The 144179-nt window shown below is 36.7% G+C and overlaps 1 protein-coding gene and 1 long non-coding RNA gene across 3 annotated transcripts; both read right to left on the bottom strand.

The window, feature by feature from the left end:
* Positions 1-37076: 37076 nt before the first annotated feature.
* Positions 37077-138648, bottom strand: SLC7A11 (solute carrier family 7 member 11). 2 transcript variants are annotated; one of them, XM_070609061.1, is made up of 12 exons: positions 138547-138648; positions 115041-115167; positions 111021-111136; positions 103672-103797; positions 99741-99840; positions 92804-92848; positions 64889-65012; positions 62923-63026; positions 62023-62119; positions 60374-60523; positions 58954-59131; positions 37077-45176 (listed from the first exon to the last, which is right to left on the bottom strand). In XM_070609061.1, exons 1-12 carry the CDS (start codon positions 138554-138556, stop codon positions 45109-45111), a joined length of 1245 nt encoding a protein of 414 aa, XP_070465162.1. In that variant the 5' UTR covers positions 138557-138648; the 3' UTR covers positions 37077-45108. The 2 variants fall into 2 exon arrangements, with proteins under 2 accessions (XP_070465162.1, XP_008515261.1); XM_008517039.2 differs by lacking the exon at positions 138547-138648 and adding an exon at positions 118722-119606.
* LOC139081810 (uncharacterized) lies at positions 123525-126120 on the bottom strand. The gene is made up of 2 exons (XR_011537160.1): positions 126045-126120; positions 123525-123765 (listed from the first exon to the last, which is right to left on the bottom strand). It is a non-coding gene; the product is annotated as an uncharacterized lncRNA (long non-coding RNA).
* Positions 138649-144179: the final 5531 nt, after the last annotated feature.

Here is a 144179-nt window from a genome sequence, read left to right as displayed (position 1 = left end):
TCAGACCGTGGCTTCTCAGAGGGTCAGCCCTTCCGTTTAGAATAAGGCACAGCTTAAAGTGACGAGCCAAATGGGGTCAGATGTTCAATACTTGGCAAAAGCCTCAGCTGTCGTATTGAAACAATGTTGACAAGATGGCAGGCTTTAAAATAAATCCCCTGTGGAGACTATTGATATCATTCTCGCTTTCCCTTCTGTCTCTTCTCCAGCCTCTCCGCTTTCTGGAGCACATGCCAATCATGCGCAGCACTTACCAGGAGCTGCAAAGACTGCACAACATGCCGATGTTTATTCCAGCAACAGGAGCCAGTCCATATGTTTAAGGGGACTTCCTCGACTCCCCAGCGCAAGATAAAGCATGCTGCTGACACACAGCTGCCCAAGCCATCAGAAGGCAGCCAGCCACAGTTCTCACGCACCAGCAGTTAACCCTTTCCAGGCAATTTTATCGAATAAAGTGGACGCCGAGCACCATGAATTCTTCTCCTAAACAATCCATTTTGGCAAATGCTCTGAGAATGCTGATTAATTTCAGTTAGGCAATGTTAATCCATCTTTCTAGTAAACAAGAAGCTGGCTTAAAGTTAAACACCACATAAGGGTTAGAAATATGGATCAATTAACTCTTGGGTGGTACCATTTCTCTGTAATAAACTAACTTGGACTGCTTCACATATAGCCTGAAAGTTTAGCCTAAATCATGGCAACACTTAAGCTTTGAATTTCATGACCTTTCATGTGCGTGTGCCATAATTGATTATAGATAGAAAGCTGGCCACACTGTGAGGAAAACTAACTTTTTAATATCTTACTCCTCTGTTCTAAAACAATTGATCATCCTGGAAATATCAGAGAATAATAGGAGATTAATATAATATAGGAGAAAAACATGATGCCAATAAATATAATTCAATATTAAGGTGAGATTGTTTTAAATTTCTCACATTGTCTTTGCCTTTAGGGTGTATATAATAAATAATTTCTAGCCCACGCATCTTTCTGTTATAAGATTCTGAAGTTGGTATACGGGTATCTCAGTAAGGTTACTGGGGTGGCCTAAACCACCAGGATACCCAGGTGAATGGCTTTATTGCAACGAAAAGTTGAAAAACTACCAAAATAATCAAGGAAAACATTAAGAAAAACTCTCTCAAAATAACTGCATCTTAGGCTATTCATCGTCTTAGTGCTCTGAGAATATTAAAGCCTGGACAACTAAAAAGCTAGAACTTGAAGGGGCCATGAGATGCTCTAATTCGGTCATTTACAAATGGGTTCCAATGCTTTATTCAGAGGCTCCCTCAAAGGTGCTAAGGAGAGAGAGCAGCTGGCTGCCCATGCTTGCTTCATCTGGAGCAGTTCCCACCATTCTTCCTTCTTTTTTTTTTTTTTTTGGAGGAAGATTGGCCCTGAGCTAACGTCTGTGCCTATCTTCCTCTATTTTATATGTGGGACGCCTGCCACATCATGGCCTGACGAGCAGTGCATAAGTCCACACCTGGGATCTGAACTGGTGAACCCCAGGCCGCCAAAGAGAAGGGTGCAAACTTAACCACTACCCCACCAGGCCAGGCCCTCTTCCTTCTTTTTAAGCAGGAGTTCTCTTGGAAAAATAAAATGGCACTGCTAAGAGAAAAATGTAAAACCATGGATCTTGTCCATACTCCTCATTTTATAAGAGAGTAAACTGAAATTGAGAAAGGTGAAATGATCAGGCCAATGTCACCTACCTACGTAATGACCAGGTCGGAGCTGCAGCAACCCCCTCTACTCCCCGCTAGTAGGCAGGCCTTGCAGTGGTCTACAGTTTCACCGATTTGGTTGTTTCTTTTGTCTACATTATCCCTTCCCTCTTCTTCCTATGTCCTACTCATTTTCCCAGCATAAACTCATGAAGCCCTTTTGAAACCCTAGCCAATTTTATTCATTTAACCACATAGCTGAGCACTTACTCAAAGTCTGAAGGAAAGCACAGGCTTAGGCATGAGGGAACACCCAAAGCTAGGATGAAAATTTCACTTCATTTCAGGATCATTGCTATTATTATGAGCGTCATGATTGGGTCGTCACCGTGATCTTCATCATCATCCCTGATATTTATATTGCACTCTATGGTTTATTAACATGCATGCTATGTCACTGCATGACCAGTCCACGTGTACCATTAAGTATCTTAGGCTGAGTGCCGTGAAAATCAAGAATTTGTTTGTACTACTTGGTACTTGTACATGGTCTGCTTTATAACCATCCACAAGTTGCTTAGCATATGCAATTTCTTTCACAAAATAGATTTTCAAAAGTTTGGAGTCATCTGTTACACCTTCTGTTACGTTTTTATTATGCAGATGGCCAACAAAGAGACATGTTTATAGAAAACAATCTACAGATTATTGCTTAACAAAACTAGAAATAAAACCAACACGCTTAACCAGAGTCCAATGGCAAAAAGTTAAGAGCTGAAAGTGGAATCAACTACAGATGAGCAGCAGGGGTTAGAGCCTTGAGTGACCTTCCTGCAGCTCTTGATGCTAATGATTATGCCCTCCTTCCTGAACCTCCCATTCCCTTTGTTTTGTATATCATTGCTCTCTTTTTAGCTCTTTGAAGCTTCCTTCTAAGTGCCATCTTATGGCTTTGCTGACTCTCTACATATTTTCGTACTTTTGAGTATTTGTTCTTGATATTCTTTTCTTTCTCCCTCTCTGCTTGAACTTCTCATCTTCCAAGATTCACCTCAAATACCACTTCCTTTCTAAAGTCTTTCCTCACCATCCAGGCTGGAATTATTTGTTCCTTTCACTTTTCTTCCTTTAAAGTATATTTAATTTTTCAAGCAGGTAATATATTCACATGGTTCAAAACCCAAAAATATAAATAGGCAGGCAGTGAAAAGTCTCCTTTACACCGTTGTTTTTTGTCACCCAATTTTCCTTCCCATCAGTTGATCTTTGTGTTTCCAAAGATATTTATGCACAAGTAAACAAAGACAAGCATAATTTTCCTCTGATTTTACACAAGTGGTAGCATACTCTACAGTATGTTCTGCACATTGCTTTTTTTTTCGTGTAATGATGCATTTTGGAGAGAGGAGCTTTCATATTAATACCAGAGTACAACATCATTCTCTTAGAGCTGTATACTATTCTATGGGTTATAGCATAGTGTGTTCAATCAGTCTCCTATTGATGGAACTTTGTTTCTGACTTTTGCCGTTACGAGCAATGATGCAATTAATAGTAGGTCATTTTGCAAACTTGTGCTGTTACACCCACAGAACGGCCAGCAGTGGTGGTCTAATGGTTAAGATTCAGTTCTCTCACCACCATGGCTGGGTTCACCTCCCATCAGGGAACCACAACGCCCATCTATCGGTTGTCAGACTGTGGCAGCTACATGTTGCTGTGATGCTGAAAGCTATGCCATTGGTATTTCAAGTACCAGCAGGGTCACCCAGGGTGGACAGGTTTCAGCAGAGCTTCCAGACAAAGACAGACTAGGAGGAAGGACCTGGCCACCCACTTCTGAAAAAATTGGCCATGAAAATCCTATGAATAGCGGCGGAGAATTGTCTGAGTTAGCACAGGAAGGTGAAAAGATGGTGCAGAAAGACTGGGCAGGGTTCTGCTCTGCTGTACCCAAGGTCTCTGAGTCAGGATTGAATTGACTCAATGGCACTAACAACAAATATGGAATCAATTGGAATTGTTCTATCAGAGAATATGAAATTTTGATAAACATTTTCAATTGTCCTGCGTACATGTGTTGTAGCAATTTACACTTTCGCAAGCAATATGTGAGGTGCTTATTTGTTCCACATTCTTGGTAACAAGTATTAGCAAATTTACATACCTTTGTCAATCTTAACAGGTAAGAGATGTTATTTCAGTGAAATATTAATTTGCATTTCTTTTATTGTGATAATGATTATCTTTTTACAGTTTTAAAGTTTATGTGTATCTCTCTCTCTTTTTTTTTTTTTTGAGGAAGAGTAGCCCTGAGCTAACATCCATGCCCATCTTCCTCTGCTTTATATGTGGGATGCCTGCCACAGCATGGCTTGATAAGTGGTGCGTAGGTCCACACCTGGGATCCAAACTGGTGAACCCCGGGGCCCTGAGGTGGAGCATGTGAATTTAACCACTGTGCCACCAGGCTGGCCCCTGTATCTCCTTTTTAATGAATTACTTTGTTTATATCATTTCCACATTTTTCCATTGGGTAATCTCACTCAGTTATAGATGTTCTTTACATATTAGGGACATTAGATCTTTTTGCTGTTATATGAGCTGCAATTTTTTCCCAGTTTGTGCTGTTTGCTTTTGACTCTTTTCATAGTGACCCTCCTCATTTTCTAGCTTCCCACTAACTATTCATTTACTGCTGAATTCATTATATTATGTCATAAATGTTTTACTATATATAAAAACAAACGTTGCTATTAGACTTCGAGGATCTCAAGAGTAGATATCATTTCTTAGTCAACTTTTCATGCTTTTTGTACATTCAGCACAATGCCGGACACCGAAAAGTCAACAATAAATTTTCTGTGAATGAATCATTTGTGCTTGCTTGTTTCAATTTTTCTTCTGAGCTTAAATTGATGCTAAATTGTAATGATTAGATGTCACCTACATGTAACAGCATTTCCAGCTCTGCTTTGTCGTGGCTCCACTTCTCCTTTCCTATTCTACTGACACCTAACTGAATGATAACAAGCAGAAATTATTTAGCTGATTGGTTTTCATCTAGGGTACAATTCATGAATGTGTGTGTGTGTGCGTGTGCATGTGTGCATGAGGTGAAGTGGAGGAGGCAAGCTCAGATAACCATTTAAAGGCCTAAGTTTCTTTTTTAGTCTATAAAATAAATAGGTGCCAGAGTAAAGCCTCATGGAACGTACTGAAGATTTTGTGCCAAGATCCCTCGTCCCCGAAATCTATTTAGAAACGACAGCTTTGAAGTAAATCAATAGAAAATTCAAGGAAATAAGAGACCCGCCTTTCAATATATTCAACATCCATCAGTACTACATCTGTTTGTTCTTTATTTTCCTCCATGAATATCCTGGATGCAAAATTTTAGGATACCTTTTACAGAAAAAAAGTGAAAAGTTAATTTTCTAGTATCAGTCACTTATTCTCATGCTATTGCTTCTCAAGTGTTTCTCTGTAGTTGAATGAAAACACAGTGATGTCTCAGGCTGCCCTTAAAACAAAGGTTGTTACAGACTTGGTCAGCAGGGATGAAAGAAGGCATGGAACTCCACATACATGTTCATCCATAATTTTCTCTTTAGTTCAGACCTTGATGAAGAGCCAAGACTTCCCCTTACTTTGTTTGGTTTTGAGGTCTCTGTGCTAGCATGCAATCGCATAAGAGCAATTCACTCTGACTCACCTTCCCTTTTTGCTTGTTTCTTTTTTTTCTTTGCTACTGACAATTGCACAAAAAATTAGCGGTTTTCCTATGGTGCTCAATAGCACTCAAATATGCTAGGGCAAGGACCCTTTTCCTAGAAAATGAAATAAAACGTATGGAAGGAAACTAAGAACTCTTGTCAAAATTATTCCACTGTGAAATTAGTTATGTTCCACAAGAAAATATAATCACGCCAAAGCTTTCTTTCTTCAATGACTCTCACATAAACTGCTGCAGAAAAAAAAATCTGGTGTTCAGCTTCATAAGCTGTCAGTGCCATTGGCTACCTAAACCCATTCATATTTGATTATTTTCAGTCCACTGCAATTTCTATACAGCCCTGGTGGATATTTCTTTGGTTCATTGAATAAAACATTCACATCAGTCTATGATTGTGTTGCCACAGTCCTTGCTATAATTAACAGAGCAACAGATTAAAAAATACTACTTAAAATAACTGGTGTACAATTCACTTCCAAACAGAATACACATAAAAAAGATTATCCAACGGAGAGCTGCCAAATGTACTGTAAACTGGAAGGGTTTCAATATCTCTTAAACATTCGGCTAGGAGCTAACTGAACCACATCTCTGCTGTCAGCTGAGCATGAAACCCTGAGATTTGTTTCAGTTTCCATCTAGTCTCTGCCAGTTAAAGCTAAAGACTTCCACGGGGTAAATACATGTTTCCGTTTTTACTGGCATTGTCTACTTTCTCTTTTATAAGCAATACATTTCCCTCTCAAGGGTGCTTGAGCCTTTTATGAAGATGACATTCTGAAAAGCACTGAGGTCTAACAAACTTTCCCAACTTTCATCATCATCCTCATCCCCACAAAGCTTGTCTTGTGTGTCCACAGTTGTGATCAGCACTATGAAGAAAATCCAATAAACCCCATCCTTTCTCCTGTAAGAATGTGTCATGGAAAACACACACACATACACACTGAGTTCCGAGAGAGAGAGAGAAACGAATGCAAACGGTAAACGCTGCTCAAAATCCTCCATTGAATTTCCACTTCTTATCAAATCAAATGTAATTTTCTTAGCCTGTCATTCAAAGACTTCCACAATATGAGCCTAGATTATCTTTCCAGCCTATGTTTTACCAATTTCCTGAGGGTATCTCCTATTCCTAGTAAACAAGATTACTCACAGGTCTTGTGTCATTGGTGCTTTCCCATTATCTGATCCTACCTCCTAGACAGGCAGAGAATCAAAGCTCTGGAGTCAACAAGTCTAGAGTACCGGGTGTTAGATGCCTGCTTCAAGAGGAAGGGAGGGAGAGGCATAGGAAGGAAGAGGTGCTCCTTGTCATCTTATCAACAGACAGCTGGCATGCCGCTAAGGGTGTGATCTGAGTCAGATCATCTCTCAGAGGTGTTGATGAGAAACATCATGCAGACCATCCAAACAAGTTGTCAGTTTATGTGAGTGCCGCAGAAATGAGGATTTTGTAATGAAATTAAGAAGACAGAGATAGGACAGGAATCATGTTTCAAAGTGGAGGGGGTGAGATGCAGCCCAAAGGTGAATAAATGAGAGGAGAGATGAAATGATTCCGTATAGTGTCTGCCTCTCTGAGTGGCCGGGGACAGAGAGTTAAGGACGTGAATGGAACTAAATGCCACCTCGGTGTTTATACTCATGGCATTCTTTCTGCATGGAATATCTTCTTGGTTCCAATCATATCCATTCTTTAAGGCCCATTTCAAATATCATATTTTCCATGAATCCTTTTTCTATTCCTTCAGAAGAGACCACCCTTCCCCTTCTGCACTTCATCAGACGTGGTTGGTACTTCTTGACGGCCTTCCTTAGGGAGATTATGTATTGTAGTTTTTGGGTTATTTGTCTCATAATATTATATGCACTGTAAATTATGGATTTGTTCTTCTTAATATCAATTGTTGCAACTACAAACTCTGAAGCATAATTGTTATTCGATAAATATTGTTAACATTATATTTTAACTAACATCTGCATGGGGAACAAATATTTACATGATCTATGGAACAAGGAAAAGGGTGTCAAGGTGCAAATATACCTCTGGATGCTCTCCTGGGTGGTCAGTTTCAGTGGCATTCCTACAATATGTTTTGTAGAGAGAACTATATATATTGAGCTATATTGAATATTTACTTACAATTCTCATGGGCCTAGTCAATCAATTTGCTAACTTGTCAAAATAAAATTATTCACTATAATATCAAGGTATATGAAGGCTGTTGAATAAATATTACCACAGAAATATAGAAATGTCACTTTAATATTCTCACTTTTTCTTGGCACAGCCAGGAAACTATTTCATCCCACCTAAAAGTCTGACACGAGGCTAATTTAGGTTTTGTTTCGATTAAAATTTTAGTTTGTTTTCTTACTTAATTTAACCATCCTTTCTCGCCATGTTATCCCTTTGTTAAGTTCACCATTTTGGAAATATACACTTGAAACATATATTTCATATAAAGCAGTAGTAGGATCCACAGGAAAAATCTTACCATATCAGGAATAAAATACTCCTTGAACATTCTCTATGTTAGCTGTTAGGAAGATTGAAGTCAAATTTTCAGCCAAGCTATAGCAAAGTCTATTGGACATTATGAAATGTATTTTACAATTAAATATTATCCCCAGATTTATTTTATTTTTCTTACTTATTTTCCCACTCTCTAATTTTCTTAATTTAGCAAAAAATATTGGTATCTTATAAGCCCCTTTAAATGCTTTTTATTTTAACAATGCAGGGTATAAATAATGAACACATGAAATTAAAACGATCTACTCTTATTTACACTTCGAGATCTTAAAGTCAGATACGCCGCACAGAAATAGAATATCATTAAATAAAAAAGGAATTGCCACTTTTATGAACATTTTCTTGAAAGTAGAATGATTTCAAAACTAGCTGGAGGCTTCAGGAAAAATATATTTATCTCCTAATTTGCTCCTAACATTGAGGGAAGCCCTGTATTCATTTTCTCTCTTACTTTCTCCTCTAAAGGGTAAGGTAAGTAAAACTACCATCTGCCCACCTCTCTCACTTTCATAATTCTATCATAAGGTGAGAAATCTTGTCTTTCAAAATGCTTTGTAACATTTACAAAGCTGGAAGATTATAAGAAATGCAGAGTGGTCACATTCATTAAGGACCTTGCTTTCCAAAGCTACAGCAATGCATCAAGAAAATAAACCATAAGGAGCATACATTGTTCACTATGCAGCACTTGAAAAACCCTTCTTTAGGGCTATACTTTTAAAGTATGAAGTTCTTTCACTAAAATAAGATGAAACTTTAGAATTTGAAGCTGCTTAACAGCAAAATCATGGCAAGTGTAATAAAATGTTATCATAACTTGTAACGCTATGACATATATATTTGCTTGTATTTGCATATTCTCATTTCCAATTAAAATGTTCCAAAAATTAATATCTTGACTAAAAGCAGGCATTGAAGGGCCAGTGCTAAATGTGAGTTTCACAAACAGAAAGTCTATCCTTTTTTTAATGTATATAAACAAATTCTCTCTGAGGCTTCATATGAACTGGTTATTTAAATGTGTGGAAGTGAGCAAATGTTCCATTACTGCTGACTCAAAGGAAGGCACTTGCTGTGTGGGCAAAGGATGTCGAAGCTGTTCATGAAGGGAAGAGCATGTCACCTAAATTAATGTGGCAGACTCGCCTCATAAGTCACCTTCACCATTCTGCTCAACCACACTGCTGGAAAGAGTCGAGGTCAATATTCCACTCATTTAGAACACACAGAGCCTGTTTACCTACCATAGGGCTCATACCCCTTCATGTAGACAGGGTATAATAAAACTCAGACTAAAAATTTCTTTAAGAAGCCAATTATTTAGGGCAATGAATTAGCCTTAAACTTGATCAAATATTTCAAAATCCTGCTCGCTATCTTCTGTTAGCGAAGGCCATGATTAGCCTGCTTGTACAGAGGGGATGGTTACCTGCAGACTCAGATTTCAGTGCTGTCGAGTAGACTCCTCACACCAATGCAATAATTGTTTCCTTCTTCACGTGTTCATTGAAGCCCCAATTTCTTTAATGTTTCTCCAAAATCCTTTAAAAAGGAACATGACATTCCTTTGCTCCATTAGACTTAAGAATTAAACTCTCTTAGCCTGAAGGAGTGCTATATTAAGTATGGTGGCCATGCTCACAAAAAGCAGAAAGTGAGAGCAGTAGGTGGAGAATATCAGAGAAAAAGAGAGACAGAAAGTGTCAAAAACAAACTTCAATTGGTCATTGTTTTATTTCTAGTTCGCTTTTTGCTGAAGGTAATAACATACTACATGTACCTAGGATAAGGATAGAAAATTATTTTTGAATGTTTAGATTGGTAATTGTTACTAATAGGAAATAATTAGGACTGGTCATAAAAATAACTGCATATTGAACAAATGGACTCTTCCTGGTGCTGTGGGCCAGTTTCCAACAGTAAACTTATTCTTGGTACTATTTTGTTCCCATAGACGCACAAAGGGTTGTGCTTCAGTTTTCTTGCCCAGGGAATCAGCCCATTCAGTGCATCCATATGGTGTCCTAGATTCTATTGAAAAGTCAGTGAATCATGTGGGTGAATGGCAGTGGACCATTTCGATGTCCTCATTTTCTTTTTTGTTATTTGGGGTTTTAAAACTTTGGTTTGAGTTCATTCTGATTGCTAATTGTTAAGTTTCTGTAGCTAGTTAAAATTGTTGAGAAGGAGCTTAGAAGGTGGTGGAAAAAGGCAAGAAGCTGGGAAAAGACTCAAGGCTGGTGCAGGAATGTGACCAGCTGGGTTGGCCATTTCCTAATGCTCCAGAGATCTATGTACATTCAACCTTTTCTGCTAAAGTCTTTGTTTTAAAATCAAACTACTTCTCTTACAACTTCTTTCATATGACTTAAAAAACTCATTGAGCACCAATTATACATGATGCACTGTGATAGAGTTTCCACTATAAAAATATTAAAAGAATGTGATTCCTGGTTTCAAGGAGCTCAGGGTCTTTGTGAAAGCCACCATGAAAGCAATATACTGAAATAAAAGCTGTTGTAATAATTGGTGGCAAGTAGGAGAGTATAAGTAGAAGAGATGAAAGCGTCTTAAGAAGTATTGGAGGGGAGTGTTAACCAGCAGAATAAACAAGAAAGACCATGAAAGTGGTAGCATGAAAGAGGGGAGTCTTAAAAAACTGTGATTGCAAAATATGTGATTTTGCAATATGAGAACCAAGGAATCACTTCCATTGCCTCACCAGATGAGGGTACCATAATACAATTGGGGGTTATGTTTCCAACCTATGCACTTTAGCAGCTTCATGTTCCTATTCTACACATCATTTGCTGGTTGGCTGGAATCCTTCTTACCATGACTTCATCCTCTCTGCTCTTTATGATAAACGACTCAATTTCTGTAAATGTATTTTTCCATATGTCTGAATTTCCCTGTAATTTTATCATCTTTAGGCCCTTCCTTGACCATTCATAAACCCTCTAAATTCAGTATAATGGTGCTCTCAAAAGGGCAGAAGTATCAGACCTGGGGCAACTCAAAATAAGTTTGCCTTCTCCCTTATGAACTATGGTTGAAATGAACATCAAGGAAATCTATGAGGAAACTAAACAGAGTGGAGTTCTCACAAAGCCAACTGAAATGATGCAGAGAGCAGGCCCTGTTGCTTTGGCTTGTTGAAGGAAGACTGCCATAGCACTAAGACTGGGGACTCTGGCTACTGGGTTTCTCTCCCACCTTTTGTCCCTTGCGCTTTTCATGTCATAAAGCAGCCAAACCCTGGACACCCATCTCAGGCCTGGATTCAAGTTACATCCAATTGCTTGTCAAAGCCCTCCATTTAGATGGAACAGAGGGAACTAATTTAGTTGCTACAGCAGATAAGAAAGTAAGTGGAGCTGCAGAATAGACAAGAACACATGGGTGTTGTGGAGAGCATTCAGCTACAGGAAACAGAATCAAGCAGAGCATAAATGTTGCAATCTGGAGCTGCGATGCCTCTGTGTGTTCAGCATGCATCACCAACCTTCATCTCGGCTCACTCGTTCTTCAATAACTACCCTAGGAATTGATGCTGTATCACTTCCATTAGCTATATTTTCATTTGCCCAAATATACTTTTGCTCTCATCCCTTTCTTGGCATAAGAGATAGGATGGCAGAATGGCCACCAATTGCCTGCAAACTGGAATCCATCTTCAGCAGCTTATTGAAAGGCTCACAATAATCCATTCTCACCCACTTCAGAAAGTCAGAGAAGGAAGAGCCCACCACCCTGAAGGAGAAAGAAAAATAATTTCTCTGTGATTTTAAATGTATGAGAAGAAAAATCTCAATTGCAGCATTAGCTGTAAACCACACAAACAATAAATTGTTTTGAAGATTGATTAAGCTCCCAAGTGTTGCTCTGACTGTTAATCAATGGCCTCAGCTACTTACTACTTTATATAACATAAACAGAGCAACAGGAAAAATCAACAAGCGCAACTAAATTTGGTTGTAACTTGTTCAGGTGATCTTAGAAATCTCATGAAAATAGAAGACAAAAACAGGTATTAAGTGGTACAGAAATCTAGTCATTCCGATGTTCATTATTACTGCATCAACAGAGTTTGATTTTACGTTGTAAAATTTTAGGATAGACCTTGGTTCATAATGTGTTCCAGTTTTCAAAGACAACATTTTCTTATGCCAAAACCTAGTCTGCAATTACTGTAAGTTTTCTTCCCTATCTTTATGTATCTTTAAGAAAAGATACTTTATTTAACACCTTTTCACACCCTGTATTTTTCTGCTTACTGGAATAAATTTGAGCTGAATGTTTAATCTATCTAATTTAGCAAGAATTTTCAATCATTAAAAAGCTGATGTAAAGGCAGTGAATGTGACATGAGAAAACAGAACAGATCAGCAGAATTATCTGAAGCTTATGTCATTTTAAAGCAGAGGGGTCATATATGATCCTTTTTGCACCTCTTCCTGTTGCCTCATACGTATATGGCATACTATAGGTTCTCAGAATTTCCAGGTGAAACTGGTTAAAGATGAATATTCTCATCTTGTAAGGATACAGTAAATCATATCTTGTCACTCACCTCTTTCAATATGTTCTCTGGGGAAGAAAGAGTCAATCCTGCCTCTCAGAACGAAGCCTTGAAAAGCGGATTCGCTAGGGTCAGTGTCAATAAGGCCAGTTACAGGATCAAAGAATTTTAAAGTGTGAGACCTGGCCAGCAGTTCAAGTCAAAATGTCTCTTAAAGGTGGAGTAAGGTACAGTGGAAAGAGCACTTAGATAGGAGTTAGCTGGCAGAACTCTATCTTTACTATGTTATATTGAATGAATCTCTTAAACTTTCTGGCTCTCAAGTTACTCATCTGTGAAATGATGCAAGTTTAACCCAAAATCTTCTATGTATGTCAGGGTGAAAATTTTACCTACCTTACTGCCTTTTACCTAGTAAACCAACAAAGATGAGAAATACCATAACAGAGGTCTTTAAAATTTACCTGCAATCATTATTTAATAGTAATAATAGTTGAAATAAAAATATGGTGAAAATGAGGACCTTATTTGACTCCTTGCCCAAGGCCTCATCTTTCTTCATCGTCTTTGTCTCCCCTTTTCTATGCTGGTAGAACCTGTGGGACTATGTGTGTGTGCGCTCCTCTGGTTCCATCTTGGCTACCAGGAAGGCTTAGTTTCTTGAATTTCCCACAAGATTCCATTTGTCTGCTCATCTCAGTGCTTTCACGATTTTAAGTAGCTACTTCTCTAATCCTCCAGCGTCCCCCTTCCAGAGCATCACTTCCTCAGCAAGCCCCCGCATTTGTCTATAGTCTAATTTCTTCTACAAAATCTAACAAATCTTTTATTGCCATGAAACTTATAGTGGCTCTGTTCTCCTAAATGAAAAACAATGGGTACAATGGCATTACATAACATGTTGACCTGCAATTATAGTTTCTGACTTTCTTGCATTTTATTTGGTCTCCGTATTCAAATCTCTTTGTCCTCACTTCTTCTTGAACTTCACTGCCGATGTTACAGATGCAGAATCATGTATATCTACGCCCTTATTCTTTAGCAGGCGGAACACAAGGTCCTAAAGACTGCTTCCTGTTAATGAGTCCCTCACCTATTCTATGAATAAGAGGATAGAATTCGGGATGAAAGAGGGATGTCTCTGGGCAGTTCTCTTTCTAGGCCCACTTCTAAACTTGTTCCTGAGGGGAGGAAGAAGTCAGAAAAAGGGTTATCAGGTGGAGCTCTGGTAATTGTCCCTGCGACTTCCACACATTTTAAAATCCATTCTTTCTCTTCTAAGAGAAATTAGAGTGAAATGCAGAAAATAATAGGAAATTGAAAAATAAATATGAAGGAAATATGTAGTTAATGGAAGTATAAATAGATGTAAAACTTATTTAAGAAAGAACTAAAACTACACTTTATTGACAGATTTAAAATTGTTAAACGACATAGGAAACCTAATCACTAGTTGAAGTGAGGGAAGGTAGGACTGTTAACTACTCTGAAAAGCACTCTTTGACTCCTTTGTCCTATTGTTTTTCTAGTCCATTTCTAAATGGCAATGCCCTATCAAATGATCAGATGCAGACACCTGAGTTCAAATAATTGTCAACACTCATCTGGACTCGTTTTTATTCCAGCTCGCATTTCTAAATCACATTTATTTCATAACGTTAAACTCAAGCCAGATGAAATCCCTTGACAAAAGAATTGAACAAGCCCAAATTGATCTCTTAAGTGGATCAATAGAAACTTAACTGAAATGGATTGGGGATTTTATCAAACTTGATGTAGTAGGACACTAATAAGATCACTTCCAATTCACACATATAGAACTAAATTTTCAGCACAAATTGATCTGATTACTAAGGATGAATGGTCACCTTTAATAATGGATTAAGGCAGTAAAGAATTCTCTTTTTATATGAAAATGCTAGTTTTTTCTTTTAAACTCTTGAAGATTGCTTTAACTTTTCTTTTTATACTGAATTTCACTCACTTCTTACATGGCCAGGTTTGACTTAGAATTGTTTTAATTTTCATAATTTGACCTGGCTTCTATTTTCTTAAGTCTGAAATATCTTCTGAAGTGTTTTCAAAAGGAAATTTCATAACAGCCAGAGAAGCCGTGATGGTACAAATGTATTGCTCCAGTAAACCATAACTTCCCCAAAAGCTGTTTGTAAAATAATGCAAATACTAGTAAGTAAAGCTGTCAATATGATAAAGGATTGTACATTTGAAGTGTTCAGTTTGTCCATTTTATGACCATTAAATTGAAAATTCAGATACATGTTTCTTAGAAGATCTGTTAGATGTCAAAGTTTGTTAATTTTATTCATTAATGCATGAATGAAAATTTGATGATAAATCTTCCACTTGGTTGGAGTAAAAACTTAATATAGTGATGAACAAAGGCTGAAGATTGTAGCTGTAAGAAAAAAATATCTCCTAATCTACCTTCCAGTCCATTTGAAATGTTAGAAGCTTCACCCATCCTGACACCCATCTCTTCATTTCAACGTGCAGCGACTCGCTTCTGCAATTGTGTCAACTGTTGGATGCAGAATGCTCAGAACAAGTTTCACTTTTCTTCAACGAAGAGAAAAAATGCTCCTAGGAAATACTCAGATCCTAGAATATTTCAGTGGACACTTTGCTAAAGAATGCATGTGGGTGTACCTTTCTCAGACCTTTTCTTCCTAGGATCATGGAATAACGTCCCATGACCTAAACCGCTTGAGAAGATCAGTCTCTCTTTTTCTCAATCTCTTACCCTTCTCTCTTCTCTCTCTTTCTCTCTCTCTCTTCTGTGTCCCTTTCTTTGCATCTTTGGCCCTATTGTCTCCATCTCTCCCCATCATACCTCTGTTAGGTAAATAGATCCAAAAGCAGAAAGCTTTTCCATGCCTAAGAAAATTCTCATGCAAGCAGTAAAGGCTTGGTATCTTATTCCTACATTCTCTTCTGCTTACTGGTGGGGTGCTCTGAAGTAGAAATTCTTAAACATATTTGTGCTTCAGTAAGGGAATAATAAGATAGGACATATGGTTTACTTTGTTTCTAGGTTCTTCGAACACAGATGGTTTAGATGAAGCGCTCCATCTAAAATGTTCTTCATCATTTTGGTTCAGGATAACTCACAAGAGTTTTATGTTGGAGTATGAATCTAAAGCCCTAGAAACTCCTGCAGTGTCCTTTTCCCTTATGGTCCCTTCCTCTGTTCATCTTTGTCCAGAACTGCAAAAAAAAAAAAAAAGGCTGATCTGTCTAGTGTTGATTTGGTTACTTGTAGTCCCTGGGACTAATACCACCAAAAGATCACACTAACACCTTTCAACACTGGGAACTGTGAGAATTACAAAAATGAGCAAGACAGTATGCATATTCCCAAATGACCTCAAGTTATCCCTGACTTCTCTGATGCCGGTTTTCCCTAGCAATACTCTATTTCTTCTTATGTTGCTTTTGAAAATAATTTTGATGTATTTTTTTCTAAATGTAAAAGTAATGATCTGCTTATCGTAAAATAAAAAATTTGGAAAACTACAAAAATTTTTAAAAATTAAGGCTCGTATATAATCCCAAAAGCCAGAGACAATCACTATTTATGTTTTAGAAAGAATCTACAAAGTGTTTAAGTCTAAAAGTTCTGGAGCTGAAGTGTTAAATAGGATATTTCTTTCTACTTCTAGACCAAAGCCCAAATAATCGTCACATGTTCTATGCATTGAATGCAAAGCAAGGCCACCATTTCAGAAAGAAGCAGAATGGAGAATATTTCAGATATTCAAGAGACAGAGAATAGTTACCTCAACTTTTAAGAGCTAACCGGTCCCAACCCTATTCCGTTCACCCATCCTACCTGGTTATGTGGGAAAGGATCCAAAAAAGAGAAAGAGGGTAAATATAAATGATCCACCATCTGTAAGAACGAGGATGCTTCAGGCCACCAGCAGGACAAGACTGCTCTAATTAGCACAGAGAAGCCCCTACCTGTTTGCAAGTGGATAATAATACATATTAGCTGTGAGCAACATGTCTCCCAGAGGCTCATTAAGTGAAATATTTTCATCTCTTCTTGAATGAGGAGTCAGGAGGTTGTGTGGAGAAACAGGATTTGAGCTCCTTTGAAAGGACAAAGCCATAGCATAGGATGTGACAGGAGTATGGATAATTAAAGTGGAGTAGTGGCAAAAATTATTGAGGTAATGGAGGAAATGAGAGATGAGGGTCACTGTTTACTGTGAGATCAAATATTGTTACTCCCCTTTTTTGTGTCCCTCTTGGAGGAATGCTTCCAAATTCCCATTCTGCTGAACTTGAACTTGCTTTGGCCTATTAAATGCGTATGAAGTGCTGTGAGTTGATGAGATGTAGAGGCTTTAAGAGCCTATGTGTATTGCTATTTCTCTTTTCTCTGTGTAGGGACCACATTCCAGAGAGAGACTGCTCCATCACCCTGAGTTCTAGAGGAAATACAAGGAGTAGATCCAGAATTAACAAGTGAAGGATATTAGCATGAGAGAAATAAACATTTATCATTATAAGTTAATAAGATTTTTGAGTTATGACTGCAGTGTAGAATAACCTGTTGTGATGGATATAAGCCATGTGTCAAAGCTTTCACAAACCGATGGGGGATATAGTACGTGATGCCAACAAGGAGGGTAGAGCAAAACACAGCTGGAAGAACTGAGTTACAAAAGAGATTTTTTTTTCACGTTAAGAATGAAAGGTAATTTCTGGAAACCGCATAGCCTCAATTTTTTCACTCTGTATTTGATTTTGATTCATACATTATTTTTACTCAACATGATACTGTGAGCATTTTTCATGCTTTAAACATTTTTGGAAAACCACATTTTAATGGTTATATTCTATCCCATTTATTTACTTATTGTGCCACTGACATTTGGCTCGTCTCTTATTAATTACCATTTTCAAGGATACTATTAAAAAAATCATCATCTTGATACTCAAATTCTGAGTATGTAATTTTACAAGCTTAGTTGACTATGAATTTTACTCATTTAAAATCTCTTTTTGTATTGTCCCTTGCATTAGATTGTAGCTCTTAATATGCACATATTATGTTTATTATTTTCTCTTAATTTCCCTTGACACTTATTCCAGTAAATTACACGGTGATAACACATATAATTATAACTAGCCAACTAACCAAATAGTGTTATATACATACTTTTCTCTGACTCTTATAGAGATAACTGAGAGGATTGTGGAATGTTTTCTTAATAATAGCCACTGTATGGTTGACCTAACTGCATAAACATTTATATATATTTATAGGAAGGCTAATTCTAACATGTAAACTGAATTTTATTCTACGTTTGATATAGATATGAAGAGTTCTTCAGAAGACAATTTAAGAAAATGGCAAAACCAATATTTTAATACATCCAAATCCTTATTTCCCCCCTTATTCAATAACCAATAGCTATTAAACACTATAATATTTTACATAGTCAAGATCATAACTGCCTAAATTACAAAATAGAAAAGTCCTGAAAATGAAAGAAAACTTAAAGTCTATATAATTAGTCATCTGTAAATGATACACATTCATGCAGACAATCTAGATAATTCTAAAAGGGGGCAAAAATAGAGAACTTAGCTTCACTCAAATTATCATCTATGCTATACAATTAGATTCTAAATTCACCACATGTAACATACGTATGAGACAGAGCGGGGGTGAGAATTGAGAATGACAGCCAAACTTGTGACTTAAGCAACAACGCAAATGGTAATGCCATTCTCCAAGAGAGGGAAACTCATGTTCAGGAGCTGAGTCAAAAGGAAAAATTTTCCTGTAGCTATGGACTTGTGGAAAAATGAGGGACCAGGGTGTTTGATGGATATCTATGTGTTTATCGATTTGTTAGGGTGGTGGTAATTTCCTGCACTTCTCAAGCTGGATGGTACAGTATTTAATCCTGTTTATTAGCTGGTTACATCCTGCGATTTCAGCTTACAAGGGAATAGAAAAGCAGCGGAGAAACAGGAAAACGTTTTACCAAGGCAGTAAAGTAGTGAAAATAAATGCTTACACAATAATATGCTTTAACTCATTTGGAGTAAGTGCTGGCCATTAAATATAGTCAAAACAGATAGCATGCTGTGAATTACAGGGTCTTAAACATCCCTTTAACTGATATTTGACTTGTTAGAGTGTAATGGTGGGTGGAGAGAGGAGTATCACAGTAAATAATAGAAGATAAATTCTAGGCCTGTCAGCAATGATTTCTTATGTGTTGTTTTCACTTAAACACTGAAGGAAATGACAAAGGCATAAATAGAATGAAAGCCAACTTAATGAAGTCTCTTTTATACCATTCAGTAACACTAAATCTAAACCAGTTTCCAGACAAGACAATTTCAGCACTGAAGTCAGTCCTCAGGACTGGATTTTGGGGATCAAAACTGAGATGCACTTCTAGAATTGTCTTTATTAGGATGAGTCAAAAGGGTCAATGTCTTTGCGTCATCTACTTTTTACATTTTCTTCAACTTGATGGTGTCTGCAAAATCCTTTTAGACTTAAGGTCTACTCTGTAGCTGAAGAAGATGTGCAGTAGATTATTGTACACTTAGTTACTTCAGAATTTTGAGTGTAGCAATAATTCTAACATAAAGAAATACTATAGATTTCCAAAGATGAAGGGGCCTCCAGTACAAGCTAGTCTACCTTTGAGCTTCTAAGTCTACTTGTATCTGAACTGCCATTGATCTAAATTCACATTGTCAATGCAAAATCAAAGCAAGTCAAAGATTGTGCTGCCCCAACCTTCCTTACACTAACAGTTGTCTATGAACAAAAGTTGCTTCAAGGAAGTCAATTGGTACTGGATTAATCCACTCATTCGACTATCTTATTTTACATCAGACATCATGTCACGTACTAATATAACCAAAATATTAAGTGCATAGTCCCTGTCTCTCTGAGGGACCTAGATATATGCTTAAATTGCAAATTCGAAACTACTAGAAAAGCCAAAGCCTTTCTCACACTTGCTGTGCTTCCAGAGCCCTGCTTTGTCTTGGTGGCATCTGCTTCCAAACGTATCCATATCTGAAACTTAGTTTCTTTAACAGTAGACACACACACACACACACACACACACACTCCTGCTTATTCTCGAGTTCAATGACGCTGTTATAAACATAGAACTCACAAGTATAGAACTGTATGGCAGAACACACAGCCTTCCCCCATCTCTCTGGTCCCCTGCATCCCTCCTCACTGTACCTCTCCCCTTTTATCCACTCTCCTTCATCTCTCAAGACCAAAACAAATTATTTTCCTGCTGCATGCCTGTCACCTCTGCCTTATTTTAGTGGAATATTCTAACTCAAAACAAAATCTCTCTCTAGTTTGTGACACTCTATTTCCCCATAAGACCTCTAACTTATAGAGCAGGTAGTTCAATAGAGCTTTCTGCAATGACAGAAATGTTCTATATTCATCTGGTCCATAGAATGACCACTAGCCACGTGTGGCTATTGAGGATTTGAAATGTGGCTGGTGCAAGTGAGAAACAGAATTTTCAACTTTATTTAATTTGTATTAATTTAAATTTAAATAGCCTCATGTGGCTAGTGGCTATCATATAGGACAGCACCACTTTAGATAAAGTAACCTCTGCCAGGCATTCAAGTACTTGCTTAATAATCAGAGCTATATTAGCAACCAAGTTATTAAGTGCATCTTCACAGACCTCATTTTCTTCATATTAAATATTCTAATCTCTTAATGGAAAAATATGAAAGACTGAATTATCCACCAAGACTCACATGAACTAGAGTTTCAAGCTCTACTAATAATTCTGAGTTAAAAACAATCCATGGCACAGGCAAAGCAAGGAAAAGACGAGCATCCTTAGTGCAGCAACCCTTGTGTTTTCTCACCACGTCAGAATACCTCTGGCCCTGATTAATGTGTATGATCACCAATAATATATGCAACTACACTGCTTACACAGAAGGGATCTATTTTAATGAAATATCTCCACTTTATACCCAAATAGCTTTCATGACATTTTCTAGAAATCCGCATATACACATCCTAGATTTCATTTCCCCCAAATCCACAGACTTCTGTGAGTAATCATTGACAGACCAGACACATCTGCTCAAAGCAGTCCATAGATAAAAGACTTTCCCACCACTAAATACCATTAGTGCATTGCCCAAGAATTCTGTAATTAGAATGTTTATAATAGGAATTGACTGGGTCACCTTCGTTTTTTCTTGGATGAATTTTCCAGGTAAAGGAAGAGAATGGATTGAAGACCTGATTAACCATTTCCTTCCTACATAGGAAGCTGTGCGTTCATTGATGCTGAGTTGAGTCTTAACTTAGAAACATTCAACAGTTAGGCAGCTATGGTGAGAATGTATTACTGGTAGGTGTCATCCAAGATGCACTTCTATATTTCGTCCAAGCTCAACAATCCCAGAGAAGCACTAAAAATGAAGTCTTAATATTGACTGCAGGTTACCTATACTATTGAGATCTAGATTTTTGAGATCCAATATAGAAGCCACTAGCCACATGTAACTACAGAACACTTGAAATGTGGCTAGTTCAAATTGAGATATACTCTGTATACAATGCACATCAGATTTTGAAAAGTTAGTACAAAAAAGAGAATGTAAAATATTTCATTAATAATTTTTATATTGTTTACATGCTTAAATGAAAATATTTTGGATATATTTTGTTAAATAAAATATATTATTAAAATTAATTCCACCTATTTATTTTTACTTTTTTAATGTGATTACAAGAACATTTAAAGTTATGTATGTGGCTTGCCTTTTGTGACTCACATTATATTTCCATTGGGCAGCACTGACCTAAAATATCCTATTTCAAATACCCTTCGCTTATTAAAGTTCAAAGTTTCTTCATGATTTCTTCAAATTCCCAGATATTGCATTTTCATGGCACGTCCATCACATACTTCCTCTATACACACTGTCTCCATTTTGCTCTATATTAGCTCAGCCAAAAATTCATAACCATTATCACTTATTAACTTAAAGAAAAGGATTTATAAGTGTAGAAACATTATTGACAATTTATGGGCCAGAGTCGCATCATAAGATCTCCTGTATTCTCTTTGCTTTCTTTATTTTGCTCTTTATTCTTCATTCATTCTTTCTTCTCAGGATCAAAACAATTAACATCTTTCTCCTGCAAAGCAGTTTAGTAAGCACTCTATTTTGTTTGAGCATGCTTTTGAGGTCTTTCTCTCTGTACTTGATGACAGGCAGTTTTCTCCTTAAGATAAGGTCTAGTGAATAAATTTTTCTTCATCTACTATTTACACTTGAAGTCAAAGAAGAAAGTCACTGGAGAGATTTTTAGTGTGTCCACAGTCTAGAAGAGACACAGAGAAGTTAAAAATGAAAGTAGAGGATAAAAAGTGCCATGATAGAGATATGTACCAGATGCTCTGAGAACACCGGGAAACAACAAGGCTTATCGTTAGTGATACAGATTGATCTAAGTCATCAGTGGCTGCACTGTTTTGTCTATCTTCACACTCCACCTAGCCAAGCGACCACAGGACATTTGTCATTCCTTCTTCCTCAGATTCTCTGATCTGGAGGTTTTCAAAATTTAAACACAATTTTATCACAAAGCTCCTTATTTAAATAACACCTTATGGAAAAAATGTTAACTGATATCTCAAATAAAAGCACAGTTACTCTGATTTTGGTGAGAGGTGTGGACTCCCATCTGTTCACTCCTCTCTACTATTGTGAAATGTGCTAATCCCTAGTGGAACTTTGGGGACAACAGTGTAAAAACCATTGCTCTGTTCCCTTGACTCCCAAGACCCTGTCTTCTACCAATTTTCCATTTCTGACAAGTTGTTGAGGGCTGCTCACTTCTAAATACCCCAACGCTGGCTTCCTGTTGCTCTTCTCACTTTCAATCTCTCCCTGTGTGTTTTCTTCCAAAATGGCTTCAACTCTGTTCTCTAGAGGCTGAGAACATCCAAGTCTAAACCTCCAATACAATTTTCATTCAGGCTTCAGGGTCAGATAGCAACATACCTGCAATCCATCTTCTGTTGGCTTGAGGTTCCACAGGCATCTCCACCTCTACACGCGCCACACCTCACACCTGAATGATTCTTCCTCCAGTGCACTTCACTTCAGTTGATGACTTCTCCTTTCTTAAAGTCAGCTAAGTAAAATACCTGGGAGTTTTCTACTTTCTCTTTCACTCACCACACACCATCTTCATAAGTTACCAAGTCTTCCCAAATACTTTTTCAATTTGTTCCCTGTGGTAGACAGAATAATGGTCCATCAAAGATGCTTACAACCTAAGCCTCCAAACTTGTGAATACATTACCTTACCTGGCAAAAGGGACCTTGCAGATGTGATTAAGTTAAGGATTTTGAGATGAGGAGACTATCCTGTGTTATCTAGGCGAGCCAAACCCAAAGTGACCACCGTCATTATAAGAGGGAGGCAGGAGGGTGACAGTCAGAGGAGACGTGACAATAGAAGCAGTGGTCAGAGTGATACAAGGAAGAGGTGATGAGCCAAGGAATGCAGGACAGCTGGAAAAGGCAAAGAAACAGCTCCTCCCCTGAAGCAACCAGAAGGAACACAGCTCTGCCGACATCTTGATTTAGCCCTGTAAGACCCATTTCAGACGTCAGACCTTCAGAACTGTAGGGCAATACGGTTGTGTTGTTTCAAGCCACTAAGTAAGTAGTAATTTATCCTAGCAGTAATAGGAAACCGATATATCCCCTTATCTCAGTCTCTATGTCCACAGCCCTGGTTTGGTTCTCCTCATGTCTTGCCCAGAACACTGTCACGACCTCTTTATTGTAACACTTCTTACATGTTGATTCTCTAAAATCTAGTCTCTACTCAATATAGGGTTTTCTGAGAACTTCCCCTTGCTTACCACCCAAAGGAATCATGTAAAGATTGCTCACCAAGGCCTGTGTGGTCCCATATGACCAGGCCTTTGCCACTTCTCCCACCTCATGCCTTTCAGCCTCAAACTCCACTTGAGGTCCCTGTGCACTCCGTACAGTTTCTTCCTCCTTGACATAACACGTATAGCACCCCCTAGCTGGAATACTTTCCACAGATCCCAGCCCCCACATATCTCTTTGCCTGGCTAGCCTTTAATGCCTAGTTTATGAATTATCCTTCCAGGATCTCATCTCTGTTTTCCTTAGATTGGATTAGGTGTAACTGTTAAATGCTCCCATAATGCCCCATGCCTACCTCTATCTGGCCCTTAAAATACTGTTTTATATCTGTCTATGGGTCTCTTTGTTATCAGACTGTTAATTACTTGAGAAAAACTGTGCTTTATCTCTGAGTGCACATCAAAGTGAACGCAACCTGGCACACAGCAGTTGCTTCTTATTTGTTAAATGAATTAAATTATCGAATTCAACTACATAATATTGTACAGCTATAAAAAGATCAGTTTCTAGCATGAGAAGGGACTGACTTAACAGCAAATTGGAATAATATTGAGGAACTGATAGAAACATATGTCACCAGTGAAAGAAATTTTAATGCATGTTATAAAACATCACAACTCATTCAGTTATTTATAACCTGGAAAATTCGTCTAAGATAGAAAATGTTATATAAAGCAAATCAGGGTTGCAATAGTAAATTTCCAGTTTAAAAGTATAAATTACCTTTGCACTTGTATGATAGAGATAAGACTCACGTTTGGTAAATGAAGGAAAAAGATTTTACGGGATAAAGCAGTAATTTAAAATCCGTATTCATATTGGAACTGAAATGAAAGTCTCTGGAATGACCTTCCATTACCACATTTATCTTGCTATGCAGCTAAAAGGTTAATAAGCCCATCTCAAGGCTTCTTTTTGTTGCTTCATTTACTAGCAAGTTAAAGGTAAATTGTAGAGAATATCTTATGATTCACGTGATAGGAGTATTTGAAAATTACACTACCTGGAAACTCAGATTATTAGGTCAGAGATTCTCCCAGGGAAGCTGAGATATGAGAAAGTTTGTTCTATGCATGGTATTTCTCTGAAATCTAGAAAACAGTGGTGAATTTCCTGGATAGTGAAGCAGGCGATCGCAGAAATCTATGGAGGAGATGAACTTCTCTTGCTAACGTGGCAAACTAACCATCCTTATTATTCTTTATTTTTTCTTCTCTCTCTTATGGACCTCAGATGCATAAGTAACTGAAAAAGTTGTGGTATTTTACAATGTGCATTGACAATTATCTCATTGGTGCCTGCGTTTCTATCCCAGCTCCTAGTATCATTTTAATTTTCTGCTAAATAACTCCCCTTCCTTTCTAACAACTGATTTTAATGGAACACATTATTATTGCATTACTGCAGTTAATTCATTCAAAACTATTGCCTTCTAGAAATACTATTAAGCAGATCCTAGGGTCAGGATCCTTCCTCTTGATCAACCCGTGCCGTCCCTTTGCTGGTCTGGTGGCTGCTGTCAGGCTGTCATTGTCATTGTTATTTCCCCTGAAATTCACATCTCCATCTCTGTTGCCTTCTAAATATCCCTCTTAGAACGTTTTAGCTGGAACTTAAAAATTCTGGCTTGTTTTTTCTTAATTATCACCTATCTAAGTATTTTGTAATTTTTTTATCCAAGAGTTTCTTAGCAGTCTATTGTTAAGATTACAGATACACAGACTTTTTAAGCTATTCGTTTATTATTGATTTCTAATTTCGCTACATTATTGTCGTAGTCTCCAAGATGTCAATTCCTTGAGATTTAGTTCATTTTCATTGAGTCTCAATAGAAACTCAATTTTTGAAAATGGTTTATAGGTGCTCAAAAATAATACTTGTTTATCAGGTATTTAATATATATAAGTTTATATATAAATACATAATTTATATAGAATATATCAATTAATTATATATAAATACATAATCTAATTATATAAATAAATGACATAATATACTATTATAATATTATGAATAAAGCATATATTATAATTATATATAATTTCATATAAGTGTAATATATATATTTTATATATGTATATAGTTAATTGTGATTTTCAAACATTCTATAGCTTCATGCCTTGTTGGTTTGATCTTAACAATCTTTGAGGAAGTGTTAAAACCTCCAACTAAAGTTGGTAATTCATCCAAATCTCCCTGTTGTTTTGTCCACTGCTCACCTCCACCAAAACAAAACGTTCTGAAGTCAAGAAACTAAGGGGAAGGTGGAATTGTGAATTAGAAGTACAATCATGTTCACTAGCTATGGCATTGTGTCAGGAGTGTAGAAATGAGGCCTGTAATTTAACTTGAACGACCTTACTATTTGCAGGATTTTCCAGTGGTGAGAGAACCTCCCAAATTACACTTCCACTCTTCACATCTCCCCGCAAGTAGGTAAGGCCTCATCCGGACAAACACCAGTACGCCCTGTGACCTATGGCTGTCCAAAAGAGCCGGTAATATTCATCATCAATCCTCCTATTGAGGGAAGTTTCTTCTGCTTTTTCCCAGTAAGCAAACCAATTTCAATACTTATGAACACATTGAAAATAAAACATTTGGTGTTGGAGAATAGGAATAATTTTTAAATGCTTTTATTTAAAGGCATCTCAAATGTGCCAGACACTTAAAGTGTGACTTTGAGCAAACTGCTTGACTCCGATTTGCCTCAGTTTCTTCCTAATAGTGTGGACTTCATAAGTTGTCATGAGGATTAAATGAGTTAGTATATAGTTAGTGCTTAGAACAGTGCGAAAGGCACATTATACATGCGTTTGTTAAACAGTAGTTATTTTTATCTTCTTACTGGCTGCCTTTCATTCTTCCTACTCCAATTTCTTGATTTATTCACGCTTTATGTGCACGTGTGTCTGCGTATGTAGTATGTGTTTGTGTGTATGTGTGTCTAGGGGAAACCTCTTATAGTTAGTACAGTCTCAGAATTCCACCTCCTCAAAACCATTCACTCATTCAGGGACCTGAGGGCCATTACTGCATTCTGCTTGGGGTTAAAATTTGTTACCTGTAATTGTGAATAAAAGATTTGAGTTCTTGTCTGAGTTTGTCTCTTGGTTAGAGGAGATATATAAACTCAGGCATTGTATAGAGAAGGTCAGTACATGGAATAATAGAAGTATAATAGAATCACACAGAGACACAGAGATAAGAAATGGAGACAGAATGTTGCCTGCTTCCCTGTAGCTTTTCAGTTCCAGATTTGGGGCCCTTTCTGAGGCCAGAGCGCACACCTGACAAACGGTTTTTCAAGACATGGCTATATCCTTACCACATTCCTTCTTGTCTCAATTACTTGGATTGGTTTCTGTTACTTGCATCCAAAAGAGTGCTAAATAATATAATACATCACAGCAAGCTTGTCAAGGCTACAACACGCTTGTTAAGGCTCAGAGTTGTGTCTTTGAATGCTTCTGCGATCAGAAGATAATAAAATAAGCATTGCTTGACCTCTTTTCACTTACCACATACCTGAAACCAGGACAGCTGCCAACTCGAACAAAACATGAGAAACAGAGGATGACATCAAAGGAAGTGTTCTGAAACTACAATATGTTGTGTCATCATCCAAACAGACATTCATCTTAGATCCAAAGAGTCTTAATAGATACCCACTGCTTTTCTATCTTTTAGTTCTGCTATCCCATTCCACTTCCTATCTAGAACACCCAAGCTTACTCCATGGGGCTACTCTCTTCTCTTTTTACACTCTCTCCAATAGAAAAACATCAATTCACATCATCTTCAACTTCCAAGTTTATTTAGTTCATTTAATGAAAAAGTATTTGTTGAGTAACTGAGTTACTTGAGTTAGATTGTGGGTACTAAGTGCAAAAGACACATTTTCTGAACCAAGGTGCATTTCCTTGCAGGGTACTCCTAAATGTGATAGGGTGGGTGAGGAGGAAAGTGTTCTTTCCCATATCTGACATTTACTCCATGTAGATGATTCCACATTAGGGAAACACTCTTAGCCTCATTCTAGAAGATTACTATCTTAATCTTATTGGTGATTTCGGAAAGAAAAAAAAAAAATGGTTATGTGTCTTTTCTCACTTGGGAGCTATCAGAGGACATTAATTCTGCTGTGCTGCTCCATGACTTAAGTTTTACAGGGTCAGAGATCCATGGAAAGAGGCCTGAAATCATAAAAGGGGGCCCGCAATGGGATAGGCAAATCTTTCCAACCCTGGACTTCAATATCAGAAAGCCCCCTCGCCCAGAGCTGTGAATCACGGTCCTCTGTATTATCTGTATTCTCAACAAAGGTGATAGTTTGTGCTCCTACCTGCCTTGCAAGTTTGACTTATGTCTTAAATGATTTATAATTTAGGAGGGGAAGAGAAGTGCTGTTTATAAGCCTCCCCAAGAATAGTAGCAATGTGTATCTCGAATCCTGTCCTCTCACCTGAGCTCTTGCCTGCAATCTAATGAGCAGGGGATCTACCCAGATGGAATTTTCACCACCTCAAATTCAGCACCTCCTGATTGGAAATGTGCTCCCATCTCCAATCTCTAATCATCTCATGAAAGGAAATCAGAAGTTTACCACCAAACATGCCTCTTTCAGTCACACGCTCTTTTATTCATCAGCTCATTCAGGCTTGAAACCTAGGAGTCACCTTTAACCCCTCCTCTTAATCCTCCATAGTAAGTTAGGGGTAAAGAACTGCTGGGTTGTTTCCTCCAGAATTTTTCATTCATCTGCCCTTTTATCTCCAGTCCCAATATAGCCTTCATGCTTGTTTATCACAAAAGCTCATCAGCTAAATTTTGCTGATCCCAGATTTGTCCTCATAAACTTTCTAGCAGAGCTGACAACATAACCTTGCTCAGTTGCCACTTTGAGCATGTTATTCCCTCCACAAATGCCTTCAGTGGCTTCCATCTTCAGATCAAACTCATTTTCCTGATTTAAAGGCTCTGCCATAAGTGGACGTAATACAATCAACCTCTCCGTATTTACTATCTTCAACTCTGCTCAGATTTAGCTCTCTTGTGAACCCAAAGCATAGTATGCTTTGCATACATGCCTTTTCTAAATTGTAAACCACGCATACTCATCATCCAAAATCAACTTCTACCCTCCTGAACATCTCTTCTAAATGTTTAAGGACAAATGCAAAGCCCAATGCTCTTATCTTTTAGTGCATTTACAGTTGTAACACACAGTGTCACGGTTAATCACACACTACATTAAACTGTGTGTTCCTGTGGCCGATTATAGATTCTGCTTTATCCAAGCTGAATTACTGTGACTTCCTAGGGCTGAAGAATCATAGTACATTTCCCATATCATAAAATTCAGTGTTAATCATATAGCAGAAACAAAATAAATGTTTAATGACTGGTTGACTTATAAATAAAACAAAGTGATAGTCTTCACCTAAGAGATGGTTTGATTGAATAGTCTGAAATCTAAGAATGATTTGATGATCAGAATTTCTGCTCTGACCCCTTTGACTTTCTTTGTTGCTCTAGGCAAGCCATTTTAGCTATTTTAGACTCATTTTCTTAATCCAAAATGGAAGTAAGACTTGTCATCTGTCTTATTCCTAGGGAGTGGTGAGGAATACTCTAGTCAATGTAAAGCACATGGCTAATACGAAGCTTAATAAAAATGATAAATAACGTCTATTACAAAATTGAACCATTGTCCAATTTCTTTTGCCATTTCAGTCCTTTGATTCAATATTCTCTCACTGAAATCTGAGAGCTTTAATTTGAGAAAGTGTTTTACTAATAATCATAGACTTTCTTTATTAACCTTTTCTTATCATTAGCCACACCTGGATGATATCAAATTATTCTTTTAAGGAAATCAATATATCACTATAAGCGTATAGAGAAACATCTGGTAATGGAACTTCAGGTAAGGGAAATTTAAGTATGAAAAAACTGTGTCAGAGAAAGATGGCAAAAGAGATGGTTCCCGGCTTCAGTTCCCCTTACAGAAAGAACAACTCACAACTACCTATAGACAAGCTACCTTTGTGAAGATCCCAGAACCTGGGGGTGAGGCTGAAGCACCCTTTGGACCAAAAAAAGGAAAGGCAAGAAAAACTGCACGAGAAACATAAGAGGAGTGGTCTCACTTTGACCACATCTCCCCTCCCCCAGGCCAGAGCAACACTACACCTCGGGGGTCCCCCTGGCCTATGTTTTCTCTATTGGGAAAAAGAGAGCCCAAGGTGGACACCCAGCTTCTCCAGCATTCCAGGAAGCTTCCTAGGAAGGCTACTTAGCTATGGCCTCATGGGGATCACTGGAGGAATCAGCTAGAGATGGAGAAGAGAAGCAGGGCTCAGAGTAATGCGTGTGCAGAGCTTGGCAGACGGTGTTCCTGTTGGCAGTGGTGCCTGACCATAGATCCCAGCCAGAGGCTTTTCCCATCTGCAGGCCTGAGTCATTGGCCCTGTCTGGCCAGGGAGCTTGGTCAGTAGTTCTGCCCAGTTTGGGTTCAAATTCAGTGGGCTGTCCTAGCGGCAGAGCCCATTCTATGACCCCGCACAGACAGTGAAACAAGTCAGCAGCTCCTTTCACCTGCTGGACATAGCCTCCAGCCCTGCCCAACCAGGAAGCCTGGCCAGGTACCCCAGGAAGACACAGGGTACATCCCGCAGCCCTCCTGATCAGGGAATAAATTCAGATGCCCCATCCAACTGCTGAGCATAGTTTCCAGCCCTGCCTGACCAGCAAGCCCAGCCAGAGACCCTGAGCAACTGTGGCACCCATTCTATAGCCCTGCTCAGGCCAGCAGCCCTGTCCAACTGCAGAGCATAACCTCTGCCCACCCGGTCTGCAAGGGAGTCCAAACACTGACCCCAGGCAGCCTTGTTGCTGAGCCTATGATACTGCCCAATTGCTGAGCACAACCTGCTGCCTCGTCCAGGCAGAGAGCCCAGTCAACAGCACTGCTCATTCACTGAGCATAGTCTATGGCCTCACCCAACCAGACAGCCCAGACAGCAGCCCTGCCTGACCATGCAGCACAGCCTCCATCCCCACCCAACTGCAAGGTACAGCTGGTGATACTGCTCAACCAGGGATCCCAGCCAGAGAGCTCACCCAAGAGTGGAGCACAACCAGCATACTGCCTAATCACGGAACCCAGCCTGCAGCCCAGCCTGAATCCAGAGTCTAGCCAGTGGTACAGTCTGGCTGGGGAGCACAGCCTGATGAACATAGATTCAAAAATTGCCAACAGATTACTAGTGAACTGAATTCAACAGCACATTAAAAGGATCATATACAATGATCAAGTGGGAGTATGCAAAGATGATACAATATACACAAATCAATAGATGTGATACACCACATTAATAAAGTGAAAGATAAAAATCATATGATCTTCTCAATAGATGCAGAAAAAGCGTTTGACAAAAAAGTACATCCTTTGATGATAAAAAACTCTCAAAAAATTGGGTATAAAAGGAATGTACTTTAGGGGCTGGCCCTGTGGCCGAGTGGTTAAGTTCACGTGCTCCGCTGCAGGCGGCCCAGTGTTTCGTTGGTTCGAATCCTGGGCACGGACATGGCACTGCTCATCTAAACCACGCTGAGGCAGCGTCCCACATGCCACAACTAGAAGGACCCACAACGAAGAATATACAACTATGTACTGGGGGGCTTTGGGGAGAAAAAGGAAAAATAAAATCTTTAAAAAAAAAAAAAAGGAATGTACTTCAACATAACATAGGCCATATGCAACAAATCCACAGCTACCATCCTTAACGGTGAAAGGTTGAAAGCTTTTCTAAGATCAGCAACAGGACAAGAGTACCCACTGTCACCACTCATATTCAACATAGTACTGGAGGTCCTAGCCAGAGCAATTAGGCACGACAAAGAAATAAAAGGAAACCAAACTACAAAGGAAGAAGTAAAATTATCTTTGCAGATGACATGATCATATATTTAGTAAATTCTAGATATTCCACCAAAAAACCATTAGACCTAAGAAATGAATTCAGCAAAGTTGCAGGATACAAAATCAACAGATAAAAATCAGTTGTGTTTCTATACACTAACAACAAACTATCTGAAAAAGAAATAAAGAAAACAATCCTATCCACAATAGCATTAAAAGCAATAAAATATTTAGGAATACATTTAACTAAGGAAGTGAGATATCTGTAAATTTTAAGATAACACTGAAAACTTTAAGACAACACTGAAAACTATAAGAAAATTATGAAAGAAACAAGAAGACACAAATAAATGAAAAGATATCCCACTTTTGTGAACTAAAAGAATTACCATTGTCAAATGTCCACACAAGTCAAAGTGATCTATAGATTCGATGCAACCCGTATCAAAATTCTAATGGCATTTTTCACAGAAATAGAAAAAACAATTCTAAAGTTTGTATGGAACCACAAAAGATCCTGAATAGCCAAAGCAAGATTGTGAAAGAACAAAGCTGGAGGCATCATCTTTTCTGATTTCATGCTGTATTACAAAGCTGTAGTAATCAAACAATATGGTACTGGCATAAAAACAAACATATAGACCAATGAAACAGAACTGAGAGCCCAAAAATGAACCCGTGCATGTACAGTCAACTAGTATTTGACAAGGGAACTTAGAATATTCAGTGGAGAAAGGATAGTCTTCAATAAATAATGTTGTAAAAAGTAGATAACCACATGCAGAAGAACGAAATTGGACTTCACTCTTACACCAGTCACAAAAACTAACTCAAAATTGATTAAAGACTTAAATGTAAAACCTGAAACCATAAAACCTCTGGAAGAAAACATAGAAAAAGCTCTCCTTGACATTGGTTTTGGCAGTGAGTTTTTGGAGATGATATCAAAAGCACAAGCAAAATTAAACAAGTGGGTCTACATTAAACTAAAAAGCTTCTTCATAGCAAAGGAAACAATCAGGGGCCAGCCCCATGGCCCAGTGATTAAGTTCGCACACTCCGCTGCAGCAGCCCAGGGTCTCACGGGTTTGAATCCTGGGCGCGGACATGGCACCACTCATCAGGCCACGCTGAGGCCGCATCCCACATGCCACAACTAGAAGGACCCATAACTAAAAAAATACTCAACTATGTACCAGGGGGCTTTGGGAGAAAAAGGATAAATCAAATCTTTAAAAAAAGAAAAAGGAAATAATCAATGAAATGAAAAGACAACCTATAGAATAGGAGAAAATATTTGCAAACCACTTATTTGAGTAGGGGTTAATATCCAAAATATACAGGAACTTATATAACTTCATAGCAAAAAAAGCAAAACCTCTTTTTAAATATGAGCAGAGGATCCCAACAGATATTTTCCAAAAAGATATACAAATAGCCAACAGGTACATGGAAAAATGTCCAACATCACTAATCATCAGGGAAATGCAAATCAAAACGACAATGAGAGATCACCTCACACCTGTTAGAATGGCTGTCATCAACAGGACCAGAGATAACAAGTCTTGGTGAGAATGTGGAGAAAAGGGTATCATTACAAGCTTTTGGTGGGAATGTAAAATGGTGCCATCACTGTGGAAAACAGTTCCTCAAAAAATTAAAAATAGAATTACTATATGATCCAGTGATCTCACTTCTGGGTATTTGTCTGAAGAAGATGAAAATCAGGATCTCAAAGAGATACATGCGCTCCAGTGTTCATTGCAGCATTATTCATAATAGCTAAGATATGGGAACAACCTGTCTAACAATAGATGAATGGATAATGAAAATGTGCACTTGAAATTTGCTAAAAGAGTACATCTTATATGTTGTCACCACAAAAAAAGTGGTAACTGTGTGGGGTGACAGATATGTTAGCTAACATTAAGGTGGTAATCATTTCACAATATATACATATATCAAATCATCACGTTGAACATATTAAAATTACACAATGTGATTTGTCAGTTACATCTCAATAAAGCTGGGGGAGGGGAAATTATATCAGATAATTCCCTGTGTTCCATGGAAGGGTTCTTTAAACAATCTCAATTTTTCCCTCTTTATTTCCCTAATTCCTTACACAAAATTCTGATGATCTTGATAAGAAAGCCATTTTTTGGTCATTGTAAATTATGAAGAGTGAAACAAAACCTAAAAATGCATTCTCTGTATTTCTACAGAACCAGAAAAAACTTTAAGTAATATTATTGTATTACCATTTTTCATATTAAATCATTAGAGTCAAATGAAGGATACCTTTGCTTGTTAGACAATGACTCTTTAATAATATGTCATGCAAGGTAGTTTTCACTTAATGTTCTCATTTGGGGTAAAAAATAAATTTTAAAAGTTAAGATTAGGTTAAGAAATTATAGCACCAGCAGAATATTTCTCAAAAAAAAAAAAATCACAAAACATCCTAAAAATGATAGTTGGCAAGTGTTCAACAATGTACATCAGATGTAATCTAACTTGGAAGAGAGGATGAGAAACATGTTGAGGAGAAGCAACAATAAAACTCCTGGAAAAAAGATTTGCCTCATTTGTTGATACGTAATTTCTGCAATTACTTTTTCTTTCAAAATATATGGCTTGAGCCTAGTTTGCAAACAGTTAGCAGCATGAACTAATTAGGTAAAATATAAGAATAATAAAAAAGCAAAAAAATTATTTTTTACTGTTTGAAAGAATTCTATTTAGAGATTTTAGGAGGTAAGATTTGAAATTTTGATACAGTTCAATGTTCACATTATGTGTGAATTTCATTTGTCTATGCCATCTCCATTATGCTGAGTAAAGACCAAAATCTTGTACATTGGCCAATAAGTCCTCTACAATTGCTCCTGTCTAGAGGTGCATTATGTACTCTACCCTCATGCTCCAGTTACATTGATCTTGCATTTATTTCCTTAAACAATTCTTGCTTTTTCTGGCTCAGGACCTTTACCAAACAGTCCACTTTGCCTGTAACACTCCTCATCCCACTTCCACTTTTCCGGGTTAATGTGCACCCATTCTTCAATATCAATTTGTACTACATTCTCAGGAAAGCCTTCCCCAACCTCCTAGACCAGATCACATCTGGGTACACATACTGTCTTATAGCACCTGAGACTTATCCTAATTTTTAGCAATACATTTGAATGATGAAGAAAAAAATCTCTCTCTTTAACTTCGTGAAGCAGAAGCAATATCAACTGTTAATCATTACATGTCTAGCACCCACCGTATTGCTTGCATAGGCGAAATGCTTGGTAAACTTTTGTTGAATCAATAAGTGAATAATTATACCGTAACCTGAGCTCCTCAAGTAACAAATTTTGAAAGAAACATGGCAATGTGAGAGTAAGAAGTAAATATAAGTTTGACAGAATTCAGAAGATGAAAGACATTTTTATGGTGTCTTTAGATTTTAGGAAACAGAATACATGATGACAATAATGACATCTTGTTATATAGTTATAATGTTAATTATGTTGGCAAAAGTAAGATTAGTTTCTCTTATTTTAAGGAAAATTAAAATGAGAGGAAAATATCTGGCTTGCTCACAGATTTCTTAGGGTTACACTCATTTATACTTACTAAGTGATTTTATTATTGCTGGAGGTTATTTCAAATTTGGTAGTATTTAACCTGAATTAACACCTTTGAAATCCTGTTTCATGTCTTTCAGAGGTTAATAAATCTTCAAAGCTAAAATTTTAAAGGGTATTGAATCCTAATTATATTTTTATTTCTGAATTCTTTCAAACATCAAACATTTTTTGATCATAGTTTTAGCCAGTTCCCGCTGGTGACCAGGTGTTCTTAAGCTTAAGACTATAAAAACAATAAGAAGGCTATGAAGACATGACCTTCAAAGTTGGACCTCTACGAAGTCTGCAAATAAAATGTTTAGGGCGTGTGGAGGCAAAAGCAAGAGTACAGTTAATCACGGCCTTCCAACCCTGTCCCGGCTTGCATAATCATCGCAAATCTTTATAAATTAGACATAGTCTAAAGATTCAAGTAGAAAATTGTTAGGTGTACTTTAGCTTCAAAAACCTTTGTGAACCTAAACCAGCATGTTAAAGAACCTAATGGTAGTTTTGAAAACAAATTATCAGCCATTATGTATCATCTACTTTCTCTTATTTACTTTCATTAAACACATTTCCAGTCATATTGACCAATTTTAAAATAAGTATACCTACATATCACAGAGTTTGCATTCCTTTTCAAAATGGTTTAAATTTAATACGTGCCAAAGTTATGAGTTTCCTTTTTTATTGTTCTCCCAAAACATTTCACCAGGGAAAAGTGCTACTTAATCTCCCACGTCTACTTCAAAGAGTGGTCATCAAAATTTAGGTTTCCTTTTGCTCTATATTTCAGACCACTATTTTTTTTTCAAGTTATTATTATGAAAAAGATAACTTGTCAAGAATATAAGAACCTAAATGTCTTTTCCCAGCAAGAGTTCATATTAGGTCATTTGACTGCTCGTTTCCCCCATCAAGACTCACCTACCAACATGAACTGGGGGTGGGGGCAGTGGGGAGAAAAGAGATAAAGAGAGGAGAGATGAGGAGAGGGGAGAGGAGAAGAGAGACTGGAAGTCCTTAGTTTTCTTACATTCTGAAGGTAAGACATTCACAGAAATATTCTTTCCATGGAATCTAACAGATTGTTTAAAATTAGAGGTAATAAAAATTGCTTCTAAGAAAAGTTTATCATGAAACATAATGAATAAAAGTCATTTGTTCATTCATTCATTTATTGAATTTATGAGTTTAATAAATATTAACCAAGTACCCACTATGCTTTAGTTATTGAAAGACAAAAAAATATTTGTAAATCCAGGCAGAGAAAGGAATCTAGTAAATCAATTACAATGGTGTACAAGGAATTCTACAAAAGAGGTGTGCCCATGTTGATGAAGGTGTTCAGGGGTCAGTCCTGAACCAGCTTGGGGAAGGTTTTGGGAAGAGATGATTTTTGAACTCAGTCTTGAATATTGGGTAGAAGTTTGCTATGTGAAGAGTAGGAGATAGGAATCGGGGCGGGGTGGGGGGGGGGGAATATAATTCCTGTAAGAATCTGCAGTGTGTCAACTGAAATACTGGTAGCTTTTCTTTGTTAAACTACTGTAAAGACATTTAATATGGCTGCAGAGAATGGGGAAGTGGTCATTTGTAACTGGACAAAGAAAGGAAATAGGTTACGGAAAGCCCTGTATATTATACAGTGGAGTTCGGATTTTATCCAACCAGAAAAAAAAATAAATAGATGTGAAACCACTGAAGATTTTTACCATATTTGTCTTTCAGAAAGAACATTCTGGGGAAACACGTGAAGGCTGAATTAGAGATAGACAAGAGACGAGATTTTTGTTGAGGCAAGAAATGAGAAGACCGAAAGCACAGGTGAAAATAGAAGAGAGAAGTTACGAGATATTTTGAACCAGAGAACAGATGGATGTAGGTCGTGAGGAAGAAAAGTGTCTACAGCGTTTTCTGAATCTGCCACCACTTTGAGTTTTTGGTAGAGGAAACCGATGTTAAGTATGATACTCCAACAAATTCACAAAATCAATGATAGATAAATCCAATCATTAAAACTCAAACCCCCAAGTTTTTTTTTAAAAAAGCAAAACATGACTTTGATTATGTAAACTATCAAATGTTTATTTAATTTCCATTAAAGTGTTTTCAAGTAAAAATATGTACAAAAATATATATACAAAGGTTGAAGCAACTAGAAGCATGACAGGCATACATACATAAATACAATTGAAATTAAATTCAATGCAAAATGGAGTGACATCATATTGCACCAAAATTTATTCAATACAAAAGCACACGCATCAACAGTTTCCATCAGATGGAAGCACACTTATTTCATAGCATCTTACCACTTACACAAATAGCCATAAACACCATCTGGCAGTGTGACTGCTGCACCAGAACTATCCCCGGAGGGAAAGCATTAAGCTGTAGACAAATCCATTTTATCTTACATATCACATGCTGGTATAGGCATCAGGGCCAGAGAACCCTAAGAAACACAACACAATCCACAAACCAAAGTCCCTTTGCACCATTTATATTTTCATAGTTAATTATCTTGTTGTTACGTGCCGTCAAGTCTGCTTGTCATCTTAGTACTCCTGATATGGTTGGAATGTAGATGCAGAAAAGCAATTTTGCTCTTTAATAATTTATCAATATGACAGTGTGTAAAATTTGTATAAAATATGCACAATCCCCTTTACCAAGTTTCATTATCACAATGCCAGAGTGAAGAAACCACACCACAGATGAGGACCATTGAGGATACTGAGGCTCACTCTTCCTCAACTGGATTTCCCACTTCCTGTATTTTAGAGCACCAGGCCAAACCCACCATTCCCCTCGCCCCCCAGTTAGGGGAATGGTACAAGGTCATGACAAATGCATTCCAGATCCAAGTGAAGGGATATAGCTGGTCACAGGTCAAAGAGAAAGCTGCCAGCACAACCCTCTAGAGTAATCTGACCACTACTTTCCCAGTGGGCTAAACTGATTCCATTGGTGCAAATGATTGATGCTTGCCCTAGACTATAAAAGGCATTTAAATACATTCATATTCATATATAGTACCTAATAATATGTTAATATGAACATACCAACACATATGTGGATTTTTCTACCCCTTGATAATTGAAAAAGAAGTTACTGCTACTAGGTCAAATTTTAACACAAAGCTCACTAAACACATTTTTATAAAGTAAATACAGATATACATACAACAGAAAGACACAAAAGATTCATCATGAGATGAATTCTGAGTCAAAAACTAAAAACCATTTCTACCAGTGCATCACTACCATCTAATTCACTCTATGATAAGTAAAAACCAAGCTGTATGAAATCTAGTCAAATCTTTGTCAGAAGAGTAGGACAAACTAAGTTCGCCAAGCATTCAGTACAAGAGGCCATTTGTCTTACTTTTTCTGACTTGTGCTTATTATAAAACCACAAGTAGCCAAGTTTTAGCGTCAGTAAAACAGAACTACATGTTTGTTCATCAGTTTGGTGTAGAGAGAAGACACTGTATTTCAATGGTACTAAGCAATGCACTCAACACATCTGATTCTTACGTTCACAAAATCCTCAAAATGTTGAGAGGTACCAGTGAAACGCATTACCGTTGGCAGCAATCCATCTACTAAGAGATAAACATTTGGGGCCAATGCCAATGATTATTTTGAACACAGGCATTAGCCTCAAATATCCTAAAAGAGTAAAGTGATATGCCACTGTCTGAACATGGATAATGTCAAGAGAAAAACCCAGTTTTCAAAATGTAAGTATCACTCATTTAGTTCCAGAGTTACAGCAGTAGTAATAACATTCCCAAAGGAAAACTATTAGGTAAAAAATTTCTTCAAGGAGAGGATCAAAATAATCCCAGACTACTTAATATTTGGGGAGGATTCTTGTGGTTTGTGTTATAACCGTAGCTATATAAATTGGTTTTTGTCTCCAGAACAATTCAAAAGTAATATGTATGTACTAATGTGAAACCGTTAATAGAGTAGCCCCCTCTTAGCTGAGGTTTCACTTTCTGTGGTTTCAGTTACCCACAGACAACTGCCCTCCAAAAATATTAAACGGAAAATTCCAGAGATAAACAATTCATAAGTTTTAACTTGTGCGCCATTCTGAATAGTATAATGAAATCCCAAGTGGTCCTGCCTTGTCCTGCCCGGGATACGAATCATCCCTTTGTCCAGTGTATCCATGCTGTATATGCTACCCACCTCTTAGTCACTTAGTAGCCATCTCAGTTATCAGACCGACTGTCGTGGTTTCGCAGTGCTTGTGTTCAAGTAACCCTTAGTTTACTTAATAATGGCCCCAAAGCACAAGAGTAATAATGCTGGCATTTTGGATATGCCAAAGAGAAGCTGTAAAGTGCTTGCTTTAAGTGAATGGTGAAAGTTCTTGATTTAATAAGGAAAGAAGAAAATCGTATACTGAGGTTGCTACGATCTATGGTTAACTTTTATTACAGTATATTGTTATAATTGTTCTTTTTTATTATTAGTTACTGTTGTTAACCTCTTACTGTGCCTAATTTATAAATTAAACTTGATCATAGGTATGTACGTATGGGAAAATACATAGTATAAATAGGGTTCAGTACTATCCCCGGGTTCAGGCATCCACTAGGGGTCTTGGAAGGTATCCCCCATGGATAAGAGGGGACAACTGCATACACAGTAGTTTGGTGTAGATCTTTTCTATTCTAAGCATACATTCATTTGAAACAATGTGTTTTATTTCTCCAAAGTATTTTTCTACTTTATCGGAATATTCTTTACATTACATTAGTCAGTAAATGGAAATTTGGAACGAGGGAGGAATGGTAGGGAAAAAAAAATTCAGAAATCTTTTGAAATATGAAATTCAAACCTAGAACCAGGGAACCACATTGCATTGCCTCCCAGTGAGATGCAAATGTGCTTTGGAGCACGTGCTGAAGAATGTCAATTAGTAGGAATAAGTGAGGTCTAACTTCACAAGCCTCATTTAAGTCAGGCCACTCACCACCCAACCAATTATACAGCTGTAACAACCAAAGGCCTAATATGTTTTCCCACAAGAAGCTATGCAAAAATACCCTGATGCACAAGGTGCTCAAAATGCAGACACTGCTACAAAAGAGATAACTGTGTGTTAGTCTTTTTTTTTCCCTCTAGCTGTGAGCCTTTAGAGGCTTCAACCAGAGGTAATAAGGGCTCAGCAACCAAGTCTTCTAACCAATAAATTAATTCACTTTCTCTAGTCATACCTTGTAAAAAAAAAAAAATCAGTAGTGTATACGTTGAGGGAAAAAAGTATGCTCACTTTCAAACCAGTGCATCCATCTGTATGGCTCTCAGATGCGTAATGCTCCATTTTCTTGAGAGAATTCTTATCTATAAAACTGTTAAGACAGTTATTGAAACTATAAATGTACCTTGGATCCAAGTCGCTGAAATACACGCATGTAACAGACAACTATTTGGAGACAGTAACCATGCTCCAGCGATATTTTAAAGCCAATTCTAACAAAGATTGGGGGGCAGGGACTCCAAGAAAGGAAACATAAGTGGTAGTTTCGCACTAATACCCAGGTAATTGTATAAACTCAAATTAAGACACACTCTTATCTTGGGGGAAGGGGGTGTCAAAAAAAAAAAACAAAGGGAATCATTGATTCATTCAAAGAAAACAGAAATTGCTCAAAAAGATCGTTAATATCCTTGTGAGGTTGTAAAGAAGGATGATATGGCTCACAACATATGGAAAACTGCTGAATTTTCTGTGAGACCATGATTTACACCTTTGTGAATTTGTATCAGATCTAAAAATAGACCAAGCATTTATTGTTAGACACCAACTAATTTGAAAATGCAACAAAAAGAAGAAATAATTATCTCCAAAACTTGGCTGTTAAAATATCCTTTTAAGTACAGTACTAATACTACCGAGAGGTTATACTTTTAGGTATTTTATATATCGCGATAGATTGAAAATACTGTTTATGAGAAAATTAACTTAAAATACATTTATAGGTAACAATTCTTTTACCTTTATATAAACAATGTAAACAGAAGCTGTCAGGATGACTCATTATCTATTCTAATTTATATCCACCACCAGCTTCTTGTCAGGTATACAACGCCACACTTTAATTCCTAACTTCGAATGGTTAGGAGGGTAAAATCGAACTCTGTCCACATTATCAGCACCAACACATAGCCCATAGGATAAAATGACGCAAGATTATATTTAAGTAAAACCAGATTTCTTGACTAATCTGCATCCAAATCCCAAATCTATTTCTTTCCAAACTAAAAAAAAGAGCTACAATTAAAATCCCATTGTTTTTTCTAACATTCAGAACTGACGCAAAATATACATAAAAGGTGAAATTTTCTCCTTATATATCACATAATATTTATGAGAAAGCCGCTTAAAGTTATATATAGATATTTCAGTTACCTCACAATTTCATTATTTAAAAATATATCCTACAAAAAGCTCATGCTTATTTCTAATAGAAGAAGTAATGGGAGTTATTTTACCTTACGCACAGGGACAATTACAGATTTCATAGGGCCAGAAGTATAGATAATTTTGCTGATCTTCATCAAGAAAACTAATACAAAATTCCTAATGCAAAATTAGGTACAGGACCTTGGAAGAGGCATGTCTAAGTGAGGGGCACTGATGCTTACATTTCTTTAGCTTCTCAGGATATCCACCTACGTGCAGCAGACAATGAATTTTTAACATTTCTCTGACTATATTGCATAATAAATTACACCCAAATATTATTGCCTCCCATCCCCTACTACTTTCCATTTCCTGCTACCCTGACCTTCAGTTTTTTATCTTTTCATAACCCGTACTTCAATTACAAGAAATCAACTATATGTCAAAGATGCTCCCTTTCTTTGTTAGCATTACATTCATCTGTAAATAGAGATAAAATAATGAGTTCCCAGAAGACTGATTACAGGTCATGAAGAATTCTGTTGAGTTATGTAATTATACTCATGTTAACCATCTGTTGATAGATCAAACAGCAATTGGGGAAATAATTTTACCGGACACAGAAGACAATCTGGAAATTTGTTTCAACATGCATATTTTAGTGCTAGAGAAACTGCCATGCATTGCGAACGTAACCTAATAATCTATCCTAATTTTGTGCCAGCAGGAGTGAGGGAGATACAGTACAAGCACATATGTATATGTGTGCGTGCATACACCTAACATTTATGTGTGGTACTGGAGTCAGCCATCTTTTCTAGGACAACTCTTTAATCTCCTGAAGAAAGACAAGAACAGGGTCTACTTTCCCCGCTGACCAAGTCACCATTTATAACAGTCCAGTTTTCTTCATTTGATCAAAGAAAAATCTTAGGAAGATAATCTAATATTTTAAAAATGGATCAAAAATATTTCTGAAATATTCATAATTGTGGAAGGAGAATCATTCCATTTTTTAAACCAGATTGTTTTAGCTTTGGAAGTTTTTTACTAGATCTGTTTAATTCATAATTAAATAGTTGAGATTCTATGTACCCAAAAAGCAGAACACTTGAAAATAGTATTCTAGTTGTCTTACACCGTATTAGCATTTTTATTTTGTGTTATAATCAACTCTCAATATGTATATAACCATTTGAATATGCACACTATTACAAGTATATCACATGTAATAATTTATATATATAATGCCATATATATAAAATTCTAAATATATGAGAAAAAATTTTACTTAGTATAAAATACACGTATATATAAAAGTGTGCAGGAGAGATTTAGAACTAGAATCTGCTTGGCATGACACCATTTTGAATAAAAACTAAGCATTGATTCCCTGATTACAGAAACCCTGTGTCTTGTCATGATCTGTCCTAAAAATAAGTTGAAATACAACTTAATCTTCATCACTTTTTAAAAAATTACCAACTGACTCTCTCTCTGGTTAAAATGATATTACAATGGCTTTAGAAATTTAACAATGCAAAAATCATTTTTGAAATTGATGGAAAGAATAATGAATATGTATTCTAGTTATCTTGTACAACAACATATTTAAAGAGAAATTAGAACCCAAAATAAGCAAACACAATGAGGAAACTTATCTACCACTATTGATATGAGCACATTAATCTCAGGAATAATCAAGAACTACACAAACCTCTTCATGAGACTTTACCTTTTTTTTTATTAGGCGAGAAAAAAGGAGTTTGCTGGTTGAGATTGTATAGACCTAGACTGTAAAAAATAGGAAAATAAAGGAAATCTACTTCTGCCTCTAGGAACAATATAGTGGGGAAAGATGTAGACAAATGGATATAGGTATTAAAGATTCCAGACGAAATTTTAAAACTCTATGGTAACAGAAAAAGTAAGGAACTTTTATTAATTCACTTAAAGACCCAAACACTAGGTTTGGCTGGAAAGATGTCAATATTGGATATATATTAAATGTTTATCAAAAGAAAAAATTGAAATGAATGAATTGGAATTGCCTCAAATTATAAATAATCATTTCTACTTTGGTCAAATATCTATGAACTCTACATCTGCTCTTAATGATTTTAATCAGTGTAATTCTTTCAAAATTTCTTATTTTAAAATCGACAAATATTAAAGGGTGAAACATACTCCGGCCATAACTATTTAATCTTAGCTGTATGTAAATAATAATTTACAAATTTCACCATTATCTTATTTTCATTTGAAAATTTCACAATATTTTCGAATCCTAGCATAACAACACCTGTCTGAATGCACACCATCACGCACAGTTTCTCCTCCTTTCAATGAATTTGTTATCAGTTATCTCTTTTGCAAGTCAAATGGTAGTTAAGGTGAAAAAATTACTGACAAAGCCTAGATATAGAAGTGGAAAATTTTTAGAAACATCGGTTGTAAATCTTATTTAGCAGTGACATTTCCTCCTCAATTTTTATGTAAATATATGCCTTTTCCTAATTGATCTGGACAGTTTTATCCAAAGAGATATTTTAACAGAATATAAAATGTATAAAGAAAATGTACAAACTGTCAAAACTCATCACCATGTAAAAATAGCTATGAATAAGAAAAATTGTTCAGAATTACTAACACTGCATATAGATTTGATTGTAGGGTTGAACATAATATTTTGGGCATTTTTTCTTGGTGATTTCTGTGTTATGTTGATATTGCAATTTGAAGATTTAAAAATACACATATTTAGATACATTTTTCAAGGGTTAAACTATTAGTGAAACAAGTTACTGTGCTTAAGAGGTTGTAACACCAAACTGAGTATTGCTTTGCTCTAAGAAAGGTGCCATATCCTTTCCTGATCAAATGGACTACCATGAAAATAAAATGGCACATAACCATGGGACTTCCTGATAATGAGTTAAAAAATCTTAGCATAATAAATTCTCAAGGATTTTTACTTAAATACAATTCCTGGATTTGTCTCATAAACAATAGCCCCTAGAAGCTCTTCTTTAATACATTCATTAAAATTAGGCATATCCCCTCTGTCCTTTGTTCAAAATGCTCTGGGTATAGTCCATTAAAAGATGAGTGGTGTTTTACTTGGTATCTAAAGGGAAGCAATGCAATGCCAATGGAAAATAAATTTCATTCTTTCCTCTGTCCATAAGGATGACATATGATTTTTTTTTTTCCAGAAAAGTAGAAAACACTTTCACAGTATGGTCATCTACAGTATGTAAAAATAGTTTTTACAAAACCCACATATACAGAAAACATCTCAGTCATCAATTTGAAGGTTCTTAGCCGTTATAAGATAGGTTATAGAAAAAGACCACTAAAGTAATTGTTCATTCCGCAGTCTTTTTCCCTAACCTCAACAGGTAGGTATCAAGAACTAAACAACCATGAGAACTCATGGTATAACTGCATATCAGCTTTCTACACCTACATGGAGTTGTAACTAAAATTCTTAGAAACCAGTTTGAACATACAAAAAGATATGAATGGAAATAACCGATTCCTTTAGTCCATCACCAAAGTCGCAATCCTCTGGACTGTCATAAAATGAAGTGAAGATCCATATTTTGTTTCAGCCCTTTGGGAAGAAACAAGGGCCGGGACAGATCGCCAAGATTTCAAATATATTAATTCATAATTTATGACAGTCTTCTTCAGGTACAACTTCCAGTATTATTTGTAATGTTCTGGTTATTCTGTCTACAGGGAAATAAAGAAGAGAAATTAAAAATGCACAGAAGTCAGAAATGCACATAAACAGCAAAATGTGAATTATCTTGGGTTGAATACTGAAATCACACAACCGCCTATTTCACAGAGCACTTTCAAGAATTATTTACTTCATTAGAATCCTATCATGCTCAATTAATTTATTTGTCACTTCTGTAACTTCCCATGATGGCTTCTCGGCAAGAATATATTAATATTTTGTATTCAAATAAAGACTTTTATTCATGAACCAGGAGGCTGAAAATATTCTGAGACAAAAGGTCCAAGATTATAAATAAATGTTCAAAAATGCACTTCATACTCAGTTTAAAATCGGTTTGTTGTTTTTGCACTCATGAGATTATAACCAATTCCTTAGCAAAATCAGGAGAAGAATCAGAATGTAATTTCCAGTCTGAAACTTGTAGGGTTTTATTGAGCAAAATATCTTCTCTCTCAGGCCTCATTTGCCTCCTCTGTAGAATGAGGGACTTGGGAGTGACATCAGCAAGATGGAGAACTGGGAGGTCCCAATGCTTGTTTCCCCAGAAAAAAAACAAGAAGAACAATAAATAAACAGCTACAAACTGAGAAAAACAGCTCAGGGAAAACTCTAAACAACAAAGAAGCAGGAGCTAAAACCTAGTGGAGCTCAAAAATCATGGATGGCCACATAGACAAGTAACGGAAGCACTTTGCCAGCATCACCCCTTCCCCCCGTTGGGAGCAGCTGGACATTGAGGGTAATCCCCTTGGAGGAAGTTCACCACGTGGGGAGAGGGAGAACAGGCACACCCCAGCAAGCCTCTCTATTGCGGCCGTTTGCAGCCTTTGCTCCAGAGGTCTCCCACAGTCTTCAGTGATGCTGATTCCAGCTGATGGAGCAGCCTGCAGTGCCCCAACTCTGCATCTAGTCCCAGATAGAGCTGTTGCTGAAGTGAGACTTACCCTCAAGGACCCTGGTTGTTGCTGTGTCTCCCTTCCTCTACTCTCAGGGATTGGAGACCACAGCACCTCATCATATAGGAGACCAGAGCCATCACTGCTCTTTGCCCAACTTGGCCCCAGGTGGAGGTTTTGTCCCATCATGACAAAGGCAGCCTCCCCTGCCTGAGCCTTGTCCTCAGGGTCCCAAGTCACACTATGGCTGCCATTATTGGGGCTATGCTGCTGCTACCCTGAGCCCCACCCAACACATCAGGTCAAGACTGAACTGTCGTTGCTGAGATAGGCTCTCACTGCCCTGAGCCTCACCCCCTGGGTACCAGGTAGCAGCTCTGACTCATCGTTGCCAGGGATGTTGCCACTACCATGAACCCCACTCCTGTGGTAGGTAGAGGCTCAGACCCATCATTGCTGGGACCAAGCTGCTACTCTCCTGAACCCTATACCCTGGCTCCTGGGTTTTAGCTCTGAACTGTCATTGCCTAGGTCATGCTGTCACAGCTCTGCACCCAATTCTCTGGGCCCTTACACATGGCTTTAACAGAACACCACCAAAGTTGTGCTATTGCTATCCTGTGAGCAACCCCCAGGGGCCAGACCTGAGACTTTCAGCCACCATCCGAAGGCTGTACTACTACTGCACTCTGCCCCCTAGGCCCAAGCCACCACTGCACCTTGTCATCCCAGTGCCCTTGCCACTACTGCATTCCTTCCCACCAGCAGGAGTCATGATGGTGAGCCCTTGAGATGCAGGTACCAGTTCCACGGGATGTCTGCACATGCCCATACACTAGACACCAGTACTACAGCCACAGCAAGCTCATCTGTGCTCAGTAGCCAGGCTCTGTGGTCGTTCCATGTGTATCTGATCCTAGGACCCTGGTTCCAATACTACTCTGAGGGCTCTGAGTGTCAGCATGCTACACCAAGCTCCAAGAAGTTCTCCTCAGCTAGAACTTCCTCCCATGGGTAAAAAAAAAAGGGGGGGTGCAGGGGGACAGGGAACAGTAAGACTTCAGCATAATTAGCCTCCAAAGATCCCAATAGCCCTACCTGCCACTGCCACCTGCAGGTACCATAGCCACAGATGACCCCTACAATCAACCTCAGCCAACAAAGAGGCACAGAGACTACACCACTGTGCCTTCACAGGAACCACAGACATTGCATCTTACCCAGTCAGTGCTCTTGCTGCCAGCTCCAGGTGCAAATCCTTCCCTACTGAGGCCAGTCCGAAAAGACTGGAAGAGGTGACTGTACCCTCAAATGCACAGACATCAATACGAACCCATCAGAAGCCTTAAAAAGCAAGGAAACATGACACCACAAAAGGAACACAATAAGCTCTAGTAACTGACCCCAAAGAAATAGAGTGCCATGAGTTATCCAAAAAAGAATTCAAAATAATGATTTTAAGAAAGCTAGGCAAGATTCAAGAGAACACAGATAGACAAATCAATAAACTCAAGAAACAATAAATGAACAAAATGAGAAATTCAACAAAGAAATAGAAATCATAAAAAAGAACTAAACAGAAATCCTGGAAATGAAGAAAACCATGAATGAAATGAAAGAAGCAATAGGCTCAATCAGGCAGAAGAAAAAAATCTGTGAGCTTGAAGACAGATCTCTAGACATTATCCTGTCAGAGGAGAATAAAGAAATTAGAATAAAAAAGAGTGACTAAAGCCTACATGAATTGTGGGACACAATCAAAAGAAACAATATCCACAATGCAGGAGTCCCAGAGGTAGAAGAGAGGGACAGAAATCTTATTTAAAAAATCATGGCTGAAAACTTCTCAAATGTGGGGAGAGGTATAGACAACTAGGCACAGGAAGCTCAAAGATCCCCAAACAGATTCAACCCAAAGTGATCTTCACTGAGACACATTACAATCAAGCTCTCAAAAATCAAAGACAAAGAGAGAATCTTGAAAGCAGCAAGAGAACACATACAAGGGAATCATGCTAAGGCTGTCAGCAGATTTCTCAGCAGGAACCTTGCAGGCCAGGAGAGAATGGGGCAATATATTCAAAGTACTCAGAGAAAAAAAACTGCCATCAATGAATAATATTTTACCCATAAACACAGTCATTCAGAAATGAAGGAGAGATAAAGTCTTTCCCTGACAAACAAAAGCTGAGGGAATTTATAACAAACAGATTTGCTCTACAAGAAATGCTAAAGTGAGTTCTTGAAGCTGAAACAAAAAGATGCTAATCAGGAATATGAAAATGTGAAAGTTTAAAATTCACTTATAAAGGTGAATATATATTCAAAATACTCTCATACTGCAATGTGGTTTATAAATTACATTGAAATCTACCATATAGGTCAAGAAAATAGCTATAGTTACAACGGCATATAACATAAAAAGATGAAAATTGGGACATCAACATAAATTGTGGGAGAAGGGTAAGTAAATGGGTAAAACTTTATTATGCAACTGAATTTAAGTTTTTATTAGCTTAAAAATGATGGTTATGACTATAAGATGTATTATGAAAACATGTAATAGATACACAAATATAAAGAGAAAAGAATCAAAGCAAACCACTACAAAAAAAATCATCAACTCACAAAGAAAGACAATAAGAAAGGAAGAAAGGAACTAAGAAACTACAAAACAATCAGAAAGCAATTAACAAAACAGCAATAGTAAGTCTTTATTGATCACTTACTTTAAGTGTACAGTCATGCATCCCTTAACGACTGGGATACATTCTGAGAAATGCATCATTACATGATTCTGTCATTGTGCAAACATCATAGAGTGTACTTATATAAACCTAGATGGTGTAGCCTACTATACACCAAGGCTATATGGTACTAATCTTATGTGACCACTGTCATATATGTGGTCCATTGCTGACCAAAACATCATTCTGCAGTACATGACTGTAAATGGCTTAAATTCTCCAATTAAAAGATAGTGGCCGAACGGATTTAAAACAACAAGACTCATCTGTATACTTCCTGCAAGATACTCACTTAAGCATTAAGGACACTCATAGGCCAAAAGTGAAGAGATGGAAAAAGATATTTCAAGCAAATGGAAACCAAAGGAGAGCAGGGGTAGCTATACTTATATCAGACAAAATAGACTTTAAGTCAACAACTGTAACAAGAGACAAAGAAGGTCACTATATAATGACAAAGAAGTCAAGTCATTAGGAGGATATAACAATTGTAAACATATACGTGCCCCATATTGGAGCACCTAAATATATTAAACATTTTTTATTATCATTTTTTATTTTTTTATTGAGGTAACTTTGGTTTATAACATCATATAAATTTCAGGTGTATGTCATTATATTTTAATTTCTGTATAGACTACATCATGTTCTCCACCCTAAGACTAATTATCATCCACAACTGTACATATGTGCCCTGTTACCCCGTTCACACTTCCCCCTCCCCACCTTCCCCTCTCATAACCACAATCTAATACAGATCTGAAGGGATAAATAGACAGCAATGCAATAATGGTAGGGGACGTCAATACCCCACTTTCACCAACGGATCGATCATGCAGAGAGAAAATCAATAAAGGAAATATTGGAATTGAATGACACTTTAGACCAAATGGATCTACAGAACATGCCATCCAACAGCAGGAGAATACAGATTCTCAAGTGCACACAGAACATTCTCCAGTCTAGAGCATGTGATAGGTTACAAAACATGTCTTAGCTAATTTAAAAAGATTGAAATCATACCAACTACCTTTTCCAACCACAATGGTATGAAATTAGAAATAAGTGACAGGAGGAAAGCTGGAAAACTTACAAATATGTGGAGATTAAACTAAATGCTCCTAAACAATCAATGGGTCAATGAAGAAATCAAAAGGGTAATCAAGAAATCTATTGAAACAAATGAAAATGCAAGGACAACATATCAAAGCCTATGGGATACTGCAAAAGCAGTTCTAAGAGGGAAGTTTATAGTAATAAATGCCCACATTAAGAAACAAGAAAGATCTCAAATAAACAACCTGACTTTACATCTCAAGGAACTAGACAAAGAAGAAAAAACTAAGCCCAAAGTTATCAGAAGGAAGGCAATAACAAATATCAGAGCAGAAATAAATAGAGACCAGAAAAATAGAAAAGGCCAATGTAATGAAGAGTTGGTTCTTTGAAAAGATAAGAAAAATATTGACAAACTTTTAGCAAGATTAATTGAGAAAAGAAGAGAGAAGAATAAAAAAAATCAAAACTGAAAGAGGTGACATTACAACTGATACCACAGAAATACAAAGGATTATCAGAGACTACTATGAACAATTATATGCCAACAAACTAGATAACTTGGAAGAAATGGAGAAATTCTTGGAAACGCTCAAGCTATCAAGACTGAATCATGAAGAAATAGAAAATCTAAAAAACACAAAAATGAGTAAGGAGATTGAATCAGTAATCAAAAACCTGCCAATACAGAAAAGCCCAGGAACAGATGGTTTCACTGATGAATTCTACCAAACATTTAAAAAATTAGCATCAATCCTTCTCAAATTGTTCCAAAAATATTAAAGAGGAAGGAAGACTCCTAAACTCGTTTTACAAGGCCAGCATTACTTTGATAGCAAAGCCAAAGACAATATAAGAAAAGAAAATTACAGACCAATATCCCTGATGAATGTAGAATGCAAAAATTCTCAACAAAATATTGGCAAACTGAATTCAACAAGACGTTAATTAAAAGGGTCATATGCTCCCATATGACCCAGCAATCCCACTCCTGGATAGGTTTCCAAAGGAATTGAAATCGGTATCTTGAAGGGATATCTGCACACTCATTTTAATTGCAGCATTATTCACAATAGCCAAGATGTGGAAACAACCTATGTGTCTGTCAACAGATGAATGAATAAAGAGATGTAGTGTATATATACAATGGAATATTATTCACCCATGAGAAAGGAGGAAATCCTGCTATTTGCAACAACATGGGTAGATCTTGATGACATAATGCTAAGTGAGCTAAATCAGACAAAGACAAATACTGTTTGATATCATGTATATGTGGAAACCAAAACACTGAACTTGTGAAAACAGATCATTCACTATGATCAAGTGGGGTTTGTCTCTGGAAGGCAAGGATACACTCATCACAGTACTGGAAGCCCTACCCAGAGCAATTAAACAAAATAAATAAATAAAAGACATCTACATTGGAAAGGAAGAAGTAAAATTATTTCTGTTCACAGATGACATGATCGTATATGTAGAAAACCCTAAAGATTCCACTCAAAAACTGTTAGAACTAATAAATGAATTCAGTAAAAGTATAGGATAGAAAATTAACACACAGAAATCAGTTGCATTTCTTATACGCTAAGAACAAATTATCTGAAAGAAAAATTAAGAAAACCTCATTTACAACAGCATCGAAAACAATAAAATATTTATGAATAAATCAAAGGAGCTAAAAGACAAGTACATTGAAAACTATGAGACATTAATGAAAGAGATTGAAGATGACACAAAGAAATGGAAAGATATCCTGTGTTCCTGGAGTGGAAGAATTAACATTATGAAAATGTCCATACTTCCCAAGGCAATCTACAGATTCAATACAATCCCCATCAAAATTCCAAGGGCATTTTCCACAGAACTGGAACAAAGATTCCTAAAATTTGTATGGAATTACAAAAGACCAGAAATAGTCAGAGCAATGTTGAGAAAGAAGAACAAAGCTGGAGGCATCATGCTCCCTGATTTCAAACTATATTACAAAGCTATAGTAATCAAAACAGTATGATATTAGCATAAAAACAGTCACATAGATCAGTGGAATTGAATAGGGAGCCCAGCAATAAATTAATTGACCACCTATGTGTGGGTTTATGATCAAAGAGCCAAGAATATACCATGAGAAAAGAACAGTCTCTTCAAAAATGGTGTTGGAAAAACTGGACAGCCATGTGCAAAAGAATGAATCTGGACCACTATCTTACACCATACACAATAATTAACTCAAAATTAACTAAAGAGTTGGATATAAGACCTGAAATCATAAAACTCCTTAGAGAAAACATAGGCTGAAAGCTCCTTGACATTGGTCTTAGCAATGATTTTTTGGATTTGATACCAAAAACAAAGGGAAAAATAAAAATAAACACGTGGGATGACATCAAATTAAAAAGCTTCTGCACAGCAGAGGAAACCATCAAAAATGAAAAAGCAACCTACTTAATAGGAGAAAATATTTGCAAATAATATATCTGATTAGGGGTTAATATCCAAAATACATAAAGAAGTCATACAACTGAATAGCAAAAAATACAACAAAAAAATGGACAGAGGATCTGAATAGATATTTTTCCAAAGAACACAAACAGATGGCCAACAGGCACATGAAAAGATGCCCAATGTCACTAACATCAGGGAAATGCAAAGCAAAACCACAACAAAATATCACCTCACACGTGATAGAATGACTATGATAAAAAAGACAAGAAATAACAAGTTTTGACAAGGATGTGGAGAAAAGAGAACTCTTTGGCACTGTTGGTGGGAATGTAAATTGGTGCAGCCACTATGGAAAATAGTATAGAGGTTCCTCAAAAAATTTAAAAATGGAACTCCCATATGACCCAGCAATCCCACTCCTGGATAGGTTTCCAAAGGAATTGAAATCGGTATCTTGAAGGGATATCTGCACACTCATTTTAATTGCAGCATTATTCACAATAGCCAAGATGTGGAAACAACCTATGTGTCTGTCAACAGATGAATGAATAAAGAGATGTAGTTTATATATACAATGGAATATTATTCACCCATGAGAAAGAAGGAAATCCTGCTATTTGCAACAACATGGGTAGATCTTGATGACATAATGCTAAGTGAGCTAAATCAGACAAAGACAAATACTGTTTGATATCATGTATATGTGGAAACTAAAACACTGAACTTGTGAAAACAGAGAGAAGAATGGTGATTACCAGGGGCTGGAGGGTGGGGGAATTCGGGAAATGTTTAATGGCACAAACTTACAACTAGTAAATAAATAAGTTCTGAGGGTCTAATGCACATCTTAGTGAACACAGTCAACACTACTGTATTATAAAAGTTGCTAGGAGACTAAATATTAACTGTACTCAATACAAAGAAGAAATGATAAATAGGTGACCTGACAAAGGTGTTAGCTAATAGTATTGCAGTAATCATATTGCAATATATAAATATATCAAACAACACACTGTTCACCTTAAACTTACACATGTCAATTATATCTCAATAACAAGTTAATTTTAAAAAAAAAGGAATGAGGGACTTGGACTATGTCAGTGGTTCTCAAAGTGTAATTGCCAGACCGGCAACATCAGCATCACCTGAGATATTAGAAGTGCATCTTTTTCAGCCCCATCCTAGACCTATTGAATTGGAAACTGAAGGCAGGGCCCAGAAATCTGTGATTCTGATAGACAGTAAAATGTAGGAACCCCTGGGCTAGATGATTTCTAAGGTCACCCTATCCCGGCAGTCCTGGAACTCCGTGGCTCTCATTTCCCAGGACATTCGTTCTTGTTCACCTCTTTATCTTTGTAATCAATCCCTACAGAAGCTTTTCAAACTGCTACTGGTCCTGAAGCCTCTAGAGGCTATCTTCTTGATGGTTTCAGACTGAGATCGTTTCTCATCCAGACATAGAGTCTCTCTTTTATGACTTGTCACCTGTAACAGGCTCCTCCAAGCACTATTTAATGCCTCTAAACAGGGTATATTTTCCCACCCTTCGCTTTATAATAATGTTTCCCAAAGTTGTTCTCCTCAGAACACTAATTTTTATGATATACATTAATTATAAACAGCAAGCACAATTCTGGCAAATAAACTCCACGTAAATGTTTCTTACATAAATGATATTTTCTCACAACCCGCTGTTTACATTGAGATGTACGTGGAGCACAAGGGAGCACTCCAGCAATTAAAGCCCACGTTTATAGAAAAGGGAAATGGTAAAAATGATCCTGGAAAGATACACTTGTGGAAAAGTAAATAGCAATCAACAGTAAGGGAGATGTCGGTTTTTGTAAGCAGAGAGGGGGCTTGGACTATCTGACAGGAAGTTGAAACCAAAGGTCTTAGGTGTCTGCAATAGTCAAATGCAAAGCAGTAGGGTTGAACTGACCTCTCCAGCCCCTCCTCCCTGGAGAAGTCCTGCAGTAGCTAGCTGAACGAATCTCCACAATGAGTGCTTTTTCTGTATGTGTGTGTGTGGAGGAGTACTCATGTATTTGCCCGCTGAGATTTTTCTTTTTTTAATGACTATGACTATCTTTCTTATGCAGCATCTGCTTCTCCATGCCCCCAAACAAAATCCTCTTCCAAAAGTGTGTTTCTGTATGCAGGGACATTCCTTGCCCCGCCCTCCCATTTTGCTTACCCATGTTATAGTGGGTAAGCAAATAATGGAACTGCATCAGTTCCAGACAACAGGAGAGCAACTTCAAGATTCTGTTGCTCTCCTAGTGTGACATTCTCCCTCCTGAAAGCCCAGTTTGGATCTTCTATTCAATAGCACGTATGGGGCCAAAGAATCTCTCTTTCAGTTCTGCATACGCAGTCTTTTCTCTTCCTCCGTGTTCAATCAGCCCTGTTGATAATCTCTCCTGTGGCTTTCTCATGCTCTGTCTTGGGATCTCAAGATTTGAGTAATTTTCATCATCATGGAGGTTTGAGTAGAGTGACTGATTTGGGCTCTGAGTAGCCGTTGGAGCCACACCAACTTTTCCTTCTAAGTTATCTACAGCCATGGGATCAAACAGGTGTGCTCCACCGACCCAAGTAAGCCTCTGTGGAAGCTTCCTGCTCGCCCAGGAAAGTTGCAGAGCATGTGGCATTCAACTACATCCACACCCATGTAAGGATTTTGGCTTTGGGGATAATCAACCCTGTGATAGTATTTTTTTAAATAAAGTTGAGCCAATCGTCTGCATTCTATGTTTTCAGTCACACAAGCTACAAAATGAAATAGCAAGTGGGGCATTTCAGCTTTACCTTTCATGTCTAGTAGTTGTTCTTGAAATCAGTTGAAACAACTGACCTTGCAAAATCTGATTTACCCAACCACACCTGGTGCAAGCGTGAGCCCTATGGGGAAAATTGAGTAAGACTGTGAAGTATTAGCACAAAACGAATCTTCCCTGGAAGCCATAATAAGAATAGTACGTGTGCTTTTTTAAAAGTCTTCAAAATCTTTTCACATGCGTGGTCTTATTTTATCCTTACATAAAGACGGTTTGGACCCCTAAGAAATGTAGGCAAGCTTAACTAATTTAAAATGTTGCACTGCAGTCTTCGTGAAGAGTCTGTCAAATGCATTAGCAGCTTGCAGTGAAGTATCATAAATGAAGTTATCCTAACACACCGTAAGCAGCATACACTTTTAGGACTCAGGAATTGCAAAGTCACTGTCCACAAAGATGGGCTACAGTCATTCTGCCGGTGTTGCCCAGTCTGATGCTTTATAATCAAAGATTTTGTTTAAATACATCTCTCTTCCATGTCTCACCCTGAGCAAGAGGGACCAACTTCCAGTCACCCCATTCACTTTCAGCTGTGATAGGTTTGGCTACAAAGGGTAAACAGAGGCAGCCAAGTGAGACGGCTGCCGCGAGCCCTGGCTGGGGTTTGCCAGGTCTAGCTATCTCTATGTACGTCAGTGGGGTATCTGCCCTGTTTTCCTTGGATGAGAAACTTGAGCCTGAATAAATGAATGAATAAATGAATGAGTGAATAAATAAATAAATACCCAGAAGAATTAACCACTCTGTCACAGATGGCAGAGAAAATCTTCCTGATTATTCCCTTCAGAGCACATTTTCTTTTCACCCTAGGAATGCTGTCAAATAAAACGTGGTTCAATACTGGCATCCTGTGGCTGGAGAAATTCATCCAATCTCTGAAAATCTCAGTTCCTCGAGTTCTGAGCTTTCCCTGGCTATCTACACGGGCAGCCGTTCACCATTTTCTGAAGGCTGTCAGTTACCTCACGTTTTTTATGGATGCATCCTAGATAAGATGTATTTTGATAGACTATCATTTCACGGGGCTAATCTGTTCATGTACATTAAGGGAGAAAATAAATAATGATTTAAAGGCTAAAGAATGTTACCCAACAAAACAATTTGATGTTCAGTGACTGAACACACTGCTCCAAGCAGAGGCCCTCTGGCCTCCACATTCACACTGAGTTTTTCTCTAACAACAAGGAAGCAGCTGGTGGGGGGAAGGCGAGGCGGAGGATCAGGACTCTCTTGTTTTGTGTGTCTATGGGTGAGTGTTTTGTTTTGGCCAAAGGCTAGGAAAACACTTGCTATTGCAGCCATAAATATTATGAACTTTCTTTATTTTACTACAAGAAGCTGCCTAAGAGGAAAATCAAACAAAATTATGGAGGATTGTTGCTTTCTGCTACTCGCTTTCAAGGCAGCTATAAAGATAAAGGGCTACAATGATCGCAGTTTAAAGGCAGAATTGCCATGTTCCCTGGTAAGATTTAAGGGCATTTTTGAGAACCAAATAACCATTATGGGACCACTGCATTGCCGCTACTTTCACAAATGGCTATCACTAAATTTGGAGTCCTTGGAGATGTTCAAAATGTCATTAGAGAAAGAAAAATAAAAAACTTCAAAATTACATGAGCATGGAAATACATCGAAGAAGGATCAAGGATGAAAGCTAGTAGTTCATACGTGCTGACAAAGAAATGGTACACAATCCGTACCTGTTAGCAAAACGAAATAATTTTTAGAGTTGGGTGACTGAAAACAGGAGGAACAAATGCCTATGAAGTAAGAGAGAAGAGGGAATTTGCTCTTTCCTCCTGCTCCCTTCTCATTGTTGTCCCACTCTAGGGCTACCAGTTCTTTCTTCCTAAATTCTCTTGGTTTTTCCAGGGTGCTCTGGGGTTTTCACTGTCTCTGGCCAGGATCGGAGATACAGATCTCATGGTGAGAAGCGCTAACCTGTCCTGAACACTGGTGACGAGGAAAGCAATTCTAATGGCAATACTGTTTAACAAGACTTTCCTTTTTCAGAAAAGGCTCTATATTCATTGCCTACAACAGAGAAAACATAACTAAAAATATTCTACAGAAAACCAGTGTGATCCTACAAGAAACCGACTGAATACCCTGCTTGGTCATCAGCGTGCCTGTTAGCCTTAAAGAACCTAACTTTTAGACTAACACTTGTTTGGGGAATAGTGTTGCCAGTTAGAAAGCAAAATTCAGGTATAAATGGTAGTTTAAGGTCTAAATACACCAAGTATCAATTAAAAGCCCATTAGTAGCAAAACTATTTTGAATGACTGATTTCTGAATGAGTTTGTATAGAACACTAGAGATTCCAATATGTACACCAAGTTGGTTTCTCTGTTTTTCGCTTTTAGTAACACCGACATTATTTAAATTTCCCTGACTTTTCTACTAGGCTTTTAAAAATTAATTACGGTGGTAAAGGAAGTATATGAGAAGAACAAAAGTTGTTGTCTAAACTCCTAAACCCACCAGCAAGAATGGATCTGCTCCTCTGGCTGTATTTTTTACTTCTCTCTCTCTTCCACCAGTCATCCAATCTAGAGAGACTATGGACTTTGAAATCCAGTAGATATGGGCTCAAATCCTAGTTCAATGGTTTAAAACCTGCACACTCAAAAATAAATTCTCCATCTCCTGAGTCCTGGTTTCCCCATCTAGGTAGAGAAATAACAGCGCCTCACACCTGGATCTTGTGAAGGATAGAATGAAATGATGCTGTGAGCGAAAGGGCTTGCTTGGCAGAGGCCCTTACAGAGCATTGGGTAAGCTTTCAAAAGCAGGTGTTCCTAAGCACCCTTCCTGCCTACTGATCAACTATGCTTTCTCCTCCCCCAAATTACCTCAACACCAAGCACTGCTGGTTCTTCCTCTTCAACATCTTTCATTTTCTCTCAGATCCTGCTGACACTACCTGTGCTCAGACCTTCCTCAATTCTCTTCAGGATTACCACATTAACCCCCAAGCTTGATTCTCTGTCCTCAGCCTCAACCGTCTCTAATCCATCCTGACTGCCCAGGATGATTTTTCTAAAATGCAGAACTGCCTGAATTTGAATTCCAGCTCTTCTACTTAATAGTTGTATGACTGGGAATAAGTCACATGAATCGTCCCATGCTACATCTCAAAATCTATAAAATGGGGATAATAGTTTTCCCTACCTCAGAAGGTTGTTATAAAGATTTAAAAAGGTCATAGATATGCTAACACATAGAAATCACACAATAAATGTGAGCTGCTATTCTCTTCATTGTTCTTGCTGTTCTTATGACCCACCCTTCCGGGATTCGCCATGCCTATTAAATAGGGTAGTGTTACAATCATGATATTTAAGACCTTTGCAGGTCTCTGCCTAACTCGCCACCAAATCTCATATCACTCATCAAGCAGTATGTTATGATATAGAATCAATAAACTGCATTCAACCCAGAATAAAAATAATTAGGTTAGCAAGGGATTCAGAAGAGCAATTAGGTCATTTACAGAACTGCAGACAAAATTCTATCTGAAAGAGCTGTTCTCCTAAGAAGTGATTAGAGAAGCCCAGACTAAATATCCTGAAAGAATTCAGTGGCTGTACCTTAAACATCCTTCCTGCTTTGTCTTCTCTCAGTTCTAATTAAAATGGAATAACATATTCAAACTAGCAATTGCCACACATATTTTTAAACTTTGAGATGTGCATGTCACGTATGTACACATGGATGGGTTTTCTTCAACCTGGTCTCGCAAAAGGTCCTGAAATTGCTTCAAAGTCTTACCTGACATTCTTCTAAACCACCTGGGTTTCTTGTCCCATATAATGAAGAGATAGTAGGCAGGGACTCCAGTCAGAGTGATGACGAAGCCAATCCCTGTGCTAAATGGGTCCGAATAAAGGGAAAGGGCAACCATGAAGAGACATGTGAAGGAGAACAAAGCTGGGATGAAGAGCGGCACCTGGGACACAGAACAGAAAAAAATCACTTCAAACATAGTTCAAGAGACAAAGTGGTTCAAGATGAGCAGGTCAGTCATGTGATGGGGTGAACAACTTTCATCAGGGAACCGGGCGACAGGCACCATCCTACCTTACCTTAACAGCAAAATCTCCTTAATGGGGCACAGAGAATGTCATAAACATACTCCCTTAAATTTTTAAAAATTGTCAGATAGAATAAAACCTAAGGATGAATAAGTGAGTTTCATCAGAGATGTTCTGTTTGAATTATCTTACAGTTAAGTACCATTATGATTTATGTTTTTTATTGTAAAAGATTGGCTGTTTGATAATTATGATTAGAATCCACTTTAATGTGGAGCCAAGAGCACAGGCTGCTTGTTACATGTTAAAGCCTTTCAGTGCATATTGATTTTCTGTTGGAGATTCACAATGAGAACTGACAGAAATAAAACAGGCCAACTCCTATTCAACCGCTAATAAAGACATTGCCAGCATTGGGCAAGGAACATAATTAGAAACAAATTCTGACAACATGACTGACAACGTTATCTGTGTTATTTCTTAAAAGCAAATAAATAGTGAGGTCAAATCAATCCATGAATGCTCAAGGCTGGAGGAGTTGAAAAGCATATTCTTCTGCCCTCCCAAAAGGAAATGCTTGGTTATGGTAAATGGGCTTTCTATTAAGTGGTAAATTCATACATGTTCGCTTTCCCTGTATATTTTGCATTTTTATTCCTTCTAAAGGGTATAATGTAGAAAAAGAGCAAGGTAATAAGTCATAACATTTAAGAATACTTAAAACACCTACTTTGTAAAGCAGCATCATTTTAGAGTTTTAATTAGTGATAATTCCAGACATATCTGCCTCACTCTTTCTCAACATGGCTGCCCACAACTATTTGGCATATGGATAGATAGAAGTATCCCATACTTTGAACACATCAGGTCATTGGGCACATCCATGAAAAATCAACACAGCAAACATCCTATATTAATACCACATCTTTTCAAAAATGTGACATATAAAGCTCAGTGCAACACATAAAAAAACCGAATGAACTATTTTTCCAAGCTAAAAATAAACCTACTATGAAGGCACTACCTGCAAGAGTTAAACACTTTATTCCAGAAGATGCTGCCCCCAGTCCAAGTTCCTCATCATCAAGTTATGACAAAGGGAGGACTAGGTATTAGGAGAAAGATTTATGTAAACCCATCAAGATTGCTGAGGTTACCTTGAAAGGACGATGCATATCGGGGCGTTTGTATCGAAGATAAATCAGCCCAGCAACTGCCAGCCCAATAAAAAGCCACCTGGCAAAACTGAGGAAATTCAAAAGACTGTAGAGGTCCCCAGAGAAGAGCATTATCATCGTCAAAGGGTGCTGGTGGGAAGGGGAGAAAAACCACACTCAGTGAGTTAATAGGGAACACAGGGGATATCAAACAATAACATCACTACACTTTATATTAGCGTTTTCAAATGGTTATTTATACCGATAAACTACTATTGTGATTAAAACCTATACTCAACTAACCTCCTTTCTATATTCTGCATAATCCCTTTACCCACCAGTACCATTATAAGAGGGCCATTGTCATTGCCACTTATTCAGACAGAATTTTATATGGATGTTTGGGTTTTACTTGCTTTTACAGTTGAGAGAAGAGAATGTGTTTTCAAAGAGTAAAACACGGGATACTCAACCACTCAAAATTTAAAGACCAGAGGCTGAGACGATTAGTAAATAACTAATAATAAAAATGAAAAGTGCGTCCAATTGCAAAATTCACGGAAAGCTCTGCAAATAGTTTCTGATGAGCTCTTGGGTACGCGCACACGTGAAACACAGCCACTTCCAGATGACCCAGTCATCTTGTGAATGCAAAACAGTGACCTTTTCTTTCTCCACGCGGTCTCTCCCCGTGTGCTTGCCGTGTGTGACCCTCAAGACCGCAGAAAAGAATGAAGCGCAGAGATCAGCGTAGCAAGTCTCTGCAGCTGCACATGCCAAGGACAGCATGACTGATAGCCGAGGCTTAAAATGAAAGCCCTCTTCAGTGAGTAATACATTCTGTTCCCACAAGTGAAGTTAACTTTCAGCACAGAGAGTATGGGTACTTTGCAAAGAAATTTCAAGGAAACATTTTGAAACAAATTAAATGCATGAAAAAAAATGTTCAGTGAGTGCTATGCTGCTCCTGACAGCAGATTCCATTTGAGAAAAATGTTGCAAAATCGTAGGGAAAAATGAGTATAACATTGGCAGTGGGTATTTGAGGTCTTTTACCCCTTGCGCAGTCTTTTGTATCCACATTTCACAAATGCTTTTCTCTGCATGAGGAATTCTACAACTCAAATTTAAGTTTGGGTGCTTTTACTTCTTCCACCTAGGTTTGCTCTCAAATGTCTCACTTTTAATCACAGAATCACTGCACTGTCTAGGATTTCATCAATTTTTTCTATAATTTTGCATGCTTTTCATTCTAAGGGGACTATGATGAGAGATGTGGGTGTTTTGGGACTGTGGCTTTTAGTTCCACTTCCAGTAACTAGACTTGGGACATGTTATTCTATATCCTTTTGTGTGAGCTCTATGTCAATGATAAGAGCCAAGCTAATCATTTTCCCTTAAACCACACAAATTTCTACACAGGTGAAAAAGAAGTGATGTGATTATTGTCCCATAGCATCCAATAAGCATCAGATACTGAATAAAGGGAAGTGATGGAAAACATCTTGCCTCCCAAACTCCACCAAGACATACATAGAGCCGATTTAGCAATGAATAAGAAAGTAAAGCACGATCTAAAGTTTGGTCTGAAATCTTTGCTAACCTGTTCTTTGAGGTTATAACTAGATATACTTGTTAATATGCATTACCAAAACAATAACAGCTGGCAGAGGAGTGTGCTTGCGGACATGAATCATGGAGAGGATTTCTGGAAGGTGACCCTCTCGAGACGCAACATAGAATAACCTAATGGGAGAAAAATGTGGGTGGAGTTGACTGCATAATTGATCATTTCAAAGGGAAAAATCCAGAACTCTAAGAGAAAGCTTGCCCCTTTTTCATACCAAATGGTTTTGAATTTCTTAGGTAATTACTTAGATTTCACTTTTCAGATAAGGTAGAAAACATCATGAGAAATCTGACTTCGAATTTTGTAAAATCTGCCAACATATCATATTATTCTTTGAGCAGAAAACAATAGCAACATCCCACTCAGCATAGCTCTCCCTGTACATAAATAGCTGATGGTGAAGTTAGTTCTAGATTCCTAGCATTGTATGTGTGTTATCAATTCAGTCCAACACAATACACACACACACACACACACACACATACACACACACAACGTTCATATTTATCTGTTCGGTTTTAATTTTATATTAAAAAGAAAGGAACTTTTGCATCAAACAAAAACAAAAGGGATACAGATGGTGGGGTGGTGATTTTTGGTGTCTCTTACTTTACTTTTTTTCTTGCCACCTTTAGAGAAACAAAAGATTTTATCACCAGAAATAAAATGCTGTTGTTAGACTCTAGATATACTGTAAAAAACCACTACAGGACAGCTTCAGAGTAGGCTATGAGTAGACAAGCAGTGCCCTCTAATGGGCAGAATAAGACACGCTGTTGATGCTTGGATGAAGACTTCGATCTTGCATGTCTCTTTAAAAACAATAGGTTTGGAGGCACTATTTCTTTTTAAACTTATCCTTATTACATCCAATCTCAAAAACAGAAATGCATTTCTAGAAATGTTTGAACTCACTCACCTGGAGACAGCAAATACACCACCATTCATGGAGCCAAAGCAGGAGAGGGCAACGAAGATCGGAACTGCTAATGAGAAATTTCCCAGTAGCCGCTCAGAAAAGGTCTAGTGAAAGACAGAACGAAGAAAATTAATGCTTTGCCAGAAAGTGGAATAAAATGAAACAATTGAGGCCAGACTCGTTCTATGACTTTCTATTAGCCTGATGATATGTGTATGTTTTATAATCCTTCTTTTTTAGTTAGGGTCAGACTAACTTGTTAGACAATAATGAAAAGCAGGTACGATGACATGGCTTGTTGCAAAACTATGGGCAAAGGTCAAAACAAGTACCTTCTCTCTACTTTCAAAAAGCAATGATCTATTTATTGAATCTTCATCAACTATGACATCTGTCATCTCTGACTCTGGTAAGTGGAAAAAGCTCAATTCAGAAGTTCTCCTTCTGGAGACAGAAATCCTTCTGTCCAATACCTTCTCTTTAGTCTAGAAAGCCACATTTTTATAGTGAAGTACCAATGTACACTGAGGAGTATTACAGATACTTGTTTCATATACCAATCCCACTGTTATGACATAAAAGTGTGGCAAAAAATAATTGATGACAATCAATTATATCATCTACATGAGGAGTGCTGAAATTCTTTTGCACGGAATAATCACATTAGCTGAATCTCTGTTTATTGAGTCACTCCCTGCCTTTCAGGTATCTGCCAGTTCCTTCTGTGGTTTCCTATAAAAAGGATAGAATACAAATACAAGTTTGAAGAACTCAAGCCACAGAAAATATAGAAGAGAAACAAAACTTCTGAAATATCCTTTTATGCCATGGTATGTGCAACACTGCAAATTTCCACCAAGAATGTATTTTCCAAAAAAAATATGTGGGATTCTTTAATTGTCCTTGATGCAGCTGGTGCTGTATAATTAATGGACCACATTACGCTCCAAGAATAAGTGCTGCCCTTTGTCTAGTAAGATGAGATGGCTGACCTGACATCGGTAAGCTTTGTACATTTTGTTGTCTGGTAGGACTTACAGCAGTGGGCAGAGTCTTTTTTTAATTCAGTGAACTCGTACATAAGTTCAGATGAAATGAGATAATTTGTTCCCTGTGGATATTGCTGATATGAGGTAATAGCGACTATTTTAAAAGGAATTGACATATGGAAAGTTATTTTTTCACCCTTCATTGTTATGAGGTCATGAATGAATGCACTCTTACTAGCTAAGTTTTTATACAAAATAAAAGTATGCGTCACAGAATAACAGTCCCATACCATGACCTTTGAGAGCCAAGATGGTCGTGGAGCCAAATACATTTTGGAAAGTGCTGTAAAATGATGAGTATCCATTTATGCATTAGCATAAGGCAGTTAAACTGCACATTAGCATCTTTAATATTCTAAGAAGTGCTGTAGCAACATCTTTTAACTTTGAATAACTCAGTATTTGCAAAAATTAATAGCATTCCATGACTAGTATTCAAAAAGACATACTAGAAAAAATAAGTATATATGGTCCACTTGAAAAGTCTTAAGGGGTACTTGGAAAAATAATTTTGTTAGCCTTTGAAAAGTTTACAAACAGAAAAGAGTACAGAATAAACTGAAATTTGCATATGAAAAAATGCATTCATTTAAATTCAGTAACTGCCCACCTGTCCTTAAAGACATGTTGGAAGAACAATGCCTTCTATTCAACAGGCCTTGACAGATTGTCAAGAGTGTATATGTGGAAATGTTTTATGTGAAATTAACAGTACAGAGAAATCATATAGGATTTTAGCTGCATCAGTTAAATGGAATACACTAAGGTTTGTTCTAAATTTTTTAAATACTCATTATCATTCAGGTCAAGAAAAGATTACTGAATTCCAAAACACTTTCTGCTGGAGGGAGCTACTAAAAAATTGTATCGACTCATTAACCTAAATTCAAATTGGCATTTTCCCAAATTGGACTCACCACCGCCACGGCATTGGAAAGCAATAGCTCCTCGGCACTAATGGTCGTAAAGTAGGCCACATTTGTCAGCACGTAGCCAATGGTGACGATGGCCATGGATATACATATTGCAAGGGGGATGGTTCTGAAATGCGCAAAGGAATTACTTATTAGTCATCTTTTGTTAATCATTCTCTGAAACCAAAGAAGATAACAGACTAATTGCAATGAAAAATAAAATGGTACATACAATAATGACAGGCTCTGTTGGGTATATATAAACATTTCATCAGGGTGAAGTACCACGTACTCCTTTGTAATTTAATAAGGTCCATGGGGCAGACACTTCATCTGTCTTATCTATTGCTCTGCCCCCAGAACATATGAGTCCATCCCATTACATACTCCATAAACGCTATAGCAGAGTTGTTCAAACTTGAGCATGCATCACCTAGAAGGCTTGTTAAAACACAGATTGCTGAGCCCCATCTCAGACTCTCTGAGTCAGTAGGATTTGCATGTCTAACAAATTCCTGGGTGATTCTGACACCTGGCCGAGCGACCACTTTGGGCACCACTATCCTATATGCTTTTCTAATATTAATTTTCCACCTTGACACTTTTCCAATACCAGTCCTGAAAAACATCTTTCACATTCAGTGTTTTCCTCTTTAGTAGCTTCCCTTACTAGCAAATAAGTGCACACTTTTGAAAGCATGAAAGCAGGATATATCTACCTTTCTAAATGAGGATGATAATAATTTTGTATATAACACAAAAATCACAGCAGTGCTCACAATAATGACTTTGCACTGCCCTGCTGTGAGTTCAAAGGAAGCTCAAGATCATGAGTATCTATTAAAGCAACAGCACAGAGAAACCCATGAAATTAGAGGTGACACACTGTGAAATACATGTGACCAGACAGCGCTGACACTATGTGGCATCTAGAAGTACCTGACACAGATGCAATGTTATGTCTTCATTTAATGCACTGGGGAAGCCAGGAAGTTACTGACCCTAATAATTTGATTCCATGTTAGCGATACACATTACTTGCTTAACATAATCACCTCTTCAGACTCTTTCCAGTTCAAGCAACTTAAACCTTCAGCTCTCTGCACAAAGGCTGATGGTTTTTTTAGCCATAGCGCTTATCAGCTCTCATAGGCCCTTAACCCTGCTGGGTGCCACTAATGAAAACCTCAATATAATTTCTTCCAAGATGAAAATACAGTCCAGAACCAGGAGAAAAAAGGAGGAGGGGGCACAGCCTGCCTCATTCCCAAAGCTGAGTGTGTTTAGCATACTAAGTCCCAGCTCATTATGCTGAGCAGCACTATTCCCTGTTGAGAACAGGCAAACTGAGCCAGCCAGCAACTGCCATTCATTATGCTGCTTGGAGCCTGACGCTTCCCCTGTTCCCCAAAGTCTTAAGCCTTGCTGGGGAAACACATTGACCTCTAAATCCCGCCATCCTGATATGAAAGTAGCAGATGTACCCCTTCCCCAGTGCGAAGAGGGTCCTGTGGAATTGTCTGCTAACACCATAACGTGCATTACTGGTTGTGATTGATAAATGCTAAATTTAAGCAAAGGAAATCACTGAGCCAATTAGGTACAAAGGGGTGAATGGCATCAGGGGAATTAAAGATGAATTCTGTTTCTTTGAAAGAAAGGCTATATGCAAATGCAAATGGATAGGAAGGAGAACATGGAGGTGTAGATGCAGCTTTTCAACCACTCACTGTATTATTTTAAACTTGAATCCTTTCAGCTTTTATAACATCCCAAATGGAGTGTTAAGTTCTTTCTGTGTAGGAGACAAGCAGAGAGAGAGAATGGGCAGGGAAAGCCTTGCAAGAATAGGATTAAGAAATGTCAAGGTTCTCTTAATAAAAAGGGAGGTGACTTATTGTTAAGTGTAGAGAAGTAACCTAAGCTGTCCAGGACAGGTAGCACTGGCGCATCATGTGACGCTGCAAAATAGCAGAGAGAGGAAAGTCGGAAACTTGGGCTGTGGTCCTCCCAGCAGAGAATCTCCCAGCCCGGCTCCTCCAAGGTAGCTGCCCTGTCTGCATCCTGCCTGGAGATGAAGGTCTCTCCGACGGAGACTTTCTAAACTGATCTTAGTAGAAGTGATCCTAAAAAATCTAACCTTCCAGGTCAGTTCCCTTTTTCTGTCCTCAGCATATCAACAACAAAGACAACAGCAGCAGCTGCTGCCATTGATGTGGTGGCTGCTATGCACCCCACATTTTATTAGACACTTTACATATTGGCCTCATTTTATCCTTGGAAAATCCTGTGAGTTAGAAACAACATCACCATTTTATACATGAGCAAATGAAGTCTTAGAGAATTCAAATAACTGTTCAAGGATACACAGCTGGTAAGTGGAAACCCAGAAGTGAGCTGCAGATCTATCCTGCCTTGAAGTCAAAGCATTTTAACCACTGAAGTGTTCTCTCCTTCTCATGCACGTGGGTTCTCAAACTCAATTTTCAGAGAAATCATAATTGTTGAACATAATATTTATTGGAAAGCTCTTATCAAGACTGTATTTCTCACAGATTCACTGAAAATGCAGTTTCATTGACTATAAAGGGGGAAAAAACTTATTCCATGATTTTTATAATTTTTCTGTGTAACATGAATGTAAGGTCAATAGAATGTTTTCAAATAGTTTCGATGTTTAGGAAATAGTTTGCTTTTTTTAATTTACAAGACAACAGAGGCTCCCTTCATAAATTTCCATAGACAGCTTTTGTAGAAAAGGAGGAAAAGTAGGCATGCTTGTCAGATAAGCCAAAATAGATTATTAAGAATTTTACTATCTGCCAAACATAATATCTAGATACCAGAGGAAAAAACCAAAGGAGCTTAAAACAGGACAAAAGAGAAAGAAAAGAGGGTCTAACCTGGCCACAGATCACACACGCCCAATAATTCCTCTCCGGGTAAAATTAAGCCATGGGAATTGGAGGAGGTTTGACAAAATAGTCACTAGCTTCTGTCCTTAGGTTCCACTGCACTTTGACAAAGGGAAGGAGAGGAGTGCGTTGCCGCCTTGACATAAACAGTAATCATTTACAGAGGAAAGCTGTTGACTTGTTCAGAAGGGCTTGGCACCATGTGGTCAACTCCTGGGTTTCAAGCATCAAAGCTTCAGCCTCACTAGGAGAGTTGACAAAAGCTATTAGGCCACGCCAGAGCAATCTTTCCAGTAGTTTTAGATGCAGAGGGCAGATAAGCATGGTGAGTAATCCAAGATTAAGGCAAACGGCACATGATAATAAAAGGAATTAAAGGAACTGGTAGGCCACAGATATTTCAAAGCCTCTGTGTTATTGTGAGCTATCCACAATTCTAAGTGCAACAAAAGCCTTATCTTTAAGCTGAATAAAAATGACTCAACCTAAGACTTGACTCTTTCTAAAATGTTTGTTTGTTATGATTAACAAAATAAAAATGTTTTGAAAAGAATTACTTAAGCCTTAAGAGTTTTTTGGCATTATATATAGTCTTTTCAAAAAACAGGCATTAAGGATGCAAGAATCTGATATTTTTATTAGTTGCAAATGGTCTTCAATCAAAAGATCTTGGATAGTCTTCTCTTCTTGTAGGTTTATTTTAAACTGACACCTCTAACCAGTCTACGTCACACATGGACAAATACTTGTTTTATTTGAAATTGTTAAATGGAAGTGTCTGGAACATCTGCTTAGAAACACTTTCATTCTAAAGGATACACCTCCCCAGGAGTACAAATAGTCCCAATAGTAATGGCTAATATCTTATATTTGTATAATCTATAAAGCACCAGCAAATATATTTTATCTTCAAATATACACATGTCATTTCAAATTCTTTGTGGAATGAGATAGAGTAAGAACAAATAACAAACAAAATTCACAACAACCCACTGAAATAGGAGGTAATAGCCCATTTTAAACAAGGGAACCAAGACTCAGAGAGCTTATGGTGTGGCCAAGGTCACAAAAGTAGTAAGTGAGAGAGCTGAACTTGAACCTAGATCTTCCAGCTCTAAGTTTCACATTCATGATATCATGGCTGCCTTGTGCTTACTTTAACTCTAGGTGCAAGGTCTCTAGGATTTTTACATGCTGACAGACAGGTATTATATTTTATATAAATTATGCAAATATCAGAAGGCTGACAGTTACAATGTGACAGATTTTAAGCCAAGTATATTTTTCTATGCACCTAATAGTTATCACAAACTTGCAAATAATGCAGCACGGGATACATTTTTTTAATATGCTGTGCAATTGTATGATAGAGCATCAGAAATGACCATAGTTCCAGTTCTTCATATTGGCTAAAAAGATCTTGCTATGAAAACAGAAGAAGGAAGCCTAGCTTGATTCTCCAGAGAGTTGAGGATAGCTGATGGTTACAGGGATTTCTGATATTCAGATCTTATGAGTAATTCTGTAATCACTTAAATTGAGGAAATTCCTAAAATTTTTTTATAACTTGAATGAAATCTTCTGAGATTTGTATGAACCAAAATGTTTCATATAATTCCCTGTGTTGGATATACACAATAGAGACCATAGAACTCATTGACCCTGGGGCACCTAAAATTGAGTTTGAGCCATGGGGCTGGGTGTGATAACAGTCAGTTCTGCTAAAACTTACTCTTCTGGAATTTTCTAAGAGAAGTGGTTGATGCTTCACATTTTCTATTTAAAAATAATTAATATTTTAACACATGTATTTGGCATTCAAGAAAAATGAAGAAGAAAAAAAGGAGAGATTAAGAAGGACAAGAAAATGACCAACAACATGAGAGGCAAAAAATAAAAGAAAAATGCTTTTTCAAAGTATTTTTTTATTCTACTAGTAAACTAGGGACTATTTGCGTATATATAATTGAAAATAACTGTGATTCACCTCAATATAAAGTATTTAAAATTACATTAAGTACCTTTTGATTCCAAGTATTTATTTTAGAATCATACTTATTTCACATTTTCTTTATAATGACCCTATAGAGACCTTGAAAGTTTTTCCGTAGATCTGACCCAGAAATGACTCAAGCATCTCTTACTTCTCTCTTTTGATCCACCAAATTTTTTTTTTTTTGCAGAATTATTCTTTTTTTATTACCACTGCTGTTAATCTTATCCCCCTCCTCAAACTTCAGTCATGTGTTACTGACAAAAGGATAAGATCATATGTCAAAGAAAATCTATCCATATTTGTCATTCACATGATTTGCCTTCCATACATCTTTACATGCTTCCCCTGGCTCTTGCTCACAGCAAACTCTCCCGAGACCCTAGACATGCAAGCGTCCTATCCGGCTATGTGATTTCTGATGTTTCTAGCAGGGACTGACTAACAAATAAGTGTTCTCGATCATTTTCCAGACTTGAAGCAATTAGGTTACAGATGATTGCAATCAGATGAATTCCTCTGCATGTTTTCAGTGATTTTGCCTCACTGTCATTTAGTGCTATCACCCTCTGTCTAGTTATCCACCCAGAGTGGGGATTAGTCTGTAAACAAAACAAAAGAAAGGCACTTGAGAAGACACAGCAAGTTGTTGGGGGGAAGGCATGGGGTGTCACTGAAAGATAAAACGTAGCAAGAGGAAGAATACATTCAATAAACCTATTTATGAACATTCTTCAAGGTCTATGGTTTATGTTCTACCTTCATGAGAATTTCTGGGCCAAGGCTGAACACAGTGATGTGACAAGCAGATTGTCACATAAAGGTGCACAGTGATCCCACTGATTTCAAGCATGAAACACCTGCCCTGCTTCTTACAGTAGCATGGCAAGGCTGTGGGTGTCTTCAGAGACATTCTAAATTTCGATACCACTGATGTCTTATCTAAATCTCACCGTTCTCCATTGTCCACAGATGAAGAACTCCGTAAACATTAAGAGAAGACAGAGAGACCTGTAGGGAGAGGTAAGAAATGAACAGACACAGATTACAAGACAGCAGGGCTGAAGGAGGCTCGTGGAGAAATGTACGCAGACACATAAAGGAGGAAGAGAGTACAGCAAAACCACATAGAAAAATGAACTAAAATGGAATGTTACCATTCAGAAACAGAGGGTAATAAGCAAGCAGAAGCCTTAGTATAAGTATTTTTACCCCTTACAATACTTTACTTTTTATCCTACTATTAGAATAAATTCATGCCTCAACAAAATTATTCCGCAAACTGTAGCTTGAGAGTAAATATTCATTTGCTTGCATTTCATACAAAGTCAAAAAATTTGCATTTCTGCATCTCATTTTTTCTCATTTTCTAAAGATTTACAGTGTGTCTTTCAGATGTGTTACAGTTATCCATATTTATCATGGGTAAACACAAAGATATTAACAGGCAAGTTCTAATGGACCAGACAAACCGGTTTCAAATAAAATGTTAGCAATTAAATAATTAAGAAGACAAAATACTTTAATAGCAATAAATTAAATTTCATATTAATGCTCAATTCTTATTTTGCGTTATATTGTTTTTACAACGTATCCTTTAAAATTGTATTATTTTCTCAGGATTTGTCTAAAGTACACTAAGGTACTGCAACAACTCAGTGAACCATTTTTTAGAATAGACTTTCTGAGATTCAGATGTGTGGCTGAGGCAATTAAACGACCCACCACAATTCTATGTTCCTCTTTCCAAAGTGTAAGCTATTCTTGAGAAGCAGCTACACAGATAGACCACATTTCCCAGACTCTCTGTATCTAGGTGGGAATGTGACACATTCTTGTGTGTCAATTGATGTGTCAATTGAAGGCCAAGGTGGTTAAGTAATGGATTGCCTTGTCACCCCTTTTCCCTAACTGACAGTGAGTTAGAGGACATATAGAGTGGCAAAACCATTGAAAAGAATCTGGGTCACCGATTCCTAAAATAATGCCGCAAAGGACATTATTATGACATATAAAATCAAATAAAAACACTTACATCTGAAAAAGTTAAGATAAAACAAATTACTATTATTCAAACTTCCCAGAAACAGAGCAAAGATAGACCCCATTGTTAACTATTTTGAACTATAAAATCTCCTGCATTCTGACAATTGCCACCAATTCAATAAAGATCAAAGTACAACTGCCCTTTGTTTTGCCCAAGGATACATAATAGACAATACAATGTTAAATAAATATACTAAGAACAAGGCAGCTTTAAAATAAATATACCCACTTTGGCATAGTAAATGGGAATTAGAGTGGAAATTCCCTCTGGCCAGAAACACGTCTTAGAAGGAACTGGTAATACTTCTCCTACTACACACACATAAATCAGGTCCAGTCACATTTGTGAGCAGCTGCACAATAAGGAATGGAACAGGTAAACATGGAGACATTCAACCAGGACAAATGGACTACTGCTTCTACTCAAAAGCTGCCTGCACCATTTCTGACCTACAGTAACAACACTAATTATTAGTCATCATTTTACTTCGATATCTGGTGGTCAAGTAGATAACTGGCTTTCCAACTAGGTGCTCTGGGAATCAGAATTGAAGGTGGACAATTAATAGGATTACAGACTACCCTGTTCTCACTCACTTCAACCAGATCGGTCCTCTTCTACGTATTGAGATTCTGCCAGACAATAGAAGTGATCCAGTGCTTTCAAATAGTTTTAAAATCATTGCTCTGGATTCCACAGTCAAATTGTGTCTTGAGCTCAATTTTTGGACATAATGCTGGTTTCCTAAAGTAGTTTTAAAAATATATGAATTGGTTTCATAAAGTGTCTATTATGAATGATTATACAGGTATGTATGTATATATTTGACCCTACAAAGTTAAAAATAAGTTTTCACTGCAATAAATCCCTATTTACACTTCTGGGCAATTGAGGGGAAAATTCTTAGTAGGAAAGGTATGGTCACGGGGAAGGCAGTAGCTATGGCCTGGCTTTAGTTGAACTTGTAAATCCACACGGCAGGGCCACAGAGAACACGACACAGCAGATTAATGGAGCAGTAGAGAAACAGGAAGATGAGAAAGAACAGAGATGATGGACTAATCCCCCTGCCGGTATAGAGAGACGATCTGTCATTGTCAAAAAAGTGATGGTAAAGACTTCTGATTGGAACAGTGACAGCTCCCTGAAAAGACCACAAAGGCCCACAGAATGGCAGAGCCTCCTGTGAGGCCTGCCTCTCCTCTTCTCAGGCTGTCCATTTACAAAGATTCATATTCTCAGCAGAAATGGAAATTTTGTGATCTTCTATCTTTCAGGGAAAAAGTTAAACCTTTTGAAAAATAATGTTTTGTGCTTTTATTTTGTATTTGCTAATGCCTTCTCCTGGACTATAAAAATTCATAGACAACCTTCTTTCCAGGGATAATTTTCTCAAGTGATGCATACTGTGCAATGGCGCAAGGACTATCTGCCCTAGGACAACAGAAGCGGTCGTTACATTCACCCACCCCTTAATTTCCCTTCTCTTCCATATTTCTCTGCCATGCTTTTCCTCAGTTCCATTCCCCAGATTCCTATAATCAAGAAAAAAATTGATGTATACTGCCCCAAGTGTAAACAGTCTTTTTGAAACATCTTTCCCCTGGAGTTTTGCCTTTGATATTTGTTTTAACTTGATTTCATAGAATTATGAAACATTCTCTGGACTCCACTCTGAAGGCTGGGTCTAGTCATGTCCTAGTCACTATCAGGGGCAGGAGATCACTGGACTTCTATAAGCTTAAATTTCCTCATCAGTTAAAGAGGGTGTTGAATTAATAAAGTCTAAAGTCCATTTCACTTGAAAGTTCATTATTCAATCATTTTAGCAAATAAAGCTAATTCATAAAGATTGTTTAACAGAACACTTTGGAAGCTCAGTTAAGCACTTGCTCATGCCCCAGAGCATTCTAAGGAAATGTCTGCCTTTGCCTTGTTCTGTCATTCAGAGGAGAGAACAGGACGCCAACTTTATAATCTCTTCTCCTGTGTTCTGAAGACTATTATTCTATCCTCAGCTGGGAATATCAGCACATCAAAGCACCTTCCATCAATACAACTTCAATGTGTAAGCCTGGCTGAAAACATTGATCATTACAGAAGCTCATTTAAAGGATAAGTGGTCTGTCCACTCTTCCAGAGTCTAAAACGGTATCTGTAATCAGATCAGACCTCCAAATACCACATTACATGGACCCTATTATCATAGATACATGTCTTCATGAGTCACTATATTTTATGCCTTCAGCTTTTATCAAAAGTTTATTGCAAATATTTATTAAAAGTCATTTGTATTTTAAGAGAACATTTGTAGTGATATTATTAAGGATATTGTCATTTGTATCTATTAAAGTCCTTTATAAAGAATTCATCCATTTAACCAATGTTTATCAAATATCATCTTTATGCTAGACACTATTATGAGTAAAGAGATAAAAACATCAACCACAGCAAAACATTCATTGTCTCGTGGAATCCAAAATTCAAACAGGAAAAGACATGGAGGCCCCCCGCCACCCTGTTCTTCATGTGATTGCCTCATTCTTGTTAGTTAGACCCAGATCAAAAGTCTCGCCCTCAGAAAAATCTTCCTTTTTCTACGCATGCTGCCAGCCCCACCCACTCCTCATTCCCTACTAGTTTTAATATGAGGAAAAACCAAACAAAACATCTTCTTATTCCTCATAGTCTTTTCAAAAATCTTTACATATTCATACTCACCAAATTCTACAAATGTTCACTGAGCATTATAAAGTGTCCTCAAAGTATTTCCTCTAAATCTCTAGTGCAAATATTTCTGAGAAGAGTTATGGGGACGGTTTGTCACCCTCAAGGATAACTCTGCTTTTCATGCAGCTCGTAACTGCATTTGGACAGAGTTCCTGGCCTCTTCAGCCTCTGTTATTTTTTTGCTTTTTATCAACCTATTATTTCTAGGATATGTCCTAAAAGAAATAGTCCATTAAAACAAGGAGAGAAGGAGAGAAGATAACTACTTTGGAAGATATAACTTGGATTAAAAAGAAAAATAAATTAAAATAGAAGCATGTTTACAATAGTGATGGGAAGACTCACGAAACTTAACAAATTTAAATTACTCCAGCCAAACTAAGCTAGCATTTTGACTCCTCCTTTTACATAATTTTCACAGTCATGAGATAAATCTGTACAAACCTCCAAAAGAACTCTTTAAAAAAATAAATAAGTGGATGCAGAGAAGAGGAATAAGAAAAAAAGTTAAGAGACAGATTTAACAGAGAAAAGAAATGTTTATTCCACCAAATCCTCATGGGAATTCTAAATTATTAAATCTTTGAGAATACCTGATTTATGAACAGGATAACACAGCCCCCAGCCAAAATCATTTTTAATAAAAAGCAGGAAACCTCCTGAAGTTCATCTCAGGTTTAATATCAAACACAGCAGCCACACATGAACATTTTCCCATAAAACACAAACTCAGCACAAGCACAGGTGGCTGGCAGCTGGCAGCAGGGAGTCAGCAGGACAGACAAACAGGGCGCCAGAACCATAGAAGGGATCAGGCCTCACAATCTAGAGGAAGCAGCCAATGGAAACGGACCCCAGAATGAAATGCTGTCACTGAGGGAGGGAAAGGGGAACAAGGGAGACTCGTTTCTAAATTTCTACAGCAATTGCCTCACACTCCTGGTCAAAACACTGAGCTTCCTGACTGACTGTTCGTTTTGAGAGAGCAACACAATTCGCTTTGTGTTGATTTTTATGCAGAAGTTTAGAATATACCAAGTGAACTGGAACCACCATGAGAAAGCAAAGGCTAGTAATGAAATAATCTAACATTGCCGTTCTCATTTTGTAAGAAAGTAGCAAACATCTAGGAGATGAATAAAAATATGATTTGAATATTTTCCAACAGATATTTGGTTCAAAGATAAAAAGAAGGATGTCAAGGAAGAAAGTATCTTATTCTTTCTAACATATGTTGCTTAGGAACCATGTTTTTTACCACATTTATAATCTATACGGTAAAGAATTATTTCTCAGAAATATAAATTCAACTAGTTGGATATATATAATAAAATGATTCATGCTTAATCCCTTATAGGGCAGTTTCAGCAATTATAAGGATCATAAATACTTTTTTGCACCTTTCCATTGATATTTTCATCAATATTTTGGCATTCAGTATTGTGTTAAAAAATATTATGGAAAATAGAAAATCACTATAAAAGGTGCTCTATTAGTAGAGTTCGGGGATTGAAAAAAAGCCAAAAGGGGGAAAAAAGTAAATATCAATGGCAGGTGCCTTGTAGGCTACTTTAATTGGTTAGTATTTTTTAAATCTGGAAGAAGAAACCAAGTTAATAATTAACTGTAATTCACAGAAAAAGAAATTTCCAGACTATAAAGGATTTAGCCATTCATGTAGAATACAACTTTATATAGTGCAGATTGTATTATCAGATAATATTGCCAAGATAATTTGAAAACTATGAGCTTTAAATGCAAAGCACTATAGAGATTCTCTTTCTATGCATGAAAAGCTGAGTAGAAACTGTCTCCAAACAAACATAAGTTATACTCGATGTTCATTTACTCAGAGAAAATGAGTGATAATTAAAGCCACCTTTCACTCCAGATAAGAAAGAGCATTAAAAATTTTAATAATAAAAATTTTATAGTAATTGGCTGATACATCAATAGAAAGATAAGTGGAGCAGAATAGATTATCTTGAAATACAATTTAACATATAACATAAAACTTAACATATAGTATGATGACAAGTATAATTTATAATGTGAGTATTATAAACTAAGTATATGTCATAAACTAAGGGGGAATATGACTGTTCAATAAATGCTGGAATATGGGGAAATTTGAGGGAAAATCAAGAACCTATATTATGTCATGCTAAAAGAAATCTGTTCCAGATAAGTTAAAAAGCTCAATGTAAAGGGCCCTGCCCAGCGGTAAAGCGGTTAAGTTTGCACATTCCGCTACAGCGGCCTGGGGTTTGCTGGTTTGGATCCCGGGTGTGCACCTACGCACCACTTGACAAGCCATGCTGCGGCAGGCATCCCACATATAAAGTAGAGGAAGATGGGCATGGATGTTAGCTCAGGGCCAGTCTTCCTCAGCTAAAAGAGGGAGATTAGTGGCAGACGTTAGCTCAGGGCTAATCTTCCTCAAAAAAAAGAAAAAAGTTCAATGTAAAAAGAAACCAGGAAAAAACAAACAAACAGAAAATACGAGAGATTTAAATGATCTAGAGATGCAGAAAGATTTATGATATAAAGCAATATAGACAAATTTTAAAATGATTATATTTAAATTTAGTTAAATTTAAATATCTAACATTAAATTACTACATTTAAATTCAGCATTCTTAAGCAAATATAAAGAAAATTTAGTTTCATGAAAAACTGTGACAAAACTTTTGCAAACAATATAATGGATAAAGAGTTAATATCCATAATATGCAAAGAATTCTGTTGAATCACAAATATTCATGCCCCAAAATGGCAACCATATACAGCTACTAAACATGGGGGAAATACTAGGCCTCAGGTTGGTTAAAAAAATACCATTTAAAACAATGAGATGGGGGCCAGCCCCGTGGCCAAATGGTTAAAAGTTTGCACACTCCACTTTGGCAGCATGGGGTTCGTGGGTTCAGATCTGAGGTGCAGACCTACTGCACTCATCAGCCATGCTGTGGAGGCACCCCACATACAAAGCACAGGAAGACTGGCATGGATGCTAGCTCAGGGTGATTATTCCTCACAGCAAAATAAAAACAATGAGGTGTAATTTTTGCTTTTCAATTAACAAAGATTTTTGTAAATAAGGCCACTCAATGCTGATTAACTATTCACTAAGGCTATTGGGAGAGGAAATTGATATACCCACTTTGGAAAGTAACCTGGTAATACAGAAAGAGACTTCAAAAGTTCACTGCCTTTGACATAATAATTCTCTTCCAACCACCTTCCTAAGAAAATAATTGACTATATACAAAGATTTATATATTAAATGTATATCACAACATTATTATACTAAGAAAAATGGGAAACATTTTCAACGCCTAACAGGAAAATGAGTAAATATTGGTACATCTACCCAATGAAATATACTACCATTAAAAAGGACATTTACTAAGATTTTAAAGATCTAGTAAGATCTAATGAAATGACATCAAATGAAAATGCAAGATAGATCTAGATGAATAGGTAGAACTGAGCTTGAGATACAACAAATGTAGATGGCAGGGCAGGCTTCACAGTGCCTTCAAGTTGCTGGGGATACAGCAATGAATGACACAAACAGGGCCCTGGCCCTCACAGTGGAAACAGACATTAAATAAACAAGCAAATAGAATACCACGGTTATGAAGAAAAGTGCATATGTAAATGTATTTCAAATACTTTAACGTAATACATACACATACGTGTGCATGCACACACACAGAGGGGGAGAAAACAAAATACCAAAATAATAACAGTGATTACTTCTATTTGATGTGATTAAGAGATTTTAGGTAATTTTCATTTTCTTCTGCATATTTTTTTGGCATTTTAAAATTTGACCAACTACTGTTACTAAAAGAAAGAGGGGAAAGGCTACATATTGTTACTGAAATTACTATGAAAATCATAAAGTTTCACTTTACTTTTGTTGGTAAGTTACAGAATACATAGAAATTTCCCTTTCCATCACTTGTCTAAATGGATCATTTGACCACGGCTACTAAGTGGAGATTTGTGTCCCAGTCAATTAAAAATGGAATAAGCAAGTGTGTCTATTAGGAGAAATATGAGAATGAGATAATCAGGATATCTCATGCTTCTAGGTGCACCTGGATTAGAGGTGTGGCGTTGGGAGGCGGGTTTGAGAGGCGAGGGAATTCCGTCCAGGAGTTGCTATGGAAATGGCAACAACAGGAGCCGTGTTAACACTATCTGCTGGAGAACAGGAAACTCCTGCTCTGCCTCATCACAGACTTGCCTCATAAACTCCTCGGCTTGAAAAGCACCTACATAGCCAAACAAGCTTTCTCCCACCAGGCAGTTCAGAGTTCAGGTTGTGGCTTGGCATGAAGACAAACAGCTCCATGGCCCAGAGAGAAACATCACTGAGTTCAATTCATAGCTGCTTTCTCCCCACATGTGCCACTTGATTACCTCTCCTTGGCAAGAGTACACACCATTATGAGGATCAAATAGCTGAACATTTACATACATTTAAAACACATTTAACCTTTCTTCCCCCAGCCCCTGAGCAGCTACAAAACAGTATTTTAGAATCATGACATGCTCTCGCTATCTCACTCACTCATTTCTTTTGTCATTTTCTGGCTCAAAACAAAGTTAATCAAGTTTTCTTCATCAATTTCTCTTTTCCTTGCCTCAGGCCAGAGTATAAAAAGTGAGATTTTGATCGTTTGATAATATCAATACAGAAAAATTAAATATTGCCCCCCAAAGAGATATCAGAACTATTTTAAGAACCAGTATATCTGTAAAGGTGTTAGAGAAAATAAAAAGCAGTGATTTCCTTATAACATTCTACCATTTCAGCACTTCCCAATCATAAAGTTCCTGTTTTAATCTTGTAACCAAATGACCTTCAATAAACTACTTGGAATAGATTACTTAATTCAGCTAGCCCAGGACCTCTTTCATTATGTGTTTGAATAACAGCTTTAGAAAGTTGAAGGCAGGCAAATGTTAATGCTTTTACACATTTTTAAAAGCAGTTTTGTTCTATTCTCAAATGACATTTAGGTCACTTCTAATGAATACATTCTTCCCCCAGATAATTTCAAGGCTAAAATCTTGCCAGATCCATCTCTCTTAGATTTGTATTCAACAAACTAAGTGTTTAGAAAGAGAAGTAGAAAGGAATCAGGATTTTAATTTGTAAATACAGATAAATTAATCTATCTCTATAGCTTCAATTTCTTTATCTTTACCCATGAAAGGGTTGGAAAATTCGATGGCTACTTCCCCTCCAGTTCTAACATCCCAGACCTTTGTGATTTATTTTCTCTAGGTCAAGTTCATTGTGTTTTTAATTGTGACAGTGAGTTAGTCTAATAAACTAGGTCAGCCATGCCAGTGTATGAATGGAAGAAGGGAAATGGGTGGAGAACTATTAGTACACACAAATAACATGGAAATGGAGACAATTTAGAAATTTCGAGACATTATCACATCCTTTGTTATCTATCTCTGAGAGAATGACCATGACAGTAGAATGTCAGAGGGGAAAGAGAAATGGCATCATGAAAGGACAACAGTAAAGACACTTTGAAGGAAGTGGGACGCGAGATGCCTATAAAAAGCACTGGGTAATGGGCTGTCTACCAGATCCTAGAAAGAACTCTTCTTATAAAGTCATATGTTAGAATTTCTAGTCTCTTTCTCATTTTGTGTTAAATGACTATATATCACAAGATTTAGTTTTCCAAATATTATGAAATATTTGAATGTTATGCCATAGACAATTTCATGAACTATTTTCCATATAATACTGTATATCTTGCTATATAAAACAGTGGCCTTGGTATTTGATCACTGCATTCTCAATTATTATGCATCAGTAGTAATTATTATTAAGCTTTTGTTACAATAGCTCTATCAGTTCCCTATCTATAATTTTAAGAGCAAAAGAGAGAATATGAGAAAAGAGGAAAATGAGAATATGGCACACTAGTAAATAGTTAGCTGGGAAAACCATCTGATTTTTAAAAGCCATGAGTTTGGCTCCTTAGAAAACCAACAAAATAGTATATGTTTTTGAAAAACAACCTCTAGTGTCAGAGATTAGAAATTCCTAACTCTGAGACTGAGATAATTTCTGCTTCCCACAGCAAAGTGTTCCAAACAAGGGTGTCTTTTACCCTGTCATAATGGATTTCAAACCCAACACTTAAGAAATGCAGAAGAAAAGAAACAGCTTGCCCGCATTCACAAATCCTGATCTGATAGTCCCTACTGGATTACAGATGAGCTAATGACATGATATTTGATAACAATAATAAAAAATAAATGGTCTGCCATTAAATAAGTGTCTACTCTGAGCCAGGTATTGTCAGACACAGCAGTATATTATTTCTAATTCTCACAAAAACTCTGCAAGATAAGCTTTAGAATACCTCCTTAGCAGTTGGGTAAAAGAATGAATGTACATTTTTGAAAGTTATTACAAAACTCTCTCTCTCTTTTTCTTTAGGTAGGCAGCATAAAATTATCAATAAATAAATGCAATCGTAACTGGATTATTGAAAATGTCTAATGCTTAAAGTAGTAGAGCTATCAGAGAAGACACCTCTCTGCATAGGCAATTCCCTCAGAGTAAATGTCTAGACTCTTCAGAAAAATAAAGAGACACATAGTAAAAGGCTAGTATGACTAGCCTGCACCACAGAGGTCTAGAGACCATTTTATACCTTCTATAGGTATATATGATAAAAATATAAATAGAATCCAGGATTTATTGTCACACACATTACTGACCACCCTAACAAGTGTATTAATAGAAAGTGTATTCCTCCTGGTGCGCTCCACATATCACAAGACCCTGTCCTTAAGGGGTCCCCTTAGAAAACCCAGTGAATTAGACTGCACAGCTTGGATTTAACCCTAGATCTTCAGAACTAATAAGTTCCCACGAGGTTGGGTGCCAATCTGGCTTTATTCTCCCCATTTGTCCATTGAAATTTCTTACCATTTTTTGAAATAACTCAAAAAATTTTAGTTCGATCTAATCTTGCAATCATCATGAGATCTAGACACTGACCACAGAATTACTTTTTCTGTGTCTGTGCTCATGACACTTTTCTTTCTGAGACAGATCTACTGTCTAAGTTTCTATCCCTCAGCCATTGGCCCAAAACAATCTCTTCCACTTGTCAAACTAGGTACTTGTGGGTCGTCTACAACAATCAGAGAAGATACTAGGACTGAAACGAAACTCAGAATTTGCTACTCTACTACTCTTTTTCTGCAGCTGAGAAATCAGATACTCAGAGAGGATAAAGAATGTAGCTAAGGTCACAAAATTAAATATTTCCAGAACCAGAACTGGAATCCTAGTCACTTGACTCCAAGTTCAGAGCTCTTCCCACAAGACCAGCGTGAATGTCACTGCGCCTGGCAGTGCCAGCTGCCTCCCAGCCCAACTCTTGTCCTGTACTGGCATTGCTATTTTTCTCTCCTCCTTAACACACCCTTCCCCTAGACTAGCAAATGTTTGGAAGCTAGATCTTTCACACATGTTATTTGAAATATTTCCAAACTCTGACCTAGGATTTCTATTTTACCTTAAACTCTAAGTAAAGGTTTTTACTAGTATGTGGCACCCCTCCCTAATAACATTGGTTCCTATATATTCACTAACCTAAAGACAGAACCATAATATTATAGAACTAAAAGAAACTTAGGCAGAGGTCTCCCTCATTTTTTTCAACCTGAATGTCTGAAGAATTGTGGCTAAATGATAATCCCTTTTATCTCTATTTTGAGAAGTCCAATGCCTAACCAAATTCTCTTGTTTGAATATTTTTGTAATATAAATTTTACTTTGAAATGAGCTCTCTTCTCATTTAATTTAATCTCATTCGCTCTTCCATTGGCATGGAGAATAAATGACAGCATTTTTTTTCATTTTAAAAAGCCCTCTAAATTCTTGAAGAGAGTATGTGCACATTATGTTGACTCTTCTTTCTCTCTAAGCAATTTAGTCTATATCTTTGAGATGGGACAGTATGGAGATGATGATGCTATTTGCCAGAATTTTATGCCACATGATTTGGCAACTTTTCTGACTCTAGCAATGGTTCAAGTCCAGGAAGCAATGAACTTTTCAAAGATACTTACTTTGATGAAAAATAAACATATAAAAGGAGATTGAAATGTGACTGCTTGAACTACAACTCTCTTTAAACTGTATATATGTCACAAAAAGAAAATCCATTGAAACCTCCATCAGGCTCATCTTCCCCAATCACTGCTTCATATACACCAAAATTTTGCATCACACCCCATGTACCCTATTCCATTGGCTATGGGATCAAGCCCAAAATTCTTGTAATGGAAGCTAAGGCTCGCCACATCCCAGCATCCACATCTTCCTACCAGCTTGTCTTCTACTGCCCTTCACAAGCCTTTGTTTTAGACAGAGCAGTCTACACATTATTCTCTGAAATCATTAAATGATTCCACAGCTGTGGGTATGCCCATCCCATGTCAGAGATACCTTCACTTCTCTAGTCTACCTTTCTAGGTCCTAGTCTTTTTCCAACTTCCTCTTCCACAGCGAAGTTACTTCCCTAGTCAGCTATTAAACCACCTCGTATACCCATGGATCACTTCCGTTTTGCCTCCCAAAGAGACAAACTGGCATGTTGGAAGAGTATGAGCTCTGGAGCCAGACAAACACTCCATGAATCATATCAAGCATAGATTATAATCCTAATCTTCTCATGTACTAATTACATGCCATGAGAAGTTAATTCACATCTATGAGTTTCAACTTTAGCAACAGAAGAATGGAAATAATACACATTGTATTATTCAAAATAATCTAAAGTGCTACTCTGTAATCCATCTATTACTCAAATCGCAAATACTATATATATATATATATATATAAAAAATTATTATTTTTTTGTTTGGTGAGGAATATTGGCCCTGAGCTAACACCTGTTGCCAATCTTCCCCTTTTTGCTTGAGGAAGAGTGGGCCTGAGCTAACATCCATGCCAGTCTCTCTCTATTTTATATGTGGGATGCTGCCACAGCATGGCTTCATGAGTAGTGTAGGTCCACACCTGGGATCTGAATCTATGAACCAGGGCTACCAAAGTGAAGGGTGCTGAACTCAACCACTATGCCACTGGGCATGTCCCTCACAAATACTATTTATATTTTTAATAAAGACTGTGCATTTTTTAATTAGACAAAAATTCATAAAAACCATCTGGGGGTAAACTAATGCTTATGTTCTCCTATTTTGTACTAATTCAATAGTTTTTTTCCTGGAAATAAAAATAAAAATTTAAATACCTGATACCAGCCACTCAGATCAAGCCCTTGTTTGTCAGATTTCATAAAGGAGTTTCTCAGTCAGATAGTGCACCTAAAAATAGGTGACTGCAGTCGAAGTACAAATAGTCCATCCAGTATATCAGCACCACCAGCTAAAAGTGTGATGACAACAGTATGGGTGTGTGCATACAAAGATTTGGTTCAGAAGGAAAAAAAAAGTCTACTAAGAAATTCATTCTGATTATGATGCGTGAGCATATTGCCACCTGAGGGAGGTTGGAGACTATTAAATAAAAAGCAGTTCTCATCATCTTCTGAACCTTTTAACTACTAATAATTGGGTACTTTGCTGATGATGCAGAACAACTTTTCAAGCTGATTAATAGGTCATGTGTGTAGAAAAGGCACCCCCGTTCATAAAACAATTATGCTAATCCTCTAATTTTTTTCCAAAGATTATGAAATATTCTAATCTTTGAAGAATATAGGTTTTGGTTGCAGATGGTATTTGTATATTACTTGTCGAGCTCATTAACATTTTTGAATTTCACATATTTTATCCTCACAACCCCATGAGAACTATATTATAGGGATTATTACCCTCTATTTAAAAGTGGTAAGCAAAGATTCAGAAGCAATTTAGAGGTCTGGCCAAGGTCAAACAGCTAGTTAAGAGGAGACAGGATTAGAATTTTGATTTCCTGAACCAGTGCTATTTTCAAAGACTCAGTAAGTAAATATTGTTATAGTTCATAAAAGTGAAGTAAATCTTTCTGTACTAAAAAGGCTTAACTTCATTTGGTTCCTTTTAGACGTTTACATTGGTAATACAGTTTTAGATGCACCTATGCATTTCAAAAGTTGCTCATTTTCCTGAGTAGATCTATAAGCTGAGTCAATGTTTGAACACAACTAGAACAAAATGATCAAAATTATTTCAGAGCATGGCAAGTGTAAACATAATGACCTGGGTGCATCTTGTCTCTGCCCCTGATGAACAACACGGGATGTTATTCTGCTCCTGTGAGAATCTTAAACAACATTGTATCTGAAGGAATACCAGGCAGCAGGCCACAGACTAGATATGAGTGGTCTAAGACTTTTCTCACCAAGTATAACACAGAGTGTAAAATTTCTTTACGAGCCACCTTTTGGGTAAAATCATTAACTTTCAAACCCGGGCAGAGAGAAGGGTAGCTGATTTGCAGAAATGAGAATTTGGATGAGGGGAGCTAGTAAAGTGTGAACTTGAAAGCAGGAGACAATCGAATGACTGACTTATGAAGATTGTAGAAGGCATTGCTTTCAGATGAGAGGATTCCAACTCTGTAACTTCTGGTGTGTGTCATTTAATTCCTCATTTGGGTTGTGTCTATTATAGTCAAGATATTTGACCCATCCTACCTATGCCACTCAACTAACAATCTATCAAAATTTGACTACATCGTGTTCCCCACCAACAGTCTAGTTGCCATCCGTCACCGTACACACGTGCTCCTTTACCCCTTTCACCCACCCCCATCCTCCTTCCCTTCTGGTAACTAACAATCTGTACACCTGAAATTTACACAATGTTATAAATCAATATTATCTCAATAAAAAATTTGAAAACACAATAAATTTTCAATTAATGAATAAATAATACTTTTCTCATTGCAAATGAATAGCTGTAAACCAATAAATGGAAATTCTAGCACAGATATACACAAAAAACTTGAAATGATCATCGCAATTAGCAGGTTGCTAATCAACATCTGTAAGTGAAAAATACTGGGTAGCCCAGTTCAAGGAACTTATAGTCAGTTTCTCATTTTATTTTATATAAATTATACCTGTTTAAAGATATACCAGAGACTTGTGCCTCTGGTGAAAAGCTGGATTAGATAGTGTCCAAGACGCCCTTTAATTCTGAAATTCTTTGATTCTACTCATCATACTACTTGAGGTCTCTTATTTTATGGATAATTAAAGGGAACAGAAAGATAGGGTAAAATTAAATCAGCCGCAACTATTGTTCCTAAAACACAAGTTTATGATTCTAGACTCAAAATATAAACTTCGACAAAATTAAAAATAGAATTTAGAAACAACTAATATGAAAGGATGTAAAACAGTCAAAAGCATTGACCTTCAAATTTTTGCCTCATAGTAGGGTTAGAATCTTTAAAATTAAAAAAAAAAAATCTAAATGGCTTCCACAAAGCACTTGAAGGATTAATATCTGTCTTCTTTGATTACTGCCTGATAAAATATTATAATATAATCCTATAATTTCTGCACCACTTATTTGACACTTCAGCCTTACATGAACAAACTGTGTTTGAGCCAAATGTATTTTTTATGCATATGTGAAGCTGAGAAATGCAAGAATTTTGATCCCAGGGTACATCAACCACATGTTCCATTAGTGAGAAATTTTTAGACTGAGCAAAGGCAAGAAAAAGCAACTTGGTGACCTTGTTCTCTGAACATAGAATCATCTCTTCTCTGTGACAGCTGGCCAAATACTGACCTTTCATCTGCCTCAGTGGCTCGACCAGTATAATTATTTTCCTACCATGAAACATGTTTAAAAGTGGCTTTGCCAAACTTTCTATATGTATTTCCAGAAGAAATGCACAAAATAGAATGATTTCAATTTAGGTGTCAATTATTTCAACAATTAAAGAGAAGCTCTGTCACCTATTAAGATAATCCTAACAATGTTGTATTCTCATTAACACAGAGACGTCTTATTTTTCCAAAGAGATCTTTGTAAACTTGAGTAGAAATCCAATTTCACAAATTAACTTGATTAGGAGACATCATTTTTTTTTTTTAAAAGATTGGCACCTTAGCTAACAACTGTTGCCAATCTTTTTTTTTTTTTCCCCTGCTTTTTCTCCTCCAAATTCCCCCTGGTACACAGCTGTATATCCTAGTTGGAGGTCCTTCTAGTTGTGGCATGTGGAACACCCTCAACGTGGCCTGACAAGGAGTGCCATGTCCAGACGCAGGATCCGAACTGGCGAAATCCTGGGCCACCAAAACGGAACGCAAGAACTTAACCACTTGGCCAAGGGGCCGGCCCCAGGAGACATCATTTTTAAAAGACTCACTTGGCAAAATTTTTAAAAATTAATTCTGCCTAATAATTCATATTTTTCTGTATACATTTATTTATAGTGAGGTAACTTTCTGTGAAAATTAGTTTACATACCTTAAGAAGATATATCACTTGGGCATTTATAAAAGAAACTTTGGAAATATTCTAAAAATGTAGATAATATTTCTTTGTAATAAAAAAATCACAAAATATAATATTGCTGCAATCTACACATATATAGGCAAGACAGTGTATGCTATTTTCTAACAACTGTTAAGTTAGAAAGTTATAAAGCATATAAAGAGGAAGATTTGCTTTCATAGAAAACTGCATCCCTAAAATGCCAAAAGGTAAGATAAAAGACTTCAAATCAATTTTTGATGTTTCATGATGTAACTCTCCTATAACACCTTTGGGCAAGGTTTTTAGTTTTGTTTTGCTGTGTTTTTAATCAGGTTAATGGTTTTATATGTTCTATAAGCAATAGCCCTTATAAAATAGTATAATATTCTTAATAAATGCCTTTATTCTGGCTTAATACAAGTCAACAAGGAATGAAACACACATATACTAAGAATTTAAAATGGCAACATTGGAACTGAATGCAAATGAACCTTTGTGGACCATTTGTGGACCAGTCTGATGGATCACACTGCCTTAAATGTCTTTGGGCATTTTTCCCAAACTGAGTTTCTCTTCTTCTAAGTTATCATTGTTACAAGGTGTGATGACTTTCAGGCATCAATTAATATAAATTGGAAGCAGGCAAACTATTAATTAAACATGACACTGGTTATTTAAACCTTCTATTAAAGTTGATTATTCAGAGCACGTTGATAGCCTGCTCTTCAAAAATGACTGATGATATCAAGCTTTACTGACTTCCTCTAAGTCTACTATTTCCAACTCTTCAGAACAGAGGGAATAAATGAAGTGAGAAGAACACTGGAACAAGTCTAATAGACAAACCGAATAATCTCCAAGCCCCAAGGTCAAAGTAAAGCAATTCATTTTTTGGCTTCCATCAACACAAGACATGATTTATCAATCTAAGAGCAGGATTACAAACATTATACATCTCAATGATACGTTCTTTGCACTGTGTAACTTTTTGAACAATGATAGATTGCACAGTCACCACAAAAGTAATGTCGTAAGGCAATACTCATTATATGTGAAAATTTAAAACCTTCCATTTTTAATAACCAATGGGCACATTAGCAATCATTACTACTACACATTTCATTTTGGGGGAAAATAACGTTTTAAAATTCACATATTCCTTAGGATTCTGTCACCTTCATGGTCCAAATTTTGGACATTCCATGCTTCTCAAAATATTGTTCTTGTTGGAGCTAGCCAGCATGCAAGAGATAATTATTAAATACAAAATTTTTATATTCTTACAACATTTCAATGATAATTACTGTATTTTCACATGAAAATGATAAATGCCTTTTAAAGGATCAATACTTCCATAGATGTAAAGCTACCCTCAGAGAAGAAAACATTACAAGGAAGACTATGGGAACCGTTTTTAACATTATAAATGTAATCACGTAACAAGAATTTTGCCCAAAATTTTAGGCTTACTGCTTTACAAGCTTTAAAGAGAAGGTGAGATAGAAGAAAGAAGTCATGAGCCAGTTATTCTGATTCTGTTAATCTCCCAGTTTCTCTCTCACTTGTTACACTTAAGGAACAGTTCTATAAGTCAGCCTCAAATAGCAGTTCAGAAATTATTCCATAGTGTAATGTTAGATAATTCGAAAGATTTCCACTGAAATTAAATTATACGTAAAGAGTAGTCAATTGTGATGATGAAACTTTATTCTACATTCTATGCGTTTTAAATCACATCGCTATTTTCAGTGTTCTAAATTAGTGACCACTTTTTCTATTAGTCACAATTTTAGGTAAATTTTATGGCCTAGGTGGAGGAGGATAGGAAAAGGTGTTGTATCTTTAATTGATGATTCATTTCACCAGTTGCCAGAAAGTTGCACGTTGCAGCACACCTGGACACATGCGCCAGTGACTGATTGGGAAACACATTTATCTTGGCATGTCACAAAGGAGGTGGAATTATAATTATTCTTCCTTATAACTATAGGTATTTTGGAGCTGTGTCTACCCACAAAATAATACAAATTACACATCTGGACTAGGTCCACAGAATTTCACCATCTGTTCTCTATACTCAACCGTAAATATTTCCCAAAGCATTCTCTGTGTTTGAACAATAAGATTTAGTTTTGAAAGACCTGGGCTGATTGTCAACATAGCACGGAAATGTTATTTTTAAAATTAAGACATTGAATAAATTGCTCAAAACCTTGGATTTGTTTGGTTAATAAATACATAATACAAATTTAAACTTTACTTTCCATTAAGAGGATTCTCTGTGGATTTCTCATAGTCTGATTTTAAAAAATAAATGTGTTGGCTTAGTTTTACACAGAATCCTCCATGCAAATATTGAATGTCTGAGTGCCTAGCATGAAAGAACGAAATGTGTCAGAGGTTTCTTTCCTCAACTTAAGTCTTTGCTGTTACTCATTATCTTGACCTCAAAAATCCAGAGATTTGGACTTTCTCTCTCCTGAGAAGTTCCTTAGTTTAAGATCTTACAATATTATATCAAATTGAAAGTACTCCAGGAATATTTAATAAAGTTTGCAGAATCATAATTCCCAGGAAATGAAAATACTTCATCTAACGTAACCAGTGATAATAACCTTAGTCTAAATCAGTTTTGATAGTCACTTTTAAATTATTATAAAACTCTTATACCTTACATTTTTCCTTTAAAATACAAGTTTACTTTCTCTAAATAAAAAAATTCAATGAAATCGATACACAAGAATGGAGAGATTGTAAAATGCATATTCAGTTTCCATAATGAAAGTTTAGAGAACAGGCTTCAACACAATGTGAAATAATTCACATTTCTTTCAAAAACACTGAAGAAAGATAATTGATTAGGATATTGAAACTAGGAAACACTTAGGTGAATAACATTTTACCTTGTTCCTAAAATAAGGGTACAACAATAGTAAAAACCAAACAGTTTCAGGGAGATTAAAAAATGACAGTCACTACTCTAAGTACTTTACACACATTGACTAATTACCACAACCCAGTGAGGTAAGTGCTATTACTATTCTCATTTCTTGAGATGAGGAAATTTCTCTGTAAGAAAAAAACACTGAATCCAAACATCACTCTTCTTTAGTATTTGTATATACTGAATCACAGACATTATTAATGTGTGAAACTAAAACCATTAAATTAAGAAACAGAGGGAGAGAGAGAATTCTTGACTGGCATACCACTCTGGTAGAATATATCAGGAATTCAGGTCAGGATAATAATGGTGGAAATAGTTTAAAGATATGATTAATATACACACTATTGTATATATGCAAACAAAAATTTTTGCTTACACTGTTAAATAACATTAAAAGAAAATGTGAACTATATATATAATGTACCCTATAAGGAATGTTATGTTATAGGTCATAGCCACAAACCTACATTTTGCCATTTTTTCATAAGAAATATACTCTGATATTAGATTTTAGTAATTAGTCTCTTTAAAATGTTTTTAGACTAAAAAGAGAGAGTCATAATCCATAGTAATCTCTTCCACACAACGGAAATTCAATAAATATTTTATATAAAATCTAGTAAGAGCCATCTTTCCTGTGTTGCTACCTACACACTAATTATTCTCAAAAACAATTAAAAAGACAGGCCAACCTATTACCTCTGTCATCAATGGCTTTAGAGTCATAAGGTAGCTTATAATTTCATAAGGTAGCTAGAAAGAACTAGTTCCTAGAAATGTATAAACTCTACCACAATTCCATTTATAAATAAGACAATATTGTCATAAATTTGCCATATTTCTCAATAAAATATCTTTTCATATGTTTAAATTACACACTGATTTTCATAACCGTTGAATTAGATAATGTGAAAGATCATTTTAACCTCAGTTACTGGTTTGTGTGTTCAAAACTCTGACAACTCTGGGGGCCGGTCCAGTGGCACAGGTTTGGATCCAGGGTGCAGACCTACACACTGCTTGTCAAGCCATGCTGTGGTGGGCATCCCACATATAAAGTAGAAGAAGGTGGGCATTGATGTTAGCTCCGGGCCAGTCTTCCTCAGCAAAAAGAGGAGGATTGGCTAATCTTCCTCAAAAAAAAAAACTCTGACAACTCTTGGTATGTGGCCAGATCTAATCAGTTTACTATCTCCCAATATACTTGATGTCAGAATTTCTTAGTCTATCTTAATTTGAATTGTCAACCCTTAAGCATATTCTCCAACGTCCAGGCTATTTTATACTATTGTACTTGTCGTCCCCTTTCTTGGACGTTTTTCTCCCTTTTTTTCCTCTCTCTCTCTATCTCTGTATCTCCATTTCTATCTCTATCTCCCTCGCTGTCATATTTACCTAGGGAATAGCTGCTCATCATTTGAGACTCTATATAAACAACATCACCTTAGATAGACTTAAGTATTTCCTCCTTCTCTCTGTTAAACTGAGTAAATAAACTATTATGGTACCAACCACACCATGTTACATTTATTTGTTTACACATTTGACTCATTGAATAGACAATAGACTCCTGATCACAAAAGTCTTATTCATCATCTAGGACGTTCATAGCACAATGGTTGAAATATGGTAGATGCACAATAAAAGTCAGGTGAATTAAATAACTTTATAATTCTGTCGATATCTTACACCATACTTCTTAAAATTTCCCTTTTCTGTCCATAGAATGTGTTGTTTTCCTATACAAAGTAAAATGTTTACACACAAATCATAAAAATAATTCATTTTTCTAAGTTAGTCTATTTTAGAAACATATATGTAAATCATCATCAAATCATCTAATCATCAAAAGTATTACCTTAAAACAAAAATTAAAAGCAATCATCTAGCTGCCGAAATTTACAAGTTTCTATAATAACCTAAAGTTATTTCTAGGCTTTCATAGCTAATTATTCATTAATTACATTATTCTCTTTAACTGCATAGTTATGAAAAAACTCATGTAAATTATTAGAAATAATCAACTTTTGGAGTTCGTGTCTTATGGAACACTTGTGGGTAGCTAACAGTCCACGTTAAGTTGTATGTATATCTTTTCATGAGATAGGTTACCAAAAATGCAACTTTATTCTTCTGCTTTCAGATTATCAGATATTCAGTATTAAATGTAGAGTATATAATATAGTTATTTACATGTAATTTATGATAAATCAAATAAATTGTATCTGCTTAAGAGAATGATGATGATGATGATGATAAAGTTGATTAGCTCATGCTGAATTCATTCTTTAGGTCTATTTTTTCAACTATGTAACTTTACAATTTTTTATTGTTGTTAGTTCCAGCAAGTCAACTCTGACTCCTGATGACCCCCGTACAGCAGAGTAGAATGCTGCCTGGTCTTTTTGCAACATCCTCTCATCATCTGACACTCTATCAGGAATTGTTCTGCTGCTATTCAAAGGATTTTTCATGGTCAATTTTTTTGGAAGTTGGTGGCCAGGTCCTTCTTCCTAGTCTGGAACTTCACTCAAACCTGTCCACCATGGGTGACCCTACTGGTATTTGAAATACTAGTGGCATAGCTTTCAGCATCACAGCAACACGCAGCCTCCACAGTATGACAACCGACAGACGGGTGGTATGGTTCCCTGACTGGGAAACAACCCTGGGCCATGGTGGCAAGAGTGCCAAATCTTAACCACTAGACCACCAGGACTGGCTAATTTTACATTTTATGCTTTATAAATATTTCAGAGTAAATGTGATTACTTACTTTTCAGGATTTTCCACTTCTTCAGTAAGAAAGTTGAGATAAAACCTAAAAAGATATAAATGAATTACAAACTATTAATACATTTTGTCCAAAGTTTCAAATTTTAAATATTTAAAATCAAACTCAAAATTATGAAAACTTTGTAAAAAAAATTATAGTAAGATGAAAATCTCCAACAACCAAAAGCTCCTACAAATCATTTTTCTGTTAAACCACATTATGGAGTTATTTTCTATTTCTTAACATTCTTTTCTTTTTGAGGAAGATTAGCCATGAGCTAAAATCTGCTGCCAATCCTCCTCCTTTTTTGCTGAGGAAAATTGGCCCTGAGCTAACATCCGTGCCCACCTTCCTCTACTTTATCTGTTGGATGCCTGCCACAGCATGGCTTGATGAGCGGTGCACAGGTCCGCACCCGGGATCCGAACCGGGGAACCCTGGGCCACCGAAGCAGACCCTGCAAACTTAACCGCTGTGCCACCAGGCCAGCCCCTCTTAACGTATTTTTACAAGTGTAACATATGAACAGTAAAGTGTACAGATCTTAATGCATAGCTTGATGAATTTTTACACATTTATATACCTATGTATCCAACGACAAGATCAAGAAATAAAACATTTCTAGCACCCTAGAAGGTTCCCTCATGGCCCTTTCCAGTCAATACTATCCCTCCCACCTTCCTGTAAAGGCAACCACTATTCTGACTTTTATCACCATAGATGAGTTCTGCTTGTTTCATCACAATAGACTAATATTTTCTTGTATAACTATTACACAATATTTATTCTTTGGTGTCTGGCTGGACTTTATGTTTCTGATTCTTATCCAGGTTACTATATGTAGCAATAATTCATTATTCTTTATTGTTTCTTTTCATTGTATGAATGTAACGCTATACATTCTACTATTGATGGACATTTGGATTACTTCTAATTTATAGCTCTTATGAATATAGATACCATAAATAAGCTCATACATGTCCATTTGGGAACCATGCAATCATTTCTCTTGGGCATACACTCAGAATACGATCACTGGATCATAGGGTAGATGTATGTTTACTGCCAAACTATTTTCTACCATTTTTGTGTTCCCACCAGCAATATATGAGATTATCATGTGTCAGTCACTGGGGGAATGAAAGTGGAAAATCCATAGTCTCTTATCAAGGAGCTCATAGTTTATAGGATGGTCTAGAGAATAATGTGATACAGGCTGGGAAACAATGCTGGAGCAGGCACAGGGCACCAGGGGAACCAGGGGTGAGGTCTAACCCAGTCTGGCAGAGGCACCACCCAAATTGAGTCTTTAAAAATGCTTAATACTTAGCCTTGGTGAAGTGGTGTAAGGACTTTCCAGACTAAGTATAGACCATGAGCACGGGGGAGTGGGAGAGTGGTTACACACAGGGGTAGGAGCAACAGTTTAGCATTCTGCAGCACAAGCTGTGGCAGGGGCAGTGAGAAGAGAATTTTACTACAAGATGGCCTTTGGCTTCTGGGAGTCCAGATTTTAGTCATGGTGACAGGTCAATCGAAACTTATAGGGCAACAGAAGTATGACAATAACATTTCCCAGTTTTAGGGAACTGGCTTTCTAGATATAAACACAGAGGGCAAATAGGAACCAAAAATGGGATAAAAGTTAATAAATTCTCAGTTCACATTTCTTCCTCTCAATTCACTGTTTTCCAATATGCATTCCATCCGAATAGTCTCAAGTCACGAGACTATGAAGTTGCTATTACTCTTTTTTGTATATTTAGGCAGCTAATTTTAGAAACACTGTTAGTCATTACACCGTAAGTTGATAACTAAAGAGCAGAACATTTTGAATATTTCCCAAATCCTGAACACTTTCTGGGTCGCTTACATGACAAGAAGCATTCTAGGCACACAATATTTCACTTTCAATTTCCATAGGATTACAAATATTACCCTAAAGTCATGGCCCTAGAAAAATTCAGATTCCTTTCCTTTCCTTTGTGACTCTACTTATCCCGCCCGGGAATACTTAACCCCTTGCACTGTTGATTTCTTTTTCTAATCTAAAGGGACTGCTGGATACCCTTATAGTTCCCTCTCAAGGTTCCAAGATGTAAGATTGAGACAGACTCCAATCTCAAATAAGCACACATAGACAACTGGGTGGTAAAGATGGGAAAACGCAGGGATCATGATGGGGGAGAGCTAACCGTACGAAGACAATGCCCTTTCTACCTCTTCACTTTATAGGCTTAGGAAATTTCCACAAAATAAAAAAATCATATTTTCCATATACTCTTTTCTCTTATTATTCCTTACAAGGTAAAATAGCCATTATGTAGGTACAGAGAAACACAAGTCTATAGGTACAAATTCTCTATAATCCAAACCAAACGGCTGGAATATTAGCCCATCAGCCTTTAATATACCTTAGGTATCTCATAACTTACAAAACAACGGTGAGAAAACCTGTCTTATTCCATCTTTATAAAAACCTCATCTAAATTCATAAATAGGCAGTTGGTCTTTATGGTTGTTATAAACAGGACAACTGGCCCAAAATGGAGTTGCCAAAATGCTAAGCCACCCACCAAACTGAAACTTAATTATAGTTTCGGCTCTCCCAGAAATGGAATCTTAAACCAATCAGGAATCGCCTGATCACTGCTAGTTAGGTAATCTGCCTACTAGACTCCTGCCATCCCCTAAATGAAAGTAGCCTTGCCATACCTGCTTTTTTGCCTAGTATAACTTCTTTGTTCCCAGTCCCTTCTGCCTATGAAAGTCTTTCATTTTGTATAGCCCCTCAGGGCTACTTTCTAGTGGATGCTGCCTGAGTTAAATCAATTTTTGCTTAAATAAACTCTGGAAAATTTTGATATGCCTCAGTTTACCTTTTAACAAGGTTAAGGTGTCTAATATTTTAAAAACTATGCTTTAAGTAGAAACATTTGAACAGTCAAAAGAACAGGAACAATAAAGGTGATCTAAAAAGTTAGCAATAAAAGATTTTTTTTTAATGACTAGAAGGTAAGTTTCTAAACATAGAGGTTGTAGTTACACCAGGAAGGCAAGCAACAATCAATACTTATATCTAGAATATTCACTCTTAGGGATTTGATGTGTTTGTTATAAGCCTGAGGCAATGAGAAGTACATGAAGAAAATGCAAAAAAAGCCAAAACACAAAACCAACCCTCCACCCCTACCCCACTCTGCCAAAAAACAAAAACAACAAACAAAACACACACACTAAGAAATATTTCCAGCCTTCTCATGTCAAAAATAGCCTGTTCCTTCTTAACAGTTGTTTTAGAAACTGGTGTTTTCCAACAATGTTAAAGCAAGAAAGGAAATATTTATGAAAGAGAACACAATTTCAAATATTTGCCATAGCTCTAGGGAAAAGGAAAGGGCTTGGGGCGGGGTGGGAGGTGGGAAGGAGAAAGCTTCTTATTTTGGTCCAAACATTCACATCCTGTGGGAAATAGATCTTTATGCTCTCCCAGTCTTCAGCAATGAGTCCAGAACATCCTCATGGCTTTACATCTTCTCAAGGTGTCTAGAGAACGCTCACAAGATCTATTGTTCAGCTTTTCCATGATTGTGTATAAAAGACATCCCAAAGCTGGCAATGCATTCCAGTACCCAACTATGTGAATTATTTTAAAAAGAAGCTTATTCTTCAGATTAGATTTGACACAATGGTACAAAATAACCCCAGCTTTAGAAAAACTAAATCCACTGAGGATAGGATTTAAAAGGGAGAAAAAAGACACCAAGAAACTATTTTCTATCACACAATTAAAAAAAAAAATCCCACCAAGCAATATTTAACTTTGGATCTGGATATGGGACTGAAATTGGTTGAGTTCCCCCGGGCCACAAAGGAGACTAGCAGACGTATTTCTCTGAATGCAGACATTGGCAGTAATATTAAAGTTGTTCTGACCCAACTCTGTGACCTGGCCTGGGTTAATGATTTCTTTCCTTCTAATCATGCTTGTGTGAAGGAGTTCTCATCATTCTAAAAAGGTTCTGCACTCCTTATAGCCAAAAGCCTACCCTATTCAGATTCAAGGTTTGGCAGGGTCTTTTTCCTATTCAACATGAATGAGTTGAATTGCCAACAGAGCAAGGCCTCCAGGACAACAAAGTCTTGCTGCTTTTACTTACACCCCAGGTGGTTAGGTTCTGACGACAATAGCTGCTCTGTCTTACTTACTTGCTATGTCCCCCACACTTTTATTTGGCATCAAACATTGTCACAGCAGCAGCACAGGGAGTGGAGGTTCATTTACAGTGGCCCATTTATAATTCCACAACCCAGTCTTGTAATTATATCATGAAGGACAGAGAAAGGTCAGAGAGGCAGGCCCACATTTGGAAAGAGAATAAATACCCCTTCTCTGTGGGAACTCTTTTAGTCTCCATCTTGCTCCATTTACATCCAGATACTAACCTTTCCTTGGGAACTCCAAACCAAGAGACTATTTCTTCTAAACACAGCTTCCTTTTTCTTAAACTGATTGCCATTGATTAACAATCAGATTATATCTACCTATCCACAAAGCAGCATCCAGGTAGCATAACAACCTGTTATGGAAACATAGTTACTTATCTGTCCCCTACATAAGCCACTTGTATCAGATAACATTCCATTTAAAATCCTGGTCTTAATTTCTGATACTATGATTGAACCCTCAAGCATAAGAAAATCAATAGTCTCCTTTCTTTAAAACAGGGAGTGGACGTGAGGATTATTGGGTAGAAGTATAAATGAATGTTCATGTAAACCTCATTTACTCTGTAAACAGAGTGTTGAAGTAAATTTCTAGACCCACGATGGAGCCACTCAATCTGCAAATGCCAAGCCAACTCTGGGCTCTAGACTTATTTCCCCATTCCTTATTCATTTTCCATTTTTTTCTCCCTTGTTCTTTATTCTTTATCCTATAAAAGCTTCCTTTCTTCGGCTCCATTTTGCAGTTCTCTGGATTCTTGAGAGTAAAGACTTCCCGCTTCATGAAGTATTAATTATGGCTTGTCTCACCTAAATTGTTATTTATAATCATTTTAAGAAGAGTAACACTTTGGATTCAACATCAATAAAACTTAATGTTAAGATAATAGGATAACTCAAAATGAAAAGAATCTTTATACATAGGGAAATCTATCAGCCCTCAAAAGCCTCCAGAAGTGGAGAAGATTTCCTCTCCATAAAGCAGGTGACCTGAATATTCAGTGCTGGCAGTGGGGGAGTGAGTTGGGTAGAAGAATATTTTAAGATTCCGTGGGAACAGATGCTTGGTACTCCCAGGCAAAAGAAACTTCATTCAATAGAATTAATCAAATCTCCCTTGTGACTATCTCCACATTCCAAATTCCTGATTGAATATTGCCGTGCTCCCAACACTTGGCTCTAGCTGAAAGCTTTTGCCACCTCCCCACTTTGCTCTGGCATCTCCCGGAGACCCTCCCAGTAGCTTGGCTGCTGCCCGAGGCCTCTAGAGCTCTGATCCAGGCTGAGTAGCCCTAGAACAGTTTATTCTGCTACTAACTCTGTGATCACAACTCTGTACTTTCCTCACATCACATTGTCTTTTGGACAAAAAAAAAAAGACTTCAAAACTACTGAGTGATTCAAGACTAATTCCTATACACAATGGTTATAAAAATATTCCGGGAATATACAAATATTTTACACTAGACTCCTTAGACCTACAAATTTTTAAAGACCTTCAAACATATTCTGCTTCAAAAGCCGTGCTAAAATTTTCAGTTCCTGTACTCTCCTCATTCCCCTCTAATGTTATATGTTCATAATTCAATGAGATTAATAGAGTAAATAGTTCATTTATTTTGAAATATATCTTTATATTTCATGCATTAGCTGGAAGGTAAGAGCCTAAAAATGAAAGAAACAAAAGGAAATTATATTTGTGTTTGAAATGCATTTACATAATTTTTGAGCTAGTGTCATTTTCTGACATTATTCTTAGGCTCATAGAACATCCTCACAGCTAAAGCTATAAAACTATTAGCTCCATAAATAATAAAAAAGAAATCTTGCTACTAATTACTTCAAAACAGTGAAATTTAATTTTACTACAATGATTTTTATATTTAAATAATACTTTTCTACCCAATGGGCTTTCCTGAAACAGTCACTTCAACTAAATCTTACTAGATCAATAAAATTTAATTAGGAAAATATCCCACTCTTATCCATGATTATTGTTATTCAGGTTCCTGAAGAAAATGAGGCATGAATACAACGTTCCAATACTTCAACCAGAACAGTACCAGACTTGGACATGCGTCAAAAGAAATGTACCCATGGCATAGTGATTGTAATCATCTTTACCACAAATTTGTTTTCAAATGTTGAGGAAATTTTAAGGAATGTGTAAGGTCCTTTCAAATGTAACAGATTACTCATACACCGATTTCACTATCTTAGTTTCTCCTTCTCTGCCTTTAGAGTACCATTTTACCTCCTGGGAACATCTTACTTATTTCTACCTCTGAATTATTTCTTTCTCATGGCAAGGTGGAGAAAAATCAATTAATCACTATTTGTAAACACCCTTGGAGTTTCAGCTGAAAGGCCTTTTGACAATCAAAGTACTAATCTTTAATTTCTCAAGGCACTGTTATGTCCTTACTGATACATACTTAAAAGTGATTTGTACTGGTTCTTAAGGCCCAGCATTTGTTTGCTAAATCTAGGAATGGCCTTCACTGGAAACCTCAGTTACGTTTGTGTTAAGTCCTGTGCACAGTAATTGGCCTGGGGGAGGGAGGCACACTGTCTTCCTCATTTCAAGTAAAGTTTATCACACTGGATCATGGCTTTTCACATTCGCCTAGCACCTTGCTTAGCACTTGATCAAAACACTTGAAGGAATTTATGAACCATCAAACCACTAAATCTAGAGATATCAACTTACCAGCCAGCATATGCATACATTCCATAATAGAAAGCCAGTGGCAATCCCATAATATTTGCATCTCTTCCTGAAAAGGCATCTTTAAAGTGTTGTGTTTGCCCTGCAATGAGCATAGAAAGATTTTAGGACTTTTCAAAGAATTGGTTATTGTTCGTTCTTTAACCATAAACATGAGGGGGGAAAGGGGATGAATTATAGTCTCAGGTGTAGATTTCTTTCTCTCAGCTCATTGCCAACTTAAACTATCAATACTGTATCCATTCTAGAGAAGAAGTCCCAAAAGCAGAATGATCATCACTAACACTACTTCACATTTCTCTTTAAATAAAAATCACAGCAAAGAGGAACATGGCATTTAAAAAGCATCCCTTATTTAAGCATGCCTCTACTCTTAACAGAGTTTGACCATGAAAGACTAAAGGGTCTTCTGTAAATTATAGTTTTTAGGAGTGTGACAGAATTTTTTTAAGATGATATAATGCTTGGGAAGAAATATCCAAGGGTCTATTCTCAATGAGGCGGTGGTGAGAAACCCAAAACTACTCTCTCATATCATTTATCTTTCTGCTTTTCCCTTATAGTTCGTTAGATACCAAAAGGAGTTGGAAAACCCTGTGGACCAAATCTACGCTCCCCTGTCCCCCCTCCCACGCCAAGCTTCTTTTCTAAACAGAGTTTTATTGGAGCACAGTCTGGCCCACTTTTTTACATATTACTAATTTTTTGTTTTTTAAAGATTGGCACCTGAGATAACATCAGTTGCCAATCTTCTTTTCTTCTTCTTCTTCCTCTTCTTCTTCTTCTTCTTCTCCCAAAGTCCCCCAGTACATAGTTGTAAATTCTAGTTGTAGGTCCTTCTGGCTCTGCTATGTGGGATGCTGCCTCAGCATGGCTTGATGAGCAGTGCTAGTTCCGTGCCCAGGATCTGAACTGGCAAAACCCTAGGCCACTGAAGAGGAGTGCATGAACTTAACCCCTTGGCCACAGGACCAGCCTCACTATTCTGACTTATACTATGATTGGATGGCTGATTTCACCCTACAGCAGCAGAGTTGGGTAGTTGTAACAGAGACCACATGGCAGGCAAACTTGAAAATATTTACTATCTGGCCCTTTACATAGAAAGTCTGCTACTCTGTCCTAGAGAATGGCATGGTTTCCTCCTAGAAACACCAAAAGAAATTATACCAATCTCTAAAATAAATAGATTTTAACAAATTTTGCAACATGTGGATTGAACATTTTTATTCATCACATTTTTCTCTACTTTGTGAATCATAATGGGCTTTTTCTTGTATATAATTTGAATAATTTAAAAAACTAGAAATTCAGATTTACTTCAGTCAGCCAATATTCAAAGTTAAGCATAAAAATGTCTCTATTTCCCAAAGAAAACAGCAAATGAGATTATCCAAATGGGAAATGTGACTTTGTTTCAAAATTTCTCTTCACAGAAGTGAATAAAAGGGAGTTGAGAGGTAGATGATGTACGTAAGACCCTCTCTTCACTCCTATCTCCGTTTTTGCTTGGGTTGCCATATCAATAAAATATGTGTGAGTTTTGAGACTAAAAATGGAGAATGTTGGGTTATACACTAAATGATTTTTCCCTCAAAGCGTCCAATACCCAAATATAGCTCATTTTTTAAAATGATACTGAACTCAGAAGTGCCTGCTTTACTGAAACATTTCTGTGTCCACATAGATGGGAAATATAAATACTGGAACTCAGATAAAAACATTTGTTGAATATTCTTTTATCATGATCTGTGGTCTCCTTGGCCTTAAGGACACTATTCCTAAAAGTGTGGCGCTGAATGATCAATAAGAGAAAACAAACTTTGTAAAGACCAGATCCCAAGCAGCGATCCCAAGCAGAGATCCCAAAAAGAGCCATTTTGAGAGTATTACAGAAACGAGCTGTTTCTAAACTTCAGGAATATTTTGGCTGCATACTAGAGGTCTCAGGAAGATGAAAGTCATGATATTCAAAGGAAAGTTTAACAAATCTTTGTAAGTGAAGACAGAACATACAACTATTTTCAGGATCTGATTAGAGTAGAAACAAATACACAACGCGTATTAGTAAAATTTTTCTCTTCCTGGAGTATCAAATTAATGTGAAAAACATGTGATTAAGTTTGAGATAAAGAAAGTCTCCATTTTATAGTAATAAATATACCCTCTACGAATGCTCTCCAAATATTAAAATTTACTGCAGACTCTGGTACTACTCTCAGGGTATTTCTCTGTTAGGTGAAATATATAAGAAAGCCTGGTCACATTAAGTACTGATATTATAAGTTTTAATTAAAGAATCATTCTATTGTTAAGTGCCAAAAGAACATCCAAAAGCTCTATCATGACTCTGCTTTTATAGAATTTGCAATACAGTAACCTTTGGCAACTTCACCACACCTCACCTCACCTCACACACACATATAAATAAGTGGTAGACACTGACTGCAGTCTTACATTACACCAAAAAGAAAAAAGAAAGAAAAAAATCTTAGTTTTAAAGGATAGTATATCATCTTTTGCAAACTAAACTAGAATAAAGTGTGTCAATGACCCTGAGTTTCGACACTTTCCAAAAATGGAAGAAACTCCTTACAGAAGACTAAAGAGTTAGTCCAGGGGAAAATAAAAAAGCACTAACAAAACAGGCTTTTTTCCCCACATTTCTAATGGATCACATAAAACAAGAGCAGGCCAGCTCCGGAGAGGCCAAGATGAACCAGAAGAGCGAGCGCACGTCTTCTCTTCAATGTAAGGAATAGCATTAAGAAGCCTTATTCTGGTTATTCTGAGTTGGCTGAGGCTGCTGGATTTGATGCAAACATTTAGCCAGGAGAGCTCTATCTCCCACTAGGCTTATTAAATGGCCAGCAGCAGCTCCTGCTCCCCAGCTGCAGAGTGACTGATCTCTTGATGTTTGTTATTGTTTAATGCCTCTACTATCAGCCATGATTTTGCTGAATTTTGGCATTTCCTTTCGCCTTGTGTAATTCTTCTCCTGCAACTTCATTAAATTTCTCTATAAATTCTCTTTCTTGGAACAGACAGTATCAATGTAAACATTAAATACTTCACATGCCCAAGTTATATGTCACTTCTTGACAATTTCGTCTCACTTTCCTATTTATTTCCTACTATCATGCCCATTGCTAATTACATAATTCACCTCAACCTCCTTCTCTTCCAACAGTTTTCACTAAATCCAAACAAGTACCTTCTTTGCTAAAACAACTGAAACTCCAAATGACATCGCCTCCTCAACCATCTCATCTTTTCTTATTAAATAGTCAACTCTATAAGACAAATACGCCCAGAAAATGGTGTCACATTTCTGTAGAAAGGCAGATTTTACATAAAAAATAATGTAACAATAAAAATTGTTTCTACAACTATTTTTATTGTCAATTAATATTTCATTTTTAGGATTGCTATTCCCATGTCTCAATCGCCTTCTGTCAAGATTCTATTCTCAAGGTAAAAGGAATAATATCCATAAAGGAAAATAATTATTGATCATCTTTCATTAGTTTCCAAATATCTTTTTCTCTTTAATCTTTATTACTACCACTGAACTACTTTAAAGTAAAAATAAGAGGACTTACTTATTTGTGGTTATAACTAAAGGCAGATTTTTTTTTCCACTTTAAATTTTCACTCTCAACAGTTTATACCAAGATAATTCACCGACGCCTTATTTTGTTGCTTGACCCAGTCTTAATCCTCTTGTTGCCATTCAGTTGTAAATACCAACTCATCCCCAGTGTAGCAGACTTTCAAATCAATAAGATGACAGTATAGAGACTAAGTTCCACAGGCAGAGACTAATTAAGGGATTCTGCTAGTATAAGCGAAAGTTAGTGTTAGACCAAAAGCAGATTCATAGTCTAAAAAGCATTTACTTTTCAGTCCATACCTTTAATTAGCTGCATAACTCCAGGGACTATAATTATCACAATTGCTGTGAGCTTGCAAAAGGTTAGGAAAATCTGGATCCGGGCGCTCCAGCTGACACTCATGCTATTTAGGACCATCACTACAGCTGCAAACAAATAGATGAAGTTACAAAAGGTGAATCCTCATTGGCATGAAGACGTCTTAGATCCTGGCTACTCAAAGTGCCATCCGTGAACCAGCAGTGTTGGCATTACCTGGAAGCATTTTAGAAATGCAGAATCTCAGGCATGGTCCTAGACCTACTGAATGCAAATCTGCATTTCAACAAGATCTTCTAATGTTTATGTACATTAACGTTTGAGAAGTTTGGATAAAATCTCCAGACAGTAAGAAGTCATCTCTTGTTCTTTGTACACGTCAATAAGAGTGGACAAAGACTGTGGTGCCCTGACAATGATACAAAAATATCTTCTAAGCAAATCCTGAACTCATCACAGCATGCAATCAGATTGCTGGATGTGGCTCTTTGGCTTGATGTGGCAGGCAGCTATCTTCTCCCTCAATGACTGCATGCATATTCACCTGCCAGAGTGGAATCGCACTCGAGATGGAACAATATGTCGAGAAGTTGGCTGGGACCTTATTGTTCACTCTCAGGACTAGCCTTAGCCAGCAAGTTTTGGATTTCTCTTCTTCTTTCCAGTTAGCACATCAAGGAGAGACTTTCAACCTACCCTAAAAGTAGAGGCTTCCAAGATATGATTTGGGGACTTGAAAAAATGTTCTAAGGATGAATCAGACTAGATCTCAGGCTAGAAGACACATTGGGGCTGAAGCCAGTAGAATTTCTCTGTCTTAACGATGCTGTCTCGTTTCCTGAGCAGCACTCAACTATCCACTCTCCCTACATTGTGGACAATAAGAACCTTGAGAATAGAACAAGTGTTATTCATCTCTGTATTGCTAGTATCCAGCTCCATACCCGGCCCAGTTTTGTTGAATAAATAAATGAGCTAGATCCTCAATTTAGAAAAACTACCTTCAGCCAAGGAGGCACGAAATGAGTGGTGATACTCTGAGACCCTGCCTCCTGTGCTCTGCCAGAATGACTGAGGTTGTTCTAGACAGTGGAGTCCAACCTTACGCTCGTTCCAAACTTATGCTTAGTTACTCGCCTCCACCCTCGAAAAAAGCTATTTCTTATCTGGCATTTGCAATTATTATCTATAAGCTTTATTTTTTAAAAGGTGTATTCTCCGTAAACAAATAACAAAACTGTATGAAGATACTTCTCAGGTATAAAAAAAAATACAGAATTTTTATAATTCAAGTTACAGTGGGAAGTTTTCTACATCTTCAGTACTGAGTTATCTTCATAGTTTCCATCGCCTGCTGTAATCAGTAGCTCATTTCAGAATTTAAGAATCAGTGCAAATGTTATCAACACAGAACATGTAATGGCAAAAATTTTAAAATAATCTAGCCTCCTAAAGGAAGGCTAATTAAGGTACATCTTTTTTAATGGTTTAGTATGAAGCCATTTAAAATCACGATGCACTCAAATATTTATTACACGAAAGGGTGTTCATGACATATTACTGACCAATACAGAAAGTTACAAAGACAGGATAGACAATTGCTAGATAGATAGATAGATGGACAGATAGATAAAAACACAAAGACAGAGAGAAAGGGAAGGAAAAACATCTAAAAGAGCATTTACCAAAACTTTAACAGAGAGTATTTATAGATGATAGAATACTGAACAATTTTCAATTTTTATATTTATTTTTCTGCATTATTTTAATAATTTTTATAATGAGCATACGCCATTTTTAAGTAAAATATCAATAAAGCAATTTTTATTTTTGAAGAAAATTTGACGTTGGGAAAAATCAGGGATCAGTAGATCCCATACAAAGCTAAATAGGGGGTTACTAATGAAGAAATGTTTCAAAGCAGTAATGAGGAGTCCGGAGCAGTGAGAAGCTACATGGGAAGCTAAGGGAAATATTTTATCTACATTTGAAACTGAAAACATGAAGAAATAAACAGGTCCATTGTTAATGGCAAAGTGCATTATTTTATCAGAGGAAGGATAAAAAATAAGATAATTTTTCTCTCCCATATATAAAGCACTTATATATTGAAAAAAATTTAATGCAACTCTCCTCTCATCTTCATCATCCAGCAATTCTTTTCCTTTTTCTATGCAAATTACACTATAACAAATAAGTCATCATTTGAAAAGGATTATTATTTTAGTTAAGGAGATTCAACATTGGCCTGAAAAACGTTGGACTCATGTTCCCACCAGCAACAAAAGAGCACTGTGTTCTTTTAAGTAGAGCCCCTAAAACCCCAAACAGTCTCTATTTCTGAAAATACTCCACAATAGAAAAGAGCTGAGTATACAGAGAGGAAGGGAGAAAAAGGAGGAAGAAAGGAGAAAGAGAAAGAAAAAAAGGAAGGAAGGCAGGGAGGGAGGAAGGAAGAGAAAGAAGGGAGAAAAGAAGGGTGGGTGAAAGGAGAGAGGGAAGAAGGGGAAAGTGGGAAGGAAGGCAAGAAGGAAAGGTGGATGGAAGGAGGGAGAGAGGAAAGGAAGGGTAGGAGGGACGAAGGGAGAGGGAAGAGAGAAAGAGGTATTTTTATTTTTGAGAGAAAGAGGTATTTTTATTTTTGGAACTTCTGTCTATATATTTGAAAAGAGGAAAGAAGGTTTGTAACTTTCCTAAAGAATGTAAGTACTTAATGCCTATTGGAATGGAAAAAAGTGAATATTTGAGATTTCCTTTTATATTTTGTAAAGTTTTCTTGGAAAAATGGAAGACAAAAATCAAGCAAATATTGTGAGTTGATAATCTCGCCTTGCTTTCCTCTCAGATGCTGAACTAAAAATTCTGGTTAAGATTGATTTCTCTCAAAGGTTTCTCAAAACCCTGCTTTATCTGAGCACCCAGACATTGTTTTCATTATTTGGTACGCCAAATTCCAGCTGAGAGGTACCTCTGTGACCTGGAGGATACAGCTTAACAAGTAACAAGGCAGCTAGTACAGAGGCACCATGAAGGTCCTCCAGTGGCCAGAACGGCTGTTTCATCACGTGTCTTTACAGAGAAATTTAAGTCCACGTTACTTTGCTCATCTAACAATATTGAAAAGGGATTTGGGATTCACTAAATGCAAGAGCTTTCTGAGTTTCTAAAACAAATAGTATCTGCTTTTTTATAGACACTATCCCCACATTGTAATAATCAAGAAAATCTGAGCAAGCTCTCTGGTCCTAGTTTTACTTCCTTTGAATAATAATTGCTAATTTCACACATTAGGAAGTACTTATATCAACTTGAGCTTCTTTTTTTTTTTTTTGCTTTCCTTAAATGTTGCCAAAATTAAAATACCAGGACATATAGTTTTTATTTACTTATTTGTGATGCAGTTTCCTAAGATCTGAGCTGCAGCCATGAAAGCTAAATGTATAAATCCTGGAGGTAAGAAATATATATTTGAAGGGAGCAGTATTTGAAGAGAATGTTTAGGGGAATGTCAAGGACTACCGCAGTGATTTAAGGACTGGCGAGTATTTCTTTCTGCACTTCCATAATTCCAGTCTGTCTCCGGTTTTGCAGAGTGAGATCACTGAGCCTGGATATAGTAGATTTTCTCCCATGTTCGGGTTCTCCCTGGCTTCTGACTTCTTATTTCTTCGTGCTAAACTGAGAAAATATATGGATGCCGTATGGATGCTACCTGGTGAGTTAAAGTGGATCCTGCCACTGTTTTTTGTAACAGCTGCCTGGGTTGCCTTTTATCTCTTTGTTAGCATTTATTTCCTGGATGCATTAATTTCAGAGAGGATGTATACCAACAAACACCATTAAAATGCAGAGGACAGTCCGTATCCAGGATCTCATGATTGAGAATAAAAATGGTAAGCATTACACAAACGTAAACTGTTATTATGTGGCAGACGTTGTACAAAGACTTTACATGGTAGTGTTATTTAATCCTCATATTTCTATGACATTGTTACCATCATTGGCCTTATTTCTGAGGTGAATAGCTGAGGCTCAGGATATTATTTAACTTGTCTCTGTTCATATAACTAAGTGTGAAGATAGGCGCAGAGCCTAGGAAAGCTGACCCCACTCTTACAGCTAATTCATAGGTAACAATGAGGAAGTAGCTCAAAAAACATATATTGTTCCTCTAGTCTACCTCATTCTTTCAAACACCTGATGGCTCTTCCTCTCTGCTAAGGTTCATGTTTATCTTGGCTGGGTTTTCAGGACACTTGGATTCCATATTTTATTGGTCATCCTCCTGAAGGATATGGTTCTTGTTCCACAGTACTTGCATATGTCAATACTATGTATATGGACCTAAGAATTGGTTGTGTTGGTAATTTAGCTATGGTGGAAAAGGAGGACATATAGCCAGACTTCCGAAGATTTGAACAGAGCCACACCACATGCTATATTTGAAATGCTAGCACAGACCTGGTCCCAGATTTTCTTTCACGTAATTTAATGATGCCAGGACAACACAGTTTTGCAAATACAGTCACGCATTTGTAGAACTGGCTAATTTTTTTCACCGTGTAGCTGCAAGTGTTAGTTTATTTGCTGCCCTTAATTATTCCCACAAGGTATGAAAAGCATGGCAGACTCTTTACTCACCTACATAAACTAAACTAGGGAGGGCACTGACGCTCAGAGAGGTTGGTCAGGGGTGGATCTGGGACTAGATCTCACATTTTGACAAAAGTATTTTTATTATAATATTCTGCCATTCTAGTGTATTCTTATATAAGGTGTAGTTTCAGAAGACCAGAACCAAAGACCAAATATCATTTTAAAATTAAACATACTTCAATGCTTATTGAACCTACCTACAAAGACAGTGAAAATTCACAGACTTCCATAGAAAGTAAAGGGCGTAATGTCAGTATTGCACTAGAGGGAGCGCCAAATGTGAGTATTTAAGATTTCCCAGTTAAACCTCCACGTGCCTGACGTGTTTACCAGAATGGACAGGATTTTGGATAAGCAAAAACTTTTCATCTTTATTAATTTGATAGAATTGAAGTAGAGTACTTTAAAAAAAGGGACGGGAGTAAATTAGTATTTAGTAACTCCCCACCCCCAACCCACTATCATTTCTCAAATGGTTGGTTGGCATTTAACAAAGCTTGAAATTTCTTTTTGCTGTGATTTGACTATAACAAGATCCTTCAGGTTTGCTCTTCTTCTCCACTTGAACTAAAGATTTCAAACTCCCACAAACTCTTTCCTTCCCCAGGGAATACAGAGAGGCAACTCACGCAATTAAACTCTGTTTCCTACCCTTCCACCCCGAACAGGCAGAAAATCACCTGTTATAGTCACTTTGAACAATGCAGAATGTGAGAGATTTGCCCCCAGGTACATTTCTCCTTCTCAGTCTCCATTCTCCACCCGCTGTTGCTCCATTAAGGCTAAATCTTTCTCAAAGACAGTTTGACTCTCCCAGTTAGGCCTCTGATTGCCATGACCAACCACTGAGTCATAAGAACATCCCGTTTTCTCTTTCAGTGCTTCTGACTACGGGAACACATTTCCTCAGAATCTCAAGCTTGCGATGGGAAGATCAAAATTTGTAAACTAATGTTGTAATAATGAAAAAAATAGAAGGAAGTGTCTAGGTTCATCCAAGATTTACTCAGGCTCTTTGTTAACTATTCCATCTCTAGCCCATCTCCATTCCAATCTCTGCTCCAGGAGTTTTGTAAATGGCCCATACTTAGTTATCCTTACCTATAATTGCTTTAAAATTTTAGCTTGAATGGTTTCCTCTTACTCCTCTAAAATACAAATTTTCCCTTTAAGAAGTTTAATAGAATTGGGATAAGTAAGAAGAAGGTCACTTAGAGTTACTGAAAGAGTAATATTTTATCATTGTCCATCTCATTTCAAGTCCAAGCAGGCAATATTTGTGGATTCATAAATGTTTACAGAAAATCTACTGAAAGTTTGCTGGTTATAGATTCTAATTATTAACCAGTATTGTCAATTTATAGAGCTCTCAAAAATGCTACCTATCCTCTTTTTGCATATAATAATTGTGATATAATTCTACCTTAGTCATTTGAGGGATAAGAATGTAATGGGTACAACAATGGCTGTTAGTCCAATCCCTTAGTGGGACACCAGATTTATCAAGAACTGTCTATGGGGAACACACTCTGCTAAAGGCCTTAAAACTCTGACGTAATTTCATCTTTCTACAGCCATTCGAGATAGATTATCTTTTCACAGGTATTTTACCCATAAATAAAACTGACACTTAAAACGGTTTAATATTTAGCTCCAAATCACATAACTAAGAAATTGTGACACTAAGTTTCAGTCCTAGATTGTGTGTCTCTAGAACCTGAACTATAATCCTATGCTCAGATGGTTCATCCCACACAAGCTCATGGTATTAGATCTGAACATCACATTGATGCTGTTCATTTACCACCAATTTTCTGCTGCCTGAGAAAACTGAAGCTGCGTAATTCTCCAAGTTTAACAAGTTGGCATTCCATAGACTTCTCTGCTAGAGGAAAATTCTTAGACCTCTTCTCATAAAAATCAGTCAACAAATTTTTTTTGTTCTTTATAAGTTGTTTCCCATAATACTCAAGAGTTTGAAATCTAGACTCCTATAGGAAGTTAGAGTTATATTTGGCTTCATGTCACTTATGTAATATTGTGCATGTTCCTCTTTTTTATTTCCTTTAAAAAAAATTCCTAATATCTGTGCCCATTGATAAAAAGGAACAACTTCCTAACTTGGAGACCTAATTTGAGAAATGTTACTAATAATCAATTATTGAAGGAAGACTCTTATCATGACCGTCAATGGACAGCTAGAACTATGACACTGAAAGTGACAGCTGCTAACGTTATAAAATGTATAACACTATGTACACACCCAACACATAAACATCACTCCATGGGGATAAGTGAGTTATCATTCAACAAGTTATTGCTGAGGAAGGGTAATTTCTCATTCAAAAAAATCCATGAAATAATTGATTTTTCCTCTGAAGAATTCTATTCTTTTGTTCAATCCACTTATAGTTTTCCTAACAAAGTGGTTTTTGCTGTCCTATTTTAAAAGATTAGCCATCAGATGTCTTGACTCACTGCAAAACTGGCACGTAATAGAATATCAGGGATCACTCCAAATTCTTATTCTTTTTTTATTTTCCAACATAAATTTGGCAAGGAACTGTCAGCAAAACACTACAATGTGGGCGCAGTCCCACCAGGCAAAAAGTCTTTATAGCCAAATATTTTTGTGGGTTTTTTTCTCTTTCATATTTATACTCACGATACTCACTTATGCCCACAGCTGTAATGAGCTTGATTGCAAGTTCAGGAATTTCACATTGAATAAAAAATGGTTCCAGAATGTAGCGTCCAAATGCCAGAGATATCACAGCAGTGGCTGCAGGGCTAGGAAAAAAAAAATAAAAATATATATTCACATTAACTACAGGAAAAAACTGAATAGTGTCTTCACCAAACTTTTTCTACTTTGAGGTATCATTATTCAGGATATGGAACATGTTAAAGATGCAAGTCTATTGTTTTCAGAACTCTATATTTGATTAGGTTGTCAGAGAAATTCCAAATGAAATATTGTCCATAACTTTGGTGTCTGGCTTTTTGTTCTGTTTTGTTTTGTTTTTTTATGAAGAAGATTGGCGCTGAGCTAACATCTGTTGCCAATCTTCCTCTTTTTGCTTGAGGAAGATTGTCACTAAGCTAACATCTGTGCCAGTCTTCCTCTATTTTGTATATGGCACACCGCCACAGCATGGCTTATGAGCAGCGCTAGGTCTGCACCTGGGATCTGAACCTGCGAACCCTGGGGCACCAAAGCAGACCATGTGAACTTAACCACTACACCTCTGGGCCAGCCCTGGTGGCTAGTTTTTAAACTTCACATATCCATGGGAGCATGACTAAGCGCTATCAGTTTTGTTCTCTCATATTTGACTTTTCCTTAAAAAATCTAGTTTATTACTTGAGATCCTGACAGAGCTGAACTTCACAAGAAGCAGTCTTCTTCTCAATAAATCAACAACTAAACCCCAGCCATAGCATGAATATGTTAAAAGTGCAGATCTCAAGGGTCAGGGCATGGTCAGAACATGAACACAAAACTCAACTTAAAAAATTAGTATTAATAAGTGCTCATCGCAAATATATGCTTATATCCTTGACATTGTATTATTCTTATTTTTCCAGTACAGACAAAAACCTGAAGAGCCAAGTGATTATTCTTAATTCCATAGAAATATTTAGATGCAAAGTATAAGTTGAAAAATAATAGTACCCTTGTAATTTTATAAAATTGAGAAAACAGGCATGAGACAAGAAAATGAAATAAGTTCAGGCATGTAGCAAGTTAGGTAACAAACCATTCTACCTTAATTCTTCAAATATTCCTATGAGAAAATTACACATGCCTTTCAGTTTAAAAATATGTATATATGAATGTATACTCTTTAGATACACAGACAAGTCCAGGGAATTATCTAATTTCTCATGCCAATCTTCCCTTTCAGCTTCTCTTCCTTCTCTTGGTGACCCAACACCCAAGCTCGGTCCCTAGACTGTCATAAAACGAACCACCATTATGTGTTCCAACCTTGGCCTGCTTATATTAGGCAGCGCCATAAATTTCTTGACTTCCTTCTTTTACTAGAGATCCTCTCCTCCTCTCCTCAAACATATTCTTCCTGTTCTCCATCATTTATCAATTTTTGATGTATAAGTTAAAATAGGATCACGTCATTTTAGTGCTTTCAAAATATGTTCAGAATATGCAAAAATCCTCCATTTAAGTCTCTTTCCCTTCCTCTTCAGTTTGTTTCTTCCCACTAGAAGGATCTGAATACCCTTTACCTGGGGGCCCTGCAACTCGCTGACAGGTTTTTTATACCTCAGATCTTAGTCCAATCTTCCTTGGTGCAAGGAAGCTTCTCCAACATTCTGACTGGGTTAGATCTCCAGAGAATACTCTCTTACTGAACCTCATGGCTTCGCTTTTCCAGCTCTTATCATAGTTGAACATTATATTCACTTGTGTGATTTCTTGATTGATAACTATTTCCCTCCTTTGACCCTGAGCTCCATGACCACAAGACTGTGTCTATCTTAATCACTATTTTATCCCCAGTGTTCAGTATAGTGTCTATCATACAGTAGAAACCCAATAAATATTGAATCTACGGTGAATGCGTGAATTCATTATAATGACCCCTGCTATGTACAGATGTCTGATAATTCTTTCCTTGAAAGATATGTTTTTCAGATTATTTCTGGCAAGAGTGACTTAAACTGAAATATGGTTTTAATAGTAAGTATTTAGGTACTATGAGTGTTGTCAACTGAAGAGAAATGTTAAAGTACACAGGTACCTTGTCACCCCTCAAGTCATTCATTACACTCTCTGTTTGAAAGAGCAACCAAGCAATGTGAGTCCATTATTACAAAGAAACACAAAAGCCTATTAAAAAAGATTCTAGAGTACATCTAGGTAATTTCCTCTGTCAAAACACACACACACACATACCATGAAGCAGCTCTCTTGCAATTAAAGTAACGTTTGATTATGAGCTACTTGGGAACAGGAATTAGGGCTCAATCCACTTTACATAGCTTTAACTTGCCATTCGCCATCTAGTAGCAATTCGTGGAATGAATAAATGAATGAATGAGCACTATATCTGTGCTACCGCAAATGGAATGATCATGCTCGTCATAATGATAACCAATTAGCCAAAGCCAGACAATCAATACATGACTGAAGAGGGATTCAAGTCCAGTTGGATCAGGATACAAAGACCACTATCCTGACAGGAAAGCACTCTAAATAAGTAGTGCACTCATTCGAATGCTGAGTGTGTTGTATTCAAACTATTACTACCTTAAAATTTCAGTCATTTATTCAAAAAGAATTTAACATCTATGATACTCAGGGCACTGAAGTAAGTAGTATAAGGGTTACGAAAAGTGCGAGACCTGGTCTTAAGTGCTTGAAATGCTTGCAGTTTTAATGGGGAAACAGAACACAGACACCTAAAATATTAAGCAAGAATCTAAGTTATCATGTTCAATGTCAAATGAGAAGCAGAGACTTCATTTTTCAGAAGAATTAAGAGAGGAAAGAAATACTATAAACCGAGATGAACAGGAAATTAACTGTGGAAAAGATAAGATTTAAGCTGACCTTTGAAGAGTAAGATTCGGATCATCAGAAAAGAATGGAAGGCATGTCTCAGGCAAATCCGAGATTTTAGAAAAGGAACAAAATAGTTCTTCATCATTATTCCATTATAACAAGTTTTAAATAATACAGAATTGCTTAAAATGAGAACAGAGTTAACAAAGGAGTGAATACTACTCTGAAGCTTTTTGTTAAAAAAGAGACTCCTAGGACTAGAAAAATCATGATTAATGTTGTCAATACTTATTAGCTCTGCATTTGCCACTTAGCCACCAATGAAAGGATAAAAACTTACGTGAGCTTTCAGCTGTGTACGCCTGATAAGTTTACAGTAAGAGCAAACTCCCCTAGTTACCTCTGTTAAACTCTAACCAGAATGTGCAAGTCACGCTTTATGGAAGCAGTCAGCCTTATGGAACTCTGACACTCTAAACTTCTCATATGACATCACAAGTTTTCCACAAAGTTGAAGGAAATTTGCTATTCAGAATGACTTAGCACTATTTGGTTTGATTTTCAACCAAGACAATCAGGAAGAGGAAGACATTTTCATAACAATAAAATCAAAAAAGACTTTCGCAACTGTGGTTCACGGATTTGTTTAAGCTGAGGACGTGAGTCATTTATGTCAAGGTTTTATTTGTTGTAAAGCATAAGACTTGGTGACACACTAAGTTGTTAGGCACAGAAGTTTCCTAATCATAAAAATTAAGTGAAGTTAAACAACTTAATGGTGTAATCTACAAAAAGGAAAGCTCCAACTCCTAGCATGATATTTAGTTTTGTCTGGCTAGTCAAGAGGTATGATTTATGAAGGTGGATTTTGATGCTTCATATGCTTTCAGGTCAACATCTTTCCTATAAATGTCATAGAGAATAAGTGAATATTAAAGAGAAGCAGATACTTTAAAAGTTTGGCATGGTTGGCAAACCACTGTCGGGGCAAAACTTCCTTAAGAACATTAATTGAGGTATTTCATCACAGATTTTATGTAGACGTATTTACAACATAGTCACATGACATTCATGTTTCTAATTAGTTAAAACTAATCAAAGTGATTCAAAGAAGGGCATAATGAATAGGTCTATTTTTCCTTAATTTTTTTCTATCTATGCTCTTACCGTATTATGAGTAGTTCCACCCAGACTCGTACAAAAGCTGGTAACGGGCCAAAGACTTCCAGAATATATGTATAATGACCACCAGATTTCTTGATACTGGTTCCCAATTCGGCATAGGACAAGGCTCCTGTGAAATGTTTATAACAGAAAGGCACGAAGTTAAAACATTACCAAGTCATCCTGCAACAGAACTGATACAGCAATGTTTATGCTGCCTGATATGTGACTGCATGCTTTGGTCTGAATGACATCCTTATTTCAAGACAAAAAAAAATAGTCATCTGATAAGAGCCACAAGTTCCTCTTGCAACTTCTTCACATTTGATCTTGCAACTTCTTCACATGTGAGATATAGTTCATTCGATTCAAACAATGTAATTTTACTTAAAGTGGTAAAGACAAACTTCTAAAACAACATCATATTATTAAGAATTTTGAATCTCAAACCTCAGAACAAGAGAAAAAGAGAAGACAGATGCCAATAACTAACCTATTTTTGAAGAATATAACTTCATGCCAAGACAAGGAACTATTCCAAATTGACCTCCTTATATTGAGAATCTTTTTAATCAAGGTATTTCTGTGGCGCATCAAAATAAACAAAATTTATCTGTACTTCGGAAGCATATGGACTCTGGGCCTTGCAAGACTTCACTTAATTTGTGGGATATGTTTTATTTGTCAAAAAAACGAATTTTGACTCAGATATTCTATTTCTAGAAAATATTTTCTTGGATGTTTTTGAAGTGTACACTTCTGGGTAGTTGACATAGCATACTTCTAAAAAAGAGCTGCTATAACTTATATCTATGTACCTTAGGTAGAATTAATTATAAACCAAATTTTAACATCTAGCAATAGAATTCACACGGACTTGAGCAAAACCTCAGTTTCACTCTCTGTAAAATGGAGATTGCAAGTCTCAGCCCATAAGGGAGTTGAGTGTATAAATGTGATCATGAATGCCAAGGGCAGTACTGGGCCTGACACACGGAAATCACCTCATGAAATAAAGTTATACCTATTAATTTGAGCAATTGCTTACCAAGAAAATGAAAAATATAATCTGGATATTTTACGAGAAGTTCTATCCATAATGCTAAGTACTCAAATGTAACACAACTTTTGCCTGAGCAACTTCAGAGATTCAAGTGTGGGAAATTATTGCCAATCAGTAAAGCTTCAGGTAGAAGTGTCCGACATGAAGATAATCTGGATATTCAGTGAAATCTTAGTATCACTTATGCTATTCCTGAACCTAGCACTGTCTCAGAGTCACTGGGAAGAATTTTTTATTTAAAAACAAATAGAAAACAGACTCTAAGGCCATACCCCAGAACTACTCTCTAATCAAGAGAGTCCAGACTCTCCAATAGAGGGATCCAAGAAAATCTATTATTTCCAAACTCACACAGATGATTCTAAAGTAACTAGTTTGCAGATTGATATTGGGGGATCACTGGGAGTTTGCCTATTTATAACTCATTAAAGTTGCCATTCACTCTTTGTTGGAAACCAGTAACCATGTTGGTAGGCTGTACAGAAAAGCATCCAATATAAAATGCTATTGGAAAGAGTCTTAAGTACCTCAGAATTTATTGCCAGAGCATCAATACCTAGACCTGTGTACGCTCTGCTGAAACTCCAGGATGGTTACCCTAGGTCTAAATTGAGTTCTGGAGGAATGAGATTTTCATTTAAAGGTGTCAAGCTCCAGAACCATTTTACCCAGATGAAAAAAGTTCAAAACAGGATGTAAAACTCCATGTACTGACCCTGACTTTAAAAAAATTGTAAACCACATATATAGATTATTTCTTCTTAGTCCCAGAGTTCTAGAGTTTTAAGGCAAAGGATTTTTTTTCTCATACGTTGCTTTGCTTCCTGTTAGGGAAGCATCCTCTCAAAAAGCTCCTGGTAACTTAAGTGACAAAGGCAATGTAACTATAGATAAGAAGATTAATACAGGAGCGCACACTTTGCAATTAGTAATCAAAGAATACCATCTCGTGTCACCTTAGCTAGTCCCTTTAACTTTTTTTCCCTGAGCTTCTGCTTGTGATGATACACTTATGCAGAAGCGCATTTTCATAGTCAGGTCAACATCACTAACTAGTTCAATGCTCAGTGTGATCCATTTTTTTATATCTGAATAACTTTTTATTGTGTACAAAAATCAAATCACATAGTGGAAGCTGCATGCACATAAGTATGCAGAGTCCAGGAAGCTGGTTACGGTTTTCCCTTTTAGACGTGGATTTATTCTGAATATACCAAATGTTGTAGAAGATCAAAGACTGAGGGTGCACAAAGTTATTTAAGAAGAGCAACAGTTAGGTTTCTGTCTATGTTGTTTGTCTATATATGTACGTGCCAGAACCCTGTAGAAAACCACCAACTCTTATTAAAAACCTAAAAATAATTCCTCTATGATATTTCTATACTAAGGCTTTGTTTTAACAAGTTTTATTTAAAATACTTTCTAATAATGGAAATTTGAGTTCTCTAGCTGAATGACAAACCAATGCATTAAAATATCACAAGGTCTTAAAAATGATCAGATTGGTACCTATATGACCAAGAGTTAGGACGAGGTCCTACAGTTATGACCAAGAATTAGTACTAGAGTCCTTTTGGAATCAAAACACACTATTTGCCAGAGAGGAGCAAGTAATCTTAGACATCTACCCAAAGTATAAAAATAATTTAATTTTTTTGACCATTCACCAGTTTTTGTTACCTTTACAACTAACTCAGGTAGCTTTCTAGTAAGTTTCCCACCACATGAGGGGGAATTTATTACCTTTTTACTATTAATTATCAAATCAATAAAAGAGATCTAGATTTTGAAGAAAAATTAATAATTGTTATCCTTCTACCAGTTCTGCTCAGATTAACCCACTGAACAGGTGGACAAATTACCTGTGTCTTTGGAGACCAAGTGAACTATAAAGAAAGAAAACAGATCTGGGCAAGCACAGCAAACTAACGCCTAATTCCAACTTTACAATTTATATTGCAAACATTTAAAGGTATTGGGGAGATGTGAAAGGTGGAAATAATTTGAAGTACGCTCAGATCCTCGCAATATTCCTATTTACAATAGGCACTGAGTTACGTGCATCACACAGCTTTTCACGTTGAGGACCTTTGAAAGAATATTAGGAACTGGCAAGCACATGAAGTTAAAAAAAATTAAAAGGAAAAGACTGCCGCCCGTTCATTTTGCCAATAAAAAGTCAGTAAAACTTCTGCCGAATGCTTAGTTCTGTGTCTAAATAGGCTACAGCTGGGTTTTACTTCACAAGTGTTTCATTCAGCATGTCAGCTGCCAAGATGCCCCAAACATACGTAACCAAGCACAACTGCCCCGCACAGAAAGCTCAAATGTCTTTTACTGGCTCATCAGAGTTAGCCTTTGCTCTCATCGCCACAGGGTAAAGTCAGAAGATTGTCTTAGTGAGGAAAAGAGGACACAGCCTGCAGAAAGTCAGTTGAGGGAATTCAGGATCCTGCCAACAGTGGACGCTGTGTTTGGGTGGTTCGCATACCTAAACAGAAATCAGAAAGTCCGGCGTAGCCTTTGCCATTCATTCACTCTTTAAAAGTTCCCCTTTGCTTTCTCAGAAAGCAAACCGCCCAGCTCCACAGACACACCCCCAGAGAAGAAGCTGCACTCACCAAATAGTGACAGGACCCCACAGACCGTCCAGATTATCAGAGACATGCCCACGCTGCCCGTGTTCTGGAGCACGCCCTTAGGAGAGATGAAGATTCCGGCTCCAATGATGGTGCCAATGATGATGGAGATGCCCCTCAGCAAAGTGATTTTCTTCTTCAGCACCACTTTCTCCTGCTCAGGGGGCTCCTTGCTGCCCAGGGAAGGCAGCCTGCCGTTAACATTCCCCTGCAGGTAACCTCCATTGGAGATGGTGGACACAACAGGCTTTCTGACCATTGTGGTGACACACGGGGGAAAAATGAAACACAGGAAAAAAAAAACTCCCAAACTTGCAACTTTGGTTGTTCTTGGTGTGACTGATCAATCTCTTCCTCTCTACTTTCAGACTGTCTCTCTCAGTGCTATTGTGTTCATAGGTAAAAACTCAAAGGTGTATTTTCTTTCACGGCTATCTAATAACTCCTCAGAAACACGTGTGTGTTCATGGTGCTCTCGGCTCCTTCACCTCCTCTGACTACCTCTGCTGCTGCGGCTGCTGCTGCCGCCCTATCGTTACAGACCAGCTCAGCTTCCTCATGGGCTGGTATTTAAGCTCCTGCCTGTCACACCAACTTACTCCAGCTAAATGATGATGCAAATTCTCCAGGTTTGCATCAGCCACATGAGAAGGCGCCAGCATTACTCAGCTCTTTTTTCTTTTTTTTTTTCACATTAGCAGCATGTTGCTCAACTGACCTAAGCTTTTCAGAGAACAAAGCACACACTTAAAAGGGATCTTAACCATCCAGAAGTAGTAAATAAGGAACAGAACTTCCCAGAGATTTAAAGCAACTCTTAGTGAGGGGCAAAAGCTCTTCATGCAAAAAGAAAATGAAAAATGAAACAGGAAATGATCACGGCATTGTAAAGAGTTTCTTTCTTCTTTAACTTCCCTTCCGTATAAAACATCTGACACGCAACTGTTTTGATAATAGAACGTAACTAAGAGCTTCATTGTTTATTACAACCCAATTTAGATTTCATAAGATGTTTCCTGATTAGTTTAATTTTTTTTAAATTTTGGGTTTCCTAGCAACACAGTCAAATCTAATATTTACAAAGCTAGAATGATTCTGCATAGCTGCTGTCACGCACATAACAATTGTGAGCCTGACTCAACTTCAAAAGATAAAAATTATTTCTTACTACCCATAATAAATCAGTATATAAAATCACCATATGACTGTGACAAAGTTAAAAGTCACGGTGACTCTAGAAAATAGTCGTTTCCTGATTCTCATTAGCACTAGGTGATCTCTTAAACTAAGTAAAAGATATTCTTCATTTGCATACTGTTCCATCCAATTTCAAAAAAATCCAATTTCAAAATTAAGCAATAACTACAATGACATTAAAATGTGCATATAGCAAAAGTTTGAAAAAGAATACACAGAATAACAGTTGTGGAAGGTGATGATATTATGTATGATTTTTTCTAAAGTGTAAGAACTTTGTTATTTTATGATTATAAATTTAAAATGAATTAGAAATAGAATGTTTAGTTTGAAACAGTAAAAAAGGCAAAACATTTTTAAACTCTATTAACTTTCTTAATCAAGAGTCCATAAAACAAATACCAAAAGAAAAGAAATCTTAGATGTCACTTTTGGCTGTGGGTATAGGTAGTTTTCGATTCAGTGAGAATCGGATGTTATCATTACCCTGAGGCTACATTTGCAAACATCATTGAATGTGCTTCCGAATGTCTGAACAAAAACAGCAGACAAAAAACTTGTGTGCAAGAAGTGGGAACCGGGAGGAGGGTCAAGACAGATATAAGAAAGAAACAGCCTCCAGAAAAGTAGCATGAAGAATGTCAGAGCCGTTTTCTGTTATGTGGGCACCTGAGAAAATTATATCACATCAATGCTCCACTCTCCAAATAATTAGGCTACATCATTTCCTTTTTATATTATTTACCTAATCCCTACATAATTTGCTTTGGGTATACCAAGTCAGGGTTTTTATAAAGCCAAAATAAATACTTTTTCTCAGCTGGATGGCCTTCAAAAAATAAAAATGGGTAATTTTCCTCATTCAATCTTGTGGAAATTCCAAAAAAGGAAGCAAAAGGAAGATTTGTCCCCTATTTCTCCTCCTGCTTCTGTGTGTCCTTCCACTCACACAATTCTCCTGATTAATGCACATAATGGAGAGAGGAGAGGACTTTGTTTCCAGAAAAGGGAACAGATTAGCTCTAAAGAAATGTGAGTTAAAAGTCGAACACTAGAAATCTCAGGGCACAACTTCTCATCTCTCACTAACTCAGAGCTCACTTCAATTTTAAATTTTGTGCTAAATGACTGAACTCATAAATTGAGACTAACACTGCACTCAGACAGGAAGTTAGATAAATTTTAAAGAAGGAAAAAATGTTCTTTAAATATCAAATAACATTGCAATCCTCATTCACAATATTTAAAAAAATAATTATGAAGAAATTTGCTGACGTTAGACTAATGTCTGAAAGGATTATACTTTCACATAAAAGAGAGTTACATTGAAAAATTCTGCAAAGCTGTACATAGTTACCAATGACACCAGTATACCTCTTCCAATCACCCAGAAATTTGCAAAAAATGCAGGTTACAAAGAAAGTGTTGAGTTATCTTCTATGTTAACAAGCCCTTATAATCAACTAAACTTATGAACTAAGGATTTGGATGGTCTTCAAATATGTATGTATCATAAAAACGAGTTCCAAGCAAATAAGTTTATATTCTTCCTCCTGCTTTTGGCCTTATTTTAAGCATTCCTGTCAAATTAGGAGACTATGCTAATGCTATTTATAAATATTTATTTAGTGCATACTGCGCACAAGGAATAGCCCCAGGTCTCTAAAAGCATCTCATGTAAGAAATAGACATGGTACATACACTATGGTGCCTTCCTTTTTCTGGTAATAATTTCTGTCCCATGATTATATATATGGGCATGTAACGACCTGGCCAAAAGTAATCATCTCCCTAGCTACAGGGTATAGGAATGTGACCTGAGCTGGGATATTTCTAAACAGAATTAGATTTATCTTTTCTCATCTGTTGGAAGTTGTAAAGATGTGAGCCCAGAACAATTAGTGCCCACGTCCCCTGCAATGTTAAGAAAATCTTGATGAAATAAAAGAGAACGTGCAGAGATGAGAGATAGAAAATCCCAGAATCATCAAGCTCTGTTTTCGTTCCTAAGAGACCCAGATTGGCCCTGGATCCTGAAGATCTTCCTTCAGTTCTACAAGTTACCTAGTTTCCTTGCTCAGTGTGTTACCTCATGGCACACACAAAAAACAATATCATATGGATGGCAGAGCTCAATGTAAATAGCATGTCATTAAAGCTTCTAAACTGAGTTGATATGGTATATGATAGCCATTAAACACATGTGGTTATTAGCACTTGAAATATGGCTAGTCCAAATTGGTATGTGCTATAGCTATAAAAGAGCCACTGGAATTTAAAATCTTATTTTAAAAAAATACATCTCCTTAATAACTTTATTATTCATATTAATTTCACCTGTCTCATTCTGTTTTTTAATGGAGCTACTTAAAAATTAAAATTATATTTGAAGTTCAAGTTTGTGGCTCACATTATATTTCTAATGGATAGTGCGGATCTAGAAGAAAACATAGAATATATTCCTAAACGTGGTGTAAGTGGGATTTCTAAAGAGGAACACACAAAGTACTAACCATAAAAGAAAAATACATTGGAATATATTAAAATTAAGAATTTAAGTCCATGAAAAGACATGAGAGATTGCCAAAGTGAACCATAAAATGGGAGAAGGGATTTGCAACAAGCAAAGATCTCATTTCCAGAATAAATAATAAATTCCTACAAATCAATAGGAAAAAGACAGACAACCCAATAGAAAATGGGCAAGATATTTGAACAGACGCTTGATAAAATGGCCAATACATTCACGAGAAACTGCTCAACAGCATTAGTCATTAGGACAATTAAAACCGCAATGGGATATTAAATTCCACCATCACAGTGGCTTACTTGAGAAAGACTGACAATACCAGGAGTGATAAGAATGTGCAGCAACTTGAACTGTTCTATTCTGCTGCTGGGAGTATAAATTATTGCATTCATTATGCAGGGTTGATTGGTAGTATCTACAAAAGTTAAACATAGCCATACTCTTCGACCAATAAATCCCACTCCTAGGAAAATGTCCAATAAAAATGCAAGGCGTCCATGTACAAAAAGACATGAATGAGAATATTCATCGTAGCTTCACTTCTCATAGCCAGTACTGAAAATAATGCAAGTGTCCATAAACAGTAGAATGGATAGAAGTATCATTGTATTTATTCAGTGAAATACTACAAGACAATAAAAAAGAATGAACAATAACTAAGTACAATATAGATGAATCTTGCATAACGTTAGAAGACAAATACAAAAGTATACATATTATAAGATTTGATTTACATAAAGGTTAAAGGCAAGCAAAATGACTCTATGGTGTGAGAACTCAGTTATCTTGGGGTACGTGGATTCTAGTGATTGAGGGGGGCACTAAGGCAGTTCTAGGGTCCTGGTAATGTACTATTTTACAATCTGGGTAATTACCTGAGTGTTTTAACTTTGTGATAATTCACTGGGCTGTACACTTAGATTTTTGTACTTTTCTATATTTATGTTAAAATTCCATTTTTTTAAAAAAAAGTATCTTAGTTGGAAATTTATGATATCCTCTCAAAAACAGATCAAGCAGTCAAGTAAGCAAAACTATAGAAATTTTGAGGAGCATGATTTTCCTTTTTTTGAGGAAGATTAGCTCTGAGCTAACTACTGCCAGTCCTCCTCTTTTGCTGAGGAAGACTGGCCCTGAGCTAACATCCATGCCCATTTTCCTCTACTTTATATGTGGGACACCTACCACAGCATGGCTTGCCAAGTGGTGCCATGTCTGCACCCGGGATCCAAACTGGCAAATCCTGCGCCACCAAGAAGTGGAATGTGTGCACTTAACTGCCGCACCACCAGGCTGGTCCTTGAAGAACATGATTAAGAAACTTAAGACAGTTCTAAAGAGAACTTCCTATCCACCAAATAGAAAATACAGATTATTATAAAGCATTAACAAAAATGTCATGTCTAAGACACAAGGGAAACTCAAACAAGTTTCAAAGAATTAACATGCAAACTATACACTCTTACCATAATGCAATAAAATATGAAATTAATATCATTATAAAACTAAAAAAATAAATCTTGTTTATCTGGAAATTTAAAAACATATCTACTTATTTTTAGATTAAAGAAGAAATGCAAGGAAAATATTCACAAAATACTTAAAATTGAGTAATAATAGAAATTACATGCTCAAAGTTGTGAGACTCAGTAAAGACTTCTTAATGAAAGGAAAATTTTAAAATATCAGTTACAGTAATCAGAAAATAAGAAAGATTAAGAGCAAATAACCTAAATACTCAGCACAAAATTTAGGAGAAAAAGACTATATTCAAAGAAGAAAAAAAGGTAATTCCAGGAGTGAAAAAAAACAATAGAAAATATTCCCAACAGTAAATTCTAATTATTTGTAAACACTAATTATGTAAATAAAAGTCTGACAAAAGCGAACAAGAAAAACTTAGGAAATTAATTAAATGTAAAACAAAAAAGAGAAAACAGAGAGGTGGAGAGAGGTTTTTTGGTTTGTGATTTTGTTTTGTTTTGTTTTTTGGTGAAGAAGCTTGGCCCTGAGCTAACATCTGTGCCAATCCTCCTGTATTTTGTATGTGGGACACCACCACAGCATGGCTTGATGAGCAATGTGCAGGTCTGTGCCCTGGATCCAAACCCATGAACCCTGGGCCACCAAAGCAGACCATGTGAACCTAACCACTACACCACCAGGCTGGCCCTGAGAGTTTTTAAATAATAAAGGAATATAGTGAACAACTTTGTGCCAGTAATATGAAAAGCTAGAGTAAATGAACATATTGCCATAAAACAATTAGCTTCTGAAATGGTACTAGAAGAAATAGAAAAATTGAATAAATAGAAAAATTGAGTAACCATTTAGAGTGGTAAGCAAGGATATCTTTGAATGAAAAGAACAAAACAAAACAAAACAAGCCTCATTGGTTTTACAGGTAAAGCTTACCAAATTTTCATAAAAGAAATAACCCTTTTCTTCGAGAAGTTATTTAAGAGAATGAAAAAAGAAGAAAAGTATCCAATTCATTTTTGTGAGTCTAGTGCAGGAATTGGAAAACTTTTTCTGTAGAAGTTCAGGTAGTAAATATTTTAGGCTTTATGGTCCCTGGCCAATGTTCTGTGAGAGTGTGTGTGTGTGTGTGTGAGTATTTAAAACTGTAAAAATTATTATTAGCTCCTGTGTAGTTTGCCTACCCTTGGTCTGGTAATATCTTGACTGCAAATAGGATAGGGCAATGCAAAGCCACTGCAATGGCTTATGACAGGGATTTTTGTAAATAAAGTTTTATTAAAACACAGCCATGTCCATTCATTTATATATTGTCTTCGGCTGCTTTTATCCTACGACAGCACAGGCGAGTAGTTGCAACAGAGACTGAGCGGCCCAGAAAGTGGAAAACGTTTGCTATCTGGCTCTTTTCAGAAGTTTGCTGACTCTGGCTTAAGAGAACATACGGGACCTGACGACCCATTTCTTCTTTGATTTTTCTCTCTTACTGGTAACTCTTCTTGCACATTCAGAGCTTGCTTTTCCTACAAGATAGACACGCTGCATGCAGCCTTAGGGCATTTGGAATTGCTCTTCTCTCTGCTTGAAATTCTATTCCCTTAATATCTTCATGTTTCATTCTCTCACCTCCTGTACTAACCTCTACCATAATAATCATTATATTGCAAAGCTAGTTTGTATTAATTTTCTCCATCCCTTATTCTATTGCTAGTGCCCTAATCTTGGACTGAATTTTTATTCCTGCATCTCAAAATTTCTAACTCACTATCTGTTACAGAGTAGTAACTACTGGATATATAACTGATAATTATTAACTCCGAAGCATAAACAATGTTATTATATAGTTCTATTGGGAAAGTGAAAGGGGGGGATTAGGGAGAGAGAGATGTAGCAAAATGGTCAATAGTCATCTTTCATAGTAGAAAGTTGATATATAGCATACGAAACTATAAGTATAAAATAACAGGATTGGCATATTATTTAGAGAGATGGAGGCAAGGAACAGGAGAAAAATCAGGTTCAAGGGGAATGTGTTGCCACTGGGGAGCAAAGAAGTGGGCAGGGGAAGGATAGAAAGAGATATTGAAAAACTAGGATACCTGTTTATGTTATAAGCCTCGTGGGATTAGTTGAATTTTCAAACTATCTTCTTGTTTGCGCTCTCATAAAAATAAAACAAAAAAATTAAATTAAACAAAGTATAGCTAATTAATAACATAAAAAATAAGAAGTCATTAAAGTAGGATTTCCAAGGTGTTTTGATTTGGGGATAGGAGTATAGAGACAACAATAATTTAGATTATGTAAAGTCATGTACTCACGTGAATAATTTAAGATCAATCACAAAAATGAAAGGAAAGAAGGAAGGAGGGAAGGAAGGAAGGAAAAGAAAGAGAAAAGAAAAAAGAGACCATGTATGACTCCCAAAACAGAGGAAAGGAAAAAGAAAACAGAAAAACTTCAATCATTCCAAACTGTAATCAGGAAAGAGTCAAAAAAGAGAAGAGTAAGGGCAAGCTAAGCAAAAATGCATAAAATTAGGTTATAAAAATATATCCAAATATGTCAATAACATCAGTAAGTTTAAATGGATTAAAAGCACCAGTTAAAAGACAAAGATTTAGACTGGATTATTAAAAATCCACATACAGTTGGGTTCTATTTACAAAGAGCATATGAAGTTAAAACAAAAAACTTTAACAGAAAAAATTATGGATGACCAGAAACATTGCCCAGATAAAACATCTTTGTGCACCCAGGAGTATAGCCACAAAAATAGGTGAAGCAAATATTATACAATTACAAGGAAAATGGGATACACAGTTGTTGTTGGGAATATCAACATTCTTATTTCAATATGTCTTGAATCAACAAGAAAACGTATTATCAATTGTAGCAAATTATTGATGTCCTATCCATATTTCCTCACATCACCCTTCTTGTTTCTGTGCACCCATTTCCTGGCTTGTGATTCTGCTTTATAAAAGCATACTGTGATTCTCCTCAGTGGACTCCCCTTGGACTAATGGAGTCACATTTCCCATGAGTTCACAGAATGGGAAGTGCCTGGGTCTTTACAATCCTCAATGGATGTCAGCCAATGACCCACTAATCTGATAATATGAAAGTCCAACATCCTTGCCTTGCGTTGAGAGAGACTCTAGGGTATAATTTACCCTCGAGTGCTCTTCCTGCAGGATCAGCCTGGGAGTTTACCTGAAATTGTATCTTTGCTTGTCTTCTTTCCTCTCCCTGTCCTTCTTTCTGTGTTCCCTTACCAATGTTCATGAACGTATTTCTCTAGAAAATCATTTGCTTATGATTCCTCACCTCACAGTCTTTTTCTAGAGCTTCTTAACTAAGATGGTTAATATTGAAAGTAGTCTAGAATGCAAACTCCAAGAACGGGATCCACAGTTTACTCACTCACCTGTCAAATGGAAGTAAGGACCCCATCACTAGTGGCAAATAGAGTATTGCTAGCCTCTGTCAGTCTGTTATATTCCAATTACTAGGACTTTAACCTGAGCTGAACTGGAATAAAACGTAGTTGGAAAGGGATACACTGCCTTGTGCAACCTCTTTGGTGCTTAGGAACACTGGAAGTATTCCTCGTAATGATGGGAATAAGACAAAGAAATCCATTGTCACCATTATCATTTAACATTATCTATGAGATAATAGCCACTGCAATTAGGCAAGAGAAAGAACCTAAGCATGTTTAAAAGAAATGAAAAAGAGGAGATAAAAATTCTCACTATTTTATGATTAATTATCTGGAAAAAACAAAACGGTCATAAAAAATCCCTACTACGATCAAAGCATCTGTAAAGTAATGAGTGAAAATAAATATAGAAAAATCTATAGATTTTGCCTAAACAACAATTTAAATGAAATAATGAAAGCAGTTCTGCCATTTATAACAGTAATAGACTTAAAACCAAAGAATAAAATTAACAGGAAATTTGTAAAACTTATATATTTGAAATCAGCTTGACCAAATGGAAAGGTATGTCATGTTCTTGGATATGAAGACTAATATCATAAAGCTATCAATTTCTTAAATTAATAAATAGAACATGATTCAGATAAACATGCCAAGAGTTCGTTTGTTTTTAAGTAATTCTGCAGTTGTATGAGAATATTTTTTTATTTCTGAAAAATAACAGCATTGAGGGAATACTAAGTTATCAAAATATACTACATTTCTTCAGTATTTAAAAGTTTGTGGCATAAGTACATTAAAAACAGAGTAATACAAAAGAACACAAAGCCCAGAAATCGACCCAAATACATTCAGGACTTTATCAAATGCTAAAAGCGTCATCTCAAACAAGAGAGGAAAATATGGGCTTTCAGTAATGTTGTGAGGAAAGTTGAATAATCATTTAGAAAAACATAAAGTTATTTCAATTCTACACACCATACAACAGGAATAAAATCGTAGTGGATCAAAGGTACAAATGTAAAACTGAAATCATAAAAGTCCTATAAATGAAATGTGGTAGAATTCAGTTAGAATCTAAAGGTGCAGGTTTATCAAACCGACACAAACTCCAGAAGCCATGATAAAAAATGATAATATTAAGAGGATACAAATTTTAAAATCCATGTGGCAAAAAAAATCACAGTCAAAAAATAAAATGGGAATGATATATTTAATATCACAGCCAAAGATCTACTCTCTAAATTTAAACAATTTTATATAAATCAATAAAAAAGACAAACAACCCAAGAAAATGAACGAAGAATGTTAATATATTCTGCACAGAAAAGGAAATACAAAATGGCTTTCATACATATGAAAAGATGCTCAACTTTACCCATATTGAGAGAAATACAATTTCATAAATCAAGGATGTGCTTAATAATAAATAGAATTAATCAAAAAGACAAGCTTGAATAAGTTGCTACTGTCCTAACTGGGGATAATTTGAGCATCAGAAAATATAATGAGTGCAATGATTTAAAACACTTTTTTAAATTATGAGTATAGTTTACTCAGCAAAGAGAGAGAGAGAGAGAAAAGAAAAGGAAAGTTCTTTAAAGAATCACAGCTAATATATGTAAAAGGAATGAAAGAATTAGAAAATCAATGATTTTTCAATTCAGGGAAATAATTGATTCAGAAGGGGATATTACTGAGTGTCAAACCAGTGGGTGAAATCTTGTTGAAAAGACAATATTCACACAACCTTGAATTATCTCTCCAGAGATTACTTACAAATTTCAGAGAAGATAACATACCTTTACAAGATGAAGATCTGACTGTCACCATCTTAATTATCAAAGTGAATATCAATAGTGCTGGTTGATGCTACCAATATTGATAACTCAATATCACCTATGTAAAATTCTTGCCTGAAATGTTTAACCTGAATCCAGTGATGAGCAAACAATCAGAAAAATCCATAATAAAAGAAAATCTATTCAACAATAGCCTAAGATTTTCAAAAAACTCAAGGTAATAAAAAACAAGGAAAGATGGGAATGTTCTCTATTAGAAGAAACTAAAGAGACAGTCCAACATAATGCAGTTTGTGAAACTTGATTGGACCTCAGATTTTTAGAAAAGGATATAAAAGATATATTTGGAACAACTGAAGAAATTTGAATAAGATTATATTTTGGATTATATTTTGGAATTTTTATTAATTTCCCTGGGTATGGTAAAACTGTGATTGAAGAAAATATCATTATTCTTCAGAAATGTGTGTAAAATATCTATGTCATGATGTATGCAATATATTTCCAAATGATTCAGCAAAACTATGTATAAAGAGAGGTAAATCAAATGCAGTATAATATTAACATTGCATCATAGTCTGTAGCAGCAAAAGTTTTGAAACAACATCAATGCCCATCAAAACTAAAATGGTTAAATAATTAACCAAATATAAAACAGAATGCTAACCACCTATTGAAAAAAACTTCAAATTTCTTAGTGTTGATATAGATTTCTAAAATATGATGTAGTGTGTATGATATTAAGTAACAAAAGGCGGACAATAATTGTGTGGGTGTGGGTATAAATATGACTGCGCAAAACCTCTGCATGGATTAAGCACATTAGGTTAGAGTAGAAGAGAACTTTTCACTATATACTTTTTAAATTTGATATTTAACCGCTGTGAATAAATACCTATTTTCAAAACAACTATAAAATTGTAACATAGAACCATGGAGAAAGCTCTAGGAACGTAAAGAAAAAGAGGATAATAAGGTAATAATAGAAATTGATATAAAGATGATAATGAGAAATTTTTAAAAAACAACATATGATTCTATGAAAAGCTAGCAAATTAAGCACACTTTTGGCAGGATGGATCAAAGTAAACAGAGACAAGACAGAAGTAAATCTTTGTAAAAGAAAAATAGGGGTCAAAACTACCAAGAAAACACTGGTTTAAAAACTGTATGAGGAGGTACAAATCCAAGCCAATTTATTTGAAAAATCAGATTAAATGGACAATTTTCTAGAAAAATCTATATTACCAAAATGACTCAAATGTAGATAGAAATTCTGAATTCTTTAATAGTCAGAAATTAATCAGCAGTTAAAAACTTATATATAATAAATGAACAAAATACATATAAGTAGCTTTACAGAAAAGATCCACAAACATTCAAAGAATATATAATTCCTGTCTTAAGCAAACTGTTACCCAAAGTAGTAAAAGAAAAATCTCCCAATTCTTTTTATTAAGCTAGTGTAATCTTGATATCAAAAAATAGAAAAAGACAGTAAAAACAAGAAAAATGAGAGTCCAGTTTTACTTGAAGCATAGATAAATGCATGCTAAAGTGTTAATATAAATCCTAAAAATATTAGCAAACTATATTCAACAATGTATTTAATAATTCATAATAATCAAATTAGGCTATCTCAATAATATAAAGTTAGTTTAACAAAAGTAAAATCAGTGTAATCTTTTAATTGAGTAATTAATGGATGCTAAAAATCATACATTCCACATCTTTTAAATAATATATTCTTTTTATATATGAAAATATGGTAAAATATACACATTCATATTCTATTCAACATTTTATTAGAGTTCCTAACCAATTACACAAAAACAAGCAAAGGAAATAGAAAGTCTAAGAATTATGTTTAAAAAATCTTTGCTATTCACAGATGACATTATTATCTAAATAGAAAGTCCAAGAGAACCTACCAATAAATATATTAAAAATAATAAGAATTTTCAGTAAGTTTGCTGGATATATGATCATTATTTTAAAAAATTACATTTCTAAACACCTATAGTAAATAATTTTAAAATATAATCTTTTAAAAAGTATCATTAAAAATTATCATTAGTTCAAATTTGCTAAATGATGGCTCTATGTAAGAGGATTAAATGACCTAATATATGAAAATATACAGAATATTGTCTGACACCTAGTAAAAAATCAATAAAAGTGAAATGCCATGCTACTCCTTCTAAAAAAAAGTATCATTAATAATTGAAAAAATATGCAGAGTACCTAAAGATAAATTAAAAGTTTAGAAAAAATTGTAATCTTTTCTGAAGGACTTATAAGAAGATTTATAATATAGACACATGCTCTTTTCTTAGATGGCAAAATTCAATATCTTAAAGATGCAATTCTTGCTAAGTGAATTGATATTGCAAACTCACAATAAAAACTTAACATTTTATAAAACTAGACAAGCTTATCCTGAAATTTATATGTTATGGTAAAAAGTCAAGAATATCCAGGACAAATTAGAAAAAAAATGAGCAAGAAGAGGATTCAACCAACTGGAAATCATGACTTCTCACCAAAATGTAGCAATAGATTAGTGTGATATTGGTACCGAAACAAATAAATAGACCAATGAAACAGAACAGAGAGCTTCTAAAAAAGACTCAATTATATAGAGAGCTATTGGCATATGACAGGAGGCACTACAAAACAATGGAGACAGAGTGGCCTGTTTAATACGTGGTGTAGGAATAGCTATGCAGACAGAAAAAGTTGAAATTGCACCCCTACCTCACACCATACACACACACAAAAATATTTAGACAGGTTAAAGGCCTAGATAATGAAAATCAAATTTTAAGAAATGTTTTATAAAAATGTATAGGAGTAAATTTTATATCATCAGAGTAGTGAGAACTTTCTTAAAACAGATATCTATACAGCCTATTTCCTCACTTAATAAGTTCTCTGCTATAATGTCACCTAATCACAAAGGCCCTCTCTGACTACCAGATATAAAACACTAGCCCTCATACCTAATGCTTGACATTGTCCATACCGTTACTGTTTTATTTTCCATCATAGCAATTATCACCACTACTGAGAGAGGAGTAGGGACTTTGTCTTTTGTATTCACTCCTCTATCCCCAAGATCTAGTACCTACTATTTCCTCAATAACATTTGTAAAAGTATACAAAATGTCAGAAAAGATGAGAAGTATTTATAAATTTACTACCTTAAGTTGAAATTTTTCTGTATGTTAAAAATCACCAGAAACTTAGAAATAGGCTATATCTGATGGATGATATTTACATTTCTAACAAGAGAAAGACTTAAGGTCCAGAATATATAAAGACATATAGGCAAATGTATACAAAAAATAACTCAAGACAAAAAGGATTTAATCAGACTGTTTACAGAAAAGAAAACTCAGTTGGCAGAAAACATGAAAATGTGTACCTCATTAGGTACACAACCACTTTATAACAAATTGTAATAATAAATTTGACTGAAAAACCAGCACCACTTGGGGAAATCAGATGAGACTCACCTGCTTAAAGGACAAAGAAGGAGTCAAGTGCACTAGAGATCCCAGCTACATTCTTCCGCACAGGTGGGGGTTAAGGTTCGCCAGTTGCAGACCGTAACATATGAATGAGATGAACGAGGTCCCCCTGGCTTTCTTTTAGCATGACATCTGCTCTCCAGATCTAGCCTGACATAAATAATCCCAGAGCAATTCTGCAGGTAAACTAATTTGGCCTCCTCTAGGCCAGGTTTATCCCATCAATCTCAGAAGTATGCAATCCACAATTTGCGTACAAGTTACCCTATGTTATGCCTAGTCCCTAACCAACCTTCTCATCCAGCCTCCTCGGCCTCCCCAGGCTAACATAGTTTCATCCGAGTCAGAGTCAGAATTAAAAACACGTTCTTCTTAAATACACATGGAACAGTTACCACAGTTGACCACATATGAGTCCATAAAGCAAATAACTTTTCAGAGGAAAGGTATCATACAAATCACATCCTCTGACCACAACACAATTAAGTTAGAAGTTGGAAATAGGAATATTAAAATCCTCATTAAAAACTCATTGGTCAGAAATAAATGGTAAGAAATTTTAAAATTCTTAGAGATGAATAAAAGTCAAAATACTGTATCTTAATTTGTGGTGAGTAGTTAAGCCTCCCTGAGAGGGGAAATGTACAGCTTTAACTGCTCATTAAAAAAGAATCAAGACTAAAAGTTAAAGAGTAAATGCCCGACATAAGAAATCAGAAACAAATAATAAGCCCAAAGAAAGTAAAGAAGATAATTAAAATAATGAAATAGAAGATGAAGATAAAATAGAGAAGTTCAATAAACTCTAAATCGGATCTTTGAAGAGTGACAAAACAAAAGCAAATTTCTGGTAATATTGATGGATAAAAATACACAAACAGTGGTCAGGCCATGGAATGGTGGTGAAGTTCACACACTCCACTTTGGCAGGCCGGGGTTTGCTGGTTCGGATCCCCAAGAGTGGACCTATGCACTGCTTATCAAGCCATGCTGTGGCAGGTGTTCCACATATAAAATAGAGGAAGATGGACATGGATGTTAGCTCAGGGCCAATCTTCCTCAGCAAAAAGAGGATTGGTGGTGGATGTTAGCTTAGGGCTAATCTTCTTGGAAAAAAAAAAAAGACAATGCACAAATAATATTATAAACAATAAAGGAGACACAATGCTAATGATGCAACTGAAATTAAAAAGATAAGTGAATATTATCAACTTTATTCAAATTTAATTGAAAACCTGGGTGAAATGGACACATTCTTACAGAAAGTTAGCATAACAAAACTAACCTATGAAGACAAAGAACTCCCAAATGGCGCTATAACTATTAAAAAAATTGAAGAGTTGTAAAATCTTAACAGAGTAGCACAAATTCAAATGGTTTTACAGGTACCTCTTACAAGAACTTTCAAAGATTAGTACAGTTGGAAATTTGCATACTCTACAACCCACCAATTGTAGTCAAAGCAATTTAACTAAGAGAAAGGCTTACACATGTGCGCTAGGAGAGGTTCACAAAAACAATCAGAAACCAAAAACCTACAAACATCTGAATTCCCTTCGACTGGAGAATGTTAAATAAATTGGGTTTTATTTAGAGACTAGAGTGTGAAAATGAAGAAACTATAGCTGCATGCAACAACATTGGTGTATCTTATACAATGTTAAGTAAAAGAAAGTCCCAAAAGGTATTCAGGATGATACTCTCTTCATGAAGTTCAAAAACAAGCAAAAGCGAACACACTAAACTCCTAAATGACAAGAAAATGACAAAACTTAAAAATTCAAGGTTATGGAATGCAAAGGGAGAAGTTTTGAGAGCTCATGGGTGTTTATGACATTATTTATAAACACACAGGTAATGAAACATGGCCATGCATGGACTAATAATGACTTTGTATCGTGAACCTAGGCATATAATGAATGTAATTCCTTATGCCTGAGATCCTAAAGGAAATAAAAAGAGGTAACTGTATCTTCTGTCTGGTAGTAACAAATCTAAATGAGCTATTTTACACAGGGAAACGAAGGAAAAGTTAAAATTTCACCCCACTCACGGTGACAGATATTTAAGACGGGTAACGTCAACATGTTGGTAAGAATATGGGGAAAAGACACCTAAATGTTGATCTGAGTATAAATTTATACAACTTTAGAGAGCAATTTAGAAAAGAAAAGTTAAAGGTGACCTGCCCTATGAGTTATGAATGTCACTCCCGGGAATCTACCTTAAAAGAAAATTGCGTACAAGTGTTCAAAGGAGACAAGTACAAGAATCTTTCATTGCAGTAATGTTCATAACAGCAACAATGTGGAAGCATCCTAACTGCTCATCATAAGGGAATAGATAAACTGTGGTTTATTCCTATACAAAGTGATACAAATGGTAAAATGCATAAACTAAATTTGCATGTATTAACATCTCAAAAACACAAGCTTAAGTGAGAAAAAGCAAGTTGCTGTGGGATGCACACAGCCATGATAGCATTTATGTAAAGTTTAAAAGTACATGATACAATTTTGCATATTGTTTATGAATCCATTCCATATGTAGTAAAAGAATAAACATACACATGGGGATATAACCAACTCCAGAAGAGTGTTTACCTTTGAGGAGGCAAGAGAGGAAAGGGTGAGAGGGACAAGCCTTTGTTGGGCTCTTTAGTGTTTTATTTCTTTCAAATAAAAATAAGGTGTGAGTTGGGGCCAATCTGGTGGTGTAGCAGTTAAATTCGCTTGCTCCACTTGGGTAGCCCTGGGTTCACCGGTTCAGAACCCAGCTGTGGACCTACACACCACTTATAAAGCCACACTGTGGCAAGCGTCCTAAACATAAAATAGAGGAAAATGGGCACAGATGTTAGCTCAGGGCCAGTCTTCCTCAACAAAAAGTGGAGGATCAGCAGCAGATATTAGCCCAGGGCCAATCTTCCTCAAAAAAATAAAAAATAAAAAAAAAAAAAGAAAGGTGTGAGCTCATGGAAACACGGCAAAAGAATATCTAAGTCTGAATTGTGCACCCTGTGTTTGTTATATTGTTTTATAACTTTTTTCTGTAGGTTTGAATTATTTTATCAATAAAATTTAATTGAACTATATGACATAATAATCTGACTTCTCAAAATCTACCTAAAGTCCCAGTGACTACTATCACTTCCAGTGATGGATTCATAGCACGCACCAGCAAGGGAATCATTGGAATTCTCGGAATCATAAGCTGTGTCTAGTCTTGCCTGTAATTATTTTACTCGACTAAGCCTAAATTGTGACATCAAAGAGATTTGGGGAAGAGTACTTAGCCTCCTGTAATATACATTTTTATCAATCATCACAGAGTGCCTGAAAGTGCTCTTTTGTAGCAGATGGTTGAGGTTATATTAAACCTAAGCAAACTAAAATCATTCATAAATGAGCAATTTCAAAACACCTAGTGTAGTCACTAAAATTCTTCATTTTTTGTACTGTGATCTGTTTGGAAATGTGTGAACTCCAAAGGGAATATTTAGAAGCAATGAGGGAAATTATAAATATGAGTCATATGTACAGCTGAAATACCATGATTCCTATGGTATTTCCATTTCAAAAATTCAAGCTATAAAAGACTCGTGCCTTGATTTCAGTCATGAGATTGAGTCATCACAATGTAACTCCAGGCAAGTCTCAACTTGGATTTCCACTCTTTGTTCTTTTGAGAAGCAGGAAATCTCCTAATCTCTGAAAAGGGTACACCCTTCATCACTACTGACAGCATATCTACAACATGATTTATGTTGACACCACTAGAATGATTTGTCAGAGGCCCTGTACTTCATACTCTGTTTCGGGAAAGAACTTATTAAAGAAATTTTCCAGAGCTTAGTTACAAATAAAATAAAAGCATTATTGAAAGGAGGGGAGGGTGGAATCCTTGTCACTAACATAATATAAAACAAGTAATAAACTGTGAATTCAATACAGTCCTGAGTTATATGAAAATCTCAATGTGAAATTCAGGGCCAGAATTCACCAAAACAATTTTTGTAAAATGGCTAACTCGCTATAGCAGGTGTCACAAAGAACTACAAATAAATTGTAAAATGAAAAAAATATAAAATTATTTTGCTAAAATTGGATTATTTTTCAAATTTGTTTACATTCATAAGCATTCAAATTAATTTTGCTAAGCAAATTATCTTCCCACTTGTACATCCTTTGAAGGCGTATAAACGATACACAAAGTCACACACCTCACTGTCCAGAGCTCTTAGATCAGAACGCCCACTTTGGGAGAACCAATCCATAAACTGCCCTCCTCCATCCATGCTTTCCCACTGTGCACCTGTCCTTTTATTCCTTCCTTCAGCAAACATTTAATGAATATTTAGCGAATACCATGTGCCATGTATTATACCTGGTGGGAATATTTAGTAGTTAATAATAGTAATAATAATAATATAATAATGTGTGTTATGTGCCTGGCACTATATAAGCTCTTTAAAATGCCTGCCTTCATGAAGTTTACAATCTAGTAGAGAAGAAGTAACTAATAAATTGATTAGTTATAATAAATACCAAGAAGGAAACCTATAAGAGTCTAAATGACAGGGAGATGGTCTGAAAATCAGGTATGGTGCCCCTGAGAAAGCACAGGAATCGCCCTCCTTGTCTTGTCTCCGTGCCCCAACAATGCTTTTCTCTGAAGACCAGTGTCGTACCCCTAGAGACCTTTAAGCAGCCTTTTCCTCCCTCTTACCTCTTTCTCTCCGGTGTCCTGACCTGCTCTGCAGTAATGAGCTCATACTCGGCCTCCATCTCCATATTTAGGCAAATATACTTCATCCCATTGAATATACAAAGACTCACACAAGCACTCATGCACAGTCATTTTCCTGCATCATCTAAGTAAAACCAAAGAGAATGCAGGAATTGCTGATTGAAAGCTACCTTTTCCCAAAATTCTTACATGTCGCTGCTACCTCTCAATCTGTGTTCTTTCATTGCACGGAAGAAAATGAAAGTAGGAGGGCAGGAAAGAGGAGGGAATGAACGAAGAGAAAGAAAAAAGGTAAGATAAGAAGGAAAGCAGTAGGAGAGAAGGGCACTGGCAGAAAGTTCATGATTAATTTTTAAAGTATAGAACTTTGACATCCTTTTTCCTCCTTCTCTTTTTTTCCACTTCCTCTTCCTTCTTTCGCCTTTCTCCTTGTGTTCTATTCCTTTTTATCTCCTTCAGCTATCAATGCACATAAATGCACAATTTAAAACATATATCATGGTGTTAATCTAATCAGAAATGCTTCCCACATGAAGACTACATTGCAATGCAAAAGTCAGCCTCTGGATGCAATAAGTGCTTCATGGTATTGAGGTCCCCTTGTCCCTTAAGTAAAGCTGAGCAAACCTTTTATTTCACCCGTGCGACAGATTGGAGGAAGAGGGCAGTGCCTGTAACTCTGCCAGCCATTGTTGGCACTGAGATTTTAGTTCTGCTGAATTTTATATCACCATTCTGCCTTGGCTTCTTGCTTATTCTTTTGATTTTCCTCACCTCTTCAATCCACTGGACACTGCCCCAACCCTTTCACACACATGCAAATAGCAACCACTCAAAGTTGCATATTTACATGTATCTAACAGACTGATGTGAAACTCTGGTGCAATAGGAGCTAAAGAGAGGGAGTTTACATATCAGAGCAACACAGTGAGCAACTTGAAATTAAAAATTAGATATATCTGTTTTTAGAGTCTCTTAGCCACTAGTGACACTGGAGACTTTTACCTGGCCGCCCTCCTTCCATACAGAATACCAACGACTGGAAACTTTCTAGCCGTTTGTCTTTCCTCACCTACTTTCATCTTCTCTCTCAGTCTCAGGCTTCCTCGAGAAACTTAAACTTCTTATTTTGTCATTCAGAGCGTTTGGCTTGCGTTTGCCTCAACTCCTAGCCCAGCGTATTCTTACACTGAGAGACATCATTCCACAAACCAAATGGCCCGTCACAATACTTGTCTCAAGAAATGCATTTGCTTCACTGAAGAGGAATTCTTTCCTGGTTCTTAAACTAACATGGTCTTTTTTTCCTCCTCATTACAATTTTGAAAACATAATTGTAAATAAAAATAAAAAATAAAGCAAAAGAAAACAGAACAAGTCAGTCTTGAAAGAATAATACTGAAAGGTAAATTATACTGTAATAAATATGTTTAGAAGTCCTGGCTAGTACCTTATAGCAACAGTGCTTTTATTGAAACATTATAGTGGAATTCCCTTCAAAAATTTGTTTTGTTTAGCTTGCATATATATGTATGTGCATGTGTGTATTCACCAGTGTCCAAAATAGTAATCAAAAGTCTAATATATGGCATGACACAATGTGAGGACAAAGCAAAAAGAATGTTAAGACTGGCTAACAGGCAAGCAGTAGCAGAAACCTCAGAAATACAGGCATAGTTATGACCCCTGAGAGTCAAATAGATTGTGCAAACCTGTGTGTGTGTGTATGTATGTGCGTGTGTGTGTGTGTGGCAAGTATGTGCTGGTTGAAAAGGTAGGGAGAGTAAACACGAGAACTGCTAAGGCAGCCACTCAAATGACAACCATACAAAACACATCAACATGGTGTACTTGTTCTGCCTTCCGCTGAATCCCTGAATTGATCAATCTGCCAAGTTAATGAGCAAACTGCACCCTAGCAGTCTGTCCCGTCCAACCCTCCAGTGATCAAATGCACAGTGTTTTGTGAAAGAACCAGAAAGGAAAGCCAGGCTGGAGCTAACCCAAAACATACATCATGTGCTGAGAAAGTGTCAATGAATCTGGAACAAACATTTTTTTTGAAAAAAAATTAAAGCAAAAAAAGTATCAAGACTTGACAGGTGCTCATGAGAAGGCTGAAAGGAAGGGGAAGATGATAAGTAAAGCTGACGCAGAGAGGGCATGTTTAAAATTCGGAAATAAGGCAGGTAGTTATGCTATGTTTGGGGATTACATACTCAAGTACAGCGTGATTGGCAACAACTTAAATTTGCAAAGCTCTAAGTTGGCAGTGAGTTTTTAATTTGGCAAAGAGACCTTTTCCTTCCACTACCGTCAAGTCAGAATGCAGCCATTTCAGTTAAATGCCCAGCTGCAACATTCAGTGTATTTGTCACAACTAGTTATTTGACCACATTTTTGTGGCTTCGATTTCTAGATAAGAATGGTAGGAAATTGGACCAATTATAGCTTTGAAGTCTTGGTATTCAACATGCCAGTGAAATAAGGGTTCAAACTGTACCTATTTGTCACATTTCATTTCCTAGCAAACTGAGTCAACGCTGGTTTGCATTTTGAGAAAAGAAGGAAAAAATAAAGGAAAGCAGTAAGAAGAAAGGAAGGAAGGGGAGAGGGAGGGATGGAGGGAGAGAGGAAGGAAGGATGGAAAGAAGGAAGGAAGAGAGGAAAGAAAAAAAGAAAGTCATTCTTTAAAAATATGTACGTGGCTGAGTGTTTTACAGTCATTTTAATTGCAAAGGTAGTATGAGAAAAGCATCCAATTACAATAATTCATGTTTCTCTGACATATCTTAAATATAAGGAGAAAGAAATTGGAGTCAACCATTTTATGTGTTTGACAGAATCAAAATATTTGACTGTTTTAAAAGATGAAGTATGGGTTACCTATGGCATGGAAAGTCTTCTAAAGAGAACATTTTCAGCGGCACACTTAGGAAAATGGTAAATTAGGAAAAATTTATTTCTGGCATCCTCCATTCATCCTTTTCCCTCCTTTCAGCTGAATATTTCTGTTATCTTTTTGATCTTTTAAAATCCCCCAACTGAATCCTCTTTTCAATAAAGTGCCTCATAACATAAAATAATCTTTTTTTTTTTCATGAAAATGTCCTTCCTTTTACATAGAACAATAAAAAAAGCAATTTTATTGGAGGAATTTATACTAAGTATGATATAAGCTCAAACCTCAAAGGAGTATCTTCCAATTAAAAGCAATTGATGATACATGTAGGAAGTTTTGTTTGTTTGGGGGTTTTGGGCATGGAAGAATGCAAAGCATCTCTTGCTTACTCTGATAAAGCAGTCTTTTGTTCCATGTGTTTGTAGAATACTTACACAATAATTCACTGGGTTTTTCTAGTAGGTTGCTGACCCTCCTCCAAACAGATAATTTAGCATAAAGGCATCTTTTGATTGCACAGCACCGCTCCCCCTGTTATTCACCCCAGGTGCTCCTGAGAGCAAGTGGGGAAGTTCCAACCTCACTCACCCAGGAGGGACGATGAGAAAGTCTTGTCACCATTTTTCCCATGGTCAGGTAAGAGACAGCTCCTGGTCACCCACAAGCCCAGCCTGTTACTACTGTTCCAAACCCACCACATGCTAGCCTAGCCCATGTGAATAATTTTCTTCCTCAGTTTCTCCACACATTCTCTTCTGCTGTAACTAGACCCCTACCCTGACTGCATCTTTTTTGTGGACCCTTGACTTTCCATCTCTCTCAGGAGCCGGAGTTGTGTAAGCATCCCACCCACCAGCTGAAGCAAACCAAACACCCTCACTTAGCCTGAGTCTCTTTGTCTGTCACATGGAGCTAACATATCCTTATAAGGCTATGAGAAGTACGTGACCTAATGGACACAGAATACTCAGCATAGTGCCTAACATATAATATGTAAAATGACTTTGACTTCCATTCTAAGTAAGAGAGGTCTGTTATAGGAAAATGTTACGTATAAATTTGTACCGGGCCAATAGTTTACTTAGTAAGGACTGATTAACAATTTGGGTTTCAAATCCCTAAATAACATATTTTTGTCTTCTCTGTGTTCCTCTAAAACCTATTTAAAAAACAAAGGAAAGCTCCATTCCAAGATTAGTGAATATTTAAATGATATTAGAAGATTCTGGGAAGAGATGACAGCAGAGGCATGGTTTTAGGATCCCCCTGAATCCCCCATATAAACAGCAAGCAAAGACCCCAAACCTACAGACAATATCAACAAAAAATTTAAGTAACAGAGCATCATTACAAATCCCAAAATATGAATCAGTGGCCACAAGCCACTCAAAGAGGAAAGAACCCCAGAATATCAGGAGCGGTTAAGGAGAAGCCAGAGGAAAGGCAAAGGAACTTCTGAGGGCCCTAGGAGCTGAAGAAGCCACATGTTGCTGAGAAGTACTCACTGAAAAGCTTAATAGGCCCAGTTGTAAACAGCCATCAAAAGAGCAAGTGGAGGGCTAGCCTGATGGCATGGTGTTTGGGTTCCCGTGCTCCACTTTGGCAGCCTGGGGTTCGTGGGTTCGGATCCTGGATGCAGTCATACACACCACTCATCAAGCCATGCTGTGGCAGCATCCCACATGCAAACTAGAGGAGGATTGGCACAGATGTCAGCGCAGGGACTATCTTCCTCACGCACACACAAACTACAAGTGGGCTTTGCAGGCTCCAATTCATGGGTGACTGGAAAAGGACCACAGTAAAGGGTGACTGTGCTGGAGTGATCCGGACCCTCTGGACTCCTGCAACTAACCAAATGAAGCTGCCCTTCAGGATGAAGCCCTGCACTAAGGAGGGACTCTTGAGAGCAGGATGTAAAAGGAAGAGGCAAGGTGCTACAGAGGGGACAGGTTGGTAGCAAAAGCACTGCTGTTTTATATGGGGAGCTCAGGGAAAGCCTCAACTGCAAGATGACATTGAAGCAGAAACCTGAGGGAAATGGGCAAGCGTGTTAGTTTCCTATTGCTGCGATAGCAAGTACCACAGACTTAATGGCTTCAAGCAACACAAATTTATTCTTATACTGCTGGAGGTCAGAAGTTCAACATCAGCCTCACCGGGGCTAAAGTCAAGGTGTCAGCAGCAGGGCTGGTTCCTTTTCAGGCCCCAGGGGACAATCCATTTCCTTCCCTTATTCAGCTTCTAGAGGCCACCTGCTGTCCTTGTCGTGGCTCCTCCGCATCACGCCCAATTCTTGCTGCTGTCGCCACATCTACTCCTCTCTGATCCCCTGCCTCCCCCTTAGAAGGACCCTTGTGATTACCCTGGGTCCACCCAGATAATCCAGGATAATCTTCCCATTTAAGATCCTTAACCACACCTTCAAAGGTATTGTTACAATAGAAGATAACATATTCACAAGTTTCAGAGATTAAGAGACTGATATCTTTGGGGGATATTATTCAGCCTATCGCAGGGAGCAAGCTAAGGCTAGCCTTTCCGTGTGAAACACAAAGTAAGATAGGCCTTCCACTTGTGTAAAGCTGGGATTGGCCATCATGGTCATATTTCCACTAGGATTTAAACTACAAGTTCCTCAGGGATCTCGATTGTTTTGAAAGCAATCGCTGTACTTTGGGCTGTAACCCAGCCACTGGCACCTGAAGAGAAGGCATTTCAAAGATGAGAAAGAGGCTTTAGATTTAAGGCAAACATCTATTCTCTTCAATCTATTTCAAAATCTGCTACTTTCCTGGAGAGATTTAATTAGGACTCTGAATCATGCATCAAAATTGAAAAAAGAAATATAGGGTACATTGAAAATCAGTATGTTTACTTTTCACTTGCGCTAGCTAAAGACTGTCAAGATGTAAAACGCATACACTTGTGAATCAATGTTTTAAAAAGGCTCTCACTGCTGAGGACTCATGTTAATGTAAGTAATGTTGGATGCGATTTACAGAAAACTGTCTGCTGACCTTCTGGCCCTGCTACAAAATACAGTAAGTGGAAACGTAAAGATACTTGCATTCACTCATATTCATTAATATGAAAGGCAATGTATTTTATTAATAAGTAGTAATTAGGCTTTCCAGTAGAAAGAAGACAGAATTTAAAGAAAAAATTTTAAATACACAAACAAAATTTTAAAATCTCCTCTAATGTCCTAGAAGGAGGACATATTAAGGTCTGGACCCTAGAATCTAGAATCAGATCTCCTCAGTGTGACTCGGTAGCCCGGTGAGCTTGGACCAGTTGCTTAGACCCTGAACTGATTTTCCTGTCTGTAAAATGGGGATAAGCTATGTCCTACCTCCTACATTAGTTGTGAGGATTAAATGAGATTACGGAATGTTAAATTCATACAGGGCTTAGCCGCAGGGTAAAGCTTTCAATAAATATATGCTGCTACTCTGATCATTTACTCTTTTCACATTTTAAGATTTTAAATAAATCATCTTCTCTATTTCCTTCACAGATCACTGAGGACTCAAAACACAGAAGTGAGAATGATGTTCTAAAATGTGAAGTCTTCTGAGGTCTCTCCTCTGGTTTTTAACTCGCGCTAGATGAAAGCAGGAGTCTCTACAATGGCCTGGAAGTTCCAGCAGTCCTTGTCTGACAGCATTGACTCCTCCTCCCGTCCAGTCCGTTCCCATGTGGCCTTTCCTGCTGTTCTCTGGGAATGCCAGTGCCTTCCTGCCTCAGGGCATTTATCCTTGCTCTTTTCTCTGTCTGGAACATTTTAGCCCCAGGAATCT

This window comes from Equus przewalskii, chromosome 2 (genome assembly GCF_037783145.1).
Source record: "Equus przewalskii isolate Varuska chromosome 2, EquPr2, whole genome shotgun sequence".
NCBI lineage: Eukaryota > Metazoa > Chordata > Mammalia > Perissodactyla > Equidae > Equus > Equus przewalskii.
The sequence above is the reverse complement of the archived record's forward strand: the minus strand, read 5'-3'. Positions and strand labels throughout refer to the sequence as shown.

Excerpts from the sequence above, each read along its gene's own strand:
- SLC7A11 (XM_008517039.2), bottom strand. The coding sequence starts at position 118,998 with ATGGTCAGAAAGCCTGTTGTGTCCACCATCTCCAATGGAGGTTACCTG. Across the intron at positions 111,137-115,040 it reads GTGGAACTACTCATAATACG|CCCTGCAGCCACTGCTGTGA; the intron begins GTAAGAGCATAG and ends TTTTTTTCCTAG. Across the intron at positions 59,132-60,373 it reads ATATGCATCGTCCTTTCAAG|GTGCCGCTCTTCATCCCAGC; the intron begins GTAACCTCAGCA and ends TCTGTGTCCCAG.